Here is a 119802-nt window from a genome sequence, read left to right as displayed (position 1 = left end):
CTTCTTCATGGTCCAGCTCTCAGAGGAAAGCTATAACAAACCTAGACAGCATATTATTGAAAGCTGAGACATCACTTTCTGGCAGAAGTCCCATATAGTCAAAGCTATGTTTTTTTCCAGTAGCCACGTACAGATATGAGAGTTGGATCATAAAGTTAGATGTAGTGACAGTTAATGAAGAACCATCCCCAGAAGGCAGAAGATCACCACCTCGGTTTTCCAGCTCCCCTTGAGAGTGATGAGTGTTCATGTAAGTGTTGGGGAGCCACGGCAAGAGTTCTGACACACAGACACACGTGCGTCACAATCTACGTGCCTCACAGATGGAACAACGTTTAAAGTGTTAGCATTAGACTTCCACAATGATTGCCTCTAGTTCAAAGTATAATTTGGAGATTTGAGGTATCAAAAACAACAGAGTGATGAGATTTAAGGAGTTTTAGTCAACAGTTACTCTTTCCTGCTCCCTGCAGCCCTCCACCTTCACCCCATTTAGCTGTATGTAGAAAATTAGCCATTCAGGAAGAATTGAGGGACTTCCCTGGTGGTCCAGTGGTCAAGACTTACCTTCCACTGCAGGAGATATAGGTTTGGTCCCTGGTAAGAAAATTAAGATCCCATATGCCATAGGATACAGCCGAAAAGTGAAACAAGAATGTCCCACCAGGAAATGTAAGGTGAATAGTCACTGATGTAAAAAATCCACGTGTTTCAGAAATAAGCAAAGTGCCAACGTTGAAGATGCTACTTCATAGTGAGTAGGACAGAGGTACTGCCTGACGAGTTCCTAGGTCAAACTGGTTGTGGGGGCTCCCCTCACCCCCTACGTAGTTCCTAGGTTGAATGACACAGGTGAAACCAGTCCAGCGCAACAGCTGTGATGAGCAGCTGTGAGTTGGGGAAGGTGGAGCCCATGCATTTCTGTGAGAAACTTGTTCACTGCTGTGTTCAGCACCTCGGAGAATGGGTGCACCCAGTGGAGGCTCATGGAATAGTTTTCTTGCTTCTGTTTGTGTTATATCTCGACTGGGGAAGCTGAGCCATGAAGGCAGTCCCACGACTGTGGACCTGGGGGAGGGCAGCTAACCAGTGCTGGCAGTGTTATGGACTCAGTTCCAGGAAGAAGTAACAAGCTCCAGCCTTGGGAGGTCTCTTCTGGCACTCTGGTTCTGCAAAGTGATGCAACAGGTTTATTATTAATTAAAAATTTTATTCAAATCAACCTGTGTACTCTGGTGCTTGTTTATCTAAGTGGTGGATGGAAGGTGAGAGCACAGATGACTGCCTCCAATGACTGTTCTGATTCCTCTCCCCAGTGCTGTAAAAAGACAGCTAATTTTTTTTTTCCTTAATGGCCCCAACTGCAGAGAGAAACAACATTTCATATATGATGTGCCATAGAGTCTGATTAAATTAGCCCAGGTGTTTCCATAATTGGAAGACAGCTGCTTTGACACGAAAGGGCTTTTCCACTCTTATATGCAGCTGACTGTGTATCCAAGTTACCTTTGTAATAATGCTGTTAGAAAGGGTAGCTGATCAAAAAGCAGAATTGTGAGAGCCTTGGGAAAGGAGAGCATTGCTGTATCTCTTGTCTCTCTGGCGCTAGTTCCCAAACATCTGATTCATTTAAGGGATACTTCATCCCCATGTGACCTTGCTGGGTCTGTCAGTGTTTCGCCCTTCCTCACCTGTGCTCCTCCCTGGGGTTACTGTATGAAAGGTGGGGTGATAGACAAGTGCTTCCACTGGACAAGCTGAGCCAGGAGGAGCTGCCCCCGGGCTCCCTGTACTTTCTACCCGCTGTGTGCAGAGACCCTCTGTGTGTGATGAGCCAAGGGAAGTTGAGATGGGGAAGGGAGGTCAGGTAGTTGCAGGCATTGCAACTACCCTGGACTTCTGTCAATGGAAGCTGGTCCATTTACTTTATGCTAGTTTAAAATAGACTTCTGTAACAAGCAGCTGAAAAAAGAAAGATGTTTTCATATTAAATGGTTTAGGATGAATACTTGAGTTCAAAGTAAATGCATGATTCTAAATAAAAGTGAGAGAATACAACATCAAAACCTGTGGTAACACTGCTAAGATTTCCAGTTAAACTACAGAAGTGTTTTTGATCCAGAAGAAGCATTGAAGTCCCAGGTTAATAGCAGGCTGATTTATCTCAAGATTGTTGCATGTACACAGATGACCCTACAGATTCACACACTGGATTTGTTCATGGTTGGCTTCCCTGTTGATGCAGATGGTAAAGAATCTGCTTGCAATGAAGGAAATGGGCATTCAGTCCCTGGGTCAGCAAGATCCCCTGGAGGAGAGCATGGCAACCCACTCCAGTATTCTTGCCTGGAGAACCCCATGGACAAGGGAGCCTGGTGGGCTACAGTCCATGGGGTTGCAAAGAGTCAGACACAACTGACACTTCTGGGAGAAATGGAAGGGGCACTCAAATGAACCCAGGGAAGAGCTTAGGGTGGGAGGCACACGGATCGTGAGGGCCAGGTGGGCGGGCTCAGAGCAGGAAGGTAGGACTTGGACGTGAGGATGCTCCCCTGGGGATTCTCGGGCGCTGTCAGCCAGTACCAGGTTCCCAGGTGAGAAGGGGTGGACCAGAGCCTGGCGGGAGCTCGGGTCATCTTCACAAGCTCCCTGTCACTTAGAAGGCTTCCAGAGCTCAGCTCCTCTCTGGACCAGTACTCACGGCGGCTGCTGTCTCTGCCCCACACATCTATCATCCTTACTCAGGTGTAAGTGGCTGCAGGGCAGTGTCGATGCCTCAAGCCCTAAGACATCCTCTCTGTCTAAGGAGAAACATGAGACCCTAGGAGATGGAGTCAGAATCAAGATGCAAACTCATTATATAGGAAGGATAAGCAACGAGATCCCATTGTAGGGCACAGGGAACTCTATATTCAACATGCTGGGATAAACCATTCGTTGTTCAGTCGCTAAGTTCTGTCCAACTCTTTGTGACCTCGCATATGCCAGGCTTCCCTGTCCTTCACCATCTCCCAGAGCTTGCTCAAAATCATGTCCACTGAGTCAGTGATGCCATCCAACCATCTCATCCTCTGCCACCCTCTTCTCCTGCCCTCAATCCTCCCCAGTATCAGGGTCTTTTCCAGTGAGTCAGCTCTTCACATCAGGTGGCCAAAGTACTGAAGCTGAGGCTTCAGTATAGCATCAGTGTTTCCAATGAATATTTGGGGTTGATTTCCTTCAGGATTAACTGGTTTGACCTCCTTGCTATCCAAGGGACTCTCAAGAGTCTTCTCCAGCACCACAGTCTGAAAGCATCAATTCTTTGGTGCTCAACCTTCTCTATGGTCCAACTCTCACATCCGGATAAACCATAGTGAAAAAGAATATACATAGGTACAACTGAATCACTTTGCTGTGCAGCAGCAATCAATTAACACTGTAAATCAACTGTAACAACAACAAAAAAGGACACGAGAGAGTTTAACATCTTGGAAAGGGGGAAAGAGCACCTTCAGTGGGGCTGGGCTCAGGAGAGGGCATGGATGCTGGTCCACGCGGATGTATAGGTCGTCAGGGCGATGGAGGCTTGGGGGGCGCCATGGTCGCAGTAAAGGAGGAGGGGAGGTGTTTGCTGAGAATGAGGACCAGGGGCTTGAAGAGTATAATGAAGAAATCTTCAGACTGAAGGGCCAGGGAGGGGGTGACCAAGAGGAAGGCCATCCTGTGAAGGCTGAGGCACAAGTGTGGTTCAGTCGCTAAGTTGTATCCGACCCTTTGTGACCTCAGGCTTCTCTGTCCGTCAGATTCTCCAGGCAAGAAGAATACTGAAGGGGGGTTGCCATTTCCTTCCCCAGGGAATCTTCCTGACCCAGGGGTTGAACCTGGGTCTCCTGCATTGCATACGGGTTCTTTACTGACTGAGCTTCATGCAAATTACGTTCTGGATGCATCTCTTCCCCACTCATTACAGTGATGGTTTAGATCTGTAAGCCTGTATTTTCACCTGTGAACTATGAATTTATTCTGTTCACCTGTGATAAAAAACAGTGGGCTCTAAAGATGAAATCCTGGTCTGGGAACTAAGAGAGAATCTTGAGTGTGTCTGTACTTAGTTAATCTTCAGTTCAGTTCAGTTGCTCAGTCGTGTCCGACTCTTTGCGACCCCATGAATCGCAGCACGCCAGGCCTCCCTGTTCATCACCAACTCCCAGAGTTCACTCAGACTCACGTCCATCAAGTCGGTGATGCCATCCAGCCATCTCTTCCTCGGTCGTCCCCTTCTCCTCCTGCCCCCAATCCCTCCCAGCATCAGAGTCTTTTCCAATGAGTCAACTTTTCGTATGAGGTGGCCAAAGTACTGGAGTTTCAGCTTTAGCATCATTCCTTCCAAAGAACACCCAGGACTGATCTCCTTTAGAATGGACTGGTTGGATCTCCTTGCAGTCCAAGGACACTGCAACACCACAGTTCAAAAGCATCAATTCTTCCACGCTCAGCTTTCTTCACGGCCCAACTCTCACATCCATACATGACCACTGGCGAAACCATAGCCTTGACTAGATGCACCTTTGTTGGCAAAGTAATGTCTCTGCTTTTTAATATGCTATCTAGGTTGGTCATAACCCTCCTTCCAAGGAGTAAGCCTCTTTTAATTTCATGGCTGCAATCACCATCTGCCATGATTTTGGAGCCCCCCAAAATAAAGTCTGACACTGTTTCCCCATCTATTTCTCAAATAGTTACATGTACAAAAGAAAGGCTGAGATAAAACTCTTGTGCTTTATTTTTTTAGAGTGAAAATGCCCATGTTTCTTTCAGTACTAAAAAAGGAAATATGCTTATTTGAATGTTTGTGATGAATGTCACTAAGTTGAAAATTCATTCTTTAGGTTGGCAGGCTCTGGTAATAAAAAATAAAGGTAACTTGTCAACAAAAGGATTTTCTAAACACTGCTTCTCTTACCAAACTTTTGAGGCTGATCCAGTTAAGAGCACAGCACTTTACATCAACCATGTAAGATACACATAAACATATATACGCATTTAGCAATACATACATGTATCCTAAGATACAGCAGGGTACCAATTTTACAAGTAGCGGTCACATTTTTATAAAATGGGAATCTGGGTCCCGTTTGTTCCCATGATGTACTCTTTGAAGGCAATGTGGCATCTTCTTGTATATCCTTTGTCACTTGAGAACACACTACTGTCACCGTAAATGTAACTACACAACCTCTCTACACAGCCATACCCCAGTCTTTCCAAAAGGATCAGGAAAGGTGGCTGTAGTTTTCTTGGTGCATGTATCAGTTTTCTGCAGAAGAAAGCATCTGTTATTAAAACAGCCCGAGCACGACCAGCAGAAGACACTACCGCCTCTAAAGTCCCTGTCCTAGACGGAGCCCACGAGTTCTTGGATTATTTTATTAATAATAAATATCTTTGATATCCTAGGCTTCCACTGCTTTCTCGGATAAGGAGCGGAGCAGGTCTTTGTAGAGAGCGGAGTTCGTGAAGCGGGGGTATGAGTCCCTGTGCATCAGCGTGTAGATCTGCAGCTGGGCATCATCGAAGATGTTCCGGGAGGGCTCGGCCATGCTCCTGTTGATGGTCTCCCGCACACGTGAGTCCAGGCTGACCTGGTGGAGACGGGGGAAACACCGGGCTTGTCAGACATGGTCCTCTCTGGACATCCACCCCCGACTCCCACAGCTTGTTTGGCTTTATAAAAATCCCAACGAAGCAAGATCGTACCCAGTGCTAAGCTACCAAAGGAGGAACTGGACAGAGAACAGGGGTCCCAAACTTCAGAGGTGTTGGAAGCCCCTGGTGGGTTGGTTAAACCAGGTGGAGCCCCTGCAGAGCTTCTGGCTCAGTGGGTCTGGGTGCGGGTGAGAATCTACATCTCCCATGAGTTCTCGGCGATGCTGGTAAAGTGATGCTTATGGGGGTTGTATTTCTTTTTTAAAAAAATTTATTTATTTTTAATTGAAGGATAATTGCTTTGTGGTATTGTGTTGGTTTCTGCCAAACGTCAACATGAATCAGCCACAGGTATACCTATGTCCCCTTCTTCCTGAACCTCCTCCCCATCTCCCTCCCCATCCCACCTCTCTAGGTGGTCACAGAGCACTGGGTTGAGCTCCCTGTGTCACACAGCAAATTCCCACTGGCTGTCTATTACACATGCTAATATATATATGTTCCCATGCTACTCTCTCGGCTTGTTCCACCCTCTCCATCCCCTTGGAGAAGGCACTGGCACCCCACTCCAGTACTCTTGCCTGGAAAATCCCATGGATGGAGGAGCCTGGTAGGCTGCAGTCCATGAGGTCACTAAGAGTCGGACATGACTGAGCGACTTCCCTTTCACTTTTCACTTTCACGCACTGGGAAAGGAAATGGCAACCCACTCCAGTGTTCTTGCCTGGAGAATCCCAGGGATGGGGGAGCCTGGTGGGCTGCCGTCTATGGGGTCGCATAGAGTCGGACACGACTAAAGCAACTTAGCAGCAGCAGCAGCAAGGGCACTTGGTACCCATTGGTGGGACCACTGCCCAAGTCTATGATGAGTAGGGGGCAGGGGAGTTCCTTATTCTGGAGCAGCAGTAAGCGGGCCAGGCGACCAGACACTGAAGGGGTCCTTTGGGCCCATGGCCTCGACCTCTGATGGGCACCTACCTCCTTAGGAGAGAGAATAGAAATGTAGTCTTCGTATATGACCCTCGCTTTCTCTTCGATCATGGCTTTATTCGCTTCTTTCTTCAGCTCCTCGCACGCCATCCAGAAGAGCATGTTCTCCTCGCTGAACTCGGTCCGCAGAAACTCCCGGAAGGCGTTCCTGCCCGCGGGCGTGAGCATGAGCTTGTCGAAGGACTGAGCCCAGGCGCTGGCCTCCTCCAGGGTGGGACCCGGGCTGGGGGTGGGAGAAAGGGCTGTGGGGAGCTGCGGGATAGGGAGCTGATGGGAATTCAGCCCTGGACAGATGTCTTTTTTCCCTCTGAGAATGAAAATGTGCACATAGGCCCTTTCAGGCTGAGAAAGACTTGTCCTCATTCCTAAAGCCTTCAGCAAAAATACGAGCATGGATTGAATTGTGTCTCCTAAAAAAGAGATGCATGGATTGAATTGTGTCTCCTGAAAAAGAGATGCTGAAGTCCTGACCCTGGACCTTGTGTTAGAAGTAGGATCTCTGCAGATTTAACCAAGTTAAGATGCGGTCATTAGGGAGGGTCCTCATTCAGTATAACTGGTATTCTTATAAAAAGGGGGATTTGGATACAGACAGACACATGCAGAAAAGGTATGAGTCGATAAGTGAAAATAAGTCCATTGATAATACAGGAAGAAAAAAGACACTTTTAAATTTGGCATTATGGAAAGTAATTTATATGTTTTTTCCAACTTAAAAAAAAACACTTCAAAAAATAATATATTAGCTAAAGCATAAAAGAAGAGTTAAGAAAAAAATGGACCTTTAAAATTTTCCTGAACCTCAACATGATGTGTATTTCATTATGTTCTTTTATTTAAAAAGGTGAATCACATAAAAATAAAATATATCACATGTTTTGCCAAGAAGCATCAACTTATATTTGTGGTTAACAGGCATTAGATTAATAAATGGCACTGACTTTTCTCCCTGTCACACAATAAATTGAAAGGAATCTGCTGGGATTTCCCTGGCGGTCCAGTGGTTAAGACTCCAAACTCCCAATGCAAGGAGCACAGGTATGGGTTCAATCCCTGGTCAGGGGACTAAGATCCCACATGCAATGCGGTCAAAACATTTTTTTTAATTAAAAAATAATAATTTAAAGGAATTGTGCAGAGTGAAAATGTGACGCAACATTATGATTTGATATTAAACTGCAGCTAGATAAACTATTCTAGTGACACATATAATGCAAAACATCAAAAAATTCCAGCTGGGCATCCATAGGATGATGGATGTTCACTAAACTTACTGTGATCATCATTTCATGAGGTATGCAAGTTAAATATTTACATTGTATACCGTAGGATTATACAGTGTTGGATGTCAACTATATCTCAAAAAAAAAATTGGAAGAAGAAAAAATAATAAGGAATTAAAAATAGTAAGGCTGGCATTTCTGTCTATTCAGCAAGCTAAACACTATGAGAGTTTACCTTTCTTCACAGGTGGGAAGGTCTTCTGTTCTGACTTCATAGGAAGTCCTTCTAAGTCTTTGTTCCTCTTGGTTTCTTACAGTGAGACTGCACGAAAGGAGATGAGGGTTGGGATCATTCTGTATCAAGTGACAAGTTCCTTGTTTTCTTGACACAAATGACTCTGCTTTGTTTTCTTAAGAAAACCAAGAGTATGACAAGCAAGTATCAGCAAAATAAATTCTATATATAATACTCTGGTCTACATGAATGTGGGACAGTTGACATTTAGAATAATAATGCTTTTCGTAAAACAAATGAACAGTTAGGTTGTATGCACTTTGGGGCTATTTGTAGTCATTTTGTGTGGATGTCTGTTTTTATTTCTCCTGAGTAGACACTCAGGAGTGGAAATATTGTCACATGATGACTCTATTTTTAACATTTTGAGGAAGTCCCACACTGTTCTCCTCCAAAGCAGCTGCACCGTGTCACGTTCCCACCAGCAACGCTGGCGGGCTCCAGTTCCTCCACACCCAGACCAGCCCTTACTATTATTCTAATTCTAGCCATGTAAGTGGGTACGAAAGGTATCATGCTGTGTGTCTGATTTGCATTTTGCTAATGAACCATGACACTGAGCATCTTTTCAAGTATTAACCAGCTATTTGTCCATCTTCTTTGGAGACATCTTCTTGAGTTATAATTCGACTAAATTTTCTGTTACTTTGCTCCCATACTTTGAAGACATTGCTCTCATCTTTCACAGGCGCACATCCCACATGATACTTGGTTCCTGGCTGTGATGATGATGTCCAGGCATAGATTTATATTTTATTCATCATAGCTGTTACTAGTAGGAGGAGCCTGCTTTGAGGCCCGACACCACCTGCCCGCCCTGCCCCCCGCCCCCCGCCATAACATCAGTCCCAGACTTTATTCAGGCCACAATCCTGCCTCCTATGCCTCCCAAGGCAGCAGATCGTGGACTGGATAGATAGGATAAATGCCAGCGTCATTCCACATTCACGGGGACATCTCCAAGCATCTTTCAGGTACCATCTCACTGAGCCTGATGAGCAGAGTGAAAAGTGCAGAAAAAGGGGCTTAAATGTGGTCTTCTTCCCACTAGGGGGTCCTGGACACACGTGGTGCAGGGGCTGCCAACACACCCTTTCCTCCGGTCCCCTGCTGGGTCCTCTAGACTTCCACTCAGGGCTGTAGGCTTGCCTCGAATGCCAGGCCACTCAGCCCTGTATTCCCACCAGAGTCTGGGGTTCTGTTCCGAATAGACAGACCTCCCAGCATCGAGTTCCATCTGTTCTCGGAGGGTCGCACTTCTAGGCCTACCCACCAGAGTGGAGCTTCTTGGAAATTAATGCCAGCCCAAGGCAAGCAGGAGCAGACCAAACAAACTGTCCTGGGCTTTCCATTTTCAACCTTCCGGTCCCCTCATCACTTCGTGTGATTCTGTCACTGATCTATCCCAGGATTTCTTCTGCACGGTCTGGGTTGAACTTGCAGTCAAGCCCAAGTACATTACAATGGTTTCATTGACTAAAGCTACACGCACATTTGGTTGGCAGGAGGTATGTTTCATATACAAGATATCAGAGATGCAATCTAATGCCCATGTGATTTCTGAGTGTAAATCATACTCCTTCCTCCAGATCTTCAGCAGTGACTCAAAACAGTCAATTTGTTTCTCTTTTTTTAAGCAATGAATGTGTATCTTCCTCTTCGAGTAAGTTAGCCTATATTTTTAGCTTTTCCTCTCTCTGTCCAGCATAAATTTTAATAATTTTCTTTATTAAAAACAGTATTAATAGAACAGAAGCAGCAGAATATAAAATGCAGGCTCATGCTCTTTCATAACCCTAATCTTTAAGACCCAGATTAAATCATAACTCCTCCAAAAACTCTTTATCTCCAAGTAGAGGGCCTTGAGTTCACTCCTTTTTGACAATATAGGCACCATTTTTGCCCAGATATTAACATTCAACTATCAGCTAGCTTAGATTGTTCTTCAGACATTTGATATATATTAGTTAGCCTGATTTCAGGGACTGGATTTTGTCCGTTCAGAGCTAGGATGCAGCCTTGTCTTTTTTTTTTAAATATTTATTTATTTTTTAAAGTTTAGCAATGCTGGGTCTTCATTGCTAGGCTGGCTTTTTCTCAAGTTGTGGTGGGTGTGGGCTTCTCATTGTGGTGGCTTCTCTTGTTGTGGAGCACGGACTCTAGGTGCACGGGCTTCAGTAGCTGAGGCACACAAGCTCGGTAGTTGCCTTACTGGGGACCCTAGAGTCCATGGGTAATTGTGGTTCTCAGGCTCAGCTGCCCCATGGCACGTGGGATCTTCCCAGACCAGGAAACAAACCTGTGTCCCCAGCACTGGCAGGCAGATTTGTAACCACTGGACCACCAGGGAAGACCTTGTGTTTTTAATTACTTGGCTGACCCCAGGCTTAGCTGTAGGAGGCGGGATCTTTCAGCTGAGGCATATGGGATCTAGTTCCCAGACCAGGGACTGAACCCCGGCCCCCGAACTGGGAGCACAGAGCCCCAGCCAAAGGACCCCCAGGGAAGCCCTTGTCTTGGTTTTTTGTTTGTTTTGTTGTTTTTGTGGTCCTTTACAAAACCCACATCAGTGTCAGCCATACAGCAGTTGCTTACAAAGCACTTACTGAATCATCATAAACTGGCACTGTTCAAGGCACCGTTTTCTTATCATAAGCATGGTCATAACAAAGCCACCAACTTACCAAGAACAGCTGCAGCAGCAGCACCAGCAGAAGCAGCAAGCGTTGGACCCCTGGTTCTCTACTCCGGGCTGGCCAGGAGCGCAGGCTGCGGGCTCCTGGGCTGCGCACACCGGCCGCTTCCGCATCTCCATCCATTCTGACCCCATTGGCTGCAACAGGAGAAGTGGAGTGGAGGGGCAGAGTTAGCATCAGGTAAGCTGGAGATTCCACTGTTTGCGTCATTGAGAAGATGCAGTGTGACTCTATCCTGTCATCTCTGCTAATTCTGGTAAAAGTTGGTCCTTTGAACCTATTCATGCGTGTGTGTTAAGTCACTTCAGTCATGTCCAACTCTTTGCGACCCATGGACTTAGCCTGCCAGACTCCTCTGTCCATATTCTCCAGGCAAGAGTACTGGAGTGGCTTGCGGTGCCCTCCTCCAGAGGAACTTCCCAACCCAGGGATTGAATCGTGTCTCCTATGCCTCCTGCATTGGCAGGTGGGTTCTTACCACTAGCGCCACCTGGGAAACCCTTAGAATCCATTCATTTACCATTTATTCACTGTCTAGAATCTGCCATGTGCTGTGATAAATTCTAGTAGCGAAACAACGAATGGAGGTCCCTGCACTAAATTGCTCACAGTTTCGTCAAGGAGGTGGATGCTGACAGGACATCCCTTGACATCACAGTGAGGACCTCCCACAGGTGCGTTTCCCAGTCTGAGTGCGCCTCCCAACCCCACCCCTGCTGGACCAACATCGTGGGGCACGTGGGGGCAATTGCACTGACTGGATCACAGTGGCAAAGCTCTTGGAGCCGCGCCTGTGTCCTGCTCAGTGATGCTCTGGGCACACCCAGGAGACAGTGACGCCCCCTCCACAAACGTGCTGCCACCTGCAGAAACGATGCCCTGGCCTTTCTCCCCGGACATGGTGCCACCGGAAACTGCTTCAACCTTCCCCTTTTCTGAGAACTACAGGAATGTCTAGAGGAGAGAACTATAAAAGCAGCATAAGAAAGAGAAATTGCTGAATCCATTTTTAACTTTTGATACAGTGCTTAAAAAATTGTTGGCAGAGTAAAAGGAAAAAAAAATTTTAAGTCGTTAAAGAACCTTAAATAGGTCTTTGGAATTAAATTCTGTATTTGCTATTCCATTCCAACATTAGATTGATTTATTCTTACTATAACTTATCTTTTTACGTTATTGGACTTTGTTTTAATTATCATAGTTTTATTATGTATTTTCATATTGAGTAGGCTAAATTCTCTTTATGAATTAAAACTCATTAACAACAGCTTTGGATTAGCCCTCGTCTTTTCATTACACAGGGATGTACGTTCCAGGACGGAACAAGAGACTCATCAGAGGGTTGTACTGTCCCTCATCCACAGGCAGAACAATGCTCACAACACCTGTCCAGAGCACCAGCCTGGGCAGTCCATCCTCCCAGGTGGACCCAGTTCTCACCGCATCAGTGGCATTTCAGTGGAGCCAGAGACAGACAATGCTTTCACTTCATTTAGGACGTGGAGGGGCAAGGACAAGACAGCACAGTCTCCAGACTAATCAGCTTTGAACCACAGATGCTCTGGGTAACTGTTATTTTCTCAAAGATACTGATGCAACTTGCCTCATTAAAAAAAAAATCCCGGGGCTTCCCTGGTGGCTCACTGGTCAAGAATCCACCTGCCAACGCAGGAGACAGGTTCAGTCCCTGATCTGGGAAGATCCCACATGCCGCGGAGCAACTAAGCCAGCGCGCCACAACTACTGAGCCTGTGTTCCAGAGCCCAGGACCTGCAATTCTGAGCCCAGGTGCTCTAGAGCCCGTGCTATGCAACAAGAGAAGCCACCAAAATGAGGAACGTGAGCACTGCAACTAGAAAAACCCTGAACAGCAACAAAGACCCTGCACCGCCAAAAGTAAATAAGGAATTTTATATTTTTTAAAATCCCACTTGTTTCTCAAAAAAAAAAAAAAAAAGAAGAAGAAGAAGGATTGTGATGTGGTCGTGTCAGCAGGCTTCAAGAGACTCCTGTTTTAACATGTTTGCAAGACTGGGTCTTAAAGTTTGATTTCTGTTCTCTTCACACTTTCTTCCTCTCTTTGAGTCAGTGTGGGTATTTTTCATTTCCTGAAAAATAAGCCATCCCTTTCATTGCATTTTCAAATTTACTGGAACTTGTCATTATAGGTTATCTTAATTATTTGATCGAGACGCTTTCAATTATTGCAGGCCTGTTCAAAATGCAAACGTAGTAACTTATGGGAGAGTTGTGTGTCACTAAATATTTGCAGAGAATTAATTTTTCAAGTGTCATAGTTAATTAATATGAAGACTAATAACATATATTAAATACCTACCTATATACAAGATTTTAAAAATATGCCTTTGTCATATGTGTTAGTTCAGCTCATCCTTTCAGACACTGATATGTGGTCTGATTTGCCAGACGAGCTTTGTGCATCTTTTTTGTGGCCTCCATCATATGTGTGGGAGAACTCTGAATACATTTCATTTCCATCTGCTCTAAGCAACACAGAATCAGTACTCCTTGGACACTGCCATTCTATTCCTCTTGTGGGCTATGTGTGGCACAGACTACTGGCCATAATTTCAGTGTCTGTTGGCATGATCCAAGCATGAGGCCCCAGCAACTGGCCTTTGTTTGAGGGTCCAGAGGCTCAGAAGTTGGATGAATGTAAAGCCAATGTCAGTGACCTCAGAAACTGTTTCTATAATTTATGGCAGCCTGAGGAAATGGTAGAAAACAGGTTGGCAGTTTATTAAATGTTCTGTAGTCCACTGGGCTCCTCTGTCCATGGGATTTTCCAGGCGAGCATACTGGAGTGGGTTGCCATTTCCTTCTCCAGGGGATCTTCCCAACCTAGTGACCGAGCCCACGTCTCCTGCTTGGCAGGGAGATTCTTTACCACTGAGCCACCTGGGAGGCCCTATTAAATATTTAGATCTCAACTAAGAGATCATCCTACTCAAACATGGCTTTTCCATTCCCAGGAACCCAACATTTAAGAGAACTCTTTTCAAGATTAAGTAAAGAAAAAAAGAAAGTAAATCCTTAATCTTGATCAAAATATTTGGTAATTTGGGATTGAAAGGAGCAACTAGTTATAAAATTTAGCCTAACAGTGACTTTCTCAGAAAAGTTATTTTCTTGTAAACTTAAACTTGGCAGTTGGATTCCATGAATAGCTATTTATTTTCATTATGGTTTCCAAATTCTGAAAATAGACTATTCAATTACACATAGGGAATATGATGAAAGAACAAGCATTGCACGGGGAAAAAAAAAAAAAAACCTTCTCTCTTGAAAGGGCCTGATTCTAAGCTGTAGAATCATAGACAAGGGCCTGATAAAGGAGAACCAAGAACCTTCAAGGACATAACATTAAAACCATCCCCAGCGATCTTTAGAAGGATGATCTCACCATCAGTAAGAAGTGATGGGCCCTGAAAGAGTTAAGCCAGAACATAAGGAAATTTGAGAGACAAACTCCCCTTCAAGCCGGGAGTGCTCTCTCTTTATAAGGACACCCTTTATAAGGACAACCTTTACAAGGACACCCTGGTCTTTATAAGGAGACTCTGGTCCAGTGTGGCCTCATCTGCACCTGATTACATCTGCAAAGGCCCTTTTCCAAATAAGGCCACATTTACGAGTGTGAACAATATTCAAGGCTAATTAAGAGAACAATGCTTCATATTTTTATGGGGCTTCACAGATTACAGGAGACTTTCATATGTATTACCTCATTTGTATTTTTCCCCACATTTCCGTGAGCCAAGAAAGACAGTTATTAGCTCCTCTTCTCAGGTGAAGAGACCAAGGCTTAAAGAGGCTTACCTCATCCCTGAGGTGCCTCGGATGGACCTGTAGCCCAGGTGGCCAAGCCCATTGTCTTTCTTCATGCCAGTCTGCCAATCCAAGAGCCTGCTTCAGAAATCTGACAGCTCAGCACAAACACAGGCATTTTTCTTTTTTTTCAGATGCCTGCATTTTATAACACACTAATGTGCCAATATTTCTAGTTATGATGTTTACTTTGACCTGTACATGATCTAATCTACTTAATTTTTAGGCCAAGGGAGCTAAGCGACTTTTCCATGGCCCCTTGGCTAGTTGACAGTGTATAAGCGACCAGAATCTACAAACAGCTCACACACACATGCACACACACGTGACTCATGTTATTTCCTATACATTATGCTTCTTCCCTTGAGACTACATATTTTACATTTAAAAAAAAAAACTGTAACCATTTTTAAAATTGAAGTATAGTTGATTTACAATGTTGTGTTGGTTTCAGATGCCCAACAGTGATTTGGTTACTTTGAATAATCTTTTCCAGATTCTTTTCCATTGTAGGTTACTATAAGATATTGAATATTGTTCTCTGTGCTATACAGTAGGTCCTTTTTTCCTATTTTATATACAGATTATTTACCATTTGAGCCACCACGGGAGCCCATTTTATATACAGTACTGTGTATGTGTTCATCCCAAACTCGTAATTTATCCCTCTCCCCAATCCCTCTGGTTACCGTAAGTTTATTTCCTACATCTGTGACTCTATTTCTGTTTGTAAAAAAGTTCATTTGTATCATTTTTTAAGATTCCACATGTAAGTGATATCATATGATATTTGTCTTTCTCTGTCTGACTTAATATGATATTTTTATAAACATTAATATCTCAGAGGTTAAAGCATCTGCCTGCAATGCAGGAGACCTGGGTTCGATCCCTGGGTCGGGAAGATCCCCTGGAGAAGGAAATGGCAACCCACTCCAGTATTCTTGCCTGGAGAATCCCATGGACAGCGGAGCCTCATGGACAGTGGAGCCTGGTGGGCTACAGTCCACGGGGTCGCAAAGAGTCGGACACGATTGAGAGACCTCACTTTCACTTTCACTTTAGGTATTTAGCTATTCCAATCAGTTTTTCATTTCTTTTGGCCCCAAATGCAGAAACCACTTGCAAATGTAATTGCAGATATAAGATTTCATCAAAGGCAAAACTTTAAAACCGAATTTGAAAACAAAACTTTTTTTTTTTGCCTTGCTGAGCAGTATGTGGGATCTTAGTTCTGCAACCAGGGGATCCAGCCCACACCCCCTGCGGTGGACACGTGGAGTCTCAACCACTGGACCACCAGGGAAGTTCCAATAAAACCAATTATTTTAAAAAATGAAAATCCCCAATGAAAAAAGGAATACATGCTGATGAATCCTCAACCAGGCTTCCATGCTGAACACAGAGAAATCACAGCTCTGCTGAACTCTCTAATCCTTCTCCCAACCCCAGAAATAACCATTATTAAGATTTTGATGGGATTCTTTCCAAAACCATTTCTTTATCTCTTTTTTTGGTTGTGCCACGAAGCATCTGGGATCTTAGTTTCCCAACCAGGGATCGAACCCTCAGCTGGAAGTGAGGAATCTTAACCACTGGACTGCCAGGGAAGTCCCTCCAGAACCATTCCTATGATTATAAGAACACATAATTAACTTTAGTTTAAAACACAGTCTTAGTAATGCTTATCTAAACAGCCTCGGATGCTATGTATGACTCCATGCCTTATGTTTTTTGCTTTAAAAATAAATCAGAAATCTTACTGAATAGGACATGTAGCTCTGACTCCTTCATTTAATAGGTGACTAGGCTCTCATACTTTAGATGCTTCGACATATCATGACACAATTACTCTTCCCCCTAGAGACCATAAAAGATTGGCAGATTTGACTATATAAAAATTCTAAACTTGGGAGCCATGAGCTAATATAAACAAGGCTGCCCCTGCCAAGTGTGGGAAAGTTTAAGTATCAGAAAGAAAATATTAACTGCAATGAAAAAAACATCAGATGTGTGTGAATCTGTGATTTCACAGTGATGCAAAAACACTCACTGTTACTTTTAGAAAATGTTAGGGAACAAACTGATTTTGAAAACTGGTAAATACTGACAGAGAATCAAGGTTTTATCCTATCCTTTCCAACACAAACATGACTCCAGGGTAACCTAAGAGTTGATAAGGAGAAATTTCTCTTTACAAAAGTTTGCTTGTTGTTGTTTAGTTGCTCAGTCGTGTCCAAATCTTTGCGACCCCGTGGACTGTAGCCTGCCAGGTTCCTCTGTCCATGAGATTTCCCAGGCAAGAATACTGGAGTGAGCTGCCATTTCCTTCTCCAGGAGGTCTTCCTGACCCAGGAATAGAACCTGAGTCTCCTGCGTTAGCAGGCAGAGTCTTTACCACTGAGCCACCAAGGAAGTCCCTTACAAAAGTTTACTAGCTAATAAATGGAGATGCTCCCGCCTAGACCATAGTATCTGACCACCTCTCATGCACATTATGGGGCTTCGCTGGTAGCTAAGTGGTAAAGAATCTGCCTCCCAATGCAGGATACATAAGAGACATGGGTTTGATCCCTGGGTAGGGAAGATCTCTTTGAGGAGGGCATGGCAACCCACTCCAGTATTCTTGCCTGGGAAATCCCATGGACAGAGGAGCCTGATGGGCTACAGTACATGGGGTCGCCAAAGAGTCGGGCATGACTGAGCGACTGAGCAGAGGCAGCACATTATGCTAGCACATTAATTGACTGGATTTCCTCTCCTAATATTTTATGTGATGCTGGGAAAGATTGAAGGCAGGAGGAGAAGGGGGTGACAGAGGATGAGATGGTTGGATGGCACCACCGATTCAATGGACATGAGTTTGATCAAACTTTGGGAGATTGTGAAGGACAGGGAAGCCTGGTATGCTGGAATTATGGGATCTCAAAGAGTCAGACATGACTAAGCGACTGAACAACAAATACTATTTTAAAGATTTTTTTTAAGTAAGTGGATAATTTTTGAAAGTCTTCATTGCATTTGTTACAGCACTGCTTCTGTTTTTGTTTTGGGTTTTTTGGCCCCGAGGTAGGGTGTGAGATCTTAGCTCCCCGACCACACTCCCTGCACTGCAAGAGGAAGTCTTAAGCGCTGGACCACCAGGGAAGTCTCTCCCAATATTTCCTGGAGCCTGTTCAAAGGATCAGGTTTTTGTTGCTTTTCTGAATTCAGAATAGAGCTCCTCTCCTCCATGGCCACATCTGTTCATTTCCCTTTGGCTCCTTCCTGAGCTCCCCTCAAGGGGTACCAACATCATCAAGAGAACAGTCTTCCAGGAACATTCTCTGCATCCTCCTGAGACTCTTTCCCTTGTTCTCTGCAGTAACGTTTCTGAGGACTTAGCCCCATTTGCTCCTAATTTTAGCCTCCTTTCGGTCTTTCTGCCTTCTAAGTCTTCCCAGCCTGGGAAAACTCTTTCTATTAATAACACCCTTCCCCCAGATGCAGGATGATTTTTCGCAGATGTGTGTCAGTTCTAGGTTCTGCTCCGACCCCGCCTGCAGGGAAAGTGCATCCAGGGAGTTCTCAGTGGTGGTACCTGGTGGAGGGTGGGGTAGGGCTGCCACAGGTTCTCCTTGAGGTCCGGCACTCACCCCGGGGTGGGGTGGAGGAAGCTGTGATCCAGGACCCTCTCAGCCCGAGCCCCTCACTCCTGGTAGAACTGGAAGAAATCTAGGGCACAGGCTGAGGAAAGGAATTGTTAGATGTCCTTACTCGTGAGGGAGGAGAGAGCAGTCTGGTATGCCAGGCACGCAGGCTTCCAGAACCCAGAGGAGTTGTTTCTAAGGATGAGTGGCTCTGAGGCTGATGAATCCGACAAGAAGTCTTTTTCGGCTTCTTGTTGTCTTTCACTGAAGAATCTACACAATGGGACTTTCCTCGTAGCTCAGTGGTTAAGAATCCGCCTATCAGTGCAGGGGACACAGGTTTGACCCCTGGTGCGGGAAGTTTCCACATGCCCTGGAGTAACGAAGCCCAGTGTGCTCCAGCTGCTGAGCCTATACATCCGAGAGCTCCACAACAAGAGAAGCCCCTGAAAAGAGAAGTCTGTGCACCACATGTAGAGGGTAGCCCCTGCTCACTGTACCTAGAGAAAACCCTCGCATAGCAAGGGAGACTCAGGGAGGGAAGGGAGGAAGAAAGGAGAGAGGAGGGAAGGAGGAAGAAAGAATACACACAACGGATAGCCAAGGTCCTGCTGTAGAGCACAAGGAACTACCTTCAATATCCTGGGATAAACCACAATGGAAAAGAACATACAAATGAATCACTTTGCTGTACAGTGCAAAGTAACACAACACAGTAAATCAACTGAAAAAGGGAATTTACACAGTGGGGTTTGAAAACCAGACCAACTGAAAGTAGAGGGTGGATGGATCACACAGTGCAGAACTCTCCCTGGAGTTAGCTGCCTACTCTGAAAATAGCAACAGGTGGAGGTGGCTTTCTCTGAATGACATACTCCAGGCATAAACACCAATCAGCTGGTGCCAATTAAGTCACAAACAGGCCCTCAGCCTGCCCAGGGCTCCCACCTGTTGTTAGTATTAGTGGCTGAGAAGTAAGATGAATCCTGTCAACAACGGTGTTTCTACTGTTTCGTGGGATCTTGAAGTCAGCTGATTTTAAGTGTGTGAATCCTGTGGTCTAGTCATCACCAGAAAAAAAATCCAACTCACTCTGGCTCATGAAATATTAATGAAGAGCTAGAATTACTTGCACTGACTTCAGCACAGTTAATAGACCAAAAGTCAAATCAAATCTGTGTCTTCCACTTCACAGGACACAGAAAGCTATCAATGTTTAGTAACCTACCAGTTTTAGCGAGAGATCTTAATGCGTCCTCTAGTTTTCAAATTTTTCTGCCTTTTGGTTTTATTGCCTGAATAATTTCGGGTCTATTTTAGGGAAAAGCTGGTTCATTATTTTAGTAGGGGAAATCAACTGAGAGTTTAATAATAATAGACTTTTTAGAATTATAATTACTTCCAGATGGATGATCACATCTGTCCTTAGCTTCTAAAAGAACTACTTAAGTGACCATCTGTTTTTCAGTCACTTTGAATGGAAATCTTTACTCTTTTGTTTAACTGGTTGTCACCAGGTTTGTAACTTGAACCACACTGACGGTTTTTAAGACTAGGATAGTGATGCGCTTTTCTTCTGTCATTATTAAATGAACATATTGTATAACTCAACTTTTGCAACTGCCTTTGGGAAATTAAAGTATGATCAGAAGGAAGTAAATGAATTATACATGCTTTTACTTGTTCTTTCTTAATACCAATCAACAGTTACAGTGTATTTTGCAAGTACTGATGGAAATGTTGACCGTGGGCATTCCTTACCCCATGAGGCCATGGGATTTCTCAAGGAGACTACAGATGACTGCTTAGCCCAGGGCACCTCTGAAAGAATTCAGCATTTACTAAATCTTTGTCTCTAGGGCTGTTTCAGGCAATCTTCAAACTGGTAAAGAATGTGCCAGGTTTGGGTAAGAATTTCTGCCAACTTTTACCACTTCCTTTCAAAGCAAGGAACACGAGCTTGGTTGCATCCAACTCTTTGCGGCCCTGTGGACTGTAGCCCGCCAGACTCCTCTGTCCATGGGATTTCCTAGGCAAGAATACTGGAGTGGGTTGCCAGTTCCTCCTCCAGGGGATCTTCCTGACCCAGGGATCAAACCTGAATCTTGTGCGTCTCCTACATTGGCGGGTGGATTCTTTACCACTGAGCCACCTGGCTCTCTAAGAATTTCTGAGCAATCATTGCAAATTACAGAAAAAACAGGAATAAATATTTCCAACACAGACAAGTGAATGTCAAAAATCGAACAGGGTTGCAAAAGAAAGGGACTTGGTGGGTGACAGCTGACAGAGGTGGCTTCCTTCTTGAAATGATGCAAATGTGAAAATGTTCTCAAGCGGATAACGGTGATAGTTACTCACTCTGAATCTACTAACAGTCCTTAAACTGCACACGTCTAATGGGTGTCCTCTGACATAAGTCACTTACCTGCACTGTGCTTCTGGTGGCTGTCATTCCTGCTTCCTGTTTCATCAAGTTCACTCGACTCAGGTGTAGTAACTAACCGGGGTTCCCTGGTGGCTCACTGGTAAAGAATCTACCAGCCAGTGGAGATGCAGGTTCGATCCCTAGTCTGGGAAGATCCCCTGGAGGAGGAAGTGGCAACTCACTCCAGTATTCTTGCCTGGGAAATCCCATGGACAAAGGAGCCTGGAGGGCTATAGACCATGGGGTCGCAAAGAGTCAGACACAACTTAGCGACTGAACAACAGCAACAACAACGATAACTAACCAGACAGTGGTCATTTGGTTGGAAATGATAAAGCCAGCCCATGACTGAAAGTTGAGACACATCAGAAAAGGAAAGAGAAATATCCAAGGACGAAGGGAGAGAGAAGGTGGTGGGGACTAGTGCCTGTGCTGTGCTGCTGCATGGGGGGTAGTGGTGATGCCAAGAACAAAGGTGACGCTGGGGAGACAGGAATGGAGCACCCCACGGCACTGGAGCATGGTCCGTATGGGGACTGGAGCCTGGCTCCAGACGGAAATGCTGCAGCCCAGTCCAGAACCATGGTGTTTATCACAAATCTTTAATTGTGTGTTTTGGGGGAAAGTGCCACGGAAATCCTTTCCCTGCATGGCATGTTACACTGGGGAGTCCAGATGAAGATGCTGGGCCAGCGAGACAGCATCCCTGTGCTCTCCTTTATCCACACAGGTTAGCACCAAGGTCAGGAATTGCAAGCTCTTTCTTGGTTAAAAGCATTTGAGTGCTCTTTGGCCCAGAGAATTTTGATATTTATAGCCTTTCCTACAATCCACAGGGAAGAAGTGGGTTCCCAAAGTGCACCCTGAGAAACAAAATGAACAGAATGTAACTAACTACAATTCAGATTTTACTTAATAGGGAAGACAGTGGGTAAGTGCAATGAATGCCATATAAGTCCTGATTCTGTTCAGTCTCATACGTATTTCATCTCTACCTCTGGCTTTAAAATCTAAATAAAACTAGAGCCTGGAGGGTATCATGGATTACATGTGCTTCAATGAAACCCTGAGAATGTGAATAGAAACTTCACATGAATGTAAAGCCTCTACAAGTTCACACTTCTATGAAAGTGCCTGAAATGCTGATGAAAGCAGAAGAGCATTAAGAGAGAAACCAGTTTCATCAAGAAGACAAGAGACAATAGACGTTGCCAAGGCGGTGAAAAAGGAAACTTGAAGCATCGTTAGTGGGAATGTAAGTGGTGTGGCCACTTACATGGAGAAGGATATGTAAGTTCCTCCAAAAACTAAAAATAGAACTACCAGATGATCCAGCAATTCGACTTGACTCCGGTAGATACCCAAAGGACATGAAGACAAGATTTAGATATCTTATCGGCACACCCAGGTTTACTGCAGCTTTATTCACAGCAGCCAAGATGTTGAAACAACCCAAGTGCCCGTTGAGGATGAGTGGATAACAAAGAGATGGTATATGTACAGGACTGAATATTATTCAGCCACAAGAAAGGAAGATATTCTTCCATTTGGGAAAAACATGGATGGACCTTGAGAACATCGCGTTAAGTGAGGTAAGTCAGACAGAAAGAAAAGTACTAGACTGTATCGCTTACATGTGGAATCTAAAAAAAGTTCAATCTGTACAAACAGAGACAAATGGTGGTTACCAGGGAAACCCAGAGGGTCCTCTGGAAGCTCCCTTGCAGTCTTGTAGTCTGGTCCAGTCTGCGGGCTCTCCTGACCCATTCTGTGTTTACTGAGCACAAACCTCATACACATCAGGCCTGGAGGAATATTTGCTGGTTGAAGAACTTCTTTTCCACCAGTTACAGCAGATGGGTTATGAAATGTACTAATGCACATGCAAACCAAGGATAATAAAAGTTACAGAAAGGTGTGTTCGTACGTCACTAAACTAGGCTTTTCTACCTTCAGGTCTGTCTAGGCAAACTTTTTATCTCTTTTTTTCCCCCCTACAAATTCTACTTGTCGCCATAGGAAATTCTCCACCATCTGTGACTGGATGGTAGGGTTGGCTAGTCAGACTTGGCCTCTTGTACATTATCAGTTAGAATTTTCATCTGTGATGATAATCCTATTATAAATGATATGAAATATTTGCTCCCATCCTGTTAAAGCTTTTAGGCTGTAATCTGAATCCCTAAGAGCCTTCACAGTCTGAGCGCCCATCCACAAAATCTTTGTGTGGATCATTTCCCTCTCCTTTCTTCATTATGACTTTTAAAAAATATTTTATATCAAATTTAATAAAATATCTGTACTTAATTATTTCCTGCCTCCAGTGTCATTTTTTCTGCATCAATTTTTAAAATTATTTATTTATTTAGGGTGAATAGTTTACAATGTGGTGTCAGTTTCTGCAGTACAACAAAGTGACTCAGCTGTACGTATTCATAAATCCACACTCTTTTTTTTGGATTTCCTTCCCATTTAGGTCACTGCGTTAGTACTTTTGGGACTTGCTAACTGTCATTAAGTTTTCCCATTCATATGAAAATGCTGAATGTTGAAATGGTGGATACCAGAAGGAAACTTAAATTAGATCCTTTGATTTTATCTCCTATAGGAGATTGTCTTTCACCGGATTCGTGGTCTGTCCTTCTGAATTTTTTTTTTTTTTCTTGAGAGTGCCTTATCACTCTAAGAAATGTCATTGTTATTGGTTGAACTTACTTTTTTAGAGGCCGTTTCCTACAAGATCCTGGTAGTGGTACTCCACACTGACATTTAGATTATGGGTCAGAAGTAACACTCTGTCTGTAAAGGACTAGAGAGTAAGTCCGGTGGCCATGGGCAGTCCATCTCCAGTTCTCTCCCCCACAGATTTTAGGGGCAGTGACAGAGTTGAGTAGTTGCAATGGAGCCCATGTGGCTCTCAAAGCCCAAAAGATTTACTCTTTTTATCTAGAATCCAGTCGTGGTTAGTCCCCCTCCTGTGGCCATTAATGGTAATCCTTGACACCAGAATAAAATCTTAACTCCTTATCAGGGCCTGCTTTCTCTCAATCATTTCCAACCTATGTGCAGTTTCCCTTTTGTCTGAATGAGCAGATGGAGTAGTAAGCACACATTACTTCTGTTTACTCCGTGGGACAGTCTCCACACTGACTCAGATCTATACCATCCACCCACAGAGCCTCGCTCTTCACCCCACAGCTGTACACGGGCCACCTTTAGACAGACTGGGATTACTTTTTGATGCCCATCAGTGGATGCCTCTGGAGTCCTTTTCCAGCAGGTCTGCTGCTGATGAGAATGGGCTAACAGACATACCAGGACACCTTCACGTCGGTTCCACACTGCCTTCCTGTTCCCAAGACAGTTCTCCACGGGCTGAGCTGTTGGGATGTTTTTGTCTGCTGTTCCTAGGACATGTGTGACAAAATCTCTGTTTTGGTTTTCTACGATTTGCACCAAAATATCTCCTGAATTTTCAGTTCCCTGCCACCCCACGCCCTGTCGGCATGAAGTATTAGATGGCTAGATATGCTGAACAAGCAGATCCAAAATTGCAAAAATTCTCAGTGAGTTGGAATGTTTAATGCTTATGCATTTTAGACTGTAGAGAACCATAGCCATTCAGCTCTTTTTGTGTGACCACATAAAGAAGTCAGACATAGGGAACTAGGAATAAAACCCCATCCTAAAGGATGCATAAAAGGCTCATAAAGGAACAATTTCCATTAAAAATAATCTCTATGCAGTCTCTGCATTCTCAGACTACATTTGATATATTTTAACAAAAAAGTGCTCTATCAAAATTAGAACTTATAGCTTAATACCCTCAGGATTTTGAATACATCACTAGAAGATAACAGAAGAGGTATCTTTTGGAGGTTAGTTTATGATGCGTTTAACCTGAACAGGCAAGTTGTTCATGTTATTAGATTTTGCAAACGTTTTTCATAACTCTTGTACCATTTTCTTCACCCTTGTTTAACCCACATTTATTCCACCTGGTCTGGTATGCTGTTCAGATATTTTTGTTCATAAGCAAGTACTTCATTTTGCCAGAAGTACAGTACAGAACTTCCAGGTCATTTAAAGGTCTAGAAATGCCTTATTTTCTGTAGCAGAGACTTAGCTCTAATGAGAATTTGATAAATTCTAGGTTGTTGTAAAACTAGATCCCATAATTCTTTTTTTTTTTTTTTTTTGGCTGCACACTGCACAGCATGTGGATCTTGGTTTTCCGACCAGCAATCAAAACTGTGCCCTCTGCAGTGGAAGGCAAAGGACCCTGGACCACCAGGGAAATCCTGAGACCCCACAGTTCTCAAGCCTTCACTGCTGTGACGAGGGCAGACCTCTCGGAGTCTGGAGGCTAAAGCAGCAAAACCAGCTCCAGTGGCCCCCATCACGCTGAGCAACCGAACTCTGAGCAGGGCCTTTGACCTCAGGAATGTAGGACCACAGCGCTGTCCCCCTGGCCAGGGGCTGAAGAGGCAGGCAACTCTGGAACCGCCCAACCACCCACCAGGACTACTATTTCCATCTTAAGCTCAGTCACTCAGTCATGCCTGACTCTTTTTAACCCCATGAACTGTAGCCCACCAGGCTCCTCTGTCCATGGGATTCTCCAGGAAAGAACACTGGAGTGGGTTGCCATTTCCTCCTCCAGGGGATCTTTCTGACCCAGGGATTGAACCCATATCTCCTGTGTCTCCTGCATCAGCAAGCAGATTTTTTACCACTGAGTCACCTGGGAAGCCCTAACAGGAAACTTAATGTAAAAATTATTTGTATTTTGGGACTTCCCTGGTGGTCCAGTGGTTAAGAATCTGCCTTGCCCTGCAGGGGATGTGGGTTTGATTCCTGGTCTGGGAACTAAGATCCCACATGCCGCAGAGCAAGTAAGCCCAAGGGCTGCAACTACTGAGCCTAGGTGCCACAGCTAAAGAACCTGTAGGTGGACAGGAAGGTTCCCACATGATGCAACGAATATTCCATGTGCCACAACAAAGACGGGACACAGCCAAATAAATACAAAACCTTAAATCTCATCATCAACCTCCTCCCGCCAGACATGAAAGTCATCTACAAGGGTTGGGTAGGGTGTGGGTTGAACAATTCTTTCCACCAACTTGCATCAGAACAGCAATACAAGCTTGCATGGACCTAGTCAAACAGCCCCAGAAGGCTTGGGAGCGCTGCATGTATTGCTGCAAACTCGTGTTCTGGCTCTCTGGAGCAAACAGCATCCAGTTAGCATCAGATGTGACAGGCGCACAAACAGAGAAAAACCAAGAAAACAAGATGTTTCCCTCCACTTCACAGTGGGACTGAGGTGCACACAGTCAACCCAGGACATTAGGAAGTTCAACTGCAAGATGACTTTGCATGAGATACCATTGTCTAAAATCCAAACACTGATACGTACTTGAGAAGGATTTTATAGTGTAAAGTTTATTAATAACTGGAAATTGAGAATTCCCAAACCGGCAAGGTCAATCAGCTGTAATAATCATTGAAATAACTCCAGTGAAATATCACTGCCGGGTAATGGAGCATATTGCTCAGTTTTCACAAATGACTCCCCACACAAATAGCTAGAATGAAATCAGCTGGGTTCTATGAATCTGTAATTGCGGAACACCACCTTGAGCACTCAGTCGCATCAGACTTGCCTGTGAACAGCTGCTGCAGAAGCCCATTCAGTCGTACTGGGAACTAACTCACGCCGGGCAGTGCTGTCCCTTAAAGTGGCTGCTCAAGGTAACATTCAGGGACCATCTCAGAAGGGCTGGGGAGTCAGTGACTCACGTGTAATGTACTGAATGCTAGGCTCTGATTCGACTGACCCCTATTAGCTGCTGCTGACACTAAATGAATCTGAATAGAAGCACACCCTGTGAGTCACCTGGTGTTGTAGCAAACCAATCTGCTGTATTCCCAGTTGGACCATGATTCACATGATAATCATAAGGGGCTGACTTGATACATGCGATTTCAAAACTCAGTTCTGCTGAGCTGACTTAGGAGCCTGCTAGAAAGTCACTCCTTGCTTAATGCCATGGATTTCCATCTATGAACAAGTGTACAGAAATGCAAAACTGAGGGTAAGATATCCAGTTCACAACTGGAGAGAACCATGGTCTCCTTCAAGGATGCAGATGCAGTTCCTAGAAGTACTTTCCGTGGTAGATTCATCATTCCTGTGAATAACTTTGCAAGATCACTCACTTGAAAGGCTCTGCCATGTCATTTTAAACCACTTATGTGAAGTCTGGGGGCTTCTCAGGTGGCACTAGTAGTAAAGAAGCCACCTACCAATGCAGGTAGATTTAAGAGACGAGGGTTCGATCCCTGGGTCAAGAAGATCCCCTGGAGGAGGGCACAGCAACCCACTCTAGTATTCTTGCCTGGAGAATGCCATGGACAGAGGAGCCTGGCAGGCTACAGTTCAAGGAGTCACAAAGAGTCAGACATGACCAAAGTGACTTAGCATGCACACACGTCATGTCATTTCTAAACCACTTATGTGAAGTCTGGACCTTTAAGCTGCATCTGTTAGTGAAAGGTGAATGTCATGAGCCGGCTCCATGCAGAAATGAAAGAACACCAGGACTTTGGGAACTGATGTTTAAGTGTTTGAAATGAAACCAGCCATCCGGGCCACTGTATTAAAATAAGAAAACTTCTTTACCTCTCTCACTCTTGTTTGTCTACATAATCTGGAATAATAAAATCTCCTTGTATATAATCTAAGTTGTGTATGACTCTTTTGCAACCCCATGGACTGTAGCCAGCCAAACTCCTCTGGATCCATGAGACTGCCCAGGCAAGAATACTAGAGTGGGTTGCCACTTTCTTCTCCAGAGGATCTTCCCAATCCAGGGATCGAACCCATGTCTCCTGCACTGGCAGGCGGGTTCTTTACCACTGAACCACCTGGGCAGCCCAATCTTGGAAGACTTTACAGGCTAAAGACTTTCAAAAGCCAGAAGAAAGGGGATTAAAAATCTAAGAAAAGGTCAAAAATGTTTTCTAATGTAAAACTGCTACAAGGGATTAATCAATCAAATGTGTTGAGTCCTGCCCCGAAGGCCACAGGGGCAAGGCCTCGCACCAACGCCACAGAAGCGAAGCCCAGAATCAAGGTCACCTCTGAAGCTGACTGAGCCACCGTGTAACCTTGCCAAAAGCCCCCTGATCATCACTGACAAGCTTCCTGACTCCCAATTAGGCAAAGGTGCCCACTCCAGTAAATACCCTATAGCACTCCAACCAATCACCTAATGCCAACCTTCCAGAAGGAATTTTGTCTGAGGCTGTAAAAATTTACTATTAACCCACGAACACTGTCGGCTTTCCCTGGTCTATTAGGTGGTCAGACTGCTGTGCTCACAGTGCCCACTTTATCTCTGCTCTTTGTTCTTAATAAACTTCTCCCTTCTGAAATGCTGTGTCTGGGAATTCTTTTCCAACCCATGCTCAGACTGCCTCAGCAAAATGTGGGATTTGAAATTCTAATGCTGTCTCTGCTTTGATCTGACACCTCTCCATACTTCGAGCAAGTCACGTGGTCATATCTTCTGGTGTGAGGGACCACAGTTAAGGGGTCTGACAGTAGTAACAACATTACTGCCTGGCCTTTCTTAAGTTGAAGATAACGCATGCTTGTATATTTTTTCCTTCTGGTTTCCTATTTGTTAGAGGTTCATGAATCTGCAAGGGTTTCCCACGTGGCTCAGTGGTACAGAATCTGCCTGCTAATACAGGAGACTCAGATTTGAACCCTGAGTTGGGAAGATCCCTTGGAGAAGGAAATGTCAACCCACTCCAGTACTTTCCTGGGAAATCCCATGAACAGAGGAGCCTGGCAGTCCTGGGGTCTGCAAGAGGGACTGAGCACACACATGCATCAATCTGCAGTCAACAGAAAATCATCTGTTTGGTGTGTAAGAGCCCTGGGCATCGAGTCCGATCTAATTCTAATCTCATTTGGCTTCTGTTTAGCTGGAGATGTCTGACAAGGCCGTTAACCTCTCTGAATGTTTCCACTTCTGTAAAGTGAAGTAAGTGAGTAATCTGACTTTTATCATTCTATACTTTTGATATCGGGCTTCCTTGGTAGCTCAGCTGGTAAATAATCCACCTGCAATGCAGGAGACCTGGATTCAGTCCCTGGGTTGGGAAGATCCCCCAGAGAAGGGAAAGGCTACTCTCTCCAGTATTCTGGCCTGGAGAATTCCATGGACTGTATAGTTCATAGGGTTGAAAAGAGTCAGACATGACTGAGCGACTTTGATTGGATTTTAGGAAAGTTAGCATTTCTAGCTCCCAAGTTTCCACATTCTCTTAATTAAAATGGACTCAGTGTAGTATTTTAATGCAGACATTGGATTTTCCAAATATAGCGTGACCTAAAACATAGTTTTAATGCATATTTGTTTTACAAAGTGAAATATTTTGAAGTTTAGAGATAATTTTTTCTTCTTTTTTATTTATTTATTTGGCTGCACTGGGTCTTAGTTGAGCCATTGGAACTCTTAGCTGTAGTATGTGGGATTTAGTTCCCTGACTAGGAATTGAACCTGGGTGCCCTGCACTGGGAGCACAGAGTCTTAGACACTGGACCACCAGGGAGGTCCTGAGATAATATTCTTAAAATGCTATTTGAAGTTTATAAATAAATAAAATAATTATTTGAAATAAAAGGGTCCTTATAATGTAGAAATGTATTGTTTTTAAATTTAGATACTGACAGAAAACATTTTATATTTTCCTAATTTTGATGGACATCTTCTATTTCATTGAAAGGACTGATGCTGAGGCTGAAACTCCAATACTTTGGCCACCTCATGCGGAGAGCTGACTCATTGGAAAAGACCCTGCTGCTGGGAGGGATCGGGGGCAGGAAGAGGGGGACGACAGAGGATGAGATGGCTGGATGGCATCACCTACTTGATGCACATGAGTTCGGGTGAACTCCGGGAGTTAGTGATGGACAGGGAGGCCTGGCGTGCTGCGATTCATGGGGTCACAAAGAGTCCGATACGACTGAGCTGAGTGACTGAACTGAAATGAACTGAACAGGGCTCTACTGCATTAATTTATTGAATGTGTGCTAAGAGGCTTCAGTCATGTGGGACTCTTTGCGACCCCATGGACTTTGGCCAGCCAGGCTCTTCTGTCCATGGCGTCTTCTAGGCAATAATACTGGAGTGGGTTGCCATTTGTTTCTCCAGGGAATTTACTGAATGCTGGCAGTCAACCCAGTGAGTGGGTGGACTACTGACACTCGAAGTGGATTTGAGAAACTTTGGGCGCCGGAGGCATACCTACTTTTCTTATCTCTATTTTACAGACGATGAAAACTATGGCACAGGGAGGTTGAGTAACTTGCCTGAGGTCACACAGCTAAACGGAGATCTGAATCTAGACAGTTCCTGAGTCCAGGCCTTCTACCTATTACGAAATATTGTGCCTCCTACGCAATACTGACACGCGATACAAAAGATGCCACTAAATATACAGGACGAGGCCCAGGAGAAAATCAGGTCGTGAGCAAAAGGAAAAAAAAGCTAAGACTTTACAGGCAGGTCCTCTTCATTACAATTTCCTTTGCCAAGTCTGGGGAAGAAGTCACATCCATTTCGTCAACTCGGACCTTCGTTTGGTCAACTTCGCGATCTGGAACCACCAGAAGGGAACTGAAGCCCAGCCACGCAGGGGCCCTGCGCTCCAGAAGAGGGGAGCTGACGCCGGAGGGTGACGAGAAGAAGCCCCCGCCTCCGGGGACAGAGCGAGCCCCACGGGCGAATGACGGCTTCGGCCCGCTGGTGGCGGAGGGGCGTTCCGCCGGCGCCGCAGGCATCCGCTGCGGTCGGGACACCCGGCGCCCTCTGGCCAATCGGCTCGGCGGGGTCAGACAAAGAGCGCTCGGCCTCTGCCGGATTCTCCGGAGGAAGGGAAGTCGGGGTGAGTTCCCCCGGAGCTCCGTCCTCCTCACAGACTGAAGCTGGGCCTCGGAGCCCACTCCTGCAGCCGGTCAACCGCGGGGGTCGCGGGGACAGAGCTGCACTCCCGGCCTCGCCCCCTGCCCGGTGCCCAGGCTTTTCCCCATCGCTGGCCAGTCCCGGGGGCTCGCAAGCCACTCGGGCCCTCAGGCCCTACCCTAGTCGGCTCCCGCAGCATCGAGACCACCCCCCACACCCGCTGCCCACTCCTTCCAGCCCGCTGCCCCCACCGCTGTAGGGCCCCGGGCGCACAATCCAGTCCCGCCGGCGCCCAGCCTCCTCCGCGACCGCTCCCTTGCCCACTCCTCCACAATCCAAGGAGGGGAGTAGCGGCGCCCACCGACCCCCTCAAAGCCCACTCCCTGCTTCGCGCCGCTGCCCCAGAGGTCCACTCCAGCCCCGGGCCCGCTCAGATCTCCGCAATCGGAGTGCCAGACTCGTTCCAACTTCCGAGCGCAGCCGGGAGAGCGCGGGCGACTAACCGCGCGGTTACTACAAGTAAAACACCCGCCGCGCCGCCTGCACCTCCTCCGCGCGGGCAGAGGGTGCAGACAGTTCCGTCCACTGGGTTTTCAAGAGCTTCAGGGCCGACACAGAGTCAGACCCCCGGGGCTCCGTGGAGGGCGCCAGCCGGAGTGGAAGTCTCCACTTCCTCTCCACCTGGGCTCACTGCCGGCCTCCGGCGCCCAAAGTTTCTCAAATCCGCTTCGGGTGTCAGTAGCCCACCCACTCACTGACGCCAGGCCACCGGGGTCGAATCCTGCGGACTCCCCGGCGGAGACCCTGAAAACGCGGTCACAGTCCAAGCCCAACACCCGCTGCGCACTGACTCAGGCCTGCTCCCGCCACCGCCGTCCTGCCCCCCGTGCGCTCCCCGCCCGGCCCCCGCCGCCCGGGTATCCGAGGTCTGAGCGCGAGTCCGGAAGGGAGAAGGAGCAGCTGAGCTAGCGGTACTCACGGTTCCTCCGTCCACCCGGAGAGCCGGAGGGGCGGCTGGGGCCAGCTCGCCTCCGTCCTCTGTGCGCATGCGTCCCGCGAGTGCCTGATTTTTATTATAATTCCAAGTGCAGCCCTTGTTAAGCCCGCGATCGCCCTCCCTGGCTCTCCTCTGCCTTTGGCTCTCGGCCTTTCTAGTCGCCCTCTTCTCTCGCTCTTTCCCTCCCTCGGCTCTGCCTCTCCCCGCCCCTCTCTCCCCCTCCCTGGCTCCGCGATCCCAGGGCTCGCCTCCGGCGGCGCGCTCCTCTGCCGCGAGAGCTGGGGGTCCCCATCCACGCCCGGACCTTGGTCCCCTTCTCCAGCCCCTGATTAGGAAGTACGGAGAGTGGGCGCCGAAGAACTCCCTCGGCTATTCCTTACGCTGGGGTTCGCGGGGACTGGATGGGACTCAGGCGTGCGGGAGAAAGAGCGTGGGACCTTATGAATGGAGCGGTGGGAAGGAGGAGCCAGTATGCGCGCAGGGGTGGGCCGCGCGCCCAGGTGCTGCTACCTGGAGAGTTCGGCCGCCGACTGTCCGCCTCGGGAGGGCAGTCCCCACCGTCTCCTTTCCCCCGAGTGCTTCTCCCAGCTCGCCCCCCACCCTCTCAGGCTGCAGCCTCAGCCGCCAACGGCCCGATACTGAAAAGGGGTTCCTCACCCCTCCCTACCCGCCCGAGTGAGTCGAAGGCCCCACCTGGCTGGATTGCGGGGTGGGGGTGGGAGCGAGCGGGGGATAACTAACTCCTGACTGGAATCCGAGGAAGGAGGAGACCTGAAGGGTGGGGGGAACCCGCCGTGCAGCTCTGCGGCCGCGGAGGCCTTAAGACCGCGGCGCTCCCTCGGGATCGAGACGCAGTCTGACTGCCGGGGCCGTGCGCCCGAGCGCGGAGAGCTGAACTGAAGCTGGAAGCCGACCTGACCCTAAAATAACATCACGTCATTTCCTCCCTGTCCACCCAAGCCCGCAGTAGCCGGGGGCTGGGGAGTGGGAGCGCGAGGAGGGGGCGGAAACTTGCCCCGGTTGGCTTGGAGTAGCGGGAGGAGAGCGACGCGTAAAGACGGAGAGTTTGAGAAGCCGCCTCGCAGACGGCGGGGGCCCCCTCCCTCTTCCATAGACTCTGGAAGGAAGAGGTCAGGGAAAAGTAGCCTCAGGGTCTCTTGGGGGGAGGGGTGTGAGGCGGGCAGCCGGCGTCTTTTCCTTGAACGTGCGCGGCCGGGTCTGACCTTCCCGCTTGCCCTCCCGCTCTCCCCTTGCTGGCTCCACATGGAGTGGGTCAGTCCGAGTTAGGGAGGAACCCGGGATGCTGGCGTCCCGGCGAGGTCGCGGACTGTGAGACCACAGTACTCACGGGTATGGGCGAGCTCTGCCCGGCGCTGGCGTCCACTTCCCGAGGCAGACGTCCCCCTGAGGGTCGGCCAGGCAGTGCCAGAGCTGCCCTGAGCAGGAGCGAGAGGCGGCCCGGCCGCTCCTCCTGCCCCGGCGAGAGCCCGGCGGCTGGCAGGGCCGGGATCAGGGCGGAGAAGTTCCGGTGCCGCAGGGGAGCCTCAGGAGGGGGTCGCCGAAGGAGGAGAGCGAAGAAGCGCGCGAGGCCGGAGAGCGTGCCGAAGAGGAGGCTGAGCAGCGTCGGGGCAGCGGGCGAACCTGGGAGCTGTGCGGGGCCGGCGGGCAGGGCGAGAGGCGGGGGAGGAGAGAGACAAAACCACACAAGGTCATTGTGGGGTCCTGCTGCAGACCGAAGAGGAAGTGCAGAGTACCAGTTTGCGGCATTTTGAGGCGTTACTTTGGGGGTGCAAGAGAAGTCGGTGAGAGCAAGAGGAAGAGGACTCTGCTTAGTTTCTCCCAGCTGCTAATCCTCCCCTCTCTTCCCTCTCCGCCTCACCGCCTTCTCCTCCCACCCCTTCTAACTGCCTGCTACTTAAGGTGTGGTCCTTGGACCCGAAGATTGGATAATACTTAGGAGCTTGTTGGAAAACCAGAATCTCAGACCCTATCCTGACCCACCGCATCAGAATGGGAATGTTAACATTCCCAGGGAATTCTGAGACCTGTTCCCTGTGAGGTGCAGTGCACAGCAGTGTCTGAGTTCACCTCTCTTGGCTCTTTCGAATATGGTTGAAAATCTCCTACTTCACTTTTGCAACTCTCACTCTGCCTCCTCCTCTCATCCTGCCTCTTTCCCTCTGTCTTGTTCCACCGTCCAAAGTGTCCAGAGCTCTACTAGAGACGGATGAGGTCACCAGGGCCTGTGAGAAGAGTCCAGGGGAGGCCTGGTTACAGGCAGGAGACTGAAGGCCTTCAGGCTGGAGGAAAATGCACTGGCGATTTGATTTCGGTTGTGCTGGGTACTGGGGTCAGGAGAGACCAGAACTTAGCACAATCTACAGCCCCCTTTCCACACACCCTGTGTTCATCTATTCCTCCAGCCAATGCTGGAGGCAGGCCTCCAGCTGAGAGGCAGGCCTCTCACCTTCCACTTGTTGCGTGGGAGATCTAAGAGGCTAAGGTAAAGATAAACTTTTTTCTTGCTATGTATAGGTAAACGTTAATTTAGAACTCAGGGCCTCAGGACTCTACCTTGCTACCAACGCGACGGCTAACCTTCGGAAATTCTTATTCTTTGAGTTCATCCGATTCATTTACGCAGTAAAAGGATTGAACTTTGGCTTTTTGAGGTCACCCTCCTTGTTCAGGTTTTCGGAGCTCTCAGAGCTTCTTGATCCACTAACATTTAGTGAAGTTACAAACCGGAACCTAACTCAGCCAATCCAAACAGCCCCCGCAAGCAAAGTGAAAAGACAATTAAATGTGTGTGAAAAGCAAGAGCTAGTGGTTGCCAAGAAAAATAAAGGTGGAGGCGGGAAGCAGCGAATACAGGCAACCCGGGGGCGTGGCGGGCGTCCTCGGGGCGCGGCGACCGCTCTCCAGGGTCCTGAAGGCGGGAGCGGCCGCGTGGGCTTGGCCGCGCGTCCCCGCTCGGCAGTGGCAGGGCCAAGCCTCTTCCTTTTCTCTGGTGGGAAGCGGGTGTCAGGAGGGAGCGAGGAAACCTAGCAACCCATTCTCATTCATGAGGCCCTTTCTGGGAAGCTGCCGGGCTCTCCGGCTGATTCGTCCTTCGCTTGTTGGTATGCGCCCGGCGAGAGTGGAGCTGGGTTTGCATTTCCGAGCAAGTTCACTGTTGAGCTTCTCTCATTACCTTTTCCTAGAGAACGGGGTCGTTCTCATAGTGTTTTCATTCTCCGCGTGCGGACGCTACTCTCCCCTCCCCCGCTTTCTGGACCTCCGCAGCGTTTATTTTAGGGCTTGGACCCGGAAATCCCCGAGTCTTCTGGATGCGCGCCAAAGGCTCACTCGAGGGGGGAAGTGAGAGATGCCGAAGAGCCCAGAGCCGGCCTCGGCGCCCAGGGTCTGTCTCTCGGGGAGGGACGCAGGCGACCAGCCCCTGGGCGGGGGGTGGGAGGAGAGCTCGGCTGCGGCTACACCCCTGGATCTGGGCGGGATGCCGCTAGCCCCGGGCGCACCTGCGGGGACCGTGGGCCAGCGGCCGCGGCAGCTCCAGAGCGGTGCCCGTGTCCGCAGTCCTATGCCACTATGCTAGGCAAGTCAAGAGAAAACAGGCCTGGTTCCCGGCGACCCGGAATTGGCAAGCCCACCCCGCGGCCTTCCCAACCGGCTTCAGGCAAGCGCTGGAACAGAGCGGAGAGCGCAGAACCGGAGCCGCAGGCGCACCTCTGCCGAGCGCTCGCGGCTGCCGGGGCCCCGAAGGTCGCTCCACAGGCCTTTCGCGGGTCCCGGAATTTGAGTCTCTAGATCAGATTTTCAAGTGGTTTTTCGAGAACATGGAACCTGTAACCTGACTCTTCTCCCGCCCCAGCCCTTCTTCCGGAGTTGCTGGACGCCCCTTCCTCGGCACGCTTCATTAGGCATTGCGCTGCGGTCCTGTGAGCCCAGACAGAGACGCTTGTGAGGGAAACCGCAGACATGTGCAGGCAGAATATAAAAGCCCGGCTCCTCTGGGCCTCTGGAGAAGTTCACCTCTTCCTCTTCTCTAGAGTGGTGTTTTCCCTAGGGCAGCAGTCCGCTCCCCCAGTTCTGGCTCCTGTCTTGCGAAGGACCGCCGGCTTCTCCAACTAGCGGGGATGTGAAGGCTGGAGGCATCGGGTCCTGAAACCCAGCCACTTCCTTTGCTCGTTTTGGCAAGGTCAGAGCACGGAGTATTAAAGCAGCCACAAAATTCCATCCGAGAAAAGTTATCCGAGGAGAGACCTTCAGCCGCAGGCGGCGCGGATCACGCCGAAAAGCCCGGTCTTCTAGGCCAGGTTCTGTATGACAGTCCAAGAGTTTAAGAAACAGTTCCAAATGGAATCATCTTGGAATCTGTATTCCTAAAAGGACTGTTCCCAGGGACTCCAGAAGTCTTAGGGAATCCCTGATTCTGATGGGGAATCCACCTTCCTAACTGTTCATGTTGCTTACTGAACTGCAGAGTCAATATGAACAGAGTCTCACTCCCTTCAAAAGGAAAATTCAGAAATGTCATTCACCCCTAAATAGCACATTTCATAAAGGAAACATCCACGGTGGAATTAAACTACTTTTTTACCAAAAATTTATGAGAGCCTTTAAATGAAAATCACAGAATGGAATTTGAAGTTAGATTTAATTTTTTGAGCTGACCTATTTTTCCTGAACTTTATTATTTTTTAATTTTATTTTGCTGTGGTTTAGCCATACTATATATTTTAATTTTCTGTCATTGGTAGAAGTTGTTTTTCCATGACCACAACGATCATATTCGTTCACAACTGCAGGGTTGCATGGTTCTAATTTTGAATATTGTAATTAAAAATGTAAATGAACTGAAGCATTTGTAAATGATAAGAAAAAAGGATCCATGTACCAAAGTCCTAAGACTTCAAAATCTTTCTCCCCCATCTTTCTTATTTGTTAGCTCATTTAAGAGGATGAAAAAGAAAAGAAATGAAAAGAAAAGTAAACTAAAGCCTGCACTGTCTTCTGTAATATTCCATATATCCAGAGATCAGGAGGGAATTTTTAAATTACATATCAGAAAATTAAAAAGAAAAATTCAAAGCTCATTTTTGAAGCTTTAGTGATTTTTGGGGGGTCTCTAAATCTATAAAAATTACATTTGTCTACACTAGTAGAGTTTTTTTAAAATTATGAATGATTACAATTTAAAAATTATATATTATATAATTTATAATTATAGAATAATTATACATAATATAATGCTATATAATATTTTATAATGTATAATTTAATATATATAAATAGATATACACCAAACAAGCTATTCCTAAGAAGTCCCCTAATAAAATTTCCACTATATTTTGCACACGTACTTTTATCATAAAAAATATTGACTTCTTTTTACCCTGATGTATGAGCATTTTCAAAATGTTCTCATGTATGTTACTCGACTAATCGCTACTCCCCTGCCCCCACCCCCCTTCTATTTAATGAGGAAACTGCAGAGCAGTGAGGTTAGATGATGTTTGTTAGGACAAGTAAAACCATGATTCAAAAAAACACATGTTCCTCAGTGTTCACTGCAGTGCTATTTACAATAGCCAGGACATGGAAGCAACTTAAACAGCCATTGACAGATAAGAAGATGCAATATGTATATATAATGGAATATTACTCGGCCATAGAAAGGAATGATATTGGGTCATTTGTAGAGATGTGGGTGGACCAAGAGTCTGTCAAACAGAGTGAAGTAACTCAGGTAGAGTAAAACAAAAATATATATAAACACATATGTGTGGCATCCATAGAGGCGCAGACATAGAGAACATGAACTGGGAGGTTAGGATTGACGTATATACACTCAGTCAGTTCAGTCGCAGCACGCCAGGCCTCCCTGTTCATCACCAACTCTCGGAGTCCACCCAAACTCATGTCCATTGAGTCAGTGATGCCATCCAGCCATCTCATCCTCTGTCCTCCCCTTCTCCTCCTGCCCTCAATCTTTCCCAGCTTCAGGGTCTTTTCAAATGAGTCAGCTCTTCAAATCAGGTGGCCAAAGTATTGGAATTTCAGCTTCAACATCAGTGCTACCAATGAACACCCAGAACTGATTTCCTTTGTGATGGACTGGTTGGATCTCCTTGCAGTCCAAGGGACTCTCAAGAGTCTTCTCCAACACCACAGTTCAAAAGCATCAATTCTTCGGTGCTCAGCTTTCTTTATAGTCCAACTCTCACATCCATACATGACCACTGGAAAAACCATAGCCTTGACTAGATGGACCTTTGTTGGCAAAGTAATGTCTCTGCTTTTGAATATGCTCTCTAGGTTGGTCATAACTTTCCTTCCAAGGAGTAAGTGTCTTTTAATTTCATGGCTTCAGTCACCATCTGCAATGATTTTGGAGCTCAGAAAAATAAAGTCAGCCACTGTTTCTGCTGTTTCCCCATCTATTTGCCATAAAGTGATAGGACCAGATGCCATGATCTTTGTTTTCTGAATGTTGAGCTTTAAGCCAACTTTTTCACTCGCCTCATTCACTTTCATCAAGAGGCTTTTTAATTCCTCTTCACTTTCTGCCATAAGGGTGGTGTCATCTGCACATCTGAGGTTATTGATATTTCTCCCGGCAATCTTGATTCCAGCTTGTGCTTCTTCCAGCCCAGCATTTCTCATGATGTACTCTGCATATAAGTTAAATAAGCAGGGTGACAATATACAGCCTTGACATACTCCTTTTCCTATTTGGAACCAGTCTGTTGTTCCATGTCCAGTTCTAACTGTTGCTTCCTGACCTGCATATAGGTTTCTCAAGAGGCAGGTCAGGTGCTCTGGTATTCTCATCTCTTTCAAAATTTTCCACAGTTTGTTGTGATCCACACAGTCAAAGGCTTTGGTATAGTCAATAAAGCAGAAATAGATGTTTTTCTGGAACTCTCTTGTTTTTTCCATGATCCAGAGGATGTTGGCAATTTGATCTCTGGTTCCTCTGCCTTTTTGAAAACCAGCTTGAACATCTGGAATTTCACGGTTCAGATATTGCTGAAGCCTGGCTTGGACAATTTTGAGCATTACTTTACTAGCATGTGAGATGAGTGCAAATGTTTGGTAGTTTGAGCATTCTTTGGCATTGCCTTTCTTTGGGATTGGAATGAAAACTGACCTTTTCCAGTCCTGTGGCCACTGCTAAGTTTTCCAAACTTGCTGACATATTGAGTGCAGCACTTTCACAGCATCATCTTTCAGGACTTGAAATAGCTCTACTGGAATTCCATCACCTCCACTAGCTTTGTTCCTAGTGATGCTTTCTAAGGCCCACTTGACTTCACATTCCAGGATGTCTGGCTCTAGGTGAGTGATCACACCATTGTGATTACTGGGGTCGTGAAGATCTTTTTGTACAGTCCTTCTGTGTATTCTTGCCACCTCTTCTTAATATCTTCTGCTTCTGTTAGGTCCATACCATTTCTGTCCTTTATTGATCCCATCTTTGGATGAAATGTTCCCTTGATATCTCTAATTTTCTTGAAGGGATCTCTAGTCTTTCCCATTGTGTTGTTTTGCTCTATTTCTTTGCATTGATCATTGAGGAAGGCTTTCTTATCTCTCTTTGCTATTCTTTGGAACTCTGCATTCAGATGCTTATATGTTTCCTTTTCTCCTTTGCTTTTCATTTCTCTTCTTTTCACAGCTATTTGTAAGGCCTCCTCAGACGGCCATTTTGCTTTTTTGCATTTCTTTTTCTTGGGAATGGTCTTGATCCCTGTCTCCTGTACAATGTCACGAACCTCCGTCCATAGTTCATCAGGCACTCTATCTATCACATCTAGTCCCTAAAATCTATTTCTCACTTCCATTGTGTAGTCATAAGGGATTTGATTTAGGTCATACCTGAATGGTCTAGTGGTTTTCCTTACTTTCTTCAATTTAAGTCTGAATTTGACAATAAGGTGTTCATGATCTGAGCCACAGTCAGCTCTTGGTCTTGTTTTTGTTGACTGTATAGAGCTTCTCCATCTTTGGCTGCAAAGAATATAATCAGTCTGATTTTGGTGTTGATCATCTGGTGATGTTCATGTGTAGAGTCTTCTCGTGTTGTTGGAAGAGGGTGTTTGCTATGACCAGTGAGCTCTCTTATACACTGCTGCTACTGCTGCTAAGTCTCTTCGCTTCAGTCGTGTCCAAGTCCAACTCTGTGCAACCCCATAGATGGCAGCTCACCAGGCTCCCCCGTCCTTGGGATTCTCCAGACAAGAAGACTGGAGTGGGTTTCCATTTCCTTCTCCAAGGCATGAAAGTGAATAGTGAAAGTGAAGTCGCTCAGTCGTGTCCGACTCAATGACCCCATGGCCGGCAGCTACTAGGCTCCTCCGTCCATGGGATTTTCCAGGCAGGAGTACTGGAGTGGGGTGCCACTACCTTCTCCCTCTTATACACTACCATGTGTAAAATAGATGGCTGGTAGGAAGCTGCTGTATAGCACAGGGCATTCAGCTCAGTGTTCTGTGATGACCTAGAAGGGTGATGTAGGGAAGGTGGGGAGGAGGGTGGTCCAAGAGAGAGGGGATATATATACATATATGGTTGATTTACTTCATTGTACAGCGGAAACCAACATGGCAATGTAAAGCAACTATATCCCACCCCACCCCCACCCCCTGCAAAGAAAAAGCAGAGCTGGGCCCCATCCTACAACTCCTGGGCATAATGCTCTGTGGCCCCACATCCACAGACATGTGCTTATTATTTACTGACACCAGCGACAGTAATCTGTGACAGTGATGGTGTTAACTCCTAGTCTCCAAATGAATATGATAGTTTCCCATTGTAATTATGTACATCTGACCACACTGATTCTCTATGATCAAAATTCCAATGTCTTATTCTTCTCATACTCAGTAGTGAGGATTCCAAGACTAGTTATGCTTCCAAACATGCAGATGAGATTGAATGACTGAGTTCAACTCTATAGGTACTAAGTCAATTCATCACATGGCTGTTAATTCTCTATTTCCCTACTAAATTGTTTAGTTCTCTGAGGTCCTAAAAGAATAATAAAGGCTCTATAATAGCCTGATTTACCTGAACTTAAGGAATAGTATTTGGGGGCTTCCCAGGTGGCTCAGTAGTAAAGAGGCAGGGAAAGCAAGAGATGCAAATTCAATTCCTGGGTCGGGGAAGATCCCCTGGAGGAGAAAATGGCAACCCGCTCCAGTATCCTTGCCTGGGAAATCCCATGGAGAGAGGAGCCTGGTGGATTACAGTCCATGGGGTCGCAGAGTCAGATGTGATTGAGCATGGCGCAAGGAATAGAACTTTAGGGCCTAACAGAGAAGCCTCTGATAATTTAGTTAGTGAGGGATTTACACCAAAGCTTTAGGAGAGTCAGCCTCATAAAAGTCAGACACCTTTGGTAAGTTAAATCCATGGAATGCAGAACATTGTTATTCTGAAATGAAATTCAATATAGTTGACTCTGTGATGTCCAAAGTTTCTATTTATTTATTTTTTTGCAAGAAAGCTTTCAGTCTTAGAAAATTTAGAAGCGGCAAGACTTCCAAAATGATTGACAGCCATAGTCTAATGTAATTGTAAATCATGCATTTCTTTTTCACTTCATATAAAGTTTCTCTTAAGAAGACAAAGGAGCAGGTCAAGAAGGATTTATATAAAATTCTGTAAAGCAATTACCCTTCAATAAAAAAAATAAATTAAAAAAGGATTTATATTGTGATATTTCATCCCAAGACTTTTCCAGATTTGATGTCAGTAACTTCAAGAAATGAAAAGCTCTTTTGTTAAAACCCTAAGAGCTGGTGGAGACCAGTGCAGGCTTGACTGGTGCAGGTGACAGAGATGCTCACGATCATCAGTATTCTCTTTCTTCACTGTGTTGTTGTTCTTTTAGTCTGCAAGTCATGTCCAGCTCTTTGTGAGCCCATGGACTGCAGCACCCCAGGCTTCCTGTCTTTCACTATTTTCTGGAGTTTTCTCAAACTCATGTCCATCGAATCCGTGATGCCATCCAACCATCTCATCCTCTGTCGTCCACTCCTCCTCCTGCTCTCAGAGTCTTTCCCAGCATCAGGGTCTTTTCTAATGAGTTGGCTCTTCATATCAGGTGGCCAAAATATCAGACCGGTGTGTATGTGTATACGAAGTTTCCCATGCCGTTGTCATTTGAATCCTAAACACACATATCACTAACCCCAGATCCAAACCTTGGCCCTGCCTTATAGTGGAGACCCAGGGACTTCTCTGGTGGTGCAGGGATTAAGAGTTCCCCTCACAGTGCAGGGGGTGAGAATTTGGTCCCTAGTCTGGGAGAAAAGATCCCACATGGCTTCAAGCCAAAAAACCAAAACATAAAGCAGAAGAAATATTGAAACAAATTCAGTAATTATTTAAAAAATGGTGCACATCAATTTTTTCTCTTTTAAGTGGAAATGCAGAGCAGAATCCACAGAGGAAGCCCTACAGCCTGCGGGCCTCCCAAGTGTGCACTTCAGCATTCCCCATGGGACTGCCCAGCGCGCTAATTAAATTACAGCTGCCTCCTTCACAGGTCCCGCCTTGGCGTCTACACTGAGCTTCTGTCCAGTCTAATCCACTCCCACCTTGCATGAGGGGTGATGTCTCTGCTGGCAAATGTGATCATGTTTTCACTCTTTCCATCTAACCATTCAGTGGCTCGTGGTATCTCTGCAGGACTCAGTGGGGCATAGAAGACCTTTCCTGGTTTGTTGACACTCTGCTGACTCACCCAAGTTTCTCACTGTTCTTTTATACTCGAAGTTCCAATCATTTTAAGATTCCTTCAGTTCCTAAAATCCCCTTGTTCGTTCACATTCCTGCTCTTTGTATAGACTGTCACCTCTACCGCAGTCCCTCCCCTTTCCCCGTGGAGGCCTCTTTTTTTCTCCAAGGGCCATCTCCCACTCACCTTAGATGCCATTTCCTTCGGATCTCGCCCAGGATGGGTCAGCAGTCTGTCTGCTTTCTCTAACCACAGTACCTCCTGCCCTGTGTTGTAACACTGACTGTTCATTTCCCCTGAGTCTTCAAGCCCAGTGTGTGTCAGAACTATGCCTTACTCAGACCTGTGTCTCCAAAACCTAAAGCCATCCTGGGATGGAATGTGTATCCGATCATTTTTTCCTAAATGAATGAACTTGGGAACGACATGACCTGGGTTTGATGATTATGGAGGCTGGGTAATGGGTTGCTGTTAAGTCGCTAAGTTGCTATAGTCGTGTCTGACTCTTTGAGACCCTATGGACTGTAGCCCGCCAGGCTTCTCTGTCCATGGGAATCTCCTGGCAAGTATACTGGAGTGGGTTGCCATTTTCTCCTCCAGGGGATCTTCCCGACCCAGGGATCTAACCCATGTCCCTTGTACTGCTGGCAAATTCTATACCACTGAGCCACCTGGGAAGCCCATGGGGAACGGACACTTAGGGTTTTATCATGCTATTTTTCTCTGCTTTTAGGTGTATTTGACCTTTTTTTGTAACAAGAAGATCTTACAAAAGGCATGGTGTTTAACTTATCAAGGGTGTGTCTCACGTCTTCTTAAATTGCAGGAGACCAGAAACGATGGTATAGAAGCAGTCCCAATTCCCTGCACACACCTCAAGGATATGATTTTATGAAATGAGTGTTTGGAGAAGGCCTGATGCAGAAGGGAACACAAGCCAGAGCCTGCACTTCATTTGTCCCCATCGATCAGGCCGGATCCACCAGTGTCACAGCGGAGGACACGAAAGCCAACAAACAGGACGGCAAGAACAAGAGCAGCCATTGTTCCGTCCAAAGTGGACAGTCTGTGACGGCCGGGAAGACTGCTTGCGCTTGTGCTTCCCCACTGGTTCCTTGTGAACCGGGTTTTGTGTGAGCCTCACTCAGGCTGCACGAGCTCCCTCCCTCTCCGCCTGGCTGCCCAGCTGCCTGAGAACTTGTCAGCTGGCCCTGATTTCTTTCAGTTGGACTCACTGGATGGCTTTACCCGGCATTTTAAAAAGACTGTTTTTCTTGAGGAAGCTGGAAGTTGGCACCTACTTGAAATGACACATCTTGGGGCCATTCAGGATTTGTAACTATCATTAATTTCCCTCAGGACATGAGACATTGGCTGAAGAAAGATTTTAACAGTGACCTCACCTGATGTGAAGAGCCAATTCATTGGAAAAGACTTGGATGCTGGGAAAGATTGAAGACAAGAGGAGAAAGAGGCGACAGAGGGTGAGATGGTTGGATGGCATCACTGAATCAAAGGACATGAGTTTGAGCAAACCCCAAGAGACAGTGAAGGACAGGGAAGTCTGGTGTGCTGCAGTCCATGGGGTTACAGAGTCGGACAGGACAGCGGCTGAACAACAAGTTAAAGAGCTCAGGAGAAAACATCTCTGATTGGGGTCTCAGGAAGCAGAGCAATAATGCAATCCTATTTACTAATCCATCAGCCAATTAGTATTGACTAGGCTCTTACAATGTGCCCAGCAGGTGGAGGCCCATTTTGTAGAGGGAAATAACCAGGTTAACAACTGATTATTGGAGACGGTGTGCCTGCGTGCTCAGTTGTGTCCAACTCTTTGCGACCCCATAGACTGCAGTCTGTCAGGCTTCTCTGTCCATCAAATGGGCTACAAATCAAACACGTGGGTCTGGGGAGTTTACCAGGATGGCAGGGCTAATAGGAAACCTGGATCCTTGGGTACAGGTTGTTTTTTTTTTTTTTTTAATTCAAAGTATCTGATAAAAAAAGAACCAAACAAATGAAATTCTATCTGGCAGGTATTGCTGTCTTGATTTTATAGATGGTAAAATTCAAGAGAATTAAAGCTAACTTGGACCTGAATTCAAACCTCATTCTTGCCATTCCAAAGACACTGCTTTAGGTCCTCACTCTGGTGGCAGCTTGGCCCTGGCCAGGATGCACAGAACAGGACACCTGTGGCTGGGATAAAGAGGTCTTCAATTTATCAGACTCCAATTAGTTATTAATACACTGGAGCCTCAAGTTTCACTAGCTTGAGATCCTGCACTGCTTGAATTTCCGCCATTCACCATTCATCACTCCCTTCAGTCTTTTACAAAACAGAGCAGAGCCATCTTGCTCTTTGGATCCTCAACGTGGTCACTGCATCTGTGCCTGCGATGGAGGGCTGGGTGCCAAGAGAGCAGCTGAGTGCTGAATCCTGACTCAGCAAGAAGGCATTTGAAAATGCAGTCAGCTTTCTGCTTCCATGATTACCAAAGGCACTCTATTTTTTTCCCTTTTTTGATGTCATTTATGGAAAAAGAGAGCCTGTTTCTGACAGATGAGAGCAGCAGAGTTCTCCTGGCCTTTGGTCAAGACTGCGCAGAACACAGGAGGTTCTGAAGTGAAGGGGTGATGCAGGGCGGCCGGCTTCTTTGTAGCCAGAGGTAGAATCTGGTGTCTGATGGGTCTGGGGCTAGACCAGGCCTCAGCATGGCTTCGGGAGAGGCGCCAGAAACAGCCGCACACACCAAGTCTCTCTCATGCTCAGGTTTTATTTGCCCCAGATTATGCTATTGGGACTTCATACTTGTGGACCTAATATTAGCAGTCCATGCACATTTTGTGATGGGAACAATATGTTAGTTCATTCATATCTAAGCAAACTTAGATGAGCAAACTCCAGGAGATAGTGAAGGACGGGGAACCTGGCATGCTGTAGGCCATGGGGTCGCAAAGAGTTGGACACGACTTAGCAACTGAACAACAACACATCTAAGCACCAAATGAACTTGAACTTTATTTTCTTCCTAATGGGAGAAGTCAGGCCAGAGTGAGAGGATGAGGTGTCCCAGGTGTGACTGGGAGTGTTGGGGAAGGTTTGAGGTGAGGGGTGGGCGCAGGCTAATGGCCGTGGTGCCTGGGAAACCTTCTTAGCTTCCTTCCCTCACATCCTCCCCTCCTCACCTGCTTCCCTCTGTCTTATCAGGGTGCATGAGGGGTGAAGAGGGGCCCCCAAAGCCTGGGCTTCTTCAGGGGCCAAAACATAGTGGACAGGTCTGGGGCTGGAACCCTGGGAAAGGGGAGACCTTGATGACACTAGTTTGTTGTTAAAAACAGTTTGCAGCTATTTTTAGGAAAAGACAAGAACAGAAAAAAGGCAGTGTTAGGATGTGGCTCTTAGTTCCTGATTAATATGCTTATAATCCAGCAAACTTGTTCTGCACTGAAAGTGTCCACGTAATTAAGTACATATCTTCCTATGATGGCGTGGATGGCAACACTCTGAGCTTTCCACTGAAAACTTCAAAAAAATATCTCCTTCACAACACACGGCTTTCCAGGCAAACGGTCACAGACAAAAGACTTAAACGCAGCTTGCAGAAGCAGAGAGAGTATGCTTACTGTAGAATTGGGAAAGGTGGTGTGAAATTGCTAATATCAGATGCTTGGATCATTTCTTTCTAGCAATGTTTTATTCATTCCATGTGGTCCTATTTTGCTCAACTATTTTTTTTTTTTTTTACATAACCTCCAGCAACCTTTCCTGATAACTTAGAAGTAAAAACAGTCATGTCTCCATGTATCTGGGTGGTTAGGTGACCCACACTGGATCCATCTGGTCTGACTCAAGACAGCAGAGAGGGTCACATGAAGCCTTCACCATCCACTCCGGTCCTCTTGCCTGGGATATTCCATGGGCAGAGGAGCCTGACAGGTGACAGCTGATGGAGTCACAAAGAGTAGAACACGACTGAGCACACACAATGGATAGAAAGATGCTAGAACTCAAACCCTGAAAGCAAGTCCGTCTCCTTCGAGTACCTGGTTGTTCTGGGAGGGCCACACGCTGGTTCAAACTTACAGTCGTTCAAAATGTGTGCTAGACAACCGTTTAAGTTTGTCTCACAGGCGACAGGACTGCCAGGACCGGCTTGACCCAGGGGTGGGTACCAGACCCCACTGGACTCGACTCTCCTGGGAACTGGCAGTGAGAACTTGGAGAGCAGACTCTTCCACAGACCCCTGGGGTCAGGTTCCTGAGCTGCCAGGCTCCTGCCGTTTCCTTTTATCCTCCAGTCAGGTGCAATCTGAACAGGCAGCTGCAAATAAATGTTGAGACTAGACTTATGATATTTAAATCATTCCTCAGTCTGTTTTTGAGGAATAGTTGTTGGAATTGTCTCTTATTTGAGAATTGCTGTGTTGCTATGCTCAGCCATGTCTGATTCTTTGTGACCCTATGGATTGTAGCCTGCCAGGTTCCTCTGTCTGTGGGATTCTCCAGGCAAGAATACTGGAGTGCGTTGCTATTTCCTTCTCCAGGGGACCTTCCCGACTCAGGTATTGAACCTGCATCTCCTGCATTGGCAGGTGTATTCTTTACTGCTGAGCCACTAGGAAGCCCTACTTGAGAATAAATCCTGGTGATTATTAATGTTGAAAATTCAGCTTCACATAAGCAAAATATGTTCCTTTGGAAAAACATATTTGATTACATCACTAATGTCAAGTTAAATTACATAGTCTGCAATTTGGGTTTTACTCTTGAACATCTGAATATGTTCCAAGGTTTAAACTATTATCTTTCAAAAGAGTTGCTACATTTTAAAATTACGTTCTTCAGTCATTTTAAGTGCAATAATTATAAAGCCATTCTGTTAAGTTTCTAACTCCAGGCTACAATGCCTCCCAGGCTGCAGAGAAGCCCTGTGTGGCTTCTATCACAGCACCCGGGAAGTGAAGACATGTTTTAGAATCCTGAGACACCATGGAATAAGAGGCTTCTTATCTTGTGCCCTGAGTCTGGTGTGACGGGTAAAGACAGGAAGCCCTACAAAGCCATTGATTTTAGAATTACTGTCATTTGTTCATGTGTTTAGAAACTCTAGGTTTACATTCTCAAGAACAAAAGCAAACTCAGGCTAAGTTAGAAAACCACATAATACAATACACTCTTGATTCTCATTCAGAAAAAACTTCAGAGGAGCGAAGAAACCTGTTAAAATGCTCTCTACCTTTGCTAAAACAAGCCATCTGGTGGCACCGGTAGAGACGTTTGCCTCTAAAAATATAACCCAGTGGGAAAACCCAATTTTTAATTTTTGGAGCAGAGCAAGGTTTGCTACAGGGTCCTGCAAGGAGACGTGTTGCTTATGCCCTGAAAAGCTCATGACCTGAGCCCCCAGGAGGGTTTCAGCAAAGCATTTTTAAAAGCCAGGTTGCTGGGAGCAGGTGTTGGGTGGCAGGGTGTGAGAGGAGCTGGTGTGCAGTTCTCTGATGGGGCTGATGATAACGTCACAGGAGGCGTCCCGGGCTCAGGGCTCACAAGATCAGTCCTTAGGCTCCAGGAGGCCTGGGGCTGTGTGCTCTCGGTCCTCAAGTAGTCAACATCTTCCATTTGATGGAGGGTTTTTACGTCTGTAAAACAACTCCGGAAATGTGCTGTACGCAGGAGAAGCTACAGCAGAGGCAAGGACTGAAGGCCTGTCCCTGCTTGCTTCCCAAAGCCCCACAGTTGGGGGTTGGGAGGAGGGAGTGTCCTGTCCTGTTAGAATTCCTCTCTTTTCTCTGATACTTCTCAACCTTGAGGAGAACAAAGAAAGCCCAATCTTTAATGTAAAACTCTGAAAGACAATTATGTAAGCATTAAAAAATTGTAAACATGACCAAAACTTTAAAGTTTTTATCTAAAATGTTGAAGAATAGGACTGATGTGGGTCTTTTTTGTACACTATTATTTTCAGAGTAGAAAAATCTTTACTTCCACTGTGGAGAATGGAGAGGCTGACGCTGGGTTTTAGGAAGTAAACAGTTGGCTTTTCCGTGATATTCCCAGCGGAGGAGAGAATTGCATTTTCCCAGCAGCCTCCCTGATGATAATTAATGGAAAACAGTTAATGACCCAACTCTTTAACCTCAGAGGACTGACTTTTTCAGGTCAATTGAAAAGTACAGATTATAATTGTACATTTTTTAATGCCTGTATTGTGTGTGTATATATATATATGTATATTTTAAAGGTATGCATTCTTTTAAAATTGAAATACAGTTGATTTCCAATATAATGTTACTTTCAGGTGTATAGCAAAGTGATTCAGTTCTGTATATATGTATATATATTCTTTTCAGATTCTTTTCCATTATAAGTTATTACAAGATATTGAATAGAGTTCCCTGTGCTAGGTGTGTATTTGTTAATCCAAGACTCCTAATTTATACCCCTTCCCAGCGATTCACTTTGAAATTGAAAATTGATCACTATTTCATTGATTACAGTGAAAGGCATTAACTGGTATCTTAGATGCTTCATCAAGTTAAGATAGAGTCCAGATTAACTATCTAAAACTCTAGGGTGATAACACTACTCTTTTTGACAGGCTGAAAATAGTTTTGCTCTTTTTTTCTTTTTGTAGCACCATGAACCATGTGGCATCTTAGTTCCCTAACCAGGGGTTGAACTTGAGCCCCCAGCTTTGGGAGCAAGGAGTCTTAACCACTGGACTGCCAGAGAAGTACCCAACAGTTTTGCTCTCGACAGTGAAAGTCACTCAGTTGTGCCCGATTCTTTGTGACTCTATGCACTGTAGGCCCGGAGAAGGCAATGGCAACCCACTCCAGTATTCTTGCCTGGAAAACCCCTTGGACGGAGGAGCCTGGTAGGCTGCAGTCCATGGGGTCGCAAAGAGTTGGACACGACTGAGCGACTTCACTTTCACTTTTTACTTTCATGCATTGGAGAAGGAAATGGCAACCCACTCCAGTGTTCTTGCCTGGAGAATCCCAGGGGCGATGGAGCCTGGTGGGCTGCCTTCTATGGGGTCGCACAGAGTCGGACACGACTGAAGCGACTTAGCAGCAGCAGCAGCAGCAGCAGCAGCAGCAGCAGCAGCAGCAGCAGCAGCACTGTAGGCCACCGGGCTCCTCTGTCTGTGGCATTCTCCAGGCATGAATACTGGAGTGGGTAGCCATTCCCTTTTTTCGGGGATCTTCCCAACCCAGGGATTGAACCTGCATCTCCTGCATTGCAGGGGGATTCTTTACCACTGAGCCACCAGGGAAGATTCCCATAGTTTTGGTCTTAATGCCACACCACTGACCTGGCTTCTGTGAGCCAAAACTGAGCAGCAGGAGAACTCTTTACACCTTTCCAAGGACGACACCACACGCTTTGTTATGGTCCCCATAAAAGGAACACAATGTAGCTATGATCACTGAGAACTCAGAGTTCCTGGGTCCGGAGCCTGGGGAACCCTCCTCCTTCTGCTCACCTGGAATCACCTGCAGGCGGCCCTGAGGATTGCTCACCAAGGATGGAGGATGTAACCACAACAGACTTCCAGATGAGCCTTTCCTTAGGCAAGTTTATGAGCCTCTCAGTTGTTAATTATGACAGAATTCTTTTCACAGGGCCTTCACAAAGGGAAGAACCAACTCTGTCCTTGGGAAACTCGCTCTTTCACAACTGGAGGCAGGACAGGATAACTTTGTCTTCTGAATACATCGATATATATGTATATGGTGCTGGATATTGGAAGCCTAATTTCTTTCTTGCTGAGAGATTTTTCCTTTCTTCTTTCTGCTCCCTGCTTTTGCCATAAAAACTCCATTGTCTTGGTAGGTACCTTTGGGGGCCTTGGAGTTTCTCTCTCTCCTTTCAGTGTGTAATGTCTCACAGCAAGGGCTTTGATGGGCTTCTCAAGGGGTCATACACCTGGACCAGGAGAGCACCTAAAAGTCTGCACTCTCAGAGGGACAGCAATTAAAAGGACGTGAAAAATAATTTTATGTGGAAAATTTTCTGGTCTAAGCTCTGATCACTTTTATTACTGGGAAAGAATGCATACATGTGTATGCATCTATCTGTACTGACAGATGGATGGGTAGATAACTGCTCACCAGGGTGGCTGTAAAGTTTCCTCTCTCTCACTTTTATCACTAAAAAGAGCACCTGGTCCAGGGAGCACCCCCTCTCCCACTCGGTCTCTGTGCTCTGAATGGAAGGAAGCAGAAATCCTGGTGGAGAAAAAATAATCCCAATGAAGTCAAGTTCATAAGTGTGTGTCTGTCTGTGTGCCTGTGTAGGTGGAGAGATGTTAATTTATTTTGTAGTAAATTAGCAGTTTTGTTGGGTTCTTTGGGCAGAATGCACAGATAAATCACTACTGAGGAGGCTGGATTCCAGCCTGGGAAATTATAGCCTGCTTCTAAAGCACAGCCAGAATCTATTGACTTAGTAACGAAGTCAGTGTCAGAAAAAACATGGGTTTGAATCACCACTGAGCTGACTGCACACATGTAACAGTGTTTTTTACAAACATGCTTTCTCATCTCTAAAAAAGGTTTGACCACCTCAGCACTTCTGACCTAACGAAATTGGTTAAGAATCCAAATAAAAAAGAATAGCAAGAAGAACCACAATAGACAACGCATTTATGCAACACAAATGAATTGTTATTTTCAGTCTAACCTGCTTTTGGAAGGATTTTTTTTACACATTTAATTCTGAAATTATTATAGATTCACTGGAAGTTTCACAAAAGAATGTACACACAGTGGTCCCACACACTCTTCACACAGTTCCACCCAATGGAAACTGCATAAATTGTACAACATCAAAGCCAGGAGACACACTGGTATAATTCTAAGAGCTCATTCAGATTTCATAAGTTTGTATGCACCCGTGTGTGTATGTGTGTGTGTGGTGGAGGGGTTGCCATTTTCTTCTCCAGGGGATCTTCCTGACCCAGGAATGGAACCCACATCTTCTGCGCTGGCAGGTGAATTCTTTACCACTAAGTCACCTGGGAAGCCCGACAGGTGAGTATAGTTCTATGCAATTTTAACACATGAGAAGGTTTGTGTAACCACTGAAATCAAGTGTAGCTTCCTATTGAACCACTGAAATCAAGTACCTTCCTATTGAAAAAGCTTCCCAATGACTTAACAAACAAACAAACAACTTCTCCTTGTGCCAGTTGGTTAAAATAAGATTGGGGAGGAACTTCCTTGGTTGTCCAATGGTTAAAACTCCATGCTACCAAGGTTCCATTCCTGGTCTGGGAACTTAGACCCCATATGCTGCATGGTGCAGTCAAAAGATAAAACAAAAAAACTATGGGGAAAGGACAGATCTAGATAATTAGAATCTGCAAATACGTGATTATTATGAGGATATGAGCGAAGGCACAGGCACAGTTTCTAGTGCTGCAGAATCTGGACAGGTCTGCGGTTGTAGAATTTATCAGCATTTACTTCTGAGCTCTGATCATTGGTCACAGGCATTAACACATGTCCATCCCCCTCCATACTAAATAGCCTTTTAAGAGGTGTTTCTATTAATAGTTAAGAGGATCGACAGACTTAAACTGTACTTTCTGCAAAGATACACACAACGCTGAATAGGAAAATGGTTACTCTTCGGGGAAATCACATTGTCTACTGATAGAAATTCATGCTTAAGAAATTCATCTAGGCAACTATGACTTTAGGAAAAACACCCTTAGTTCCTAAATGGTCTTTCATGCCTGTATTAGTTTTACCAATTTTTTTTTCCCTCAAGCAATTTTGGTGGAAAGCAATCTATACTTTTTCATTGGTGGTGTTTTAGTCACTCAGTTGTGTTCAACTCTTGCAACCCCACGGACTATAGCCTGCCAGGCTCCTCTGTCGATGGGATTTTCCAGGCAAGAATACTGGAGTGGGTTGCGGGTTCTTTCTCCAGGGGATCTCCCCAACCCAGGGACTGAACCCGGATATCTTATATCTCCTGCATTGCAGGTGGATCCTTTACTGACTGAGCCACAAGGGAAGCCCATTTTTTTTCATTACTATATGGGATATAACTTTTATGTCAGAATATCTAAGCATTGATAGTAGCCATAGAAATCTATGGCTAGGTTTTCTGCTTTTTAAGACATTACTTCCTGAAACAAACAAAATGTAGTCATTTGCTGTTGTAAAGGGAAGCTGTTTATGTTGGAGAAAACTGGAAGAATCAGGTTATTATCAAAGTCCTAGTTTTTCTCTTGGGTTTAGTTTGGAAGCCTTTTTGATACATCTTCAATAAGGTAAAGTGAGCGCTGACACTAAAGCTTTCCTATGGTTTTGTATTCTTTCTGGATAAACCCTTTCCTTGCCAAGAACGGTCACGGACTGGGGAGATGGTCTTACCTTGACATTGTGCGTGGCTGTGGCACATCCTTCATTTTCCACGGTTTGGTGAACATTCACATTATATGGCTCAGCCCACGGCAGAGGCAGAAATCGTATCCTCCTCGATGGTCTGGAGAAATGTTTCTGGTGGCCCTGTTGGTTGTCTTGGGAAAGCCTGGGCATGTTTTTACAATAAAGCCTCAATCGAATCCTGTAGCTTGATTTTAACGGTACCAGCCCAGGGTCCACTCTATTTCTCTTCCTTTGGCTGGTGCTGGGCCATCGCTTCGTCTGCTGGGGGCCTCCCTGTAAAGTCGCATCCCTCGAAGCAAGAGGATTATCTGTGTTGTGGGTCAGCAGTTTATCCACAGTCCGTGGGCTCTATTCCAGGATGAGAGTCTCGGTATGTTCTGACTGCCCTCTACAGGTTGCAAGTGAAGTGAAAGTGAAGTTGCTCAGTTGTGTCAGACTCTTTGTGACCCCATGGACTGTAGCCTATCAGGCTCCTCAGCTCTACAGGTAGCAATGTACTCCTACTTCAAATTTAATGCTAAATCAAAACTGAAAGAAATGATTCAAGTGATATATTGCTTAGTATATCGTGATAAAGGAAATAAATCATGTGGTAATATTCTGCATTTGTAGTGTGTGATATGTGAAAAATTTGGACTATACTCTCGAGAGGCAGAGGAGCCATTTTATCTCAGTCTCGTAAAAGGTCCTTCTAGCAGCAGTCAGCTTTGTGGCTGGAAATGCTTGCTAAACTCATAACCACACTTCACTTCAAAGATTATTACTTTTTATTTATGTCTTGTAGAATTAATTGAGGACTTCCTTGGTGGCTCAGATGGTAAAGAATCCACCTGCAGTGCAGGAGACCTGGGTTTGATTTCTAGGTTGGGAAGATCCCCTGGAGGTGGTCATGGAAAACCACTCCACTGTTCTTTCTGGAGAATCCCCATGGACAGAGGAACCTAGTGGGCCACTGTCCATGGGGTCACAAAGAGTTGGACACGACTGAGTGACTAAGCACAGCACAGCACAGAATTAATTGAAGTAATTTCCTTGTGCGATAGTCATCTAACCATGAAGTCAAAACTTGGCTTCTACATCATACTTCCTTTTTGTAAAGTGCTTTATAAATATCAGATTATTGGACTTTCCCTGGTGGTCCAGTGGTTAAGTCTCTGCGCTTCCACTGCAGGGGGCCTGGGTTTGATCCTTGGTCAAAGGTATCTAAGGCCCAGGTGGCTTCTGCTGGGTCTGGAGGAGTACAGAGGTAAGGACCCCAGGTATGCATTGCTGGGGACTATGAACTGAAAGAACTTCCTTTCATAACATAGTCCCAGGCCCCTAAAATGGATATATAAAACTAACATAAGTTGGACCACACATCATGTTAAAAAATTAACTTGAAATCAATCATAGACCCAAGTTTAAGAGTTAAGATTATAAAACTTTTAAAAGGAAACTTAGGAGAAAATATTTGTGATCTCAGATGAGGCAAAGCCTTCTTAGACATGATACCAAAAAGCACAAGTGACAAAAAAAAACAAAACAAAACAGGCAAACTGGATTTCATCAAAATGAAAACCTTTTGTTTTTCAAAGGACATCATCAAAAGAGTGAAAAGACACCCACAAAATAGGGTAAAATATGGCAAATCATAAATACATAATAAGGGACTTATATCCAGAATATATAAAGAGCTCTTAAAAAAAAACTAGCAATGGGTGAATTATGTAAACAGATGTTTCTCAGAAGAAGACAGGCAAATGGCCAAAAAGCATATGAAAAGATGCTCAGCATCTTTGACTTCCAAGTCAAAATCACCAAGGAGATACCAGTAGGTAGGCTTTAATCAAAAAGACAGACAATGACAAGCTTTAGTGAGGATGTCAAGCACTGGCACCCTCACACACTGCTGGGGTGAATGTAAAGTGATACCTTCCCTTTGGAAAACAGGGTTATCATTCAATGTAGCAGTTCCCTTGTAGATATCCGCTGAAGCCAGAGAAGTGAAACATGTTTACCAAACACTTGCATGCAAGTGTCCAGTACTGTAAATCAACCCACATGCCCATCAACTAGTGGAAGATAGACAAAGGTATATCCGCACAATGGAACATTTATTCAGCTGTAAAAAGGAATGAAGTACTGATATGTATTGACACACGAATGAGCCCTGAACATATACGAAGTGAGAGAAGCCAATCTCTAAAGATCACGTATTGTATAATGCCCCTCCTAAGATATCCAGAATCGGCCACTCCTTAGATACATAAAGTAGAGGGGCGGCTGCCTAGGGCAGGGGGGTTTGGGGAGAGATGGAGAATGATGGCTAAAGAGTAAGAGGTTTCTCTTTGGGGCGATGAGAATGTTATAACACTGACTGCAGTGATGGTTGCCCAACTCTGAGAATACAGTAAAAATCTGACATTTGGGATCTATGTCTCAGCATATGCTTCATAACTGAGACTCGTTTTAAGAACGCCTGATTCACTGAATTGTCAAATCCAAGTGAAAGTTAACCGATTTCAAAGCTCTAAATTAACACTTTCGGAATGACGGTTACGATAAATGATCAATAAGCTTTGGCCCCGCTCTCCGCCTCTGGTGCCCCCAGCCCTGTCCCGGGGAGCGCCGGTGTCGGGGTGGGGAGAATCCCTGCTTGCCTCGTAGAAGGGCGCTCCGCGAGCCGTTTTGGGCCCTCCCGGCTTCCGCCTTCCGCGCGGTCACGTGCCCCGGCTCACGTGACCGGCGCTCCTGTCATTCCGCCGCTGCCGCTCCGGCTTCCTCCAGCCTGTGCCGCTCTCAACGTCTCCTCGGTGCGGGACCGCTCCCGCCGCCGCCGCCCAGGCCTCCGGACCGGGAGGACCCCCGACTCGGCTGTGACTCGGCTCCCAGACCGTCGCGTCCTCCTGCCTCCTTTGGGTGCGTTGGGGGGTCCCGCGGTTCGCGGGGTGAGGCTGCTCTTGGGTCGTTCCGGCTGCGGCCCCGGCTCTGCGAGCCTGCGGTTTCCCCGCGTCCCTGCCGCGCTCTGGCTTCCTCCTCTGCCCAGGCGCCCCCGGCCCTCCTCCAGCCCCGGGTTCCCAGGTGTCTTTCCTTCCCGGTCTGAGCGGCGTTTGCGGAACCGCAGAGCCTCCCCCGCAGGGAAGGGCAGGATAGAGCGTGAACGGGCGAGAGGTGCTTTCCCCGGGTCGGGGCCGCGGCTGTGGCCGGCGCGGAGTTCGGGTTGTTCAGGGCCTCGGTGACCGCCCGCCCGCAGGCACCGTCGCCCGCCGCGGGAGGGCCAGCCGAGGCTGGGCCCTCTCGATTCCGCGGTCCCAGTTTGGCCCGAGCGGAGCCTGTTTATACTTGGGCCCGGCCGGTCCGCAGTGCCTCTGTTTGTTTAGACAGCAAATCCTCAGATGTAGAGATTCCTTCCAGACTGACTTAAGGTCGTTGGGACCCTGGAGAAGAATGTGGGTTGTGGTTTTAGCTTGTTTTTGGTCATAACTAACTGTGAGCTTTTATTTTGTAAACTGGATCTTATATTTTGTGTCGTGATACAATCAGGCTTAAGCTTTTATCTTTAAGTTTAGAAGTCAGAATTACTTAAAAGCCCATTATTGTGCATTCATATCATCAGATCAGTCTCCCATTGTTGACTGAGCCTAAAATGTAATCTCTGTTTCAAAAAATTATCTCAATATTGATTTTGAAACTGCTATTAATTTTGATTGAAAAAAGAAAGCTCTGCCTTCTAAGATCTTACATTCCCACTTTGAATCTCTTAATTTGAATAACGTTATAAAAAGACATGTAGGTTTTTCATGTCACTTTAAAATGGTACTTAGTAAATGTAAAGAAAATAGTTGGGTCTATCTATATTATGCAAGTTCTTATTTTTAAGTTGATCTCAACCGTGTATCGGAGAAAGCAATGGCACCCCACTCCAGTACTCTTGCCTGGAAAATCCCATGGATGGAGGAGCCTGATGGGCTGCAGTCCATGGGGTCGAACAGAGTCAGACAGGACTGAAGTGACTTAGCAGCAGCAGCAGCAACTATATAGATTTAAAATACTTTATCTTGTATGCCTATTCTAGTAAGTATGATTTCTGAATTTAATATCTTATGAAAGTGAAAGTCGCTCAATCCTATCTGACTTTTTGTGACCCCATGGACTATACAGTCCATGGAATCCTCCAGGCTAGAATACTGGGGTGGGTAGCCTTTCCCTTCTCCAGGGCATCTTCCCAACCCAGGGATAAAACCCAGGTCTTGCGTATTGCAGGCGGATTCTTTACCATCTGAGCCACAGGGGAAGCCCAATATCTTATGATTACTTTTAAAATGTTACTGCGGTATTAGTGCCAACAAATGGAAAACATTTCCTGGAAAAGTGAAAACCTATAGAGAATACTTTTATGGAGTAGTGTATAACTGGACAAGATTTGAAATATAATGATGTTAATGTTCAGTCTTTTTAATGTTTGTGATGAATGCTCCTAGAGATTATGGTGATAATGATGCTATTGATGATAATAGTAGCAGTTGTTAAAAAACAATCACACCTTGTATTCTGGTTTTGCCTTGCATGCAAATTGAAGATCGGTAGAACAGTCAAGATCATAAGTTTAGATGACCAAGATGGATATCCGGGGCGCTGTGGATGCTGCTGTTCCCACCAACATCATTGCCGCCAAGGCTGCGGAAGTCCGTGCGAACAAAGTGAACTGGCAGTCCTACCTCCAGTAAGTGCTGGTTCGCTGTGAATCAGGGCTGTCATGTGCCTGTGCTTTGGCCTTCTTCATGGTCATGCTTCTGTGAGAGGAACACTGGAAAAAGCCCAACAAATATGGAAGAAAACACTTCCTCCTTAGAACTGTTAGCTGTCACCAGCTTAGTGTGATTGAAACAGCTTGGGGCTCCAGTGGGTGAGCTGTGCTGCTCACAGTGCTTAAAAAAATGTTTTTTATTAAAAATATAAGTACTTATTTTTGGCTGTGCTTGGTCTTTATCGCTTTGCTTGGGCTTTCTCCTGTTGCATCCAGCAGGGGCTACTCTAGTTGCAGCGCACAGGCTTCTCATTGCAGTCGCTTCTCTTGTTATGGAACATGGGCTGCAGAGTGTAAGGGCTCAGAAGATGTGGTGCATGGACTTAGCTGCCTCACGTCATGTGGGATCTTCCTGGGCCAGGGATCGAACTGGTGTCCCCTGCATTGGCAGGTGGATTCTTTATCACTGGAACATCAGGGAAGCCTCTCATAAAGGTTTTAATTTGTCAACTGACTTAAAAAGGACTTTTGTTAAAAGCCTTTGCCTTGGTGTTAGGTAGAACTGCCTTTTAGATTCATAGTCTGACCAGGTGAAAGGAGTAAATGTGCAGTCAGATGTGCGCTTGACAGAACTGCAGGGTCAGAGGGGTGTGGAGGAGGGTGGAATTGGAAGCAGGAAGCCCACTGGGCTGTGGCCATGGGGCTGAGCCACCCCCGAGGGGCATAGAGGAAGGTGTGATTGGAAGCCAGAAGCCTGCTGCGCTGTGGCTATGGGATTGAGCCCCCCCGAGAGTCAGGTAAGTAGGGAGCAGAGTGAGGTCAGGAAGAAGAATTGTCAGGACTGCCTGACTGGGCTGGCTGTCACAGAAGGGGCCAGAGCTGCTGACCTGTTAGGTTGGCTTGGGTGGGGACAGACTGAGACCTGGCTAGTGCCCAGAGGTGGTATTTTATTGAGTTTTGGGGGACCAGGCCTGTGCTGACCACCTCATGTGAATTGTTTCATCTTCAGTCCAGCCCTTTAAAGACAATGTGGTTCTTGTTCGCATCTTGTGGGTCAGTGAGCTCAGATCCTGGGAGGCCCCTGACCAGGAGGTGGTGCAGCTAAACTCTGAAGACAGGTCTGTGGGTGCTGGGCCTGGGGTCAGTGCTCGCAGAGAGAGGAGAGAGGCAAGCATTCTGTATCACTAGCTCATAGGGACCTTTCAGTCCTTTCTGAACAGAAACCTCATTGTCTCTTTCTAGGGGGCAGATGATTTCTTCTGAAGACTGCGAGTTCATTCAAAGATTTGAGATGAAAAGAAGTCCTGAGGAGAAGCAGGAGATGCTTCAGACTGAAGGCAGTCAGGTGATCAGTACAGAGAGCAGACCACAAGCCCTGCCCTGGGTTGTTAGACATTCTAGAGATTTTCTCAGTGATTCTTTGACATTCCTCTTAAGCAAATGTCATAGTTTTACTAAAAATTCTCTTTTGTTGGAAGGCATTTGAGTGATTTCTAGTTTTCTTTGTTAATTTTGGAAAAAATGTCATACTGAGTGTGTATATGTTCCTCCATCCTTTCCAGCATTTTCTGAAACTTTTTTTTTTTTGAAATAGGGTACATTCCTGGCGTGGAAATTGCTGTTTCAAAGTATACAGTATTTTCAAAGTTGCTTAACTTTTTTTTTTTTAAAGAAAATTCTTTGTCTACTTTGTATTCTCACTAGAACAACATCTAACTGCCACCCATCAGAATTTCTGAATTGGGGCCCTGAAGGGCTGAAGGATATGGTGCACAGGCTAGCCCAAATGTACAATCCTGGGAAGTGTGGGAGGAGGCATGTTATGAGTGCCAGTCTTGTTGAATTCTAGAGCGATCGTGACTCAGTTATTAAATTGTAGGATGGAAACTTCTGATTGCAGCACCTGAACTGAATTCCTGTACTTTTGCTGTTTTGGTATTCTGCTTCCTCATAAATGCATAAGCCTTCCCAAAAGACCAAAAAAACCCAAACATCAAAACAAAAATTTAAAATTAGATTGTCTGTGTAACTTCTTCTTTATGGTGTCAAGCGTTGATGATGGCTAGGTCTATCCATTTTAAAATAGTAAACATTTGACATGATAGAAATTATAAAAAATCTGATGTGAGTATGGCCCTCCTGTACTTGGTCACATATGTATGAAAGGATGCATTTTCTATAATTGCATCCTCATTTAGGCAAGAGAATAATATTTTACTGAAATTCCATTAGAGCATTGTATCTGCAGTTGAAAACAGTGATTAATGTTCATGTCCTCTTTTTTTTTTTTTTAGTGTGCTAAGACATTTATAAATCTGATGACTCATATTTCCAAAGAGCAGACAGTTCAGTACATACTCACCCTGGTGGATGATACGCTGCAGGTGGGTGTCTTCCTCAGCAGACATGTTCAGTCCTTACCTTGTGTTTTCCCAGGAGTAGCATTTCTGTAAGGTTTCACTTAAGCACTTGTTTGCTTTCAGGGTGTGATGGTGTGATTTTCTTCACCGTGGAGTTGTCATTTGCTTATCATGGTGAAGATGGGGCTGTCCCCACACTGGCCGTTGTGGTTTTCAGGATTTTGGGGGGACTGGTGTGTCTTTTTTCCACATTTCCTCTGAGTTCTGTGCTGAACACGGCAGTGCTTGATGTACCCCCACAGGCTTTCTGGATGCTCTGCGTACTCACAGATGACACGGCTTCTTCTCCTTCAGTCTTTCTACAGATTTCAGCATCCTTGTGTCCTGGACCAGTGCCGGGTACTGGGAGCTCAGTGGTGACTGTAGGCAAGGTGTTTGCCCTCAGAAGCACGGTGTGTTTGGAGAACATTTTGCTCATCATGTGGGACCTTTCCAGTGGCTTACAGTTTCTATTTAGTGCTCTGTTGTCCCTCAACACAGAGACTCCCTTATTCACAGTATTGTATTTTTATACCCAAGTATAATCTAGGTTTAGATTGTTGGCATCCAGAGTAATCCTTTTTGAAACAGGCCAACTGGCTACAAAATCCATGGCCTGTCGATGTTAATGATGACCTACTTGGACTTACAGTTTTTTGATGAAGTCATTACCATGAGTATTTCAGTTCTAGACTCTAATGATGTGTTACTGAAGGAGATAGTTTTCTACTCTTCAAAAACATAACTGGTACTATAAACCAAAATGAAAATCCTTGGGGATTTCCCTGGTGGTCCAGTGTCTCCCAGTGCAGGGGGCATGGAGTCTATCCCTGGTCAGGGAACTAAAATCCCAAATGCTGCAACTAAGACCTAGTGCGGCCAAGTGAATACATATTAAAAAAACACAGTGTATATATTTATTTTGGCCCTATTGTGCAACATGTGGGTTCCTAGTTCTCCAACAAATGTTCTGACCTGACTACCCTGTGTCGGAAGCACAGGATCTTAACTACTGAGTCACCAGGGAAGTCTCAAAACCATTGCGTTTAAAAAGATTTATTGATCTGAGAATTAGAATGACTGTTGATGTGTTTATTTGCGTCATTGCCAAATACTGCTTCTTAACCACTGTATTCACTTAGTGAATCAGGTAGTGGATTTCAGCCATCGATACACAGAGAACATTTCAGTGAGAGGTAGAGCTTGTATTATTTGAACTGAGAAACTAAGAATTAATTGTTCCTCAAATCTGTCTGCTGGTATATGCTGGTTTTTGCTGTCTACACCTGCCCTGATTTTACTAACACAACATGCTAGGAGTAACCATGAACATTCGAGATTTCTTTAATTCCCTGTTTCCCCTGCCTGCCTGGAAATAGCTTGAGGTGCTTCCTGTGGATCCTTCCATCTAGACCTAAACTGGCGTCTTTCTGCCTCTTCCCGACTTTGTGTGGATGGAGGGCGAAGGTGTCCGGACAGCAGTGCGAGGGGCAGGTCAGGAGCAGGGCAGGCTGAGGAGAAGTGCAGGCATCTGTTAGCATGGCTTACTACAGTTAAATTAATCATAATACATTAGAGGTGATTTTTATTTAAAGACATCTTCCCCTGTCCCCGTCACCACCCCCTGCTCCACTGTAGTAATAATGGGGGGACAGATCTCATACAGACTGGAAAAAAACACACTGATTGAGGGAACGGAGAACGAAAGGCTGAGAAGCGGTGCATAATTGTCATGTTCTTTAACAAAATGCATTCTGATCAATGATTGTTCTTTCTAAGGAAAATCACCAGCGTGTTAGCATTTTCTTTGACTATGCTAAACGTAGCAAGAACACTGCCTGGTCCTACTTCCTGCCGATGCTGAATCGCCAGGATCTCTTTACTGTTCATATGGTGAGTTTTGAATTGATCACGTTTCTGATTTCAGGAAGAACACCAGTTATGATTAGGTGACCTCCCAGTTGCCAGAGGAGTGGCTGCTCTGACGCTGATTTTTCAGAGCTCCATTTCCTTACTGGTGGTTAGTGACGGGTGTTGGGGGTGGGGATGGGGGCCGTGGGAATGGGGCTGGGTGCTCAGAGGAGGCGGGATTGCCCTGATACAGTTCAGATTTTGCAGAGCATTCCATGAGTTTATTGACATAAAAGCCTGGGATTTTGAAACACTGACTTGCTTATAAAAAGTACTCAAAGAATGAAGCAGTATTTTATACTGCCTTTTTCTCCCTGTCTATATCTGTCAATTTCCAGGTTTATTGATGTGTAACTGGCAAAACTGTAAGATACTTGAAGTATGCATGATGATTTGAAGAACATATAATGCCTATTTAATAAAAAAATTCATGATTTGTTTTATAGCTTGAAGAAAATTGAGAAGTTTTTGATTGAGGAGAAAAGAGTATTTGTTTCCATTGTAAGAAATGACTATTTCATACCTAGGATATATTTTGTATCATGATATAGATAAAGTGTGAGACTTTCAGGGGCTTGAATGAGTGAGGTGGTGCTGGCAATGTGTTGTGGAGATGGCTCAGGACTCTGGCAAGTGGTTTGGTGAGAGTCTCTAAGGACTTTGGTGTTCTTTTGATCTTTGCTGGTCTTGTAATGAATCCCAGTCTTACTTTTGAAACTCAGAATAAGGTAGGGAATGTCCTGAAATTCTTAACATACAACTGATTTTGGTTCACTTTAATGGAAGTATTTAAAACTACATTTGACCTTATTAAAATATTTTTAAAAATGAAATATAATTTGTTATGTTGGGACAAGTTGAGAGCTAAAAGAAGTCATGCTACAAAATGGTTACAAGTCCTGCTTTTTAGGGTTGATGTTGTGATTTTTAGAATAATATTCAAATGCAGTTCTTGTTTTTCAGGCAGCAAGAATTATTGCCAAGTTAGCAGCTTGGGGAAAAGAACTGATGGAAGGCAGCGACTTGAATTACTATTTCAATTGGATAAAGACTCAACTGAGTTCACAGGTAAGAGACACTCCTCTTAGTATTCTTAAAAGAATGTAGCGTCTGGTTCTGTAAAGCTACTTAAGATATTTATGTGAAGTTGCAGAAACTCTGTGTTAAACTAGAGCCATCTTGAACTCTTTGACTCAGCCATGCTGCTCACAGGTCTGATAGGGGCTTTACCTTTTCTCTCTCTGACTGGCTTCCACTCAGACCTTCCTGTCTCTTCTGCCACTTGGGATTTTCCCATCTTGCATTTCTGCAAGTGGGGAGGATTGCCCTTCTCAGAAGGCGGCTGCCAAGGTCACATGGATTGGAGGATTGGAAGGACTCACACAGCTTCAAAAGATACACTCTGGGTGGCCTGGGGCCGCTGTCTCTAGCTTGAGATGCTGTCTCATGCAGCAGCTGCCTCTCTGGATCCACCATGTCCTCCTGGGATTGAGTTTGCAGCCACAGGGAAACAGGTGGCCTGCTTGCAGGTTATCTTGCTGCTGTCAGGCCTCTTGAACCTCGCTGCTCCGTGAAGGAAGACAGCTCACGGGTGTGACAGCTGGCAGATGACAAGTTGTCTCTTTTGTCTCCCTGGTTCCCTGGAGCAGGACAGGTGACTGGACACTTCCAGGGGCTGAGCTGAGGGTTTCTTTCCTTCTGGGGGTCCAGTGAGCAAGTGTGAGGTGGTAGGGCACTTGGAGGGAGTAGCCTCAAGGGAGCAGTGAGCCGAACTGGGTGGGGAGGAGATCCATGGAAGGACAGGTAGGAGGCAGGGTGGTGTGTGTGGCGGTGTGGGTGACAGCAGGGGTGAGGCCAGGAGAAGCATTGCTGGTAGGTGTGGTGGTGACAGTGTTAGATCACAAATAAAGGTCTACTTGAAATAAAGTTTTGGAAAGGTGTCATTTACACTTTAGGTGGCCTTATGATCTTAATAGAGTTTAATTTGAAGCATGAGAGAGACACCATGACATTTTGCTTGGATTTATTTTTTGTCTTATCCTCCCTTGCCTTCGTTTGGGTGGGGCGGGGGGCGGGTGGAGCCTCATAGTCTTTTCTGTTTGGACAGGGAGATTCTGAAGTGTCTTGAACAAAATCAGTTATTTTCTCTGTCAACAGCATACATTTTTACAGGTTTTGGGCTTAATTTTTAGAAGTATTTTTATATGAGCCACAAGTTTGCAGATTTTATAGAATTGTTGAGGGATTTCAAAAAGAAGATATTTAGAAAGTGAAAAATAGCTATGTGAAGACAAGGTTTAAAACTCGTGAGTGTGTACCATTTGGGATGAGAATGTTTAATTACATAGGTAACCCCTCATTCCCATTTCCCCCCCCCCCCCATTCTGAGGTTAGTTTTCCCTTTGAGCAGACATCATCTTGCTTTGGGATCAGCTGTGAGGCTGTGTGGTAGCCAGACTCTTAAAACCAGAGTGGGTAGCAGAGATTGCTTGCTGCTGTATGCTTCCAGCACGCTGAGTCGTTTCAGCTTAGACTTCTCCTCATGGGAGTAATGTTTGTGTTGTGCCTCACAGGTGAGCTGTCCCTGTTAGCACCATTAGCTGCGGTTGTAACCATGGCCAGTGGTTGGGTGGATATTCCTCTAGTCCCTAGTTCAGTTCAGTTCAGTCACTCAGTTGTGTCTGACTCTTTGCGACCCCATAAATTGCAGCATGCCAGGCCTCCCTGTCCATCACCAACTCCCGGAGTTCACTCAAACTCACATGCATCGAGTCGGTTTTGCCATCCAGCCATCTCATCGTCTGTCGTCCCCTTTCCCTCCTGCCCCCAATCCCTCCCAGCATCAGAGTCTTTTCCAATGAGTCAACTCTTCCCATGAGGTGGCCAAAGTACTGGAGTTTCAGCTTTAGCATCATTCCTTCCAAAGAACATCCGGGGCTGATCTCCTTTAGAATGGACTGGTTGGATCTCCTTGCAGTCCAAGGGACTCTCAAGAGTCTTCCCCAACACCATAGTTCAAAAGCATCAATTCTTCGGTGCTCAGCTTTCTTCACAGTCAAACTCTCACATCCATACAAGACCACTGGAAAAACCATAGCCTTGACTAGACGGACCTTTGTTGGCAAAGTAATGTCTCTGCTTTTGAATATGCTATCTAGGTTGGTCATAACTTTTCTTCCAAGAAGCAAGCATCTTTTAATTTCATGGCTGCAGTCACCATCTGCAGTGATTTTGGAGCCCCCAAAAATAAAGTCTGACACTGTTTCCCTATCTATTTGCCATGAAGTGATAGGACCAGATGCCATGATCTTCGTTTTCTGAATGTTGAGCTTTAAGCCAACTTTTTCACTCTCCTCTTTCACTTTCATCAAGAGGCTTTTTAGTTTCTCTTCACTTTCTGCCATAAGGGTGGTATCATCTGCATATCTGAGGTTATTGACATTTCTCCCGGCAGTCTTGATTCCAGCTTGTGCTTCATCCAGCCCAGCGTTTCTCATGATGTATTCTGCATAGAAATTAAATAAGCAGGGTGACAATATACAGCCTTGACGTACTCCTTTTCCTAGTTGGAAGTAGTCTGTTGTTCTCTGTCCAGTTCTAACGGTTGCTTCCTGACCTGCATATAGGTTTCTCAAGAGGCAGGTCAGGTGGTCTGTATTCCCATCTCTTTCAGAATTTTCCACAGTTTATTGTGATCCACACAGTCAAAGGCTTTGGCATAGTCAATAAATCAGAAATAGATGTTTTTCTGGAACTCTCTTGGTTTTTCAATGATCCAGTGGATGTTGGCAATTTGATCTCTAGTCCCTAGTAGAAGCAGGTATTTCAGTGTTTGGAACAATTTTCATCAGACCCGAGCTTGTTGGTGTGAGGTGAATGTTCTTAGAGACCTTTCTGTGTCTTTCCAGCGTGCTGGCTCTCTCTTTTTTAATTGCCAAGTCTCTGGCCTTGCTCAGGTCTAGCTTCTCTGCTTTGCACATCGTGTTCCAGGGAGAGTTTTCAGCCCCTTGTGCTCTGAGTCTGGTCACTGCTTCCACTGGGCTGGCTGCTGCCTCTTGCTGTGGGCAGACACTCCTCCCCCAGCCTTTGGTCAGGAGTCAATTACAGCCCTCTTGTCTGAGGAATGAAGTATTGACTTGTTCGGGATTTTTTTTCTTCTTTGCTTAAATGCCGTGTGATAACACTGTCTCTGAAGGTCTCTTTTTCTGTATCATAAGCATTTTCTCTCTCATAAAAAAGGACCACACTTTCATGATTCTAATAAAAATAAACTTTTAAAAGTCTGAATTAGGTGCAAATTTGAATATTTTGTTTTTCGACTTCACAGTGACATTTAGGAGCCTTCTTTCTGATAGTTTGAGCATTAATTATACTTGTGTTATAGCGGCTCATGCCTAGCACTTAGCCAGTAATAGTTGTTAAATAAAACAAAAGAAAATTTTCCTTGCAGAAATTCATTATCAATTTTCTCTTGCATACTCAGCTTCTGGCTTTCTATTTTAAATTTCCTTTGCCCATTCCTGTTTAACCTGTGAGGTTCTGATTGTCATTATAGCGTGTTAGCCTTGCTGTGGATAGCCTCATCTTTGAGTCCCGCATAGTATCTTTCCATCATCAGACACTTGTTTTGAAAGCTTCGAAGCAGAACACAGTGTAGATAGTTGGGCTTAAGATATTGTCTTATTGGAAAAACAGTTCAGGCAGTAAATCCTGAGACTTGGAAATTTTGCACCAGCTGCACGTAAACAATTTAGCTGGAACTTAGTATGTAGTTTATTATTTTAAGATAATTTAGGATAACTTACTGATTAAGATATCTGGAAGAATGTAACAATGTTTAGAATATTTCATATATTCCCATGCTTTTTATTAGTTGATGATACTCCATTAAATAGGACTAGGAAAATAATGATAAAATTAGTAAGCTGATAAAGTAGGATAAGATTAAAAACAAAACTAAGTAATGAGTTATTTATTTCATAATAGAAACTGCGTGGTAGCGGTGTCGCTGCTGAAACAGGAACAGTCTCTTCAAGCGATGTAAGTACACTCCCTCTTCATTCACTGGCCTCCTCACTCCCCAAGCATCAGTTACTTTGAGCCATAGACAGTTAGCATCCCCTGGATGTAAGTCCACAGATTTGGTGCCGCCTCCACTTCGGTTAGTGGAGTCCTGAACGCTGTGCATAAGCCTTCCTAGGCTGTGGGGTCACATTCTGCTGTCTCTGGATGTGGGACGCCCTCTTCCTGTTGCGTTCCCCTTCAGGCGGCTGTATCTCGGGCCTGAGGGTCAGAGCGACTTGAGTGAGTTCACCAGAGCTGCTGTCTTCAGACCCTAATGTCCGACAGATCCATGAGCCCCGTGTCAGGCAGCTGGAGACAGTTCAGTTCCCTGCTAGTCCGAAGACCCACTGTTTGCCCTTGTTGCTCAGGATTTTCTGGAGGCCTATGGTGGGGGCAAATCCCCCCTTTTCAGGCCAGACATGCCCCACGTTTCTGTAGAGCCCAAAGGTTAAATGTTAAAACTAATCATATCTCCCCAAATTCCTTTCCTGGTTAGAATAATCTCCCCTGGTTGGGAATGGTTTGATTTCACTGTATTCAGAAGAGTTCAAGAATTGGCAATAAATGTGGACAAGTAGGAGCTGGCACAGTAAGTGCCAGTTGAGAGAGAGGTGGGGAAAGAGTTAAAAATATAGAAGAGTTGTATCTACATTCCCACCTGCCTGTGATAGGCCTCAGCCAAGTTCAGGGGGAGCCACATGGGATCCGTGTTCATAATCTGCAGCAAACACCCCATATGTGTGCTCGCAGACTAGGGAGGGCAACAAAATCCATTTCAGAGCCAAGAGGGGTGCTTCTCTTGGGGTGTGGGTGGAGGGACTTGACCTCTTAACCCTAGCACACTTGGGTGTGTTAGGCCAGAAATCAGCACAAGCCTTCTGAGGTGGAATCAGAACAAGGTGTAGAACCAGGTGAGCAGTTTGGGGGCTGGGTGGGGAAGGAGGAGGTAGGCTCCAAGTCTAGATGCTCAACCACAAGCAGACGTTTAAGTTAGGAATCTTTGTCTTATATGACTTGAGTTTTTTCCTATCAGTTTGAAATTTTGAAAAATCGTTTGGAAAATCATCTGGTTAGATTTGTCACATATTTTAAAGGTGTTTTGAATGACACATGTCTATAAACTGAATTGGTTGTTAAAGGGTTTGGAAGCTATTTAGGCTTCCGCAGTGACTGAGCTCTGGTCACATGACATCCCTTTCTTGCTCTGTTCTGTCTGTCACGTGGAACACATGATCCTGTTGACCTGGTGGTGGTCAGTCAAAGTGGGTTGTCTGGTGGACCTGACACGTACATCCCAGCAAAGTTAGTAGCATCGAGGGTAATTCTGGGTGGAGAGAGGATGGCCTTTGATGTCCAGTCTCTTCCCTTTAGTGTCCTGCGCACCTGAACATATTCCGTCTCTTCCTGAAGGGTCCTGCTTCTTCAGAAGGCTCTCCACTTGGAAAGCAGATGAGAGAGGGGTGTCAGCACTCCTTTGACGGTTTCATTTTAGTAGGGGGATCGGAATTGGTAACTGGTATTTATGGAGCTCCTACTATATGCCTGGCACTGTTTCAGTCACCCGGCATTTACATCTCCTTGAATATTCACAGCTCGTCTTTGATGTGGGTCTTACCATAAGCCACATTTCAGGGATGAGCAGTGAGGCCACTGAAAAGGCACACTGGCTTGCCTGAGGTCATCCACTTGCCCACGGTCATCTGGTCATGGCAAAACCGCCATGGAGACAGTGTCCTTCCCAAGAGGGGTTCTAAGACCTGTGGACTGAACCTGGGGCTTTAGACATTCTCCAAGTTGCCTTGCCTACTCAGACTTTTAAAAAATAGCCATGTTACATCTTAAAATCCGTTTAGGGTTTCAGGCAGTGTGCAAATGGGGTTGGGTAAACTGCGTTCCCTACTGCTGCCACTTGATGTCAGTATAAGACAAGCAGGGCACAGCTCTGCACTGCAGTATGAGAAGCATGATGCCTCAGTCTTGGCTTCTGAAATGGCACAGAAGTGACATCCCAAGTTATGAGTGGACCCGTGTAGACATTTTTATTTAAATTATGTTCAATAGATGAACTTTGCTTAAAATGCATATGTTATTTTTACCTGAATGTGAAGATCATGAATGACTTCAGATTTCTCGTACTTAGGCTGACTAACGTTCTACTGTCATTCAGCTCTTTGCTGACTCCTGCATGTGGATTATTAGTTTTCGGTTTTTCCAAGGAAATCGTATAGCCTTGGCATTGATTGCTGTGCTGATGCCCTGACAGAAAGAGGAACCCTGTGATATCTCCCAGCCTTTGGAGGAGCTAGAAGAGTCTGGACATCCTTTTCCCTTTGTCCAGCTTCTTCCATGCCTGTGTGCAAGGGAGCAAGGGGACTGCCTGCTCCCTGTCTGGCCATGTCCTTTTCTCTGGCTGTCTCTGCTGTGGACCCAGCTCAGCCCTGGTTATTGCTGGGTGGATGTAGTTTCATTGGCAATAAGTAACACAGTCAAGTTGCCAGGTTCTCTTGTCACTTACTCTGTCTTGCCATTTAATATTCTGGAGCAGGTCTGTCCAGTGGAACTTGCCATGATGATGGAAGTGTTGTTCTTCATATTCTCATTGTCTACTCTGGGAGCCCCTCGCACACATGGCTCCTGAGCCCAGAAATGTGGCAAGTGTGAGTGAGCAGATCAGCTTTCCATTTTATGCAGGCTTTTTGGTTACTTTGTTTGCAACTTTATCAAAATATGTTTCTCATACTATATAGTCCTTCCACTTGCAATTCAGCAGATTTTCATATTTTTACAGGGTTGTACAACCATTGCCACAATCTAGTTTTGTAGCATTTTCAACACCCCAGGAAGAAACCGTGTTCTCATCAACAGTCACCCCTATCCTAACCCCCTGCCTGCCTCTGGCAAGCATTCACCTGCTTTCTGTCTCTGGACTTGCCTCTTGCAGCCATTTCATGTGAGTGAGTCATGTGATACATGGTTATCTGTGACAGGCTTCTCTGACCTAAAAGTATCATGTTTTTAGTAACAGCATTTTAGAATGAAAGGGGAAAAGAAACCTTAGCATTTTTGACTTTTGGCCAAATTCCTTAAATTGTATTTTCTGGCAGTTCCGACATTCTTGTTAATGTGAAGTTAGTTTTATAGCTTTGATTCTATTTTAAATTTAAGGCTATGTTTTTTCTTTTTTATAAATTTATTTATTTCACTTTTGGCTGTGCTGGGTCTTCGCTGCTGTGCAAGGGCTCTCTCTTGCTGTGTGTGCAGGCTCCTCGTTGCGGTGCCTCTTGTTGCAGAGCACGGGCCCTAGGGTGCAGGCTTCAGTAGTTGTGGTGTATAGGTTTAGTGGCTGTACAGGATGTGGGATCTTCCCAGACCAGGGATTGAACCCGCGTCCCTTGCATTGGCAGGTGGATTCTTAACCATTGGGTCGCCAAGGAAGCCCAGCTGTGTTTTTAATTTAAGACTTTTCAGTCTTTCAGAGGAGGTGGAGAATGTTCATGATTTGTTTCTTTAACGTCTGTTGATGAGTTTATCAGAAGTGCTGCCCAGTAGCGGATGTGAGTGAGCTGCATCAGACACCTGGATAGGGCATGCTTGTTATTAACTCCAGTCCCCTCTCACTGGTGACTTGTCAAGTCTGTGAGGACCTCAAGAAGTTCACGACCAATTATGTGTCTTTGTGCAGGTTTCCAGAGCATTACTATTTACCAGAAGCACTTCCTGGATCATTTTCATTGTTCAATTGCCTTTTATTTTCTTGTCATAAAATTAGTATGTTTTAAACATTGAGGATCATTAAAGTATATGCAAAGAATGAATGTTACAAAAAGGAGAACAGATAAGAAGCTATCAGTTTTGCTATTCTGATCGGATGTTTGGAAGGATTGTGTATATTCTAGCAATGCAAAAGGAAATTAAATGGTAAAGTATTTCAGTGCCAGACTTTCCTTTACATAACGTTTGTTACCATGGCTATATATTATCATAATAAGGTAACCTAATATTGTATTTCAAATATGTTCTTGGAATTGCATACAAAGCTGTCATTTATAAAGTAAATCATATTTTCTGAAGTCCACAATAATTTTTCCCTACAATAAAGGATCCCAGTAGTCATGTAATTAAATTACATGACTAAGCAAATTAAATTGAAAGCAGTACTTGAAGGAGATTTATAAATTTGTAAATTAATAGTGAAATTACTTTTTTGGTAAGACAAATCTAAGATGAAATTATTTTAATTTAGGTATTAATTTAATATAGGTATTTTATGAATGTTGACTGGAGAGTCTCTCTTAATAACCCAACTTCAAGAGAATTCTTGTGCTTTGTGTGTTTTAGTTCCTGAATATGAGGTAATTTTAATGATGATGTACATTGTAATGTTTTGTGTTTAATGGAAACTGATGTCAGTTTAGATTTGAGTAGCAGAGGTTTGTTGTTTTTTAATTTGGTGGGCTGGTATTGCTTTCTTGTATTGATGAGACAACAATTTTGAAGAGTTTCAGTGATATGCCAGAGATAATTTAGCAAAACTTCTGATTGCTAAAGCCTCTCTCCCTCTTTGCCTCCTTTCCTTTCTTTGGTCACTTTTTTTTCATGTCATAACTTTTTGGGGAGGAAAAAACGACCCTTTCCTTTTTCTGGGTTATTCTGACTGGTCAGAGAATTAAATTGATGTGAGACAGAGGAACAGGAGAAAATCAAATTTAATTACATATATACAGGGTTATGTCATTGTACATGGCTTTTGGTAGATGTAACCACTCATGCCTGGAGCACTTGATTTCTGGAATGGAGTTGCCAGGGCACAGGGTACATGTGAATTTAGATCCAGCAGTCCAGTCACTTTTCTAAACCAGTTTGCACATCCGTCAGCAAAGGGAGACGGTTCCAATTTCCTCCTGACACTAACATTGTCCGGCATTACTCTCTAAAGTGAATGTCGTGATAGAAGCAAAAACTACACGTGCACACTTGTGTGTGTGTGAGGTGTCCACCCTGACTTTTTAGCTCTATGGGAAAAGATTTGTTTCCTAGTCATGAAACATTGAGTGCTTTAGGGGTGGGTTAATCACCAGTCCTGGAGGATTTCATTTACAGCTGGCTTCTGGGGTTTATTTTGGTTGGTTGTGTGCTTGATGGGTTCAGCTCTGTGCTTCACTGATGCCGCCAGACACACGTGTGTTTCCATTATCTCTAGACAGCTGTTCTTCTCTGCATTGCAGACTTTTTCTTTTTTTTAAGTGCCCACGATTGCAAAATTTAGAGGAATATTATCTTTTAGTTTGTACTTAAATCCCTGCGTTATGGAGACGGGTGTTGAAAAGTGGTCTGTAAACACTGTAGCAGCTCTAGTGTAACTCTGGCACAATGTCTCTGCAGTTCCTATGTGTATCTTTTGTTGCCTTCCTGCTTTATCATTCCTCGCTCCTTGAATTATTTTTAATTCTCCAGAATATGGATCTGGGGGCCCCTCTTGAATTCTGCCAGTTGCACCATAATGTAGGAGAATTCCATTGTCAGCCATATTGGAGAGTGTATTTGATGATCTTCTCTTAAATGTATTGAGAAGTCAGGTTGCTTTTTCTCTCCCAGGGAGGCTTGTGCACATTGTAGCTGGATCTTCGCCTAGCCTGTCACATGTTAGCTAATGAGATTATCCCACACCCTACGGGATGTGCCCTGTTATTCCCCCACTTTATTGGTGGGAAGCTCACTCAGGGACCCGAGACTTGGAGGTGGCCAGGTATGGCAAGCTGGTCCCAGAGCCTTTGTTCTTAACTGCGATACTCTGTTACTGCCTTTCTTTCCTGGTGGAGGAGTAGATGTGTGAGCCCGTGGGTCAGTTCATCTGGAGAGAGGAGGGGCTGGAGTTCTGGGAGGTAACTGGAGGTGGAGGTCTGGTCCTCAACGGGGAAACTAACGGTTGGACCTGGCACTTGAAGGTCACTGCTGACCCTAGCAGTTGCTATGTAGGTGGGGTGGTAAGATGGAAGAGAAGTAAGAACCTGGTGATGGACCTTTCAAGAAACCGTCATGTATTAGGAGGAAGAGAGATGCAGAGGTTGGTACTGCATTTAGGGATAACATGAAGGTGAGAAAGATAGAGTATATTTAGGTGGTGAGTAGAGGAAACCAACAGACACTGGAGCTACATGTTGCGCTGTGAGAGAGGAGTGGGCTGCAGGCCTCCTGGGGCTGCGGGGCCTGGACAGCAAGTACTGCCAGCCTCTGCTGGACTAGAGGCATGTGGGAATGGACGTAGGTATAGTGCCATGTAGGGTGTGGTGTTGGCAGCTGAGCGGCTCTCTGGCTGCTGGAACGAGGGAGGAAGGCAGGGCAGGAGGGTGTGGGTGATGGTAGAGGTGAGAGCATGGGCGTGGCTCTGGGGAGGGCATGGGTGTGGCTCTGGGGAGGGTGTGGGTGATGGTAGAGGTGAGAGCTTGGGCGTGGCTCTGGGGAGGGCTGAGAGTGCCTGAGCACCAGGTGGTGGTACAGGTCTCCAGCAGGGCCTGGATTGTGTCTGTGTGGGAGCAGAGGCGATGACTCACTGCAATGATTGAAGGCTGATTACTCTCTTTAGAAATAAGTCATTGAATAATTTTATACATGACACTAAATAGGATGATGTGAGAGAAAGCTAAGGAAGTGATATAGTTTCCTTTGTTTAACTGAAGGCGGTTATTCAGTTGTCTGTCAGCATTTCGTTCACTGAAAATAATTTCTGAGCTGGTGTTGGACTGCCTCGTGGTACATCACAGGCGAGAGTGCGGTTTTAGAAGCAACATCTTTTATCTGCTCGTTTATGTGTGAATGCTGAAGCTGTAACTAGCAACGGAGAAGCCATTTTAAAAATGTGTCGTGTATTGCAGTATAGAATGGTAAATGGACCCGGAAAAAGACAGCGAACCAAGAAATTTTTGTGTTGAGATTGATGATAAGTGGAAGAGGAGAGTGTGCCCTAGGCTGCCTTTTTGTTCATTATTGGAAAAAGCTTGCCCAGACTCTTTCTCTCAACAAGAAAGACGGAATTCTGCTTTCGTGAAGGGCTACTTACCTGCTGACCTTATTGGAAAAATACATACATATTTTCTCCCATTATGGAAGGTTGTTTTAGAACTGAAAATTCACCTTTTTTTTAGGTCATTAATTTTTGCTAACATTTTGAGTTTTTAGGCAACTTATGTTAGTACTATTGGATATATTGTGCTTTGGGTAACTATGTTCACTACTTTCTAGGTAAAACCTAAGATAACCTTTCCCTGATGAGTTTCGATTATTCTACCAAATATACTTATATCATTGTGTTTCTGTGTTTGAGTGCCTGGAATTTCTTTGAAGTGTCAGCTTTTAACAAGCTTAGTTTAAATTGAAACGTAGAGCTTCAGTAGCATCATGTGTGTTAGGTTTCGTGTATTTATATGACATCCACTGTCCTCTCCTTTCTTTTTTCTTTCCATTAGCATGCTCTTTAAGGCCAGAGTCTGAAATTTCCCCTGTTCCTTCATTTTTTACAGATGTAAGGCTCATGGTAAATATTTAGGGAGAAGCCCAGGCCAGATGTCACAACAGCTTTTCTAAGATGGAGTTGCCTGCAACTTCTTGGGGATTATTTACTCATATTTATTTCAAGCTTCAGATTTAACCTCAGTTTCTCTAAGAAACTGCTGCTGAACTGATAGTTTTAAAAAGTCATAATCTTTTTCACATGTTTAATTAGGTTTTATATGCTGTATAGTTTTTTTTAAGTTATTTTTTATTGAGTTTCTATGAAATGTCTTAACTCTGTGCTATATGAACTACTTTACTTAATCCTAAGAGTACCCTTTCAGAGTGCTTAGCAGTGTCATCCTTACTAAGGATGGTTCAGCAACCAGCTTCATATCATTCAGATATGGGCCCATCTCAGAGACTACACTTCTGTCTTTTTCATTTTATTGTTGATCTTTGATATTTATATAATTATGAAGAGCAGTATTGTCTGTATCATGCCTCTCTTCAGGGGTAAGTGAAACACTGCAGGATAATAAGCTGTTTATCAAACCATATCAAAGACATAACTACTGTGTTCCTTGATTTCCCTGATTAGATGTAGGCTTGAACCATGTAGGCTTAATTTCACAAAAGAAGTCAGCTTCATTTCTAAGAGTCAGAGAGGAAAGTGAAAAGGAGAATTGACTTTTGAAAAAACAAGAGACTTTTGGATGTTCTGATATTACCATCAGAAACCCTAGTAAACAAACTCCAGACCCTGGCATCTGTGCAACCTGGTGACCTGAGGTGCTTTCTCCCACGCAGAGTTCCCAGTATGTGCAGTGCGTGGCCGGGTGTCTGCAGCTGATGCTCCGAGTCAATGAGTACCGCTTCGCCTGGGTGGAGGCAGATGGGGTGAACTGGTGAGCCCTCACTTGCCATGTGGGGTAACGTTTAATCACTGAAATGAAGGTGTTTTTTTAAAAAAAAAAATTTTTTTTCAAACGTCTTGTGTGATGTTTTTCCCCAGGAAACATGCTGGAGACTCAGGGCCCCTGGTTTTCCTTGTTAGTGTGTCAGGTTGGTGCTCGCTACCTTGCCCGAAGCAACATTCCAGACTCCAGAGGGAAAGCAGGCCTTCAGCGTAGACATAGCATCTTGTTTGTGTACACAGTTTAGTCCCTGGTGCCTCAGCGGTAAATAGTCCTCCTGCCAATGAAGGAGACATAGGTTCGATCCCTGGGTCAGGAAGATCCCCTGGAGGAGGAAATGGCAACCCACTCCAGTCTTCTTGCCTGGGAAGTCCGACAGACAGAGGAGCCTGGCGGACTACAGTCCATGGGGTCACAAAAGAGACGCAAGTTAGCAACTGAACAACAACAACAACATCTTCTAGGCAAAGTTCTATTTCTGTGTAGGGGGCTGATCACCAGTCATGTTCCCAGAGGCCAGCCAGGAGCCTGGTGTGCAGGCAACCCACTTCTTAGGACAGCTGTCTCACGTGTTAGCTCTCCTCCGCACAGAAACCTGAAGGTGACTACACAGGTAGTGTTTCTGGTCTGTTTATCTTCTTCAAAGTGATGTGATATTTGGGGCAGGGCAGTAAGAAAGGATAATTATTCATTTTACTATTATATCATCTTCTAGGTGATTTCATCATCCATTTTTTAAAAATAACTTTTGTCTTTACTATTTTTTTAAATCATACTTGAGAATAATGAGTGATGATAAAATAAGATCTAGGATGGTGAAATAGTGTGATTCTTCAAATTATAGTTAACAAACTCATAGTATCAGTTCAGTTCAGTTCAGTTGCTCAGTCGTGTCTGACTCTTTGCAACCCCATGAATCGCAGCATGCCAGGCCTCCCTGTCCATCACCAACTCCTGGAGTTCACTTAAACTCATGTCCATCGAGTTGGTGATGCCATCCAGCCATCTCATCCTCTGTCGTCCCCTTTTCCTCCTGCCCCCAACCCCTCCCAGTATATCTTAGGTTTATAAATGGGTCCAATAGACCTGTATTGTAACTGTAAGATATATTGAAAGAAAGAAAGAAAGTGAAGTTGCTCAGTTGTGTCCGACTCTTTGCGATCCCATAGACTGTAGTCTACCAGGCTTCTCTGTCCATGAGATTTTCCAGGCAAGAGTACTGGAGTGGGTTGCCATTTCCTTCTTCAGGGGATCTTTCTGACCCAGGGATCAAACCCAGGTCTCCTGCATTGCAGGCGGACACTTTACCCTCTGAGCCACTAGGGAAGTCAAAGATATATTGAATTTTATCCTATTAAACAAAAAGTGCATTTTCTTTTTGTTCTTTGAAAGACCTGTAAGAAAGAATAAAAGTCATGAAACAGCTGTTTCTAAAAATAGTTATAATTGCTCAAAAGAAAAACTCAAACACCTAAAGTTTGGTCTAGTGGACCCTAACAGCATACAGAGAGGCTAACCAGATGCTCTTTTCTAGTTATTGGTACTAGTATTTTGGAGTATGGTAATGTCAAAGCCTTTGACTGTGTGGATTACAATAAACTGTGGAAAATTCTTCAAGAGATGGGACGACCAGACCACCTAACCTGCCTCCTGAGAAATCTGTTTGCAGGTCAAGGAGCAACAGTTAGAACTGGACATGGAACAACAGACTGGTCCCAAATCGGGAAGGAGTACATGAAGGCTGTATATTGTCACCCTCCTTATTTAACTTATATGCAGGGTACATCATGAGAAACGCTGGGTTGGATGAAGCACAAGCTGGAATCAAGATTTCCAGGAGAAATATCAATAACCTCAGATATGCAGATGACATCACCCTTAAGAAGAACTAAAGAACCTCTTGATGAACGTGAAAGAGGAGAGTGAAAAAGTTGGCTTAAAACTCAACATTCAGAAAACTGAGATCATGGCATCTGGTCCCATCCCTTCATGGCACATATATGGGGAAATAGTGGAAACAGTGACAGACTTAATTTTCTTGGGCTCCAAAATCACTGCAGATGGTGACTGCAGTGATTAAATTAAAAGATGCTTGCTCCTTGGAAGAAAAACTATGACCCATCTAGACAGTATATTAAAAAGCGGAGACATTATTTTGCCAACAAAGGTCCATCTAGTCAAGGCTATGGTTTTTCCAGTAGTCATATATGGATATGAGAGTTGGAATCTACAGAAAGCTGAGTGCCGAAGAATTGATGCTTTTGAGCTGTGGTGTTGGAGAAGACTCTTGAGAGTCCCTTGGACTGCAAGGAGATCCAACCAGTCCATCCTAAAGGAGATCAGTCCTGAATATTCATTCGAAGGACTGATGTTGAAGCTCAAAACTCCAATACTTTGGCCACCTGATGTGAAGAACTGACTCATTTGAAAAGACCCTGATTCTGGGAAGGATTGATGGTGGGAGAAGAAGGGGACAACAGAAGATGAGATGGTTGGATGGCATCACCAACTTGATGGACATGAATTTGAGTAAACTCCGGGAGTTGGTAATGGACAGGGAAGCCTGGCATGTTGCAGTCCTTGGGGTCTCAGAGTCAGACATGACTGTGACTGAAATGAACTGAACCAGTGTTAACTATTCAGTTTAGCAACAAGAAAGGGCATAAATAGAATCTAGAATATGTCATGTCCAACCTACACTCTTTGATATGGTAATACCCACCAACAAGGTTAGTTGCAATCGAATTAATGCAGAGACTTTTAAGTTGAGAACAGGCATTAATAAAGGTAGAATATGTTACCTTGCCGAGAGTGGGGCAGTTTAGAAAAGTCATTAAATTTTTTCATTTTTTAAAGAAAGAAAACATGTACTTTTACTCTGCGATTTCTTTTGTTTAGGATTGAAGGTTTTCTTTTTTTCCTTTTTGGTGCTCCTCAAATCACAAGCAGGGATCCTGGGAAGAGAAAAAATTGTGAGCGTAGCCTGCTTGAGGAGAGTGGAAGGGGACTGTGGTTTAAGAGCCCAGGACCTGTTTTCTCTGTGTAGTTTCCTTTTCAGTTACATGAATGGCACACACTATTTTTGAAAGTTTATGTGCCTGTATAAGACCAAGAATACACTCTTATATTACTGGAAAGTTTGGAGGTCAGCGCTGACTTTTTAACTACTGGAGCTAAAGCGGGTGGGCTTCCGCTGAAGTAATTGCTTCCCCTCACCCCCCATAGCCCATTAAACTGCCCTTTGTGAACATTTGTACTATGACATTTGAAGTATTTTTAAAGTATATAGTAATATAAAGTAGCATATAAGTGAAAGGTAAGATTAAAAAGGAAATTGTGTGCTGAGGTGCAAGGGTCACGTTCTGAATGCTGGTCAGGCCCTCCTGCTGTTCACTGTGTGAATGCGTGCCCTGGAGCAAGGGGGCAGCGTCCTGAGACTCCGGCAGTGTGGACTGGCCCTTTGAGAGCAGGGGTCTGGCTCGCTCCCTCCTGCAGGCAGAAAGGAGAGGACGTGATTCTGAGAGACTGGCGCACTGGGGCAGAAAGAGCAGTCAGTTATTTCTACTTCCGGTTGCACTGTCCTATTACTAAAAGTCGTCTCCACCTGTGTTCCTTTCAGCATCATGGGCGTTCTGAGTAACAAGTGTGGCTTTCAGCTCCAGTATCAGATGATCTTTTCCGTGTGGCTCCTGGCTTTCAGCCCGCAGATGTGTGAACACCTGAGGCGCTACAACATCATCCCTGTCCTGTCCGACATCCTGCAGGAGTCGGTCAAAGAGAAGGTGACAAGGATCATTCTCGCAGCGTTCCGCGTAAGCATTTTGTGGGGAATGTGTCCTGTGGGGTGTATGTGTGTTCTGTGGGGTTGTGTATATGTGGTGTTCTGGTGTGTGTGTGTTCTGTGAGGTGTGTGTATGTGGGGTGTGTTCTGTGGGGGGTGTGTGTGGTGTTCTATAGTGTATGCTGTGTGTGTGGTGTGCGTGGGGAGTGTTCAGTGGGGTGTGTATTTTCTATGGGGTGTGTGTGTGGGATGTGTATGGTGTTCTGTAGAGTGTGATGTGTGTGTGGTGTGCGTGTGGTATATTCAGTGGTGTTCTGTGGTGTGTGTGTGTGGTGTGTTCTGTGTAATTGTGTGTGTGTGTGGTGTGTTCTGTTGGGGGTGTGTGTGATGTGTGTGTGTGAGAGGCATTTTTTGTGCAGCCTGAGGCCTTTCAGCAGGTGCAAATGTTGCTTGTTCTCCCAGTGGTCATGGAGCTATGGATTCCTGGTAAGCTTAGACTGAAATATCACAGATTGTATTTATGGCAGGAGAGGGGTCCAGGGAGGAAGCTGTCTATATGGATGATATGTGAGGATTGCAGACGCTTGTTGGGAGTGTGACAGTGCTATATTCAGGTGGCCTTGTTTTCCAGGAGGCTATTTGAGGTTCTTTTTTCTGTCCTGGGCCCTTCTTGTAGAATGGAGTTGTATTTCTGATCCTGGGTCTGCTGACCAGCAGTCATTTCTAAGACAGCTTTAGAGATCAATAGTTACTTTGAGCAGTGAAGTTGTCCTCTTAGGATGTTAGGATTTTGGCCATGACCTCAGTCAGCATCTTCCCTTAAACAGACCGGGAAGTTGAGGGTGCGGGGGGCAATGCTGGACTCTGTAGAAATCACAACGTTCAAAAAGTCACAGGAAGTGTACAGCCAGACTGAGATTCTTTGTTTTCTTTGGCCCTGATTTGGGAGCACTCCAGATTGTTGATCAGCTTTTTATGGACGTCTTAGAAGTAGGCTAATGTAGCTCTTTTCTAGTTTTCCTTTCGACGTGGTGTGTTAGCAAGAGTGTTGGCTCTGGAGTGGACAGACCTGGAGTGAGTCCCGGCATGGCTGGATGGGAGGGTGGTATGAGCTCTCAGAGCTGATTCCTCCGTCTATAGAAAGTGTTGAGTGAAACTTAACTCATTTCAGCATTGGGTAAGGATTCAATGAAGTAACAGACAAAGGGCCTGGCAATAGTAAATAATTCTCTTCCTCCCTTTCTGTCAATAAAAGCACAAAATAATAACCATCTGCCTCTTTAACCCCCACCTCTATGAATTGTATTCTAGGTTAATGTGGCACCTAGGCAGAGGTCAAGAGCTATTCTATTAGATTTAGAAGAGGCAGCACAAATGTTTTACTAATATTTAGCAAGATTTAACAGTCTTATTTAAATTTTATTTGCAGATTCATTTTTTTTTACCCACACACAATGCATGGAACTTTATGTTAATTATTGGGCTTCTGTTGTCCAATTTGAATTTCAGAGTATTTAAAATAGACCCGATCTATTGACAAGTATATTAGTTTTTTAGACTCCCCTTACTAAAGTGGAACAATATAGTCATTGTATGGTTAGACTAAAGACTGAATATCAAAAAAACATCCTTAGACATCCAAAACTTTGATGTACGTAACTGAGTTAAAATTGAGCCATTAATAAGGACATAGTAAAGCCATTTGATTTAGACCATCAAATAGGTGAAAAAAATGACAGTGACATGTTCTTTTTTTTTTGTTTTTATCATTCTCAAATTCCTGTAACCTTTAATAAAGATTTCACTGATGAGGTTGTTTGAGGATCATCTAATTATACATTTCTCCACACATCCTGAGGAAGACAATTTTTATGCTGAAGACTTTAGGAAGCTTGCTGAGCTGCTGTGAGCTGAAGAAATATAGCAGCTGTTTTGTTTTTTTTTTTCCTTCATTTGGCTGGGTGAAATTTTATTTTTGAAAATGTCAGTCTCACTTATTCATAGCAGGTGCTGAACTCCAGGTCTCCATAAATGTTATTCCATCGGATAACTTGATATGTCAGTCTTTTGTTCCTAAAATAAATTAGAATGTTCTGAGGCTTGTGACTGAGAAAGACACTCAGGGCTGTATTTGTTGTCTAGAGTTCTTCATCTGTTGTGAATTTCTTTCTCTTTTTTGGCTCTCCTTAGTCCAGACCCTACCTAATATGTCAGATAATAAGATAAATTATATTTTATGACTGCATGAAAGCTTGGGAAGAAATACCACCCAGTTGAATTTGGATTTATATTAGCTGTGTTAACTATGATGTTTAATTCACACCCACATACGTATGCACACACACAGACACAGACAGGCACAGCCTTGCATATTCTCTACAGATAGTTCACAGTCATAACCCCTTCAGAGAGGCCCTCTGTTCTGTTTCATTGGTCTGTGTATCTGTTTTATGCTAGTGCCATCCTGTTTTGATCACTATAGCCTTGTAATTTAGTTTGAAATCAGGAAGTGTGACCTTTCCAGCTTTGTTCTTCTTTCTCAAGATTGCTGTGGACATTTGGAGGCTTTTGTGTTTCCAACCAGATTTCAGGATTGTTTTTCTGTTTCTGTGAAAAACATCATTAGAATTCTGGTAGGGATGAATCTTACTGATTTTCATAGGCTAAGCCAAAGCCTCTCTGCATTTATTTAGCATAATTGTTAGAAATGTAACATCCTTGCAGAAATAAAGAAGATTAAAATTTTGGTACAGTTGATTTAGAATTGTGTGTGGGAGCATGGGGGAGGGGATTAGACAGCCCTTCCTTGCCAACTTTGTTGAAGTGGCTTTCTTAAGAGCTTGTTTGTCCTTATTCCAGACCTGAGCATGGGCATGATTCTTGCTTAGAAACATTGGTTAATTCAGTGAACAGTTTGTCTTTAGAAATACTTAGATTATTTTGCTGCTTTCGTAAGTACTCCTAAAAACAGAAAATTGCTTCTGATAATTGTTGAAGCAATATTGCTGTCCTGTGTGCACTGATAGGTTGATGTGGGGGAGAGAAAGGTCACCGATTAAGAACTAGGGGATACTGAGAAAGCAGTCTTTCTTAGCATCCTACGGGCTTTGTGTGGCTGATGAACAGAGCATTCATAGTGGTGCCCCCAGGAGCAGGGCTGTGACCAAAGATGGGGATGGCCCTGTTGTTAACGTGTGCAGGGTTTGGAGGCTTGTCTGGGGGAATAATTTAAAATGTTTAGTGAGCCAGTAGAGAAGGAATCAGAAGAATGCTCCTGAGGTGGGACAGGTGCTCAGGCAAGAAGTCAGAGTTTGTGACGCAGGCATCCACTTAAGGTGATGGGTACCCTCAGAACAAGTGGAGGAGAGAGGGTGGGAAGGCAGGTGCAGACAACATCACATAACAGGTTACATCATTTCTCATTGTGTCTCCGTCTAACCCAGAACTTCTTAGAGAAGTCAACTGAACGAGAAACTCGCCAAGAGTATGCCCTGGCCATGATTCAGTGCAAAGTCCTGAAACAGCTGGAGAACTTGGAGCAGCAGAAGTACGACGACGAAGACATCAGTGAGGATATAAAGTTCCTCTTGGAGAAACTCGGTGAGAGTGTCCAGGATCTCAGGTGTGCTGTCCTCTTTGATTCTCATGGGCTGGGTATCCTGGGCCGTTGCCTGGCCTCGTATTTTAAGGAAGTCTCAATTTGTTACTAACTGCGAACTCAGAAGATCACGCTAAAACATGGTGTCTTTTGTTGAAAACTGAGGGACGTGGAAACACTGGCTTATCACCGTGGGGACTGTTGGTCAGAGCTGTGTGTGCTCTCTCCTCTTCTGGGGGAGAACCCACCAATCTCTGTTGTTTGAAATCCCAGCCACTGTTCTCCCTCAGGTTGTGGATGCCACCCTCAGAGAATCTGCCGGTTTAGAATCCTCTTTTAAGCAGCAGTCATTTCATTTATGGAGGAGGTTTGCTCATATAGGGAAAGAATATTTTTTTCGTGCTTTTTTTTAAAGTTTCTGTTGCTTTATTGTTTATATTAAAAAATTATGCAAGTGATGTACATGCAGTAGAAAGAAAAATCCCTCCCTTATTACAGTCCAGAAGGGACTCCAGGTCACTTCCCCATCTTTCCCACCTCATCCACCTACGCTCTGATTTCTAAACACCTTCTAGCCCCCACCCCCAACACACAAATGCAGATGGGTTCCACATATTCTTCTGGTCTTCGTTCTTTTTTGTGTAATAATAGTTTGACAGTTTTCGCCATTAATCCATGCATTCTTTGTTTTTCAAGTACTGACACATTCTGGAAAGAGAGTTATATACTAAGAAGAGTTGGGGTTTGGGGTTTGAATTATTAGGCTACTTTGTCCACGTGTGGCCTTGAACAAGTTTCTTGACATTTTGAAGTCTCAGTTTTCCTTTTGATAAAATAGTGATAAATGTTCTAATCTTGTAGGATTTAACGTGAGGTGTCCAGCACATGCCTTCAGTGTAATGTGTGCTCTGGGAATATATTTACCAAATAACTCAGTGCAGTCCATAGTCTGAAGGCCCAAATGCCTATGTTGAGGTGGGAGCTGTCACCTGCATCAGTGGTTTATACAGAGTTTTATAAAAAAAAGCCAAATGACTTTTCTCTTTGTAGTATAATAGGCCAGCCATGGGCTTGCAGTTTATATAAATTCCATTTTATTATGTTTATTTTTAAAAATTATCATTAGTTCTTCGGTAATAATGATTTGAGATCCTTTTAAAAAATACATAAGGTTAATAATAGCTTTCTAAATTATTTAATCCATGCTAGCCAATTTTTACTACTTACTGATTCTTCTGACTGAAAGCCACAGTCACAGAAAACTAACCCATCTAATCACATGGACCACATAGCCTCGTCTAACTCAGTGAAACTATGAGCCATGCCGTGTAGGGCCACCCAAGACGGGTGGGTCATGGTGAAAAGTTCTGACAAAATGTGGTCCACTGGAGAAGGGAATGGCACACCACTTCAGTATTCTTGTCTTGAGAACCCTATGAACAGTATGGAAAGGCAAAAAGATAGGACACTGAAAGATGAACTCCCCAGGTCGATAGGTGCCCAGTATGTTACTGGAGATCAGTGGAGAAATAACTCCAGAAAGAATGAAGAGACGGGGCCAAAGTGAAAACAACAATCCCATGGACAGGAGCCTGGTGGGCTGTAGTCCAGAGGGCCTCAAAGAGTCAGGCACAACTGAAGCAACTTAGCACATAGGCATAGTGAATAATTTTTGAATTAAAATGCATTTCAATTTGTTCCATGTACAGAGGTTTTGTTTCTATTATTAATCTATAGCGGGCTAATTCAGTTAGTGGATTATCCCTACATTGTTGGTAATCACGGTTAAAAATATTGTCCTGAGGTATGTGTTCTTATTTTTGTAGTGCCATTTCATAGTTTGACATTTAAAGTATAATAGAATATACTACTTTATTTTATGTTAAAGTAATACACTGTTTACATAAATGTATCCTACCATATTGAGTGGTCTGTTAAATACAGTATTTTAAGTGGCGTGGTAGAAGCAATGCTAAGTTATCAGATATTTCAGTGACATATATTCATGTGTATATTAGAGTAAAGATTTTGGAAACAAGTGCTCCTTTTAACATCTCATGACGAGCATTCAAATTTGACAGAAACGTTGGACCTCAGTGCTCTGAATCAGTTTCCTGTGGCTTACTGGAAGATGATTTAAGCTGTTTAAACTTTGTTTAGGGATAATATATAGAGGATGCTCAGTCTCTATAGTTAAATCATTAGTGAAGATGTGCTACGTTTTTTACAATTTGGAGTATCTCTCAGAGATTCTTATAAACTTCGAATTTTTTCAAAATTTTTATAGCTCATTTGATGAATACAGTTCAGAACTTAAGTCTGGAAGGTTGGAGTGGAGTCCTGTGCACAAATCTGAGAAATTTTGGAGAGAGAATGCTGCGAGGTTAAATGAAAAGAATTATGAGCTCTTGAAGTAAGTTTCACATTCAGTTAATTCCAGTTTACATGCTAAATAAACTCCGTCATTCCACATACTCATGGACATATTTTTGTCTTTCTTTAAGTTTTTAGATAGTCCATGGTTTTAACATATATTTTCTTGCTTACTAATGTGGTTGAATACCTTTTCATATGCTTATTGGCCATTTGGGTTATCTTTTTTCCCGGGAGAAATGCCTGGTCAGGTTTTGTTGTTGTTTGTTTGTTTCCCCATTTTGTAGGAATTCTGTAAGTATTCTAAACATGTTCTGTGTCACGTGGAAGTGTTTCACTGCCCTGAAATCTCCCCGTGTGCCCCCTGCAGCTTTCCCTCCCACTCTACCCCTGATACTGTGGGACTCACGGGCAGTGGACATTATGAATCTGAAAGTGACCTGTTATGTGTGTTTAAAAGGTCTGAAGGCTGCTAACTTATGTACAATAAATGATGTGCAGTGTACTGTGTGTAGTAGTGAACTTGTAGAAAATACGGTTATATTTGTAAATGTACATTTTTGAGAAAGTATCAGCATTATACCTGTGTTCTCTTGTGCTCTAGAAAAGAATCAGAAGTCAGTCTCTCTTTGAATTAAATTTATTTCAGAATTTTGACCAAACTTCTGGAGGTGTCTGATGATCCCCAAGTCTTAGCTGTTGCGGCCCATGACGTTGGGGAGTATGTGCGCCATTACCCACGAGGCAAACGGTAAGGGAGGAACCTGGTTACCTCAGGGATGGTCAGCAAGGGTCCTAACTCACACACTTCTGTAAAGTAGAGTCATTCAGCTGGGAGCTGATGGAGTAAGTGGAATCAAGGTGACCATAATGCTGGGAATCATGGTAAATGATAAGCCTAATTAAAAATGAGTGGTATAAGAATAGAAGCACATGTGTGGAACACAACTGTGCCTTAGCCAGTAGAGAGCTCTCTAGAAAATTCACGTTCAGGATTTTCTTTGGTTTGTATGATGTAATTTAAAAGCCATTTCATGAGTACTGGTGATTTTTTGATTACTACTGTTATTTGTTATAATATTGAATTGTTATTGAACTGAGTAGGATGAATGAATGTGATGGAAGAAGTTCTTTTTGGGGTAAAATAATCACATCAGCTTCCTATCCTTCAGTTCCCACATCAGCACCACAAATGGGGGTTCCTTGTCCTCTGGCAGGAAAGAATTTGCTAGATTCAACGATTGAGCTACTATAACGTAGTTGATAAAGGACTGAGCTGATGTGTTAGGTAAGGTGGTGTTCTAATCCATAGTACCTGGCATGGGACAAGCACTCATAAAAACTGGATATAATTATACTACACGTTTCTTTTTTCTCAATACAGTACATTAAAAAAAAAACATGTTCTAAAAGTAACATACAGGAAGGTCTCCAGGTGAAGTCTCTCTGTCATCCCAACCTGTGTGCTCCTCTCTAGGTTGTCTTGCACCACCAGCAGCCTCGCTGCACTAAGGCATCCCAGCCACTGACTGTGTGGTGGTGTTGGCCACCAGGCACCCACACTGCTTGCCTGGACTTTAGACACCTACTGGCTCTTTGCAGGGCCCTGCCCTGGCAGACAAACAGGGACCTTTCTTCCATTTGTGATGCAATAACTATTTACACTTTGCTTTTGTGTCTGTAGTAACTGGATTTTTCAGGGTGTTGCAGGGGGGCAGCAACAGCGGTGTGATTGTCAGTCCTCTTGGTCCTTTTGTCAAGAGGAATCTCTCATCTCTTTTACTGCCCAGAAGGTCATAATGGCATACTCCATCATTGCAGGAAAGGGCAGATATCATAATAAATCGAGTCTTTCTCAGGAAATTAACATGGCTCCTATGAGGTGTTTTTTAACCTCGTGTTCACTGCCGCCTGCTTCTGAGCCTGTATCTGGCTCCCAGAATGGCAGCCACTGGGCTTATTATTGATCTGATATTACTTCAGCTGTTAGGTGGTATGCAATATCCTAATTTTTAAGCAAGCTACAAATGCTGGTAATAAAGAACTTAATATTCAACTGCCTGGAACACTATAATCTAGATTACCCTAGCAGTCCAGATTGACCATATTTGCCCAGATGAGGAAATGAGGATAACAATTGGATTTATCATTAGGAGTTCAAGAGAAAATGTAGGAATGCTTCAAATCTGTGATTTGGGAGATATGATATTTTAAAAAGGTGTGTGTTGTTAACTTACCAGTATGGTAACTTCTCTTTGTGAAACTCCTGGGTGGCTGGGGCTGGGGCTCTCTGTGACTAACAGCAGGCATTGGAAAGTCAACTGCCGCACGTTCACTGTGCGGCTTCTGTCCTGCAGGGTCATCGAACAGCTGGGTGGGAAGCAGCTGGTGATGAACCACATGCACCACGAGGACCAGCAGGTGCGCTACAATGCCCTCCTGGCTGTACAGAAGCTCATGGTGCACAACTGGTAGGTGTCCCCTGGCCCCCTCGTCCCCATCCACATGTTCTTATGGAAATGCTTTCATGAGTGCTGGTTTTTAGAAGCAGTGATTTAGATTAATACCTAGAAGTAGATTTTAGCCATTCAGAGCAGTGATGTGATAGTTTAGGAAACAGCTGCATTAATGTTCTCAAAAAATGCATATGCGAAGTACTTTGTTGTTCAGTCGATGTCTGTTGAGTTGGTGATGCCATCCAACCGTCCCATCCTCTGTCAGGTTCAGTAGGGTTGCTGAAGTATAATTCTTGTCTTGTTAATAAAAATTTCATTTGAATAGTTATTTCTCTTGAAAAGTTTATTGTTCAGCGTTTTCATTTTTTAAATGTGCATTTATGATGTGAAAAAAAGCTGAGTATGGCATAGGATAACTAGAATGTTCCCTTTGGCAGTGGAGAAAATTTTTTGGTCGAGAATTTTATTGTTCAAATGATCATGCATTAAAGATGAAACATTTAAAATTTGAAAACTTTGCCTTGAATTTAGGAATTTGATTTAGTTTCACAGTAAATTTTTTGATGTAGGATTACAAAAGGAAAAGTAAATTTTTTTAGGGCCAGTGACTGGTGTATTTGCTCTTTATTATTAACTAGCCAATTAGAGAATATCCATCCTTTCTCTCCCTTTTCTCTAGTTACGTGCTAAAATATTTTAGCTTTAGTGTTTTAATTATGATAGATCCTTTTTAGTGGAGAAGCTTAGCCTCAGCATTTCCTGTACTTTCTTTAGTAAAAGAGTTTTCATATGAAGATTAGAATCCAGTTAGAAAGAATTCTAACTGTGGATTACACAGTTGATTAGACTGTAGCGTTTGTTGTGACAGACACATTTCTATGGCACTTTGTGCCAGAGGATGTAAACTGCTCCAGTAATAGCAAGTTATTCAACATCAAATTGGTGTGAGACCAAATAGAATGTCATTTGGAAGGAAAACCTTTGGCAGCATTATTTCCAAATGTAAAAGGATTTTGAATCAGTATTTTTATGCAGGTAACCAAGCTGGTAAAGCCTACTGCTCTACTTTCCGAAAATAGAGGCTTTTTAACTAAACCATGGTACTGGTGTTTAGAAGATGTTTCACACCAAATAAAACCTGAAAATATAATTGATTTGGTTTCCTCTGAGCATTTAGTTTGTCTTGGTTTAATGAAAACAAAATTTTAGAAGTGGTGTATTTTAGTATAACACAGTAACAGAAATATTGAAAATAATTAAAATACAGCTATGGGTAAAATACGAGTCTGTCTGAATGGCGGCAGCAGCAGCGTTTCCTGACAGGATCGAGCATGTTTTCTCTGTTACTGCTTTGCTCTGAGGCCCGGTTTCCAGATTTCCAGCACTTTCCAGGTTTACTGTTTGACTTTTCTACCATAAATCATTTTTAGGTTTTTGGTGTTTCATTATTCCCAAGATTTCTGTTGATTAGACTAAATCATAATTGTGGATTTAGTAAAGTTAGAATTTCGTTTTTACTGCGGAGAATGGTCTTTTGGTTTTTAGTCTAAAATTACATTGTGAGTATAAACTAGAAACTTAGGAAATCATGGACCTGGATTATCTCTGGTTCTCAATTCGGATTCTGCTCTGAGGCATCCAGTTCACTTTTCTTGTTGATGCAAAGATGGATTTACCCCTGGTTTATGGAAAATGGAGTATAGAGTTTTACAGTATCATGTGAAAATATTGCTCACTTCTTTGTCAGGAGTTTATGACTGATTTCTGGATTATTTCTGTGACTTGCAGGACATAGAGTAGCCAGCATTTCCCCCTCCACTGGACACCTGTGTGTATGAAATAATGGGTTACATGTAGCCCCAACTCAAGTGGGTGGGGTGTCAGGGGCAGAATGGAGGGAGGGGGCAGTAGGCACACACCGAGGTCTCTGTAGTTCAGGGAGCTTTGAATGGTCCAGTCCCAGCCATGGCCCTGCTGAGTGGATGTGCAGGCTCTGGCCTTCCCGTCCCTACATGCATTTCCTGGTATATCCCTCGTTCTTTTGAACAAGACTGGATTTTTATATTCATGAATTTGGCAAAATAGATATAAACAATGACCACTTAGTCTAGAGAACTTTTGTATAGACCCTCAGCTTCTGTGTTAATAATCTAACGTCATACAATGTCATCGTTTCTCTCCTACAGAATGATTTTAAATGTAATCAGCCTCTAATTCAGAAGCAGCCATATGTGCATATGGACAGCTCAGGACTTCAGGAAAGAAACACTGAATTTTGTAGGTAGAGGATCTTGTGTAGAACTTTCTCTTTGTTTCTAGATTCTTTTTCAACCTATTTTCAAGCAGAATAATACGTTAAGAGTGTTAGACTCTCTAGTTCTTTTATGTGTAGGTAAATAATATAACAGAGAGACCTCACAAAGCCAAGGGTGTGGGTGATGCTGCTTTTATTCTTCAATCTTTACATCTGACTGGGGTATTCTAGTTATTCTGTAAGTACATAGCCATAAATGAAGTGATTAAAAGAGTTACTTATGAACAGAATTGAAGGGAAAAACCCCTTAGTAAGTTTTAATTTCTTAGCCTTAACAATCATGTTACTATAACAGTCCATGTGATTTTATTTTATTTTTAAAAAATGAATTTATTCATTTTAATTGGAGGCTAATTACTTTATAATATTGTAGTGGTTTCACCATACATTGACATGAATCAACCATTGGTGTACATGTGTTCCCCATAACATATGACATTTCCGAATTTAACATGTTCCAAAATTAATTTAGAAAATTGTGGTCTGTCTTGGGCTGCCTGGAATTTTCCACATTCTTCTTATGACATTTTTAGTGGAGGAATTCTCAGGTAAGACTATTTATTACATTCTAAATATAATTCAAGTAAAAGGAGTCTACAATAAGCCCTGAGTATGGACTTTGCTCCCATTCTGTCCCCTTAATAAGAGTGCTTGTAGCGGCGTATGACGTGTTGCATAACTAGATTTGTATGTGCTGTGGTCATTTCAGGTGTGTTTGCATTGTACTAATTGCTTTTGGTTATAACTGCTTGATCCAAAACCAGCATTTAAAGTGAAAAGGAGGGAATTCTGGTTCTGGTTCTACAGGTATGGAGCTTGAAGTCTCCACTCCATCTGAACAAGTAAACAGCTGAACAGACTGAAAAATCAAGCAACCCTAGTTGAACCCACAGGAGAGAACAGTATACACTTTGCAGCCGAGACTGAAGAGGCATGTGAATGCAGAGTTGCTGCTCAGGGGAGCAGGACTCAGACCAGGGGACAGTGAGGGACCAGCACCTGGAGGAGGCTGGACTATGGCTGGTGAATCACAGGAGGTGCAGTATGCACAAGGCTAGGGGATCTAGACAGGGGGTTGGGGAGTGGGCCAATACAGTGAGAATTCTCTCCAGAAGCCAGACCAGTGTCTCACAGTAAATAGTTAAGGAGAACTCCCACGGCCTTTTGTCAGAAAGGGGAGAGGAACCATTCTGAAACAGCCCAGAGCTCTTGTTCTTAACCAGGCCTGTACTCAGTGGAGATTCATTAACCCAGCCTGCCAGGGTGTCATCAGAGTCTGACTGACCTGGGGAAGAGAAATGACCAGTTCCAGCAGACTCTGACCATCCTTTCCTACCCAGAAGGGTAGAAAAACCCCAAGGGACACTTGTGAAGGTCACAGTCTCAGGGTCCAGGTTCAGTGAAGACTGAGACCAGATCATAGGACTCCAGAAAGCTTCCTTTCACCCTGCCTCACCACCATGTTACTTAAGATTTATTTATAACAGTTTCTTTTACCCAGCACACCAAATCCAACTAATAAGAAAATACTGCAAAGCATACCAAAAAGGAAAAAAAAAAGTAAGCGTCAGAACAAGCCATGGCGAGAATGTTGGGGGAGGAAGGAAAGTTATGACAAACCTAGATAGCATATTGAAAAGTAGAGACATTACTTTGCCAACAAAGGTCCGTCTAGTCAAGGCTATGGTTTTTCCAGTGATCATGTATGGATGTGAGAGTTTGACTGTGAAGAAAGCTGAGCACCGAAGAATTGATGCTTTCAAACTGTGGTGTTGGAGAAGACTCTTGAGAGTCCCTTGGACTGCAAGGAGATCAGCCCTGGGATTTCTTTGGAGGGAATGATGCTGCAGCTGAAACTCCAGTACTTTGGCTACCTCATGCAAAGAGTTGACTCATTGGAAAAGACTCCAATGCTGGGAGGGATTGGGGGCAGGAGGTAAAGAGGACGACAGAGGATGAGATGGCTGGATGGCATCACTGACTCGATGAACATGAGTCTGAGTGAACTCCGGGAGTTGGTGATGGACAGGGAGGCCTGGCGTGCTGCGATTCATGCACGCACATGACTGAGCGACTGAACTGAACTGAACTGAAGCATCAGAACAAGCCATGGCAAGAATGTTGGGAGATCAGGCTGTAAACTTTAAACAACCATGATTAACATACTTAGGACCTTAATGGATGAAGTTGACAGCATGCAAGAACAGATGAACAAGTTAAACAGAGAGAAATCCTAAGAATGGACCAAAAAGAAATATTAGAGGTCAAAAATCCTGTAGCAGAAGTGAAGAATGCCTTTGATAGGCTTATTAGTAGACTGGACACAGCTGTCTACAGAAAACACCAGGCCTACTTGGGTTCACCGTTGAATTCTACCAAACATTTAAGGAAGAAATGTTAGATCAATTCTTTGCAATCTTTTTAAGAGGTTAGAAGCAGAGGGAATACTTCCTAACTCATTTTGTGAGGCCAGCATTGCCTAATACCAAAACCAGACAAAGACATTATGAGAAAACCATGTTCTTTTATGAACATAGATACAAAAATCCTCAACGAAATATTAACACACTGAATCCAACAACATATAAAAAGAATCATACACCAAAACCAAGTGAAATTTATTCCAGATATGCAAGGCTGGTTAGGCATTTGAGAATCAGTTAATATAATCCATCACATCAACAAAAAGAAGAAGAAAAATCACATGATTTTAACCCATCAGTTCAGTTCAGTCGCTCAGTTGTGTCTGACTCTTTGCGATCCCATGGACTGCCAGCGTGCCAGGCTTCCCTGTCCATCACCAACTCCTGGACTTTGCACCAACTCTTGAATTATAACTATAGATGCAGAAAAAGCATCTGACAAAATAAAACATCTGTTCATGATAAAAACTTTCAGCAAAGTAAGAATAGAGTTCTTTCTCAATATGATAAATAATATCAATTTTTTAAAAACCCTTCAGCTAACATCATACTTATTGCTGAAAAACTGGAATCTTTCCCACAAAGATCCGGTACAAAACATAGAGGTCTCCTCTCACAACTTCTTTGTACTGGAAGTTCTAGCCAAAGCATTAAGACAAGAAAAAATAAATGGTATCCAGATTGAAAAGGAAGACATGAAACAGTCTTTGCTCCTAGATGACATGATCATCCATGTAGAAAATCCTAGAGGCCTGACAAAAAAAGAGTCTTCCTGGTACTAATAAGCAATTATAGCAAAGCTGCAGGAAATAAGGTTAATACACAAAAGTCAATCACTTTCCTATGTACCAGCAAGGGACATAGGACTTGAAGACTTAGTATAAGACTGCAGTAATAAAGATAGTATGGTATCGGTGAAAGAGTAGACAAACAGATCAATGGAACAGAATAGAAAGCCCAGAAATAGGGCCCCTTAAATATAATCAGCTGATCTCTGCCAGAGGAGTGAAGATAATGCAGTGAAATAAAAGTAGTCTTTTCAACAGATCGAGCTGGAACAACTGCACATCCACATGACCAAAAAAAAAAAAAAAAAAAAAAAAAGGACCTGGACACAGACCTTACAACCTTTACGAAAGCTAACTCAAAGTGGATCGTGGACCGAACACAAAAACTCCTAGAAGATAATGTAGACAATCCAGGTGACCTTGGACATGGTGATGTCTTTTTAGATACACCACCAAAGGCCTGATTCATGAAAGAAATAATTGAGAAGTTGGACTTCATTAAAATTAAAAAGTTCTGCTCTGTGAGTGACAGTGTCAAGAGAATAAACCACAGACTGGGACAGAATGTTTGCAAAAGGTGTATTTGATAAAGGACTGTTATCGGAAATACACAAAGAACTTCTATTTTTTATTTGTTTGTCCGTGCCATGCAGCTTGTGGGATCTTAGTTCCTCAACCAGGGATTGAATTTGGGCCCCTGACAGTGAAAGTGCAAAGTCCTAAACACTGAACCACTGGAAATTCCCTGCAAAGAACTCCAGAAACTCAACAATAAGAAAACAACTTGAGTACAAAATGAGCCAAAGACTGGAGGCTCAGAAGGTAAAGCGTCTGTCTACAATGTGAGAGACCTGGGTGTGGTCCCTGGGTTGGGAAGATTCCCTGGAGAAGAAGTGGCAACCCACTCCAGTACTCTTGCCTTGAGAATCCTGTGGACAGAGGAGCTTGGTGCAGGCTACTGTCCATGGGGTTGCAAAGAGTCGGGCACGACTGAGCAACTTCACTTTCACTTTCTTTATTTCACCAAAGAAGATATACTGATGGTAAGATTAAGAAAAGATGCTCCACATCTAATGTCATCAGGGGAATGCCGATTAAAACAAAAGCTAAATAACACCACACACCTATTAGATTGGCTGAAATCTGGAACAGTGGCAGCACCAAGTGCTGGTGAGGGGGTGGAGCAGCAGGAATCCTCATGTGTTGCTGGTGGGGATGCTACATGGTGCAGCTGCTTTGCAAGACAGTTGGTATTTTCTTACAAAACTGAACATATTCTTATATATTCTGTGATCCAGCAGTTGTATGCCTTGGTATTAACCCACAGGGTTTGAAAACTCACATCCTCACAAAAACCCAGCACATGGATGTCTATAGCAGACATTTTGGAAGCTACCAAGATGTCTTTCCTTGAGTGAATGGATAAGCAGACTGTGATATGTCCAGACAGTGGACCGTTATTGAGTGTTAAAAAGGAATGAGCTATCAAGTCATGGAAAGGCATTGAGAAACTCTAAAGGCATGTGATTTAAGTGAAAGAGGGCTTCCCAGGCGGCTCAGTGGTAAAGAGTCCGCCTGCAATGCAGGAGACCCAGGTTCAATCCCTGTGTTGGGAAGATCCCCTGGAGAAAGAAATGGCAACCCACTCCAGTATTCTTGGAGTGGGAGAATCCCATAGACAGAGGAGCCTGGCAGGCTACAGTTCCTGGGGTTGTAAGAGTCGGACATGACTTAGCAACTAAACAACTGAAAAAAGCCAATCTGAAAAGGCTACATACTGTGTGATTCCAATATACGGCATCTAGAAAAAGCAGAACTGTGGAGACAGTGAAAAGATCAATTGGGAGACTCAGGGAAAGGATGAACAGGCAGAGCACGGGGGAATATTAGGACATTGAAAATACTGTGTGAAATTATCATGATGGACATGCGTCATTATACATTTGTCCAAGCATTTGTTACCAAGCGTGAGCCGAGGCTGACACATCTTAACCACTCAGAGTCCTAGCACACCTGGGGGCTCACTTTGGATGGTGGTCAAATGTAAGCTAGGCAAGCTAAGACTCTGGGTGATTAAGATGTTGCAGTATCAGTTCATGCTTGGTAGCAAATATACCCTCTGATGTGGGGCGTTCATGGTGGGGGAGGCTCCATGTTTGTGGGGACTAGGTATATCTGGGAAATCTCTGTGTCTTTGTCTCGATTGTTTTGTGAACCTAAAACTCCTCTAAAAAAAGGAAAAGGGGCATTTGCTGCCAATCCTAATGCTTTGAGTGGCCCAGTGCATGGCACATCATACTGTGTGTGCGAAAAAGGATGAAGTACCTAAGACTGCTGCTCTGTGGATAACAGAAGGTAGAGGTGATGGGTAAGGAGGGACTGGACTGTTCTGAACATAAGCTGGAGTTGAAGAAACTCTGGATTTGGCTAATGATATTTAGATTTTATAGCTAGTTTGTAAAGGTTTGATTGCTTGAATTCCTATGGGAAAGATATCTTTGTTATTGTGAATTTTGCCCAAGTTGCTTTCATAATAGACTGTAATACAACGGCTATTAAAACTTATGTTTTTGTTTCTTAGGACCAGAATTCATGTAAATAGAGAGTCTACTTTTAGAATGACTGATTTTTTTTTTTTTTAAATTCTGTGGATCACCTCTTTAGGGATACTGCTAATTTGTTTAGTCTTTGAATTTAAATGCTATTAGAAAATGAAATAGCTAATGGTGATGAAAATATATTTGAGAAAATAGGTTGAGGACTCACGCTGTGATGTTCTTAAACTGTTTATTCTCACATCCACACAATAACATGTCTTCAGCCACCAGGAGCTGAAATAATGTTCCATGAAGCAGTGCTATTTAGGGATGAAGACTCTGAGGTTTAAATCAGACAGACTTGGGTTTACATACCCTACATACTGCTAAGCAGCCTCACATTACAACATGTCATTTAATGTGCTAAACTCCAGCTCCTCATCTGAAAAACGGGCTCCGCTGTAGCTTCTGTGGATGTTACTGGAAGAGTAGGGATGAGGATGCACGTCCAGCAGGCAGCGCTGGGCTCTGGAAGAGGCAGATGTTGGAGATGGCACAGGTGACCTTGGTCGCGGCTTTTCCCAGGCTGGGACTTTAAAGTGCTGTGAAAACAGTTTGCCTGGGCTTCCCTGGTGGCTCAGATGGTAGAGAATCTGCCTGCAGTGCAGGAGACCCAGGTTTGATCCCTGGATTGGGAAGATCCTCTGGGGAAGGAAATGGTAACCCACTCTAGTATTCTTGCCTGGGAAGTCCCATGGACAGAGCAGCCTGGCGGGCTACAGTCCATGGAATCACAAGGAGCTGGACACGACTGAGCGACTGACACACACACACACTTAAGTTTGCAGTTTAAATGTGTTCCTGTCAGTTAGATACAGATGAGGGAGAGCACTATGCTTTTTTACATGGTTCATAAAACATAATTTGCTTTCTGTATAATACTCAAAATCATCATAAAAGCTGAATGAATAACTCCAGCTGAGTAAACTGTAGTGAATTTGCATGAAAGGAAAAACAGAACTATACATAACATATTTGAAATTTAGTTTTTGTCTTTACTAAGTAGAAGTCTGTACTGGAAACAGGTATAAAGTCTATATATTCAAAAATGAATTGTTTTTATATATTCAGAAAAGAATATTTCCTATATGATTTATACCTGGTTGTTTTCCAAAACAGAGTTGGTAAAGATTAAGAGAAATGTAATAATGACTCAGTTGTAGTTTTAATCATTATTATGATAAAGATGTGGGATGGAGAATTCTAGGTTCATTATCATTTTAGTTATGAAAATGTACATACCAAAATGAAGACTAGAGAAAATAGTTCAAAAATGATAGTAAAAGTACATTTTCTACTGACCTTCTTGGAAGCCAAGGCAAAAAGGAAAATAAATGAGACCATAGTTTTCTCAGATTAATATGTTTGTCAGGAGACAGTTCACTCTTTTCCCTGGCACTAAATTACATAGCTGAAGTTACCATGCTTTTAAATCATATAGTCATAGGTATACCTATGGCTGATTCATGCTGATGTTTGGCAGAAACCAATACAATACTGTAAAGCAGTTACCCTTCAATTAAAAATAAATAAATTAAAATTATATAGTCAGTGTCTTCAACTACAGTTTTAAACAATGAATAAAAGTGTTTGAATATTTAAACAACCCTAAGTACAGTGAGGGTTTGGCCCTTAATCGTAATACAGTGCAGGCCTCATGTTGTTCTTGGAGTTAGTGTAAGTCAGGCCAGGTCAGTACTTCTCGGTGCCCTGGGGCTGGCATCACCCTCAGACCCTCAGACCCTCTTTCAGATTTCAGCTGTCTCGAGGGGTGCTCACAGCAACTGGGAAGCTGTTTGTTAGGATCGTGGATGCTGAGATGTAGATCTTTTATACCCCTGACAAGAGAACGAAATCTGTGTTTCTTAACCACATATGAGCTCTCTCTCAGCATTCAACATGATGTCTTATGTGGGCTGTTTCTTACCTGGATTTTTTTAAAGGGAGATAGGTCTTCACACTCCCCATTTTTTCAGTTTTCAGAAGTGCTGACATCTGAAGAGATGTTACAGTTTTGGAAAAAGACAAAAATTGCCCTCTGCCTTTCTAGGTTCTTCTAGCTGGTCTAAGAATTTGACATGAGACAGATTAACAGGAGAAACTCAGATTTAATCACATATACACAGGGGCCTGTCCTAAGGAGGCTTCCATGGCATCTGAGAGGAGGAAGAGAAGGGGGTGGACATGGGGACTTCAGCAGGCAGGAGGCAGTTCACACGGAGACAGACAAGCAGGTGTTTGGAGAACAGATGTTTGTGGGAACTTGCTGGGATGGTGGGACATAGAGAGGACTCTTCTTCAGGCCCCATCCAGCTCCCCACACCCGGCCCGTGCTCTTTGTAGATCTCCCAGGATAGTGCTCTTCTGGGCCAGGCACTTCATCTGAGGTCTATGGACAGGTAAGGGGCAGGTGAAAGGAAAGACTTCACGAATGGTGTGTTTCTTAAAAATAATTGTCATAAAATAATCCTCATGTTGAAGAGATATTCTGTGGGGTGGCAGATTTTGTTTCCCTACAAACTTATGGATGACGTTAAAGAAGGAAGTATTACACATCTCAAATTTTGCTTTTTGGGCTGTAGAAGTTAACGGTTTAATGTCCACTCCCGTGGATTGCTGGTACAAATCAGATGCCCTTTGAGTGAACTGTGAGTTGAAATGGTGTATTAATCTTCATGTGTAGAGAGACTGACTCGGTACTCAGATAACTCATTTAGATAGCTCTGAAGTCCTGTTAGAGATGTGTTTTCATCCCTTGAAGTGAAGTCTGTAGTCACTTTTCCTCTTGCCTGACAGTAATGTAGCCTTAACCCAAAGGCATGGTAGCTCAGCTGGTAAAGAATCCGCCGGCAATGCAGGAGACCCAGGTTTGATTCCTGGGTCAGGAAGATCTACTGGAGAAGGTATAGGCTACCCACCCCAGTATTCTTGGGCTTCCCTTGTGGCTCAGCTGGTAAAGAATCTCCCTATGATGTGGAAGACCTGGGTTCAATCCCTGGTTTGGGAAGATCCTCTCCCTTGTAGCTCAGTTGGTACAGAATCTGCCTGCAATGCAGGAGAACTGGGTTCGATCCTTGGGTCAGGAAGATCCCCTGGAGAAGGAGATGGCAACCCACTCCAGTATTCTTTCCTAGCGAGTCCCATGGACAGAGGAGCCTGGCAGGCAATGGGGTTTGCAAGAGTCCAGGAGTCAGACACAACTTAGCAACTAAACCACCACCACCACTCACTCCTGTATTCTGGCTGGGAGAATTCCAGGGACTGTCTAGTCCATGGGGTTGCAAAGCGTTGGACATGACTGAGCGACTTTTACTTACTCGCTAGTATTGTTGTTGTTGTTATTATTATCATCATCTACTATAAAGATGGAACAGTGTCTGCTCTCTGCACCCTCTTTTGTTGGAGACCAGGCAGCCTCTCAGTAAAGAGAGGAACGGGCCTGTGCCCTGGCAGTTCACCTGCCCGCTCTGCCCTGAGCAGGTAGTCACAGCTTCCCCGCACCCCCATGGGTGGAGATGAGACGCCCGCTCCCAGGTGCTGTAGAGAGGAGGACATGCGGACACACTCGTGCTCAGGTCTCCACGGTGGCCTCTGACTGTGGGTGGGGCAACCTCTGTGTGTTCCCAGGCGCAGGCCCCTGGTGTCAGGACTGCCGTGTGCCCGGTGGCACACAGGACTTGCAGGTAGCTTGGGTGTTACTCAGGAGTGTTAGAATTGACCACACTGGGTGTCAGGATAGCAGATCACCATGCTTTCCAGGCCTAGCCCAGGGAATCGATTTTTCTCCAGAACTCTGTTGACTGGGTCCCCGATGTGTAGGGTAGGCTCTTGTTACTCCATTCAATCCTGGATGGTGTTTGTTCGAGGACCTAGTGTGGCTTCAAATCCCTGGCCACTCGAGCCTTGGACAGACGATCCTCTGTGTCCATGGGTCATCTGGGAGGAGTGTTCTCCTGCTGTTGCTGGTTGAATCTGCAGACAAGGATGCTGCGGGTGTGGAGGGCCGACTGTGTGCCTGAGGTCTGGGGATTCTGCAGTAAGCATTGTGCTCCCCAGCCCCCTTTTACCTAAACCTCACAGACCTATGCAGCCACAAGTGCTCCCTGGTTGGAATCTTCCCCAGGGCGCTGGTGTTGACTGTGACTATAAACTCTTTTATTTTCTAGTAAAATTTGTAGGTTTCTCTTTTGACCTTTGCATAAATTAAAACTTAGCTGTTGGCTGAAGAAAAGATCCCTATTGTCTGTGTTAGGGTGGTTATTCTCATTAATACAGTAATAGATTATGTGCTTCGGATGAAACCTAGAACGACTCAGTGGTAAGAACTTTCCTACTAGGATAAAAAGATAAACCCATAAGCCATTGTCACACTTCAGGAAGTTCAGTCAGGCTCGCGTGTTTAAACCACAGCCTCCTCCGAGCCCTGTGGAGTTCTCTCCCCTCACTTGTGCTAGTTCCCGGAGCTCATGCTCTCCCTGTCTGGGTTCTGTGTTGTTTCACAGGCATCTTCATGCAGGGATGGCTTTGGGCTGAGGCTGTGATGGGAGAGGGTGGACAGTGCAGGGGCCGAGACTCACCCCATCCCTGGGTTCTGTGCCTGTGCAGGATGGCAGGTCACTTTGGCCTGTGGATCCTGGGGGCCCCCAAGGCTGCTTAATGGAGGTGCTAAGACCAGGGGAGGTGGAGCGGTGGCTGAGGGCTGGAAACGCTGACCCCTGCACCCACTGAGCCACCTTCACACTCATCCCTCAGCCAGCCCCCCAGTGAACACCGAGAACCCGCTCTCCACCAAGTGATCAGCTGGAGTGTGAATCTGATCTCTAGTCCAAAACTCAAGATGTTTCCTTCGTTATAGGAGGAATCTTGTAAATGTTCTTAAAAAACCTTTTTCTTGTCCTTATTAGTTACTTCAGAAACAATAGGCAAGTCCTTTGTCAGAAGATAGGGAAAGGTTCTCTGTCCTGGAATCACAGTGGTACCCATCTGCAGTTCAGAGCTGAGTATACACAGACTGTGAGCTTCCGAGGTGGTGCTAGTGGTAAAGAACTTGCCTGCTAGTGCAGGAGACGTAAGAGATGCGGGTTCAATCCCTGCAGGGGTTGGGAAGATTCCCTGGTGGAGGGCATGGCAGCCCACTTCAGTGTTCTTGCCTGGAGAATCCCGTGGACAGAGGAGCCTGGTGGGCTGCAGTCCATGGGGTTACAGAGTCAGATACAACGGAGCAACTTCGCACAGCACGTACGCTGACTGGGTGCTTGTCCAGTTGATTTTCTGAAGGAGAGAACGTCACCTGAAACATTTGGAGACCACCTCTCTAAGCCACAGTTTGCTTCCTCTATAAAATGAGATCATTTTTCGGCTCTTGTGATTGTCCTGTGGGTTCAGCAGTACCATCTTGGCGAAGGTTTCAGACTCCACCAGTGTAGACGGAGTGAGTGCTAAGTAACAAGCGGCTCCGATTAACTGTCGGATCCTGGAGGTTACTTCCAGTGGCTGTTTTCACATGTGCCTGTGTCGGTCTCTAGGGATAGACAGCTTGTATTTCCTAATGTCAGGAGGCTTCTCATGTGTCGGTCCTACTTGGATTTGTACGTAGGTTGATTTTGAACTTATTAGGTTGCAAAAGAGCGCAGCAGACGAGACTTGACAGAAAGGCAAACGTTGCTTGTGGTCGGATGCAGAATTACTCGTTTACGTGGGTCACACCTTGTCTGTACATGGTAGATGGAGTGTTTAAAATTCGTAGAGTACTGGTACTTTTGAATTTAGGCAAGATCAGTTTTCCAGGGCTAGTTTTTGGATGTTAAAGTGAGTAGAGACGACAGTGTATATTGTGTTTCAGTTTTGAAAAGGACTCTTTACTGATTCAGTTCTAACCTCCCTTGCTGTTTCCTTCCTGTGTTTCAGGGAATATCTTGGTAAACAACTCCAGTCTGAACAGCCGCAGACGGCAGCTGCCCGGAGCTGAATGGGCTCAGGGCTTCTCTTGGATCTCCAGCCGCCCTCTCACCTGGGGTAGAAGACCTGGAGTGGGTCTCAGTAACTGCGGTCAAGCTCAAGCCATTCCTCATTTTATGTGTCATTTCTTCTTTGTGTAGCTTTTCCCAATGCTGATTTCCCGTTAATTTGTCTTAAAGTAGGTGCTTTCTGTATCTGAGGAAAATATTACTGTTACATATACTGCTCATAATTTCTGTATTTATTGTTCTCTGGAATGAATATAGGGTTATTAAAACATTCTCACTCCAAATACATTTTTTCTGTTTCCTCGTTCCTGACTTGAACTATTATAACAAAAGTACCTTTCGTCCCAACCGAATTGGGAGAACTGTGTTTGCAGGGTAGTGAATGGTAAATAAATGTTTTGAATTCATACGGAGTTTTGTCTTCCATCCATCCGCCCGCCCATCCACACATGCACATCCACACATGCACATTGCAGCAATCTTCTGCTAATATTGAGAAAACCTTAAAATGTTGAACGAACTCTTACCATGACGCTGTCATCTAAAAGACTTATGAAGCACAGTGAGGAATTTTAGCTATAGGTTATTTTCACTGATTTCTTATTTACTCTTGGATTTTAGTACTTCAAGTCTGTTTTCTTTGAATACTTTCTGGTTTAAATATTGCCAATAGGTATTTTATTTCTACCTCCCACCTTTTGTTCTGGAACTCCCAGCCTTCACAGGGGCACCCATGGCCTGGAGGTTTACCTCCCCCAGATCTGAACCTTTTGTTTTTAACCTCATTGCCTGGTCTGAGTCTCATTTTTGTTTCATTTTCACTTTTCATTCTGAGCAGTTCTCTGATTGTAAAGATGGTAAGGCTAATAGTTTATATGGTAAGTTTTCTTCTATAGAAAGACACTCCTAGCACCATCTCCTGTTTAAGGATAAAAGATTGAAAAGGTTGACCTGACCACCTTCATCCAATTCCCAGTTCTCCCACCCCATGCCTCTGGCAACCACAAATCTGATCGCTTTTTGAATTAATGTTTTCATTTCCTTTGGATAAATACCCGGAAGTGAAATTGCTGGATTGTATGGTAGCTCTATTTTTAACTTTTTGAGGAACCTCCGTACTGTTTTTCCCCAGTAGTTGTGCCAATTCACATCCCCACCAACAGTGCACAAGGGATCCCTTTTTGCCACATTCTTGCCAACACTTGTTACCTCCTCTTGCTGATGATAGCTTCTCACAGCTGTGAGGTGACGTCTCATTGTGGCTTTGAGTTGCAGTTATCCGGTGATTATTGTTCAGCATCTCTCCATGTGCCTGTTTGCCATCTGTATGTCTTTGGAAAAATACCTCTTCAAGTCCTCTGCCCATTTAAAAATTATTTTTAACTACTTTTATTGTTTTAAAATTCTTTTTTGTGGTGGGAAACTTCTTTTTTGTGTCTTGTTGGCCTTCATATTGTAGAAGATATGTGAAAAGGGCCTTCCCATTGGCAGGTGAAGCTTATTCCCACACATTGTACCTGGACAGTCACAAGTACCTGTTTTATTATAAAAGACCTGGTTAGAATGTTTCTGGCTTTGAGACAGTACCAGTTTCTAGTGATTTTCTTTTCTTTCTTTCTTTTTTTTTTTTTAAGTGATTTTCAACATTTGGGCCAAGGTCTACGTTTGGAATAACACAGAACAAGTCTTATCCTTAAGATTCTACTTTTTAGAAGCATGTTCATTCTAGAATAGTGCTGCTTTATCTTCATCGTGTTTCTATTTGAATGCTGGACGCCTCAGACCACGTTTTGACACAGCAAGGTGAAACAGACGTGCGTCATGTGATGTGTCAATGGTGAGACAAAGACCTTCCTTCCTGGGTAGCCTGACATCAGGAGAAACTTGAAAAAGTGAGAGTTTTTGCTCTGAAGAGAGCAGCAATGCCTGTAATCCTCCCAGGGCAGGGGTCCTGAGTGGGGCTTGCAGACACACTGCCTTGCTCGCGCCCTGCCTCCTATTGCTCCCACACAGCTGACGGCTCAGCATGGGAGCCTGACCCACAGGCAGCAAGTCTGGAGATGACAGCCCCAGGGGGGTGGGCCCAGGAGGAGACACGCTCACCAGGATGTCTTGTTTGGGATGTTGACATGAGGCATGGATGAAAGTAACTGGCAGTGAGATGACACACGTGGAAGAGATACCTAGAGATGAAAAGGCTGTAAAACCCTGAGTAAAAATCCCTGAGGCAGAGAGGAGAGTGGCAGGTGAGCTGCGTGACAGCCGGGTGAGAAGGACAGGGTCATTGGTGCCCAGTCACCAGACTTGTGGGAGACCAGCATCCCTTGTGGGAGTCAGAGGACAAGAGCCCATGCCCAAGACCAGTGGATGGGCCATCACATGTGAAAAACACTTCTGTGGGCTAGCAACCAACAACTGGAAATTTAAAATAGTGTAAAAACACTTCAAAAATTTAACAAGAGTATAAGATCTGTGCACTGAAAACTAAGGTTCCTGAGGCAAATGAAAAAAGACGACACACAGGAGGAGATATGTTCTGACCATGGATTAGGAGATGCACATGGTTAGGGTGTCAGTTCTGGGTTGGTCCATAGGTTCCATGTAGTCCCAACAGCAGTACCATCTGGCTTCGATGTAGAAATAAACAAGCTGATTTGAAAGTTTGCATGGAGATGCAAATGATCTGGAAGAGCTGAAACAGTTTTGAAAGATTTAAAGTTGGAGGCATCAACAGTACTTGGCTTTAAATAGAGCCAGGGTAGAACTGGCATAAACATCAGTTTATAAACCAGGGACAGGATAGAGTCCAGGAACAGAGCTTGATGGAATCAGCGTAAATGAGCGAGGACTAATTTGGGAGATTAAAAACAAGATAGGATGAAAATACTGCATGTGATAGAATGTGAGCTGTGAAGACCATGATCAGACTTTGTGTGCAGGGCCTGCCCCAAGTCCTGTGAATGCTTTTCCTCGTCTGAATCTTGCAACAGCCCTCTTGTGAGGCTACGGCTGTTACCCCTGTTTTAAAAAGGTGGAGGGCCCGAGTGAGGTCAAGTGACTTAGCCAACTTAATGGGGTTTGCCCTCAGCTTTAACACCCGGTTGACACAAGGAAAATCAGGGGTAGCTGCCTATCAGAGATATTCTAAAGTCAAAACAAGCACCCAATTTACTACCTAAGCAACTAGATGACCGAGCAGTAGAACTCTATTGAAAATGAGTGGAGGGACTTCCCTGGATCTTGGATGTGGTACCTGAGACGGGCTCCCACAGGCCCATCTGCCTGGACAGGCCCAGCTTCAGGCTGAGCCATGTGAGGTAAACCCTCCTATCGTATCTGTAACATTCCAAGCATGTTAAAATTCAGGTGGCATCCCGAGTGAAAACTAACCCAGGCACTGAACTATAAAAGACATGTTGTGCATAACCAAGCTTCAAAGTGATGCTTAATAAGCATATGATTAATGTCTGGTGCAGATTTACTCAAATTACGTTTTATTTTGAGGTGAAAACATAACACTGAGATGGAAATAAATGATTAGCCACAGAGTTTCTGTATCACCACCGTATAATCAGACCATCCATCAGTATTTATTTGAAAAAAATCTTAGCAAATTTTTTGATGTATGGTACATTAATTCAATTCCAATCAACCAAGTTGTTAAAAACTACTGTGACCTGACCTAAGTAGCTATTGTGCCCAGGAGTGTGTGTCGTTTTAGGTTTGTGTGTGTCCATGTGTGTTTGTTTCCACGTGTGTGTGTTCAGGTGTATATGTGTATATAAAAGAATGTGTAAGAGATGCTACTTCTGTCTTTGAAGAATTTATAATATAGGAAGAGAGAGGAATCACAGTTTTAATATAGGGCAAATGTGCTTAATTCTAAAAGAAAAATTAAACATGTCTCATGTGGTTGCCAGGATTGACGTACTGCTTTGGTTTAGAGAAACGGGAAAAAATTACAGATGAGGAGATGAGACTTGAGGTCTGTGTCGCTTTTCCCAGGGGCGTTTCCTAAGGCCTCAGTCACTTGGCTTCCTCTGAGCTCCGCCAGCAGGACTGCCCTCCTCACCTGACCGCTGACATCCTGTGGCCAGATGGGGTAGGTCCGAGTCAGTCCCCACCTGACAGACTTTACAGCGCTGGCTGTTCTTCAGCAGCCCTGCTGTCTCTGAGGGTGATCTGTTTGCAGCTTTGACTGATCCTGGTGGGATGAGACGTGACCCACCTACTCAGCAGAGAGGGAGCTCAGGTCATCACCAGGCACAGCCACTCTTGGGACCATCTTGCAAAGATGCACTTGCTAAAATTGGCACCTGGAAAGCTTGAGCATTCCAGAGAAGAGACCAAACTGTCTGCGCGTGGACACCACGGGAGCCCACAGAGAGGACCACGCTGAACTGACAGCCAGTGAGAGGTCATCACCTGTCCATGGGGAAGGAAACAGACGACGGTTTCATCATCCATCGGCATCTCTTTTGACAGCATCCTCCCCGCGGGCTGTGCTTTGAGGTCATGACTGCTCCTCACCGGCTCTTTTTTCCACTTCACAAAACAAGAACAATCTGAAGTATTGGTCTTGGTGAACCTTTTTATCCAAGTTCCATAAACCCATGTGGGGTTTTTTCCACCTTAAATATGGTAGATTGCTGTTGAGTGAAGATAACCTTAGAAATCGTATTTTGGTCAGTCCTGTGATGTTGCAAATGCAGAGTGGGGCTGGTGAGAATGCCACTTTCTATTTGGTGCCTTCATTTCCATGCCCTGATCCCTGGGAGCAGCGCATCCATCTTCAGGGCAAACCCTCTGAACATGGAGTCTCACGAAGGCCTGAGGTCATGGCATTTTATCTATCCAGATACAAGCTCACACTTCCCATCTTGGGGCAAGAAGGGGCTGTGAGAAACTTGGTTGTCTTTCCCACTGCTCAGGACTGTGGATTTGGGAACAGGGACCCTTTCTGGACTCAGCAGAATCTTCATTCCCTCCTGCATTCTTCTTCCCCAACATGTAGAGAGTCTTTATTAAGTCTTTTCTCTTTATGTCAGGCATAAATCTGTTGTTTACCTGCCACATCTATTTAAGGCAAATCACCCCATTTGGTAAAGACAAAGAATTTGTGGCTCTAAATCAAAGCTTCTCACTGTTCTGTGGTTTCAGAGACCCTGTAAGAAATCATGAATTTTATGAAAATGCACACACTCATGATAGGATGTATTTAAAATTTTTTTAAAAATTTTTTATTTGAAGGACAACTGCTTTACAGGATTTTGTTGGTTTCTGCAAAACATCAACAATGGGGTGTTTCGTGAACTTTTTGAAGCTGAGGTTTTCATGTCCTTGATGCTAACTTCTGGCCTTGCAAAAGCAGAAATTCCGTTCCCCGAATTTCCAGCACACTAAAGACTCTCAAGTCAAATGTACTAAAAACAGTGCTTGAGAATCCGAGAGCCAAGAACAGAGGGTGTTAAGAAAGCCTTCCAGCTGCCTTCACTGCAACCTTGAAGAATCCCCCAGACAGTGGGCAGTTGGGGTCCGGGTCACTCGGCCGCTGCAGGTGAGGACCCAGGTGTGTGAGCTCCTTCCTCTGTCACGTGAGCCTCCCAGAGGGAGCAACCTGGTCTCCCATCAGGCAGCAGGGTGCATTGTCACCAGCTAGGTCAGCTGGACTGGGTATGAGCCCAAAGCCAGGCCATAGGCTTTCTCTTATGAGAGAAACACAACTAGAAACTAACTAGCCAACCAAATATCTAAGTAGCCAACTAACCAAATGATTAACTAACCAACTAGCCAACCAACCAACCAATCAACTAATTAACTAGCCAGTGAACCAACTAATTAACTAGATAACTAGCCAATCAACCAACAACTAATTAGCTAGCCAACTAATTAGATAACTAGCCAACCAAGCAACCAACTAGCCAACTAATTAACTAGATAATGAGCCAATTAACTCCATCCTCTCTTCCTTCCCTCCTTCCTCTTAAGTTTTTCTTTCCCTCTGTTCTTCTCTTGCTCTCTCTCCTGGTTTTCATGTTTTCTTTCCCTCTTTTTTTGTTCCTGCTTTTGTTCCTCCACAAGCTGAGTGTGGCTCTGGCCCAGAGTTTTCCCAGCGTTGGGGTCAGGATGTCTGGGAGGAGGCAGTGTTGCTGAGACAGGGTGGTGGTTAAGGGCCTTTGCTATAAGTCACCAGCTCTGAGGGCTGCAAGGGGAGGCTGTCTGGATGGAGACGGATGACGAGCTGGGACTGGGGCTGCCCCTGGGCAGGCCAGGCCATCCCGCAGTCAGGGCTGAGACGTGGCTGATTCCTGGGGTCTAATGACATCACGCCCCTGGTAGACGCCCCTCAACAGGCAGCCTAGTCTCAGCTGAGTTATGCCAGCTCTCTGAGGGTCTGTGGTGCTGGAAGTGGGGGAGGGAGGTTCAGGCTGCATGGTGAGCGCTTTCGGCCCCCCAGAACCACCCTTATCCTTGCCTCAGGACATGTCATCCTTTTTTTTTTTTTTTTTCATGTCATCCTTTATTCCCGGAAAAGACAGAGAGTTGATGGTGCATCAGGGAAGAAGCTGGAGCAGGTATGGAAAAGTAGCTAAATAGATTTTACAACATTTGAGCACAGTATCAGCAGGGACCTGGAAGGGGCGGTCAGGGTGGACCGCCTGCTCAGGGTACTGTCGGCACAGAGTGACCAGCAGTACTGGGGAGAGACGGTGCCACTAAGGTCCAGCTGGGCTAGAAAACATCCTGAGTGCAGGCTGAAGGTCACGCCCTAGGCGTCTCAGGAATGGAAGGCCGAGGAAGGAAGAGAAGGCAGGAGAAGAGTGATTGGATGTTCACTAAGGGGATGGAGGGGTAGTTAGTGATCCTTTAAATTCATTCATTAATTATTTTTTGGCTGTGTCACAAAGCTTACAGGGTCTTAGCTCCCTGACCTGGGACTGAATCCTGGCCCCAGCAGCTCCAAGCTCTAACCACTGGACTACCGGGGAATTCCCTCAGTGACCCTTCTTAGAAGGCAACACAGCAATAGGTTTCAAGATCTTTGAATATGCTAGCACCATTGGATTCTGTCACTCCAGTTATAGGAGTCTAAGGAAATCATAACTGACGCTCCCTGAAATTCATCACAGCTATTCATGGAATAGCTATTCTAATGGTTTAAAAAAATCCAAACCATTAACAGGGAAGTTAATGCATCAGTCAAGAAACATCTGTATGTGAGGACATTACACTGCTGCTGCTGCTGCTGCTAAGTCGCTTCAGTCGTGTCTGACTCTGTGCGACTCCATAGACAGCAGCCCACCAGACTCCTCTGTCTCTGGGATTCTCCAGGCAAGAACACTGGAGTGGGTTGCCATTTCCTTCTCCAGTGCATGAAAGTGAAAAGCGAAAGTGACGTCGCTCAGTTGTGCCTGACTCTTAGCGACCCCATGGACTGCAGCCTACTAGGCTCCTCCGTCCATGGGATTTTCCAGGCAAGAGTACTGGAATGGGGTGCCATTTCCTTCTCCAGAGGACATTACACAGCCACTGGTAATTTGTTGAAGAATTCTCAGTGATACAAGGCAACCTTTTGTATTTTAAGTAAAAAAAAAAAAAAGAAAAAATATACAGATAATTTCAATTATGTGAGTTGATACATACCTATATATATAGATTTATTTTTTTAAAAAGCCCAGATTTTGTGTTGTATTTATAATTTGGATCTGCTGTGATCACAGTTTATTTTTGTATGTACAATTTATGTGATGAAGAAAGAAACTGTAAGAATGATTTTTCATAACTCTAAGAAAATTTATACACCTTTTTCTGTTATCTGGGTCAATTAAAACAAAGCCAGTTCTGTCAAAGTTGAATTAACTACCACGTTTGGTAAGTAACATAAGCCTTGATAACATCCATACCATAAATAAAATTCCTCACAAGTAGAACAGTATTAGAGTCTCAAGATCAAAAGTTTTACAACAGTTAACCATTTTGATTAGACTATAAGCTCACAGGAGTGTCTATTGTGTATTACTCCATTTCTTGGTGAAAAATACAAAGTAATCCTGACTGCAGAGAATCTTCACCTGTCTTGAGGCATCACCAGCTGATCTGCTGCTCTGTTCCCTGGGTTCTCTCAGCTCCGCCAGCGAATCCCCAAGATTATAAAGCATCCATTTAATTGTTTCTGGAACTTGTGGCCTTCGGTTTGTTAAAAGACAGCTGAGGTGCAGAGAAGAGTTTAAGAGTTTATTTGAGCAACAGTTGATGGGAACCAGGCAGCAGAGTGAAGAAGGAGGTGCTGGAGGTCAAGGGAGGCTGGAGCCTGGAGAGATGTTCCTCGGGGAGGAGGAGACGGAGGGAGAAAGGAGGCTGTTCATTGGTGGAGCTCAGCATGGCTGGCCAGTTGTGATGGTACTTAGGTGCAATTTCCTAGTGGGAGGCAGTCACAGTTTGAGGTTTTGTTTTGCTTTGTTTTCCTGTGCTATGAAGCCATCAGAGCCTTGTCAGTTTGATGGCCTCCTTACTGAGTTAACTTACAGGTTTTAATGATGGTTAATACTGATTAATAATTAATATAGGTTAATAATGATAATGATGATTTAATGATGATAACTAAGGCTGAATAAGAGTATTAGAGCACATATTTTCCTCTGTATACATGTCTGCATCCCTCTCAGTTGACCTATGCAGCACAGACTACATCCCAGGCTTCTCTAGACTCCCATCCCTGCCATCCCTGCCACAGTGGGGCCCGATGCTGGGAGAGGGTTCTCCCCACCCCACTCCTTGGGGATCAGTCCCACCTGCCCCCTAGAGCTTCCTCCAGGTGCCTCTGGCTCATCTCTGGTGACACCCCTGGTTCCTCCTGTTCTCCTCATAGGCTCCTCAGAGCCTGGGGCCTTCCTCAAGAGGCTTCCTGAGCCCAGTCTCCTCGCCAATCCCCAAGGTTGCGAGCACCCTGAAAGCACAGCGTTTTTGGTATCCCTGCCCTGCACCCAGCCCCTCACTCAGGGCGGTAAACAGTAGGTGCTCAATTTGGATGTGAACTATTCACAGAAGAAGCGAGTGAAAGCGAAAGTGAATGTTGCTCAGTCATGTCCAACTCTTTGTAACTCCATTGACTGTATAGTCCATGGAATTTTCCATGCCAGAATAGTGGAGTGGGTAGCCTTTCCCTTCTCCATGGGATCTTCCCAATCCAGGGATTGAACCCAGGTCTCCCGCATTGCGGGCAGATTCTTTACCAGCTGAGCCACAAGGGAAGAGGTGAGGGATGCTCACTAAAAGCCTATGGAAGAGTAGGTGGTTACAGTTCAAGGGCCCTTGTTCTGTTCTGCTCTCTTCCTTTCTCAGGCAGGAGGGCTGTGGGGACCAGTGTTTGGCTGGTGGGATGTCTCCTGTGAAAGATGGTAATTAGCATCCAGATATCCGGGAGTGCAAAGTCAAGTGGGCCTTAGGAAGCATCACTATAAACAAGGTAGTGGAGGTGATGGAATTCCAGCTAAGCTATTTCAAATCTTAAATTCCAATCCCAAAGAAAGGCAATGCCAAAGAATGTTCAAACTACCACACAATTGCACTCATCTCACACACTAGCAAAGAAATGCTCCAGATTCTCCAAGCTAGGCTTCAACAGTATGTGAACCCAGAACTTCCAGATGTTCAAGCTGGATTTAGAAAAGGCAGAGGAACAAGAGATCAAATTGCCAATATCCGTTGGATCACAGAAAAAGTAAGATAATTTCAGAAAAACGTCTACTTTGGCTTCATTGACTGTGCCAAAGCCTTTGACTGCGTGAATCACAACAAACTGGAAAATTCTTCAAGAAATGAGAATACCAGACCTCCTGACCTACCTCCTGAGAAATCTGTATGCAGGTCAAGAAACAACAGTTAGAGCTGTACATGGAACAACAGACTGGTTCCAAATTGGCAAAGGAGTATACTGCATATTGTTACCCTGCTTATTTACTTATATGCAGACTACATCATGCAAAATGCCAGACTGGATGAAGCACAAGCTGGAATGAAGACTACAGGGAGAAATATCAATAACCTCAGATATGCAGATGATACCACCCTTATGGCAAAAAGCGAAGAAGAACTAAAGAGCCTCTTGATGAAAGTGAAAGAGGAGAGTGAAAAAGTTGGCTTAAAACTCAGCATTCAGAAAACTAAGATCATGGCATCTGGTCCCATCCCTTCATGGGAAATAGATGGAGAAATAGTGGAAACAGTGACAGACTTTATTTTTCTGGGCTCCAAAATCACTGCAGATGGTGACTGCAGCCATGAAATTAAAAGACGTTTACTCCTTAGAAGAAAAGTTATGACCAACTTAGCATATTAAAAGGCAGAGACATTACTTTGCCAACAAAGGTCCATCTAGTCAAGACTATGGTTTTTCCAGTGGTCACATATGGATGTGAGAGTTGGACTATAAAGAGAGAGTTGGACTATAGTTGGACTAAAAAGACAGTTGGACTACAAAGCACCGAAGAATTGATGCTTTTGAACTATGGTGCTGGAGAAGACACTTGAGAGTCCCTTGGACTGCAAGGAGACCCAACCAGTCCATCCTAAAGGAAATCAGTCCTGAATATTCATTGGAAGGACTGATGCTGAAGGTGAAGCTCCAATACTTTGGCTACCTGATGCAAATAACTGACTCACTGAAAAAGACCCTGATGCTGGGAAAGATTGAAGGCAGGAGAAGGAGATGACAGAGAATGAGATGGTTGGATGGCATAACCGACTTGATGGACATGAGTTTGACCAAGCTCTGAGAGTTGGTGATAGACAGGGAAGCCTGGCATGCTGCAGTCCACAGGGTCGCAGAGTCGAAAAAGACTGAGCAATTGAACTAAACTGAGTTAGCACTGCATTTCCTGGGGCTAAATAACTGGATGTGCAGCTTTCCATCCATAGAATGGTGTCAATTGTGCTATTTGATGGCATTGTTATGAAGATGAAATGAGGTCAGGAATTTGCAAGAATGGCTTCTTTAAGGTCCTGACACAGAGTCAGTACTTAGTGACTTCCCCCAGTTACCAGGAGGAAGTCTGTGGGATGGACTCCTTATCAAAGAGAGGCTCACCAGCTTGGAGAGCCCTCTGCAACACTCGTGCACATTCAATTTAGAATCAAATTTGGGATCCATTGTCCAGAGCACTCGTGGGTCTGTAACTGTTCTCTGTACTTGCTCGCGACCTGAATTCCCAAGCCGCCTGATTGTTTTCCTAGCTACCTGCCAACATCCGCTTTTTCAATACCACTCAGCCATTACCTTGGTGATGCTAATTTTGGTGAATAAAACACAGATAGATTCTTTTTTAAATTTCCATGAATGCAAATGGGTTTCTGGACTTGAATATCATGACCTTGTTTTGGTCACTGATTCACGGTAGGTGTCGTGAGATGTCATTTCAATAGAGGGTTTGTTTTTGCGAGAACCTTGACCTCCAAATGAAGTTTCTGCTCCTCCTTTCAGGGAGGCAGACAATAGCAGTGATGCCCTGTACCGTAGCTTGCTGGCTTTTAGGTGCTCATCTGGGCACACAGCAAGCCGAGTGGAGAGCAGCACTTTCTTATACTTCTCAAAGGTGCAGGGAGGAACAAGATCACCAGAACCATCAAGTCAGTCCTCACAATAGAGGAAGAGACATTGTGAGCGGTGCAGAGGGAAAATGGGGCGAACAGACAAAAACGCGTATGTGCTGGGGCTGAGCCACGGCCCTGCCCTTCAGGTCTTTACGTGAGACACACAAGGATGAGGATCGCAGCACTGGAGGGAAGGGTGGTCCTCACCTGAGACACAGGAGGACAGACAGCGTTGGAGGGAAGGGCCTCGGGTTCTGGCTCGAGAGTCTCTGATGTTGCCCAGAGAACAGTTTTCCCATTCTCCTCCTCAGTAGCTCTGTGACCTTGAGCAAGTGACAACATCTCTGTGTCACTCCTCCTGTAAAATGGTGATAGGAAGGGTACTCAACTCATAGGACTATGATTAGCAACACCCTTAGGTAGCGCTTGTGTTAAATAAATCCCACCCATTAGTGCCTGATGACCCTGCCAGTTTTCAGATGAGTTGTACGTAAAGAAGGCTGAGTGCCGGAGAACTGAAGCTTTTGAACTGTGATGTTGGATGTTGTGGTCCGGGCGCGGGTTGGAAAAGAATTTTCAGACATGAGACAGAATGAGAGGGAAATAAAGTTCATTAGAACAGGAGATGCTGTTAGAACAGTGGGCCAGCTCAGGGGAGAACTGACGTTGAACGGGGTCCTTAGTCCCCTTTTATAGCCAGGGTACAAGGAGAGGGATAGGGGTCTTGCAGGTCATTTGCTATTTGGATGAGGCATGTATACTGGGTTGGGGGAAGAGTAAGGCAAATACCTTCTCCCTGTGGGGTCAGAGGGGAGACAGGTTATACTAGTCAGGAGGACCTGAAATTCATTAATAGTTATAGAATTGGGGATGGGAGGGAAGGTCAATTAGGGTCTGGTTTTTCCGTTCCTGTATTACAAGACCGTCCTTGATTTCATCTTCTCTTTCATCTTCCTTGGGTCACCACATGGAGAAGACTCTTGAGAGTCCCTTGGACTGCAAGGAGATCAAACCAGTCAATCCTAAAGGAAATCAACCCTGAATATACATTGGAAAGACCGATACTGAAGCTGAAACTCCAATACTTTGGCCACTTGATGCGAAGAACTGACTCACTGGAAAAGACCCTGATGCTGGGAAAGATTGAAGGCAGGAGGAGAAGTGGACAACAGGGGATGAGATTGTTGGATGGCATGACCGTCTCAATGGCCATGAGTTTGAGCAAGCTCCTGGAGATACTGAAGGACAAGGAAGCCCGGTATGCTGTAATCTATGGGGTCACAAACTGTCCAACACAACTTAGCGATTGAACAACAACAAACACACAATATCCTTGATAATCTGACACTTGCTGCTCGAATTACCTGTGAGCAGCCCTGGCTGAAAATCTGAAGACTTGATCCAGTAGATAAGAAAGACTTTGTTCCTTTTTCATTCAGTCCCAGAATGCAGGGCTGAATTCCCATCGCCAAGTATGCGGTCCATTGCTTTTTTGTTTTGTAAAGTAAGAAAACAGTATTTATTTATTCACTCCCAAATAAATATTAAATGCCTGTCATCTGCGGGATGGTAGGATCTGGAATCTAAAATTAAATGACCTTGTCTGTGCCCCCAAGAGGTTTGAAGATGGTTGATTTTGCCTGGTGGCCCACCTTGCAATACTAGGTTCGGACTCCACCTTAAATATTAAGGACACTGGTTCCATCCCTGATCAGGGGACTATGATCCCACATGCCGTGGAGCAACTAAGCCCATACACCGCAACTAGAGACCTGGAGTGCTGAAGCTAAGTTCTGATGCAGTCAAATAAGTAAATGCATCTCTCTCTCTCTTTTTTTTTTTAAATTTTCAAAATATTTCTTTTTTTTTTTTTAATTTTAAAATCTTTAATTCTTACATGCGTTCCCAAACATGACCCCCCCTCCCACCTCCCTCCCCACAACAACTCTCTGGGTCATCCCCATGCACCAGCCCCAAGCATGCTGCACCCTATGTCAGACATGGACTGGCGATTCAATTCTTACATGATAGTTTACATGTTAGAATTCCCATTCTCCCAAATCATCCCACCCTCTCCCTCTCCCTCTGAGTCCAAAAGTCCGTTATACACATCTGTGTCTCTTTTCCTGTCTTACATACAGGGTCGTCATTGCCATCTTCCTAAATTCCATATATATGTGTTAGTATACTGTATTGGTGTTTTTCTTTCTGGCTTACTTCACTCTGTATAATTGGCTCCAGTTTCATCCATCTCATCAGAACTGATTCAAATGAATTCTTTTTAACAGCTGAGTAATACTCCATTGTGTATATGTACCACAGCTTTTTTTTTTTTTAAATTTTAAAATCTTTAATTCTTACATGCGTTCCCAAACATGACTCCCCCTCCCACCTCCCTCCCCACAACATCTCTCTGGGTCATCCCCATGCACCAGCCCCAAGCATGCTGCACCCTACGTCAGACATGGACTGGCAATTCAATTCTTACATGATAGTATACATGTTAGAATTCCCATTCTCCCAAAACATCCCACCCTCTCCCTCTCCCTCTGAGTCCAAAAGTCCGTTATACACATCTGTGTCTTTTTTCCTGTCTTGCATACAGGGTCGTCCTTGCCATCTTCCTAAATTCCATATATATGTGTTAGTATACTGTATTGGTGTTTTTCTTTCTGGCTTACTTCACTCTGTATAATCGGCTCCAGTTTCATCCATCTCATCAGAACTGATTCAAATGAATTCTTTTTAACGGCTGAGTAATACTCCATTGTGTATATGTACCACAGCTTGCTTATCCATTCATCTGCTGATGGACATCTAGGTTGTTTCCATGTCCTGGCTATTATAAACAGTGCTGCGATGAACATTGGGGTACATGTGTCTCTTTCAATTCTGGTTTCCTCGGTGTGTATGCCCAGAAGTGGGATTGCTGGGTCATAAGGTAGTTCTATTTGCAATTTTTTGAGGAATCTCCACACTGTTCTCCATAGTGGCTGTACTAGTTTGCATTCCCACCAACAGTGTAGGAGGGTTCCCTTTTCTCCACACCCTCTCCAGCATTTATTGCTTGCAGATTTTTGGATCGCAGCCATTCTGACTGGTGTGAAGTGGTACCTCATTGTGGTTTTGATTTGCATTTCTCTGATAATGAGTGATGTTGAGCATCTTTTCATGTGTTTGTTAGCCATCCGTATGTCTTCTTTGGAGAAATGTCTATTTAGTTCTTTGGCCCATTTTTTGATTGGGTCGTTTATTTTTCTGGAATTGAGCTGCATAAGTTGCTTGCATATTTTTGAGATTAGTTGTTTGTCAGTTGCTTCATTTGCTATTATTTTCTCCCATTCAGAAGGCTGTCTTTTCACCTTGCTTATAGTTTCCTTTGTTGTGCAGGAAGCTTTTAATTTTAATTAGATCCCATTTGTTTATTTTTGCTTTTATTTCCAGAATTCTGGGAGGTGGATCATAGAGGATCCTGCTGTGATTTATTTCTGAGAGTGTTTTGCCTACAAATAAGCGACTAAAATGCACTGTGGACAAAGTTAGTCCAAGGCACTGCAATCCTGGTGGGAGAGTGTAGGCCAGGAATCAGGAAACACACCAGGATCTTGAATTCTGTGTTCAGCATCCCCTGCTTTCCTTCATGGTTTAGTGCAGGTGAGTCCTTAATCTACACTCAGTTTTGCGTGCTTTTTACATTGCTATACGAACATGCTCACATGGTAAGAATTCTGCAACATAGTTTTCAAATATCAGTATTTTCCAAAGATTCATCCGCATTGATGAATATAACTGCTGCGTTCCTTATTGTTTTAGCCTCTACCATATAAGGCTGCCCTGGATGGAGAACCACAGTTTGCTGACCTTTTCTCACTGGCCATTGGGTTTGGCTACATTTTCTGGCTCCTAAGGCCAGCATGGCCATGGCTTGCTTCCAGAACTCTGGTGCTCTGGGAAGTAGTTTCTCCAAGGTGGAAGTTCTCAAACTTTTTGTTCTAGAAACTATTGATAAAAGGGCCTTTGTTTGGATGGATTATATTTATTAATGTTTACCATATCAAAAATTAACAGTGAATGGTTTACAATGTTAATTCATTTAAAAATAGCTCTAGTCTACCTGTTAACATGGATACATGGATAACATGGTAACATGGATAGCATTTTAATGAAAATGATTATATTTTCCAAAGGAAAAAAGAAGTATCTATAAAAATCCCCAAAGTACAGGGTTGGAGAGCATCTGGCTGGTGAAGACCTTACATGCCAGAGGGTAGCCCACCTCAACTCCATGGGGACAGGAATCCTGTGTCCAGAACCTTCTGACCTATGTGTATCATAGGTGGGTCATCCTTCATCATACAAAAGTGAAGTGAAGTGTTAGTCACTCAGTCATGTCCAACTCTTTGTGACCCTATGGACTGTAGCCTACCAGGTTCCACTGTCCATGGAATTCTCCAGGCAAGAATACTGGAGTGGGTAGCCATTCCTTCTCCAGGGGATCTTCTCGACCCCAGGTCTCCTGCACTGCAGGCAGATTCTTTACTGTCTGAGCCACCAGGAATCACTTTCAGTTTATTATATAATGTACTGGTAAATATAAGCAAGCCTTTCTCTGAGTTTTATGAGCTGCTGTAGCAAATGATTGAGCCTGAAAGAGAGAGTAATGGGGACCCTGGGTTACAGGTGAGTTGGACAGAAGTGTGGGTGACCTGGGCACCCCGCTACTTGACACTGGCATTGAATTGGGTGGGCACTCATGGGACTGAGCCCTCGGCCAGTGGGTTCTGACACTGGCTCCAGGCAGGCCGTGGGGAAGAACCCCACCCATCTGCTGTCAGAAGCGTTGAGTCAGCACAAAAGCTGTGTTTCTTTTCACAGAGCCTGCTGGGAAAGTGAACCAATACTGGGTACCATCCGGTGTGGTGCAATGTGCAATCTGCTCCGTAGGGGCTGGCTTAGAAAGAAGAGACAAGAAGAGGACAAGAGGCTGCGAAGTTTGTTTTTATATAAAAGGCTGTCACCAATTCTTCTTCTTCTTTTTTTTTTCATGGTTCAATCTCTCTTTTTTTAGAATAATGTTATTTAGCTTTTTATTTTATATTGGAGTACAGGGTAAAGAATCTACCTTCTAATGCAGAATATGTGGGTTCTATCCTTGGGTGGGGAAGATCCCCTGGAGAAGGGAATGACAACACATTCCAATATTCTTGCCTGAGAAATCTCATGGATGGAGGAGTCTGGGGGGCTACAGTCTATGGGGTGGCAATGAGTTGGAAACTTCTTAGCAACTAAACAGCAACAGTCGATTAACAATGTAGTATTAATTTCAGGCGCACAACAAAATAATTTAATTATACACGTATATGGGTATCCTTTTTCAAATTCTTTTCCCAGTTAGGTTGTTACAGAATATTGAGCAGAGTTCTCTGTACTACACAGTAGGACCTTGTTGGTCCTACCACTTTAAATATAAATAAAGATATAAATATATATAAATAATGCCTCCTGCTTTAAAAGTACATTAATTAAGCTGCCCAGGACTTAAATCACCCTCTCCTGGAAAAGCCCCAGGCCCTGAGTGATCAGGGGTTGGAGGAGATAGACAAAAAGAGCATCAAGTTCTTATTTGCATGTAGTGTCTTGACAAGTTAATAAACCATCCAGAATGACTAATCATAATCTTTTCACATTATAAAGTATGTATCTCCTAGCTGTGGTCATTAATGCCAAATGAAATGAAGGCTAAATAGGGATTTTAGCTATAATCCCATTGTAGAGTTCCTTGGGGATTACATTATACTTTAATAGAGCAGTAACTTATGAGAGTTTCTTATTGCAGTGAATTTTGGTGTGGTATTATTGCTTTAGAGAAAACCCAATTCTAAAAATCTTATTTCCCATTCAGAGAGCTGAAAATATGTTTGAATTTATTGCTTTTATTCTCAGATTTGGTTATCAGCTTTTAATTATTGTCATCATTAGCCTTCTCCCCAAAAACGAATACTTCATGTGTACCTCAGGGTCTCTGTAATTTCTCTATCTTTTGGCTGTGTCACGCGGCTTGTGGGACCTTAGTTTCCTGACCAGGGGTTGAACCCATGCCCACAGCAGTGGAAGTGCAAAATCTTAACCACTGGAAGTCCCCATGTCTCTGTTCTTGAACTCCAGCCCTTGGGGATAACCTCCCCATTAATATCTAAACAAAATAATTGAGCCCTTATCTAACAGGACTGCTGCAAGCTCCATCCTGAAGTCCCAAAGTGTGAGTCTGAAGGTTCTGGGCTGCGGTCAGGGTTTCTCCTGACTCTTACTTATTCCCTCTTACAGAAGTGACTTCAAGCTGTTTGCCTTCCATCTCTGGCCATGCACCATGTTGCTGTGTCTGTGAATCCCTCCATCTGTTTTATGTCCCACCCCACCAACAGGTCCTACCCCCTTAGTCCACAAAACAGAGCAGGTGAGCATAAGGCTGGTGTGAAG

General features: G+C 44.5%; 2 protein-coding genes across 10 annotated transcripts; one reads left to right on the top strand and one right to left on the bottom strand.

The window, feature by feature from the left end:
* Window positions 1-4742: 4742 nt before the first annotated feature.
* On the bottom strand, window positions 4743-53156 carry RGS20 (regulator of G protein signaling 20). Of its 6 annotated transcripts, XM_027972956.3 has the most exons (6): window positions 52910-53156; window positions 33124-33433; window positions 10881-11029; window positions 8137-8223; window positions 6667-6901; window positions 4743-5624 (listed from the first exon to the last, which is right to left on the bottom strand). In XM_027972956.3, the coding sequence occupies exons 1-6, from the start codon at window positions 53080-53082 to the stop codon at window positions 5436-5438; spliced, it is 1143 nt and encodes a 380-aa protein (XP_027828757.1). In that variant the 5' UTR covers window positions 53083-53156; the 3' UTR covers window positions 4743-5435. The 6 variants fall into 6 exon arrangements, with proteins under 6 accessions (XP_027828757.1, XP_042110144.1, XP_004011729.2 ...); XM_042254210.2 differs by lacking the exons at window positions 33124-33433; window positions 52910-53156 and adding an exon at window positions 32469-32625; XM_004011680.5 differs by lacking the exons at window positions 33124-33433; window positions 52910-53156 and adding an exon at window positions 31758-31970.
* On the top strand, window positions 30681-102143 carry ATP6V1H (ATPase H+ transporting V1 subunit H). Of its 4 annotated transcripts, none has more exons than XM_042254207.2 (14): window positions 30681-30761; window positions 57494-57637; window positions 58904-59006; window positions 59956-60045; window positions 61840-61953; window positions 62935-63039; window positions 66958-67011; window positions 75334-75431; window positions 79060-79252; window positions 82665-82843; window positions 85107-85232; window positions 85842-85943; window positions 87550-87663; window positions 101678-102143. In XM_042254207.2, the coding sequence occupies exons 2-14, from the start codon at window positions 57525-57527 to the stop codon at window positions 101736-101738; spliced, it is 1452 nt and encodes a 483-aa protein (XP_042110141.1). In that variant the 5' UTR covers window positions 30681-30761; window positions 57494-57524; the 3' UTR covers window positions 101739-102143. The 4 variants fall into 4 exon arrangements, with proteins under 4 accessions (XP_042110141.1, XP_004011727.1, XP_042110140.1 ...); XM_004011678.6 differs by lacking the exon at window positions 30681-30761 and adding an exon at window positions 55653-55833; XM_042254206.2 differs by lacking the exon at window positions 30681-30761 and adding an exon at window positions 55653-55862.
* Window positions 102144-119802: the final 17659 nt, after the last annotated feature.

This window comes from Ovis aries, chromosome 9 (assembly GCF_016772045.2).
Source record: "Ovis aries strain OAR_USU_Benz2616 breed Rambouillet chromosome 9, ARS-UI_Ramb_v3.0, whole genome shotgun sequence".
NCBI lineage: Eukaryota > Metazoa > Chordata > Mammalia > Artiodactyla > Bovidae > Ovis > Ovis aries.
This window is presented reverse-complemented; position numbering and strand designations above follow the sequence as displayed.

Coding starts and splice junctions, on each gene's coding strand:
- ATP6V1H (XM_042254207.2), top strand. CDS start 57,525: ATGACCAAGATGGATATCCGGGGCGCTGTGGATGCTGCTGTTCCCACC. Junction 59,007..59,955: donor TTCAGACTGAAGGCAGTCAG/GTGATCAGTACA, acceptor TTTTTTTTTTAG/TGTGCTAAGACATTTATAAA. Junction 79,253..82,664: donor TCATTCTCGCAGCGTTCCGC/GTAAGCATTTTG, acceptor CGTCTAACCCAG/AACTTCTTAGAGAAGTCAAC.
- RGS20 (XM_027972956.3), bottom strand. CDS start 53,082: ATGCCCAGGCTTTCCCAAGACAACCAACAGGGCCACCAGAAACATTTC. Junction 33,434..52,909: donor CACAATGTCAAGGTAAGACC/ATCTCCCCAGTC, acceptor CCTGCCCGCCGG/CCCCGCACAGCTCCCAGGTT. Junction 5,625..6,666: donor CTATTCTCTCTCCTAAGGAG/GTAGGTGCCCAT, acceptor CGTCTCCACCAG/GTCAGCCTGGACTCACGTGT.